The sequence below is a fragment of the Oncorhynchus clarkii genome, chromosome 20, assembly GCF_045791955.1.
Source record: "Oncorhynchus clarkii lewisi isolate Uvic-CL-2024 chromosome 20, UVic_Ocla_1.0, whole genome shotgun sequence".
Classification (NCBI taxonomy): domain Eukaryota; kingdom Metazoa; phylum Chordata; class Actinopteri; order Salmoniformes; family Salmonidae; genus Oncorhynchus; species Oncorhynchus clarkii.
In genome coordinates this window covers 34,851,556-34,967,368 of record NC_092166.1, presented here as the reverse complement: position 1 = coordinate 34,967,368, position 115,813 = coordinate 34,851,556, and the positions used below count along the sequence as shown (strand labels likewise).

At 43.7% G+C, this 115,813-nt stretch overlaps 2 protein-coding genes across 2 annotated transcripts; both read right to left on the bottom strand.

Moving 5' to 3' along the window:
• Positions 1–650: 650 nt before the first annotated feature.
• LOC139377065 (GRAM domain-containing protein 2A-like) lies at positions 651–10,588 on the bottom strand. The gene is made up of 13 exons (XM_071120112.1): positions 10,557–10,588; positions 10,140–10,301; positions 9,964–10,024; positions 9,723–9,795; positions 9,267–9,370; positions 8,183–8,272; positions 8,011–8,076; positions 7,703–7,810; positions 7,338–7,419; positions 7,113–7,193; positions 6,761–6,860; positions 1,464–1,574; positions 651–1,048 (listed from the first exon to the last, which is right to left on the bottom strand). The coding sequence occupies exons 1-13, from the start codon at positions 10,586–10,588 to the stop codon at positions 1,027–1,029; spliced, it is 1,092 nt and encodes a 363-aa protein (XP_070976213.1). The 3' UTR covers positions 651–1,026.
• A 7,416-nt stretch (positions 10,589–18,004) lies between these two features.
• LOC139376292 (receptor-type tyrosine-protein phosphatase S-like) lies at positions 18,005–96,472 on the bottom strand. The gene is made up of 35 exons (XM_071118663.1): positions 96,320–96,472; positions 92,811–92,956; positions 92,342–92,483; positions 69,891–70,079; positions 58,638–58,748; positions 54,587–54,601; positions 52,897–53,166; positions 52,280–52,659; positions 51,463–51,664; positions 50,939–51,075; positions 50,327–50,471; positions 47,295–47,615; positions 43,387–43,580; positions 43,024–43,050; positions 42,602–42,719; positions 41,777–42,418; positions 40,389–40,483; positions 39,950–40,203; positions 39,751–39,838; positions 39,377–39,592; positions 38,947–39,104; positions 38,540–38,554; positions 38,148–38,260; positions 34,118–34,215; positions 33,698–33,833; positions 32,732–32,907; positions 31,905–32,024; positions 28,045–28,199; positions 27,531–27,816; positions 27,137–27,315; positions 26,786–26,912; positions 26,565–26,690; positions 25,639–25,793; positions 21,443–21,578; positions 18,005–20,846 (listed from the first exon to the last, which is right to left on the bottom strand). The coding sequence occupies exons 1-35, from the start codon at positions 96,456–96,458 to the stop codon at positions 20,778–20,780; spliced, it is 5,880 nt and encodes a 1,959-aa protein (XP_070974764.1). The 5' UTR covers positions 96,459–96,472; the 3' UTR covers positions 18,005–20,777.
• Between the last annotated feature and the right edge of the window lie 19,341 nt (positions 96,473–115,813).

The window sequence follows — 115,813 nt, the reverse complement described above, 5'->3', positions numbered from 1 at the left end:
GCAATGTTTGAGTTTCCAACTTTAATTATAGAATAAGTAATTACATCATAGCTGCCAACAGACACATTGTTGCCTCCAGACAACAGACACCATGTAGGAGGCTATAGCTTCATGAAATGTTTAGGCTTAGTATGAGAGAATGACGACCAAATTGGACTAACAATAATAATTTATCCATTAGCCAAAGCAAAGCTCTAGGCAACATGCCCTGGCACCTCAGAAAGGCTAGAATCGATTCAATAGACATGTTGAAATTTCAGCACCATGGACAGCAATCAGTAGTCTATACTTTGTGATTGGCTGTCTCGCTGACACATTCTATTTTAGTTAATAGGGTGACATTCAAGAACGGTATTAAGAAGAAAACATATATTTTGAATGTTTAGAAGTAGCCTTTTTTCAAATACATGATTTTATAGATTGGAAGTATACTTCATTAATAATTGTGTACAGTAGGTTTAATTTGGTTTTGAGGAGAATGTGCTGAGGAGAATGTGCTGGCCTGTTTGTGACACTGACAGTTAGACAAGTTCTCTAAAATGAATTTGCAAGGAAATTTGAGATTAAAGTAATTGCTGACTTTAATTACTTTCAGAAATAACACAATTTACAGAAAGACAATAAAACAGGCATAACCAGTTGAGCTGAGACAAACAAATAGAGCAGGAAGACAATTTATTTTAGGAGTGGACTGCGACGGCCTGAAATCAAATTCTACTAAATATAGGCTACCAAGAAATAGATAAAAAGGTATGTTGCTTTGTATGAAGTCAACATTTTCCACATTTCTGAGAAACACCACTACGGGGCGCTAGAGTCGTAGATTCTAAGTGATCTGTCTCCTCAACAGATCGGGAGGATCCACAAATAAATACTGAATATTTTAACAATGGTCCATCGCACGAGTCACAAGACGACGTGAAATTGAGACCCTTTATACAGTAAGTGGATCTACGTAGTTTGTTGTCCTGTGGCTTTGGACAAACAGTCTTGCTTTTTATTCTTCCTGCTGTGTGTCTCTGCAGACTACGTTTCCTTGTACCTGTATCTGTGAATGAGGAAGGAGCAGTGAGAGGACACATATTAGTAAAGTGAAGATTCAAATTCCCACAAGGGGTGTTCCTGTAGTTAGGTTTATGGATAATAATAGTGGAGTGACTTCTGGAAAAACAAGTGACATTCCTCCGGGGCCGTTTATCTTCTAACCTCCTGCGATTGCTGCTGCTGATGTACTGTAGCTGCTGATGTCTGAGAACACTCTGTCTACACAACCGGTTTGAGCTAGCTTGCCTTATCCTCATGCCTGCATGCTTCACCATAAATAGTTTAATGGTTTTTCATTTGAGAAGTGACTTCCTTTTTTCATGTAGAAGTTTGGAGTTCTTTTAAGGTGCTTGATGGTATCACAACGGGGAACAGTAATCTGTGGAAAACTACCCCGCGGTGCGTGCGTGTTTGCTCACTCTCTGTGGTGTATGGAGAACTCAGGCAGGGCCCCTAGGGAACTCAGCTGCTCCTCCAGTGCTAAGATCCGCAGGCCGATGTACCCTGATGACAGCAGTAGAAGCACCACCCTATATACACACACACACAAAACACACACACACACACACACACACACACACACACACACACACACACACACACACACACACACACACACACACACACACACACGCAATCTTATGTACTGTACACATACGGCAAAATAACTAAGGAAGTGTTCCCTCCCTAATCTTTATTGTTTATACTGTTGAATACTGTTTTATCGCACATGAAAGGTAATCTCTCTACAGTGTGATACAAAATCTAACACAGTCTATATAAATCTATCATCATTAGGTGTAATTCAATATGAATTGATTCATCCCCTGAGGGGCAAATAGAAAGTATTGTCAGAGCACAAACACGCAATTACATGTATCCTCCACAGTTCACAGGCAACTAATGAAAGAGAAACCAAAGGAGACAGTTGCAAGGAAAACCTATCTACTATAAGGACTTGGAGGTTGGATAAAATAAAAAGAAGAAGACATTGTGAGAGGAACCAGATTCTAAAGGGAGAGACCATTATTTTGTTCACAGTACATACAGTATGATATAAGTTCACAGTTTATATTGTATGAATGAAGTTCACAGTACATACAGTATGAAAGAAGTTCACAGTACATGCAGTATGATAGAAGTTCACAGTACATGCAGTATAAAAAAAGTTCACAGTTTATATTGTATGAATGAAGTTCACAGTACATACAGTATGAAAGAAGTTCACAGTACATGCAGTATGATAGAAGTTCACAGTTTATATTGTATGAAAGAAGTTCACAGTACATGCAGTATGAAAGAAGTTCACAGTTACATGCAGTATGAAAGAAGTTCACAGTACATGCAGTATGAAAGAAGTTCACAGTACATGCAGTATGAAAGAAGTTCACAGTACATGCAGTATGAAAGAAGTTCACAGTACATGCAGTATGAAAGAAGTTCACAGTACATGCAGTATGAAAGAAGCTCACAGTACATGCAGTATGAAAGAAGTTCACAGTACATGCAGTATGAAAGAAGCTCACAGTACATGCAGTATGAAAGAAGCTCACAGTACATGCAGTATGAAAGAAGCTCACAGTACATGCAGTATGAAAGAAGTTCACAGTACATGCAGTATGAAAGAAGTTCACAGTACATGCAGTATGAAATAAGTTCACAGTACATGCAGTATGAAAGAAGTTCACAGTACATGCAGTATGAAAGAAGCTCACAGTACATGCAGTATGAAATAAGTTCACAGTACATGCAGTATGAAAGAAGCTCACAGTACATGCAGTATGAAAGAAGCTCACACTACATGCAGTATGAAAGAAGTTCACAGTACATGCAGTATGAAAGAAGCTCACAGTACATGCAGTATGAAAGAAGCTGACAGTACATGCAGTATGAAATAAGTTCACAGTACATGCAGTATGAAAGAAGTTCACAGTACATGCAGTATGAAAGAAGCTCACAGTACATGCAGTATGAAATAAGTTCACAGTACATGCAGTATGAAAGAAGTTCACAGTACATGCAGTATGAAAGAAGCTCACAGTACATGCAGTATGAAATAAGTTCACAGTACATGCAGTATGAAAGAAGTTCACAGTACATGCAGTATGAAAGAAGTTCACAGTACATGCAGTGTGACCATCTGGAGAACATATTGCGCTTCAAAAACAAGATCCATCTACAATGCCTTCCTATTCATACCTCTTGACTTATTCCACATTTTGTTGTGTTACAGCCTGAATTCAAAATTGATTAAATATCTGTTTTTCTCACCCATCAACACACAATACCCCATAATGACAAAGTGAAAACATGTTTTTAGAAATGTTAGCAAATTTATTGAAAATATAATACAGAAATATCTAATTTACATAAGTATTCACACCCCTGAGTCAATATTTGTAGAACCACATTTGGCAGCAATTACAGCTGAGAGTCTTTCTGTGTAAGTCTCTAAGAGCTTTCCACACCTGGATTGTGCAACATTTGCCCAGTATTCTTTTAAGCTCTGTCAAATTGGTTGTTGATCATTGCTAGACAACCATTTTCAGGCCTTGCCATAGATTTTCAGGTAGATTTAATTCAAAACAGTAACTCAGCCACTCAGGAACATTCACTGTCTTCTTGGTAAGCAACTCCAGTTTAGATTTGTCCTTGTCTTTTACATGTTTTATTTAATCTATATTTAATTGAGCAAGTTAGTTAAGAACAAATTCGTATTTATAATGAAGGCTTACCCTAACCCAGATGACGCTGGGCCAATCATGATCGGTTGTGATACAGCCCAGGATCAAACCAGGGTCTGTAGTGACGCCTCTAGAACTGAGATGCAGTGCCTTAGACCGCTGTGCCACTCGAGAGCTCAAAAAGGAATTCATCTCCCAGTGTCTGTTGGAAAGCAGTCTGAACCAGATTTTCCTTTAGGATTTTGCCTTAGCTCCATTCTGTTTCTGAAAATATGGAGTGGTACTCAGTAATGTGTTGTATTGGATTTGCCCCAAACATAACACTTTGTATTCAGGACTAAAAGTGAATTGCTTTGCCACATTTTTTGCAGTATTACTTTAGTTCCTTGTTGCAAACAGGATGCACGTTTTGTAATATTTTTTACACTCAGTTTTCCATTTAGGTTAGTATTGTGGAGTAACTACAATGTTGTTGATCATCCTCATTTTTCTCCTATCACAGCCATTCAACTCTGTAACTGCTTCAAAGTTACCATTGGCCTCCTGGTGAAATTCCTGAATGGTTTCCTTCCTCTCCGGCAAGTTAGGAAGGCATAAGCTACAGACAACGAACACAATTGCATTTTATCGATAGCAATTTGAATGTGCAAAAATACTGTGACCAAATCCTGAGGCCCATTGTGAGGTGCATGTTTTTTTAAGGTGTCTGTGACCAACAGATGCATATCTATATTCCCACTCACGTGGAATCCATAGATTAGGGGACACCTGTATCTTTGACTGGGTTTATTGATACACCATCCAAAGTGTAATTAAACTGAACAAAAATATAAATGTAACATGCAACAATTTTATTAATTTGACTGAGTTACAGTTCATGTGAGGAAATCAGTCAATTGAAATAAATGCATTAGGCACCACACCATAACCCCACCGCCACCATGGGGCTCTCTGTTGACAACCGCTCGCCACATGACGCCATATACGTGCTCTGCAGTTGTGAGGCTGGTTGGACGTACTGCCAAATTCTCTAAAACGACGTTGGAGGCGGCTTATGGTAGAGAAATTGACATTAAATTCTCTGGAAACAGCTCTGGTGGACATTCCTGCAGTCAGCATGCCAATTGCATGCTCCCTCAACTTGAGACATCGGTGGTGTTGTGTTGTGTGACAAAAATGCACATTTTAGAGTGGCCTTTTATTGTCCCCAGCACAAGGTGCACCTGTGTAATGATCACATGCTGTTTAAATCAGCTTCTTGATATGCCACACTTGTCAGTTGGATGGATTATCTTCGTGAAGGAGAAATGCTCACTAACATGAATGTAAATTAAATTGTGCACAACATTTTAGAGAAATAAGCTTTTTGTGCATATGGAAAATGTATTTCAGCTCATGAAACATGGGACCAACACTTTACATGTTGTGTTTATATTTTTGTTCAGTGTAATAACTTCACCATGCTCAAAGGGATATTCAATGTCTGCTTTTTTACCCACTTACCAATAGGTGCCCTTATTTGCGTTGCATTGGAAAAGCTCCCTGGTCTTTGTGGTTGAATCTGTGTTTGAAATTCACTGCTCGACCTAAGGAACCTTACAGATAATTGTATGTGTGGGGTACAGAGATGAGGTAAATCATGTTCATAAATCATGTTATTGCACACAGAGTGAGTCCATGCAACATATTATGTGACTTGGTGAGCACATTTTTACTCCTGAACTTATTTAGGCTTGTCATAACAAAGGGGTTGAATACTTATTGACTCAAGACATTTCAGCTTAAATGTTTTTATTAATTAGTAAAACATTTGAAAAACATAATTCCACTTTGACATGATGGGGTATTGCAATTGAATCCATTGTAAATTCAGGCTGAAACACAACAACATGTGGAAAGAGTCAAGGGGTGTGAATACATTCTGAATGTACTGTATCTAACCATCTCTCCAGGAATTAACCTCATATAAACATCAGATGGCTCCAAACCAAACCAGAAAGACAACATACCTAAGCAGACAGACACCTGCATTTCCATGAAAAGGTGATTATATAGCCAAAGGGACCAGGAAATCACGATGGATAGATAAGAGACATTTGAAAGTCATGTGTAGACGCACGTCTGAAAATGGACAAGATCAGAACAAAGCACTCATGAGAGCGCTAGATAAATTTAATAAAATAAAATAAAACTGTATTTGTCACGTGCCGAATATAACACCTTAACGTGAAAAGCTTACTTACAAGCCCTTAGCCAACAATGCAGTTTTAAGAAAATTAAGAACTAACAAAATATTTACTAATTAAACTAAAGTAAAACAAAATAATGACACAATAACAATAACAAGGCTATACAGTGCATTCAGAAAGTATTCAGACCCCTTCCCTTTTTCCACATTTTGTTACGTCAGACTTATTCTAAAATGGATTAAATTAAACAATTTCTTCTCAATCGACACACAATACCCCATAATGACAAAGCAAAAACAGGTTTTTAGAAAGTTTTGCAAATTTGAAAAAAAAACAAAAACAGAAACACCTTATTTACATAAGTATTCAGACCCTTTGCTATGAAACTCGAAATTGAGCTGAGGTGCATCCTGTTTCCATTGATTATCCTTGAGATGTTTCTACAACTTGATTGGAGTCCACCTGTGGTAAATTCAATTGACTGGACATGATTTCGAAAGGCACACTCCTGTCTATACAAGGTCCCACAGTTGACAATGCATGTCAGAGCAAAAACCATGAGGTCGAAGGAATTGTCCGTAGAGCTCAGAGACAGGATTGTGTCGTTGCACAAATCTGGGAAAGGGCACCAAAACATTTCTGTAGAATTGAAAGTCCCCAAAAACACGTTGGCATCCATTATTCTTCAACAGAAGAAGTTTAGAACCACCAAGACTCACTGGTGGCAGTGTGTGGATAAGATAAGAGGTGAGGGAAGGGCTTCAGCATCTAGGTCTAGACATTGAGAGGCTAGAGAGGTAGAGAGGCGGCGGAGAGAAAGACAGAGAGGTAGATGGTACTCACAGAAACAGATAGATGGAGAGGAGGACGTTGAGGTTGCTCATCTCTCTGATGAGGAGGAGAGATTTAATCCTTTCAGTGACTCTCCAAAAACACGAGTTAGCTGATCCAGAGAAGAGAAAATGGATTCAATGGATTGCTTGCTGTTTGGGGTTTTTCGGCTGGGTTTCTGTACAGCACTTTGTGACACTTTTGTGACATCGGCTGATGTAAGAAGGGCTTTATAAACACATTTGATTGATTTGACTGATTATTCAAACAACATTTAAGTGTGTGTGTGTGTGGTATATGTGCACGTGTGTGTGGTTGTGGTTGTCAGTGTGTCTGCGTGTGCTTCAGTGTGTGTTTAAACTACCTGAGTCTTCCTCCTCTGTGAATGTGAACTGATCGTCCTGGTCTTTGCTGATGCTGCTTCTAGGAGTGGAGCTGTACCTCCCTGAGGAAGGTGAACATGCATTTATTAATCATTGTACTATTACAGCATAACATAATATTCTCTCTTATGTCCTCTGTTAATCCTATTTTCCCTCCTTTCTTTCTCCTGTCTCTTGCGGAAACATCCTAATACAGTCTTTCTAACCTTTGCTGGGCAGGTCAGAGTAGACAGTCTCTTTAGGAAGGCTCTGCTCCATACTGTCCTCCAGGCTAGAGTGGCTGGATATCTGTGGGCAGGGAAGGGTTCAAATGAAAAGGAAAGTATGCTTGTGTGTCTGATCATATGACAAGCCCATGATTTATCTTAGGTGGTGTCTTAATTCATTCCACACAAAATCATATTGAAAGTGAGTTCTGGAAAGTGAAAGTGGATTCTTTGACGTCACTAAGTGCACAGCGCAGATCAACCATGAGGAACCAGAGGTAGGTGTGTCAACAAAGGACAGACATTTGTCATCACCAGTCAAAGTAGAAATGGGCAGTACATGGTGGGACATGATGGGGTCTTACCGTGTCTATGTCCTGATTCACGTCGTCAACACCGTTCTCTCCTGGCGAGACGTGGGGGCTGCTGCTACCATTCTCCCCCTGCTCCCCCTGCTGCTGTGTGAACACAGTATGACACACAATGCAGTGTGTTAAAGAGTATTCATCTTTGGTGAAAACAGAGAACAAAGAAAGGAGAGGATAATTGCAGATTATAGATAAGGAGATAGAAATGGGGTAAATAAGACAGGAGAGAGAAAGACGGGAGATAGTTATATAGCAAGAGGAAGAGAGAGAGAGATAGGTCAGTGATCATGTGGGTATACCTGTGCTTGTGTACACACAGTCTGCAGGATTTTGTAACACACTTGCCGGTTCCGCAAAGACACCAACAAATACTGAAAACATAGACAAAACAGAATAAGGGACTACACAACAGCCCACATGCAAAGACGCACGCACTCAAACAAAGACTATCAGGGCCACTGTGGGTTTGTTTCCGACCTTGTCTCCATCCGTAGTGTGGATGGAGAGCATAGACAAGGCTGAGTTCTGCTTTTTCACTTCCTTAATGCTGGACACGTGAACCACCACCTACAACAAGAAACAGGTACAACATCAACTTCACACATAACACAGAAAGAAACAGGTACCACAACAACTTCACCAATAACACAGAAAGAAACAGGTACAACATCAACTTCACACATAACACAGACCACAACTGTACATCTACTTCTACTTACAGTGCCCTCCTAATTATTGGAACAGTGATGCATTTTCTCTTCTGCTGGCTCTGTATTCCAAAAGTCTGGATTTGAGATCAAACAATGACTATGACGGTAAAGTGCAGACTGTCACTTTTCATTTTAGGGTATTCTCATCCATATTTGTTAGAAGCATTTGCTGTTTGTTTTAGTTGTGTTTCAGATAATTCTGTGGCCAATAGAAATTAATGGTAAATACTGTATTGTGTCATTTTGGAGTCACTTTTATTGTAAATAATAATATAATATGTTTCTAAACACTTCAAAATAACTGCATTGATTACCAATAATCCTGAATTAAATTGTGAAAAAAAGTTACAGATGCCAAAATAACATACCCCTAACATACATCTAACCTCTCACCATTAAAATAAGGGAAGTTAGCATTTTTTTGGAAGGGGGTATGATATTTGTGGGTCTGTAACTTTCTCATTCATCAACAAATTTGTAGAGTCACAAGCTTGATGCTGTCATTGTGTACTATGCATTACGGGACCAAATACTTCACTTTTTACTACTTTAAAACACATATAAGTGAATTTGTCCTGATACTGTTCCCTTAAAATGGAGGGACTATGTATGTACCAAAAGTGCTGTAATTTCTAAACGGTTAACCCGATATGGATGAAAATTCCCTCAAATTAAAGCTGAAAGTCTGCACTTTAACCTCATAGTCATTGTTTGGAGTATAGAATATAGAGTATAGAGTATAGAGCCAAAATAAGAAAAAATGATTCACTGCCCCAATAATTATGGAGGGCACTGTAATGTTGGCGAACTTGGCGTTATCCACTCTACTCTACTATATTTGAGCATCTTACCTTGGTGTCTTTGAGGAGTACGGAGGAGTAGAAACACACATAGTTGACAGACACAAATAGCTTCCCATGATACAACACTTCCTTCTGCAGGGCACAGGTGAACGCTGAAAACACAAGCAGAGAACAGTGCCAAATGAGAGAGACTGAATGAAACGTCCCTTTTCCCAGAATACAGTGTGATGTTCTGTATGCCGTCCTAAGCAGCTGAGGGCACATGTTAAAATATTGTGCAAAGTGAGTGAATAAGTATTTTAATGTAATTAGTTGTTAGCAAGGAGCACAATGCACAGGTTGTGGAATTAATTATATTGAATGTCTCAATGCATTCATTATTATGTCGACTCCATAAGCAAACATGCAAGCCATAAATCCACACGCAGCCCAGACAAACACTCAATGGACAACGACAAAATCATAAATAAGTTACACACTCCCCATGTACTTATATCAACTCACCATGAGTTAGTTTCTCCTCTGCAGGAATGTCTTCGAAGAGTTTGTGAAAGGCTTTGTTGTATTTCACAAAGCTCTACAAGAGAGAGAGGAAATGATGGAATGAATCAATCAACCAATTCATGAATGTATCAATCATTCAATCAGGACATATTTCTGAGCCAGATCCAAGAATCCAAACATGTAGTGGAGAAGGTGCAATAGTACCTGCAGGGTGTTGTGCTCTACATTTAAATGTGCTTACATTTTTGATGACAATGACGCCATCAGGCCGATGGAAGCTCTCCTCCTCTATGGTCTGTGACCTGTGGATAGGGAGATCACAATTACACACGCACATATGGACTTCGAGGGCTTCGCTTCCTCCCAGTCCACGCCCTGTTCTAGTCATTGTACTTGCTTTCATAAGTAACCTCTGACCTGAGTGAGTTGCTTCGGTTCAGGCTGCATCCCAGCCCCTGTGTTTCTAGCTGTGCCTCCTCTAGACTGTGGCTTTTCCTCCTCTCTCCACTCTTCTTAGGCCTACTGCGGCTGCCTCTCCTCTGGTCCAGCAGATTACCTCCATCACCATCCTCCAGGGACCTGGAGGAACAGGACACTAAACGGTCACCTGGGTCTGTAAACACTTCCTGTTTAGAGGTCATACTTAGCTATTTGCATATTTACCTTCAGTATAGGTCTTACTTTGTAATTAACATAAAGTTGTGGTTTGAATTTAAATTCACCTACCCATGGGCATAGTTTTGTCTTCTGGTGAAAGCTGCTCTAACAATGAATTAATACAGAAGCAATTAGGGTTAAGTGCCTTGCTCAAGGGCACATTGGCAGATTGTTCACCTAGTTGACTCGGGCATTCGAACCAGCAACATTGTGATTACCGGCCCAATGCTCTTAACCAATAGGCTACCTGCCACCCGTTGTTTACATTCACATCATCTACTTGATACCATCAGACAACCATAAAGAAGAGTACAACGGTTGGCAGAGCAGTTCTAGCTCGTAGTTGATAAGATGGTCAACAACACCTTAACAGTTAAATTAGTTGTCTAAAACATATCCAGGTCAAAGGAAGATTTGCTATTATTTGCATTTTAAATGGTCAAAACATGTCACATGCAAAGTGTGTGTTATACGATGTTTAAGTTCCCCCACCTGAGGCTGGGAGAAAGCAAACAATGGAAATTGAATATACATGTATCTTTGTTAATCCTGTTCCATCACTTAATTAATTATTGTGCCACTCCTTACAGACAATTTAGGCCCAATAGCAACAAAAGCTACTACACTTACAGCTCAAAAAGTCAAACTTCAATGTGAATGTGCAAATAAAATGCACTAAATCATCACAGAATGAAAGAGTCCCCAAAACAATCTTTACGAAAAAAAGCCTTGAGTATATATATACATATATCCACTACAGAAAGAAAGAATTTGATTAATTATTGATTGAGAATATATGCTTACGCTATATATATACAAAATAAAGATTATTTTAAAACTACAACAAACAAAGCAATCAGCTATAATGCAAAACAACCTGTTTGTATCTCATAAATGACAAAAGAAATAGAAAGTTGTTTATTTTCACCTAATCTTATAAAATTACAAATAAATAAAGACAAGGGCCCTGAAGGGTATGGCTGCCACGCATTTTGGTGGAATGTAAACAAAACAGCCCGGTCTCATAGAACAGATGTAACATAGTAAACGAAAATCCAGGACATTGAAATTTGTATGATATGTTACATTTGGTATGGTTATATAAGAAGGTTCCTTAATTTTACTGCAGTGGGCTAAATCAGGGTCACACAGAGTGTTTCTTGGTAGTTTTAAACAAATCTACTTTTAAACAAAAGTACACATCTCACACACATGGTTATGGACTTTAAAAAAATAAGTCACCTGTACCATGTCAGTTATAGATCTTAAAGGTATTATATTATGAGTTTGCATCCCAATATTACACTTTATATACATCACAGAAAACCGTTTGACATAAAAACTTCAGATTTTCAGCAGATTTTTGAAATAATATTTATTACAAATATGAATAACATTCCACCCAGGAGGGCACTAGGTCATTTGACTGCAGGAAAGGGATTTATTAAGTCAAAAATGAAAGGAGGATGGTTGGTCGGAGTGGATGGGTTGGCATATAACACAAACGTCTAGCAACCCAAAGGTTGCTTGTTTGAATCTCATCACAAACAACTTGAGCATTTTAGCTAATAAGCAACTTTGCAACTACTTACTACTTTTTAGCTACTTTTCAACTACTTAGCATGTTAGCTAACCATTCCCCTAACCCTAACCCTTTAAGATAACACCTGACCCTAACCCTAGCCTTAACTCCTAGTCTAGCTAACATTAGCCACCTAGCTAACGTTAGTGTGAGCCACCTAGCTAATGTTAGCCACAACAAATTGGAATTCTTAACATATCATACATGTTGCAAATTCGTAACATATTAAACAAATTGAAAATCATAACAAACGTATCATACAAATTGGATGATGGACATCTAATCTGTGGTATGTACTACTTGTAAATGTATACGTAATATCCTATTATAAAATCCAATAAGATTAAAATTAAACATATACTAATTTGAGCCTGTCAATAACTGTACAGAAACAATGCATAATAATAAATCACTTATTTAAAAAAGTTTGATTGGTTGATACTCACACTGAGCTATGTTACTGAAGTGGTTAAATGTCTCCCACACTCCTCCACGCACACTCACACTCCCACTGACTCCACTCCACCCTTCTGTACTTCACTGACTGTGTCGGTGTAAACCGACTCTCTCACACACACTTAGCCACCAATGTGCTGCAGTATACGCCCAGCCTGTCTCTCTAGTTTCCTACCTGGCTTTAGCCCACAGAGAGCAGCAGCTGATAGATGGCTAGAGGCAGAGACAGCCTTCTCCTGTTACCAGCCTATCCTCTTCAAGCTTATTGTTGGCTTCATCTATCAATTTCTGGGGGCGGGAATACCATTCAAGCTTAACAAATCAACTTTGGAGGCCCGAGCATGCTGCCGGTGCCACTTGCACACACCTCTGCTGCTTGTGGAAACTGCTGCTACAGGTGTTGTAACAATCCTACTCCCACCCACAGGTTAGTGCTGGGGAAATCAAACACATAATGCATGAATCAAAATGCAAACACATGTACACACATGTCACGTACACTACACACACTCTCACACACTCTGACACACAGCTGTTTGACCCAGTGGATGTGTAAACTTGGTTTGAGCTTTTTCTAGTTGTCCGTTTGAGTTTTACTCAGTTTGTTCAGAACCCAACGTTACAATGCAGATTCTTAAAAATTGGCTGGTGCAGTATAGCATTCCTGTTTGATGTTTGAAAGAGGTGGATACATGATTTTTCCTGAAAACCACTTTATCATCATGACAAAGACATTTTTGAGTTTGAGGAAATTCAGCTAAATTTGTATCTGTCTGGCCATGATAATAAATAATGCTCTATTGCAGTGGTTCTTAAACTTGTTCAGCCTGGGACCCAAATTAGAAATTCTGTGTTTTCCTGGGACCCAAGCTTAGGAAAATATGCAACTCTCCATAAATATCGGTACATTTCATTGCCCTTATGCCTAAAACAAATGCAACATAGACAAAAACAAAAAACAATTAAATTAAATATCCATATAAATATCTATTCATGTTTATTTCCCCCCATTAAAAACACTCTTGCATATCTGTCTAGGTTGGAACTTTTGCTGTTAAAATAGAATACATCATTTTCATTCTGAACTGGAATAAACGGATTGATCACATCACACAGATGTAGACCAGAAAACACACACAGTCCTAATGAGAGCATGTCTATTCTGGGCTCCGTTTTTGACAGTACCACACTGAGGTTATGCTCAGCCTTAAAACTGTTTCTGTACTTGTTTTTTTTAAAGTATGTCAGGGTTGAGAACCCTTCCTCGCGTAGGTATGTGGTGCCAAACTGGATGAGAACATCTACTGCTTTCTCAGTCAGACCGCTTCCTGCTGTAGATGAACAACCCAGACCTGTGTGAGTGTGTTTGCCTCAAAAAGCATCTTGCTTCAATCAGTTTATTCCAGTTCAGAATAAAAATTGTATTTTAGCAGCAACAGTTCAAACCTAGACTAGTTTTCAACAATAATTTCTACAGTAAGATGTACAGTGAGCCTGTTCATCTTCATCTGTACTGCTACTGGGGTTGCACTGTCAGTATGTAGTTTGCTTTGGCGAATGTTAACTATTAGCTGTGTACAAGGCCAGGGGATTGTTTGAAAGAGAAACTCACATCTACTACTATGAGAGTTAGTTAATACTACCTTATTTCTGCTGATCATCACCTGTTATAAAATGACAACAATGCCTTGCTAGCTGACGTACTCTTCAACTGTCGAAACACTGTTTCCGGAAGCATTCTGCAGCGGTTCTGAAAGAACTCCCTGGGTTTACCATCATTTGTTCGTTATGAGAGACTCATTACTAAGCACATCCCCTCACAAAACACATTGTGGGCGCTCCTTGTTATAAGTTGGTATGAAAGAGAGAGAAACTCATCGCTCTATATGCATTTCATGATAATTGAGCTCAGTCAGAACTTGTTACTAGCATGAGTCCATTTCATGACAGCGGTGAGTGAAGGCTAGTGGTCATGACAAGTCAGTGGCAGACAGAGCATCATCTGCTGCTGAACGACAGCGCTGCATCATGTGTGTCGCAGAGTGATCTTCAAGAAAACTGCAGAAAAAAGATCCGGTAAACCGCGAAGCACGAGGATATCCCCCTTCACTCGCGCAGCTGCCAAACTGAGCAGAGACCGCAGATGCACTTGACCAAGTCAATTCCAGTAATTAATTAAATAATTATACATTTACTCGGACACGTCGCGACCCACCATTAACGGTCCGCGACCCACTTTGCGACAATGTATGGATATAGCCTATATGTTTGTTTATATATATTCCTATACAATGTATGGATATGTCCTATATCTTCTTATATATTCCTATATATTATAGGCTATATATTTCAACTCAATGCAGACATCCTACATCACTCACCAATTCCTTTACAGGACATTTATGTTCCTCTAATATAGACTGGGAAAAAACATCGGGGCTCAATTCAATCCATATCGCGGAAGATCAGCGTTACAGCTTGATTAACATTTTTAGGCTTTTGCTTATGCCAAGGTCGGATCAGATCAAGAGTTAACCGTTGATAGCATTGCGTAGCAGAGGTGGAACTGCATTGGAGCTGTCAAATCGTTGAGTAGCTCTTGCAATCATTGTCACAAAATCACACCTGCCCCAGTCAAGTTAGACGGGAGAAAGTGTAGTCTCTTTAAGCAATAAGGCCTGAGGGGGTGTGGTATATGGCCTATATACCACAGCTAAGAGCTGTTCTTACATACAACGCAACGTGGAGTGCTAGGACACAGCCCTTAGCCGTGGTATATTGGTCATATATGTTTTGTCATACCCATGGTACATGGCCTGACATACCACAGCTTTCAGCCAATCAGCATTCAGGGCTCGAACCACAATGGGTATGACAAAACATGTATTTTACCTCTTCTAATTCCGTTGATAACCAGTCTATAATCACAATAAGGCTATTCGGGGGTTTGTGGTACAGTATATGGCTAATATACCACGGCTAATGGCTGTAATGGCATTGCGTTGTGCATAAGAACAGCACTAAGCCTTGGTATATTGGCCATATACCACACTTCATTAGGCCTTATTGTTTAATTATAAACTGGTTACCAACGTAATTAGAAGAGTAAAAATAACTGTTTTGTCACCCATTGTATACGGTCTGATATACCACGGCTTTCAGCCAATCAGCAGTTTGGCTCAAACCACCCAGTTTATAAATCTAAATAATGAGGATTTTTCTATCAGCATAATCAAGGTGTAGATTACATATCACTTTCCAGTGTTCGAATTTGTAAACACGGCTGCTTGGGATTTCTCCGAAATGGGACTCGGTGCAGTCAAGGGCAATGTCCACTTTAGGTAGGCTATAAGCTACTACAGGCCACTACAGTTCCACCTCTGGCACTGTCAAAACAACTGCTGTGCTGGTGTCGGCTGGCGCAGATCTGACTCTAACCCAAGAAGGCAATGTTCCTGCGTTAGTGGAGACTAGATTCATGGTAAACACTGCATATGTCAGCTCAATTGGACAATTGGACTTGAGGTGTTTTGATATGGACTGTATGAAATGCATTAACAATCCCTTTACCCAGTGCTTGACTTGGGCAGGAGCTCAGCTGAGTACCAAATACCTCAAATGTTCTACTGCTTGAGCTCCTGTTCCTCTTATTTAATATTAGCGCAAAAGTATTTAGCTTCTGCACCTAAATACATATAAACAATACGTACTGGCACCCAAAATTAGTACCGGAACCTATTTCACTCCAACTCACGGACTGCCTTTACCCCAAGGTACATAGGACTCTATTTAATATCATTGAAGCATTACGGAGACCTACTAGGTGCCTTGGGGTGAAGGGATTGTTAATGCATTTCATACAGTCCATATCAAAACGACCCTGTTAGCCAGGCTGATGAATAAAGCTACAGCATGAGATATTCATACGTTTATAAGCTTGTAATTAACATATAGTCAATACCTCTCCATTCTGTATTAGCAAGGAATTCTACCACCCTCCGACAAACCAACCCGATACTTCTACAGACATTAGGTCAACCTGAGAGCATCCCCTACTAACAGGGACAGACAGATTGGGTAGCTGTATAAGTTTATATGGCCAAGTGTACTATCGCTGTGGCTGTATTATTTTGGCATCAGAGCGCCGAGGTGTAGTGTTACGCCCTCCCTCAGCGGCCTCGTTGTGCGGGCCCGTCTGGGGTTGTGAGATATTGTGTTGGGACAGAGGGTTAGGGTTACTGGGCCGGTCACAGCAGAGATCTCCACAAGGAAATGTGACACCGCTGAATGATAGAGTTGCATCCAATAGAACATTAGTTTAATGACAACGTGCTTCACTGTAAATGCTTGACCCCAATTGGTTTGCGCCATGGAAGCAATTTCGCTCATATTTCACTCACATTGAAACAGATCTTCTACTGTATATAATATCATGCAAGTTTGAGGGGAAAGATAGTCAAGCTGGAGGTATAAGGCGTACATTCGGAGCTGAGCAAAAAGTTCCATAGACTGTATCATCTAGGTGCATCAGAATGAGAGGTGATAGGATCTGCAGCACCTCACTTTGTGTGTGTGTGTGTGTGTGTGCGCGCCCTGGTATTACGTACGTTTCCTGTAACTCATACCCAACCATGCTCAGGGCACACCATTCTTTGTGTACTATCACTGTATCACACTACACAATAGGGGAGAAGCTTGTGACGATCTCTGTAGTGCATAAGGGTATTGCAACTGCGTTTTAGAATTTAGATGACACATAGACATTTTTCATCCATTTACAACATTCTAAAGAAAACCATTTGGCTGATCCAAATACAAAATACAAGGAAATGTTTCACAACCTGAATGTTGAGGGATCGCAGGTAGGAACACTTTCTGGTATACTGATAGATTAGATGGACTTTGACTGGTTAAAGGGGCGCCATGTTGGGGCTCACCTTTACCAGTTGGGGCGGCATGTAGCCTACATGTTGGGGCTCACCTTTACCAGTTGGGGCGGCATGTAGCCTACATGTTGGGGCTCACCTTTACCAGTTGGGACGGCATGTAGCCTACATGTTGGGGCTCACCTTTACCAGTTGGGGCGGCATGTAGCCTACATGTTGGGGCTCACCTTTATCAGTTGGGGCGGCATGTAGCCTACATGTTGGGGCTCACCTTTACCAGTTGGGGCGGCATGTAGCCTACATATTGGGGCGTAGTGGTAGCCTAGTGGTTAGAGTGTTGGGCCAGTAACCGAAAGGTTGCTGGATTGAATCCCTGAGCTGACAAGGTAAAAATCTGTTGTTCTGCCCCTGAACAAGGCAGTTAACCCACTGTTCCCCGGTAGGCCGTCATTGTAAATAAGAATTTGTTCTTAACTGACTTGCCTAGTAAAATAAATTGAAATGTTCTTTCTAGATAGGTAGTTGGACACCACCTAGTGGAGAAAGATACACTTCACACCTTTCTTCTTGAAATGTATCTCATCACAAAGGCTTCCTCCCTTGCTTCTGCTGTGTTATCTTCCTATACTTTTACAGTGTATAATTTGCAGCCAGTTGTCAGACAATCACAAACAATGACAGAGGAACCAAATGACTCATTATGCTGTATCTCCAATCATCCTGCTTTTAATACAAAGTCAACATACAATACTATCTACAACCAGGGTTTTAAAGAAAATAACAGTTACTAGGTAACAGGATATATGTGATGCCATAGAAACTGTCCCTTACTTGATATCACATGTTTAGTCTGTGGGTCTTTCATTTCAGGTATATTTATATTTTAATCATTAAAATGTTAAGTCACACCAGATAAACTTTTGGACCCAACTTAAATTTCATATTCGGATAACTGAATTGTTAAATACGTTCCCCACCATTTGTCCCAAAATGCTATCATATACTCCTTCGATCTATAGTAGCACACTATAATTGAACAGTGTAGCATAGACTTTCAACAACTACTGTACTTTCCTCGACCGTTTAAACTCTATCTATGCCGCCGTATTGGCGATCGGATCGTACCACTTTAGCTATGATAATGGGGGTGGGGGGAGTCACTGAACTGAAACTAGGTCTGGCTCTAAGTATCTATCTATGAGGACATCAGTATCAAATTGCACTCTACACAGAGTGCTGTACATATTGTACTAAAGCAAATAAAAAAGACAATTAAAAAAACATTGACGATATCATACAGTAAAATTGGCTTGCCAAGTAAACAACATCTCATTGGTTATATTCGGTTATTTTCCCAAATAAAACTATGAATAAACAAATCAACCAATAGTAAAAAATCAAGTCTTAATAACAGTAACAAAATAGAATGATAATAAATATTTAAAAAATCATATCAAATAAATATTTGACAAAGTCAACAATAACAATAAGGCTCTTTTTTAAAATAATAAATAATTATGCGTGTTGTACTGTATGTACGCCTTATGCTCAGGCCTATGTACTGGACTATAAAGAACTCTATACGTCAGACGGTATGTACAGTTCAAGTTCATGTACGATAAACCATACTGTGCTCTACAATCACGACGTATCTGTGGAAGCAGATTATAGTACATCAAATCAATAAGAGAAGAGGACAACATCTCAAGGGATGGTGGGGAATGTTGGAGTGGACTTGAGGTGAAAGCATCGGGTTGTGTCATTCGTTTTTTTTGTTGTCTGCACAGTAAGACTACGAGCAGAGAGAAACCGGAGCGAAGATGTAAAGAGCCACTGTGAGCCGAGGGAGAGACTGAGAGGAAGAGAGTGGGTTGAGTTTGAGTTCAAACCTCTTTCTTCTACTCTCAACCCGTTGGGATTTACATTGTTTAACAAGCAAAACTAATTTCATCCAAAGCAACTCGCGGTTAACACACATATTCAGTACCATATACGTAGCCCCAAGCAGGAATTTAACCCACAACCTTAATGCTGTCATAACCCGGCTCCAACCCACTGAGCCATCAGGACCATTCCAATGTATAGTGACAATTCAAATAGGTGTTCAAATAGGTTCAATAGGTATAAGCTTCAAATAGGTGTAAGCTACATCATGACACTCAATGCTTAGCTCAGGTACATGGGATACAGCCTAAGCTGCAGAGAACCAACCAGGTGAAACATAAGGCAAAGACACTGAACCACAATGAATAGGATCCTTACAATTGTTTCTGCAGAAGCTGGAAATTGACCCCAAAAAAAGACCATTATTTTAAATTCTGTTCATTCATCGAAATGGCCCTCCAAAAAAAATATAGACAACATTCAATTCATACATGGAACCTCCTGAAATGACTAGCTGGGATTGACATGGAATTGCCTAATCGGTGTTTAACCTTTACTGTCATTAGGTTATGAAATATGATGTCAGCAATAGCAAGTAAGCATGGATGACTAAACATTGACTTGTAATAATATTGATCCCCACTTGGAGTAGGGTGAAGTTGCCCCCAGACACTGATCAAGGTCAATTTAGCTTTTTCAACCAAATGGTTTAGGTTACAATTTAAGGATGGTAAACTGATTCTAGATCTGTGAGTTTACTGCTCATGTATTGTAAGCTGGATGTACAGATAGTAGGGCACCATTCCTCCTCATCAGAGGTCAAAGTACATTTTCCATCTGCCCAGGAACAGCGTGGTTTCTCTTGGCACTGTGGGTAGGAGAGTCTGGCGTCCAATCACGGACATGCAGCTCAAACCGTCCCTCTAGTCCTACTTTGATGTCTAGGACTAGGTTTAGTCCTCTGTCTAAAACTGTGCTCAGGTTAAGCCAGGACTAGCTCTGGCAGCAACAGACACCAGAATGCAGAACGACAGACACATGAAAACGTTCACCTTTGCACTTTCACACCTCATACACTTAACCCATAGATAGAAAGATAATAACACAAAGACCCATTTAGGGTGCAGCAAATATCCAGGCTTTTTGTGTCCTTGTATTTTTTACACACACATATCACAACTCCTGTTTCTGAAGCAGTTTTTGTTTTTCACTGGTTTCATTTTTGAAATAGCTGACCACAACACACACAGGTATTATAAGTCCTCCACATTTTGAACACTGAGGTAAGAAGAATAAGCAGGATTACACATGTAGTAGTCTGTCTCCGACTCCCAACACACCCTTTCCAGGTCTTTCCTGAGAGCGCAGGTTTTCTTTGACATTCATCTAGTTGTTGTTGTTGTTGTTGTTTTGTTTGTTGCTGATGTTCTTGTAATAATTACTACTTGTTAGTAGTGTCGTCCCTCAGGTGGGATTTAAGGTTCATTGTTTTGTCGTTTTCCAGCCTGCTTCTCTCGTTGGTTGTTCCTTGTTTCTCTGTGGACCTCTATCTGAGCAGAAGGAAGGAGGGATGACAGTTCCTCTCCTCTCTTAGGTTGCATAGTGGTCAAAACTCCCCAGGTACTCCAGGGCAGCCTGGTAGGAGAACTGGTACTCATCCTGAACAAAAATAAAGAATAGACAGATTTCTGTCTAGTGCAGTATATTGATAACTGACATGGACATGTAGCTAGTGTAGCTAGTGCAGCTAGTGAGGTGGTCTGCTATCTCTATGAATGAATGAAAAAAAAACATCTAGCAATATCTGTCCATTTCTCAACAAACCATTTTATAATTGGAGAGGTCATCGGTGTGTCTGGGAAGTCTACCTCCGTCTGCACAGTGGCAGGGTGTTGTGTCTGTGAAGCCTACCTCCGTCTGCACCATGGCAGGGCGTTGTGTCTGTGAAACCTACCTCCTTCTGCCCCATGGCAGGGTGTTGTGTCTGTGAAGCCTACCTCTGTCTGCACCATGGCAGGGCATGGTGTCTGTGAAGCCTACCTCCGTCTACCCCATGGCAGGGCGTTGTGTCTGTGAAGCCTACCTCCGTCTGCACCATAGCAGGGCGTTGTGTCTGTGAAGCCTACCTCCGTCTGCCCCATAGCAGGGCGTTGTGTCTTTGAAGCCTACCTCCGTCTGCACCATAGCAGGGCGTTGTGTCTGTGAAGCCTACCTCCGTCTGCCCCATGGCAGGGCGTTGTGTCTTTGAAGCCTACCTCCGTCTGCACCATAGCAGGGCGTTGTGTCCTCAGCATCTTCACTGTCTGGAAGATGTCCACAGCTCCCTCGTAACGCATCCTCTCCAGAACAATGCTCAGAGTGATGAAGACTCCAGTTCGCCCTACACCCGCACTGCACACACACACACACACACACACACACACACACACACACACACACACACACACACACACACACACACACACACACACACACGGGTCAAACAAATACCAGCTCTGAACTTACCAATATGTCAGCCAGACTACAATTTTGTATTTTATTTCCCCTTTATTTAACCAGGTAGGCCAGTTGAGAACAAGTTCTCATTTACAACTGCGACCTGGCCAAGATAAAGCAAAGCAGTGCGACAAAAACAACAATACAGAGTTACACATAAACAAACATACAGTCAATAACACAATAGAAAAAGCTATGTACAGTGTGTGCAAATGTAGAAGATTAGGGAGGTAAGGCAATAAATAGGCCATAGACAAAACGGATGGCACTGTGACAGACTACATCCAGTTTGCTGAGTAGGGTGTTGGAGGCTATTTTGTAAATGACATCGTGGAAGTCAAGGTTCGATAGGATAGTCAGTTTTACGAGGGTATCTTTGGCAGCATGAGTGAAGGACGCTTTGTTGCGAAATAGGAAGCCAATTCTAGATTACATTTTGGATTGGAGATGCTTCATATGAGTCTGGAAGGAGAGTTTACAGTCTAACCAGACACCTAGGTATTTGTAGTTGTCCACATATTCTAAGTCAGAGCCGTCCAGAGGCAGCAATCAGTTGAAGAGCATGCATTTAGTTTTACTAGTATTTAAAAGCAGTTGGAGGCCACAGAAGGAGTGTTGTATGGCCTTGATGCTCGTTTGGAGGCTTGTTAACACAGTGTCCAAAGAAGGGCCAGATGTATGCAGAATGGTGTCGTCTGCGGAGAGGTGGATCAGAGAATCACAAGCAGCAAGAGCGACATCATTGATATATACAGAGAAAAGAGTCGGCCTGAGAATTGAACCCTGTGGCACCCCCATAGAGAATGTCAGAGGTCCGGACAACAGGCCCTCCGATTTGACACACTGAACTCTATCTGACAAGTAGTTTGTGATCCAGGCGAGGCAGTCATTTGAGAAACCAAGGCTATTGAGTCTGCCGATAAGAATGTGGTGATTGATAGAGTCGAAAAAGTTGGCCGGGTCGATGAAGACGGTTGCACAGTACTGTTTTTTATCGATGGCGGTTATGATATCGTTTAGGACCTTGAGCGTGGATGAGGTGCACCCATGACCAGCTCGGAAACCAGATTGCATAGTGGAGAAGGTTCGGTGTGATTCGAAATGGTCTGTGATCTGTTTGTTAACTTGGCTTTCAAACATTTTAGAAAGGCAGGGCAGGATGGATATACAGTTGAAGTCGGAAGTTTACACACACTTTAGGTTGTAGTCATTCAAACTTGTTTTTCAACCACTTCACAAATGTCTTGTTAACAAACTATAGTTTAGGCAAGTCGGTTAGGACATGTACTTTGTGAATGACACAAGTCGTTTTTCCAACAATTGTTTACAGACAGATTATTTCACTTATAATTCACTGTATCATAATTCCAGTGAATTAGAAGTTTACATACACTGAGTTGACTGTGCCTTTAAACAGCTTGGAAAATTCCAGAAAATGATGTCATGGCTTTAGAAGCTTCTGTTAGGATAATTGACATCATTTGAGTCAATTGGAGGTGTACCTGTGGATGCATTTCAAGGCCTACCTTCAAACTCTGTGCCTCTCTTCTTGACATCATGGGAAAATCAAAAGAAGTCAGCCAAGACCTCATAAAAACAATTGTAGACCTCCACAAGTCTGGTTCATCCTAGGGAGCAATTTCCAAACGCCTGAAGGTACCACCTTCATCTGTACAAACAATGGTACGCAAGTGTAAACACCATGGGATCATGCAACCGTCATACCACTCAGGAAGGAGACACGTTCTGTCTCCCAGAGATGAACGTACTTTGGTGCGAAAAGGGCAAATCAATCCCAGAACAACAGCAAAGAACCTTGTGAAGATGCTGGAAGAAACAGGTACAAACGTATCTATATCCACAGTAAAACGAGTCCTATATCGACATAACCTGAAAGGCCGCCCAGCAAGGAAGAAGCTACTGCTCCAAAACCGCCATAAAAAAAGCCAGACTACGGATTGCAACTGCACATGGGGACTAAGATCATACTTTCTGGAGTTATGTCCTCTGGTCTGATGAAACAAAAATATAACTGTTAACCATAATGACCATCGTTATGATTGGATTGAAGTTCAAGCTTGGTTGCAAATGGGTCTTCCAAATGGACAGTGACCCCAAGCATACTTCCAAAGTTGTGGCAAAATGGCTTAAGGACAACAAAGTCAAGGAATTGGAGTGGCCATCACAAAGCCCTGACCGCAATCCTGTAGAAAACGCCTGGCTACCCCTAGGCGTGTTAAGCATATCCCAGTTTAGGTCACCTAACAGTACGAACTCTGAAGATAGATGGGGGGCGATCAATTCACATATGGTGTCCAGGGCACAGCTGGGGGCTGGGGGGGGGGGGTCTATAATAAGCGGTAACGATGAGAGACTTGTTTCTGGAAAGGTGGATTTTTAAAAGTAGAAGCTGAAATTGATTGGGCACAGACCTGGATAGTATGACAGAGCTCTGCAGGCTATCTCTGCAGTAGATTGCAACTCCGTCGCCTTCGGCAGTTCTATCTTGTCGGAAAATGTAGTTGGGGATGGAAATTTCAGAATTTTTGGTGGCCTTCCTAAGCCAGGATTCAGACACGGCAAGGACATCAGGGTTGGTGGAGTGTGCTAAAGCAGTGAATAAAACAAACTTGGGGAGGAGGCTTCTGATGTTAACATGCATGAAACCAATGCTTTTACGGTTACAGAAGTCAACAAATGAGAGCACCTAGGGAATAGGAGTGGTGCTGGGGGCTGCAGAGCCTGGGTTAACCTCTCCTTCACCAGAAGAACAGAGTAGGAGTAGGATAAGGGTACGGCTAAAGGCTATAAGAACTGGTCGTCTAGTGCGTTCGGAACAGAGAGTAAAAGGAGCAGATTTTTGAGCGTGGTAGAATAGATTCAAGGAACAATGTACAGACAGGAGTATGGTATGATGTGAGTACAGTGGAGGTCAACCTAGGCATTGAGTGACGATAAGAGGTTTTGTCTCTACAGGCACCAGTTAAGGAATGGGGGCTCTACAGTGAAATAAGACAATAATAACTAACCAAAACAGCAGAAGACAAGGCATATTAACATTAGAGAGAGGCATGTGCAGCCGGGTGATCATAGGGTCCAATGAGCAGCAACAGGTGCATCAGGGAGCCGTTCAGTAGTCGCTACTACGCTAGGCGAGCTGGAGAAATGGCAATTCAGACAGCTAGAGGGCCAGAGATAGCAGATGTCGCAATGGAAGAGCCTATTGAAACCACCTCGGACGATTACGTCGGCATACCAGTCGTGATGGATCGGCAGGGCTATGTGTCGGCAATAAAGGGTCCTGGCCAATTGGCAAAAGAGGTATTGTAGCCCAATTAGCTGGTAGACCTCTTCGGTTAGCTGGAAGATGGGCCTAGCTCAAGGCTAGCTCAAGACTAACTGGTGCTTGCTTTGGGACAGAGGCGTTAGCCAGCAGTAGCCACTCAAATGCAGCTAGCTAGTTGCGATGATCCGGTGTAATGGACCAGGGCTTGTGGCAAGAATCTGGTGATGAGGTAGAGAAAAAGTTGTCCGATATGCTCTGGGTTGATATCGCGCTGGGCAGACTGGCAGGTATTGACCGAGCTGAAGCTGGCTGGTTTCCAAGTTAACGGTGAAGACCGCTAGCAGTGGCTAACTGACTACTAGCTACTAGCTAGTTAGCTGGCTAACTTCTGATGGGGGTTCCGATTCTAAAGTATAAAATAGCAGATGTATACAACATTGGGTGAGGTGGGTTGCAGGAAAGTATATTCAGTTTGTAGATGGAAAGTGAGATTAAAATAAATACAAAATATACGACGAGGTAAACGACTATGCACAAGACGGGACAAGAGAAATACACATCCGACTGCTACGCCATCTTGGAAAATCTTTATACAGCAGTAATGGGGAATAACAGATGTGTGAAGTCTATAAGGGCAATGCATGGTTAATCAAAACCTATAGCTATTACCTGCAATGGACACTGATTGGGCCGTCCTGACCAAACTGCTCCTTGGTTTTGTGCACCTGGCCAATGAAGTCGATGAAGCCCTCTCCAGATTTCGGAACTCCCTGCTCTGGCCAATCAGTGAACTGAAACTGACGAACTGTCCGCGATTGGCCATCCTGATGGGAGAGTGGAAGGAAGAAGAAGTGACATACACCCTTCCTTCCTCCTTATTGTTACCAGTAAACACTGCTCTCTGTACGTGATTGGAAAAGTGAATGCAATATTTCCCTCCTACTGCTTTTACCAATCAAACTATTCTACTATCTATTCAGACAGAGTTCTGTTTTCTAGTAAGGTTGCAGGTCTGGTTCTGGTTTTTGACCACCTACCCTCCTCATCTTCTCTCTGTCTGATCTATGTGTGTATAAATCCTGTCTGCCTGGCTCTGGAGCCTGTCTGTCTGTAGCCAATTACATATTTTCTCTGCTCAGACAACCTGACTCCACAGAGATCAATACAACATCTGTTAATGGGCTGTCAGGACAGGCTTATCAACACAAACACACACACACACACACACACACACACACACACACACACACACACACACACACACACACACACACACACACACACACACAATCAGGGCGTTAGGAGAAGACAGGGTTGACTAGAGTAATCTACGGTGGGTCGATTGAACATGCTAGCTGCCAGGACCCTCACAAACTCCCCTGATAGATGGACAATAAGGGGGAGAGGTGACTGATTACAATATAAAATACCCTACAAAGGGGATAAGTAATTTGCAGTTACATTTACAACACACACACAAGCATAAATAGTCACGCGTCATTGACCTTGACTTGTCTGAGGAGGATAGAGAGTATTGTGGAAATGTTGCACACACAAAAACCCTCTCACACACTCAGACTCACACACACACTCACCCTTGCGTCAGTGACTTTGAACTCTCTGAGGATGTACTGGGGCATGTTGTATTCAGCCATGGGATCCACTACAAAGTACTGGTACCTGGCTGAACGCTCCGCAGGCCAGTACTGATGGCACTTCTCCTGTAGAGACACACAAAGGAAAAGAGATGGCACGTGTGTGCGTGTATGTGTGTGAGTAGGTTGGTGCTTGCGTGCATGTGTGTGCGTAACCTTACCCGTCCCATCTCTCTCAGTTTAGTGAGCATGACAACGATGGTAGAGTTGTGTTCCCACAGCATTCTCCAGAAGTCTTCTGTGGTCTCAGCCAGTGGACCCTGGGTGGCGATGTAACCTCTCTGCTGCCTATAACCACATGGACACAATCCTTAATTAATAGACCATAAAGATAAAACTAGCAAGTTTAACATAGCTTATCAGACCTGGTCCAAATCAAGATGGTGGACAGTTTGAGGCACAGATTAAACTTCCTAGGGTTTTATATCTATGCAAAAGCAATTTAGTAATGGAACAGTGTCTTGAATTGGGATGTCTATTCTACTATTTATATTTCTATGGTTGAGACGTACCTGTATCCATCGATGTAGCTGGCGTTGATGTAGTCTGAGCCCTCCAGGCCTCTGATTGGCTGCAGACAGACACGGGTGGTCTCGTAGGGCATGATGTTGACCAGGCGGTTCTTGAACTTGTTACACGGCAGGTTGGCACTGACAAACCGAGACGTGTGGGCTTTTGTGTTGGCCAGACGCTGAAGGAGAGAGAGGAAAGTAGAGAGGGAGAGATACAGAGAGGATTGCTTTTTGAAGCATTGTACTACACCAAAACCAATTTTAATTCCAAATTACCAAGTATTTCTGATTGTGAACCTATTTCTGACTGGCATCTCTCTGTATTTGAACTATATTTCTCTATTCTATCCACTATATTTCTATGCTACAGTATCCACTGTGTTGATATGTTCACCTTGAATTCCAGCTCCATGCCGGTGACGTGCTCTCCATTCTCCACCTGGCCCAGCTTCTGCATGTAGGAGAACAGGCTCCTGGCCGCCACCTCCGTGTTCCCACAAGCCACTGCTTCCAGCAGCGCCTCGTGGATGAAGCCGTACTGGTCCTCCGTCTGCACCATGTAGTTCCGCTGGGACCTCATCAGGGTCACGTGACCGTAGACGTCGGCCGTGCGCTCGTGTCTGATTCTCTCCAGCATGGCGTCGATCACGATGAAGCAGCCGGTGCGGCCCACCCCCGCACTGAGAGAGAGAAACAGGGGGGGGGGGGGGGGGGGTCTGAGCTATCAGTGGTCATTCGTCAGGACAGCCTGTCATATATGGCTGACTGGATCCAGGGTGCGCGTGTGTGTGTGTGTGTGTGTGTGCGCGCGCGCGCGTGAGTGTGTGTGTGAGTGTGTGTGTCTGTGCGTGTCGCAGGTGTGTGGTATATGTGTGTGTGGGTATATGTGTGCTTGTGTGTCCTCCTACCTGCAGTGTGCGATGACAGGACCTGCGTCAGGGGGGTTGCAGGCTTTAACCCTGCGTAGGAAGGCAAGGAACGGGGTGGGGTACTCTGGTACTCCGTGGTCCGGCCAGGCAGTGAACTGGAACTGACGCACCTCCCTCCGTTCACTACTACCACTCTGAGAGAAGGGAGAGGAGAGCATTATTAGTGCCATCACCATTACTACTGTATGAGACACAGCAGAAGGGAGAGAGGGGTACTTTCAGAAACCAAACAAAATAATCTGTGTTCTCCCCATGTACTTGATAATTATTATGCTTCCAAACATTACATAATATATGAATTGACATACAGTGTATTTGGAAAGTATTCTGACTCCTTCCCCTTTTCTACATTTTGTGAAGTTACAGCGTTACTCTAAATGGATTAAAAACATGTTTTCACTCATCAATCTACACACAATACCTCATAATGACAAAGAGAAAACACGTTTTCAGATTTTTTGGCACATTAATTACAAATAAAAAACAAAAATACCTTATTTACATACAGTTGAAGTCGGAAGATTACATACACCTTAGCCAAATACATTGATATTTAATCCAAGTAAAAATTCCCTGTTTTAGGTCAGTTAGGATCATCACTTTATTTTAAGAATGTCAGAATAATAGTAGAGAGAATTATTTATTTCAGCTTTTATATCTTTCATCACATTCCCAGTGGGTCAGAAGTTTACATACTCAATTAGTATTTGGTAGCATTGCCTTTGAATTTTTTAACTTGGGTCAAATGTTTTGGGTAGCCTTCCACAAGTGAGTCAGGTTTGTAGGCCTCCTTGCTCGCACACAATTTTTCTGTTCTGTCCTACATATGTTCTATAGGATTGAGGCCAGGGCTGTGTGATGGCCACTCCAATACCTTAACTTTGTTTTCCTTAAGCCATTTTGCCACAACTTTGGAAGTATGCTTGTCCAGTATCATTGTCCATTTGGAAGACCCATTTGCAACCAAGCTTTAACTTGCTGACTGATGTCTTGAGATGTTGCTTCAATATATCCACATAATTTTCCTTTCCTCATGATGCCATATATTTTGTGAAGTGCACCAGTGCAGCAAAGCACCCCCACAACATGATGTTGCTACCCCTGTGCTTCACGGTTGGGATGGTGTTCTTCGGCTTGCAGGCTTGCCCCTTTTTCCTCCAAGCATAACGATGGTCATTATGGCTAAACAGTTCTATTTTTGTTTCATCAGACCAGAGGACATTACTCCAAAAAGTACGATCTTTGTCCCCATGTGCAGTTGCAAACCGTAGTCTGCTTTTTTATGGCGGTTTTGGAGCAGTGTCTTCTTCCTTACTGAGCGGCCATTCAGGTTATGTTGATATAGGACTCGTTTTACTGTGGATATAGATACATTTGTACCTGTTTCCTCCAGCATCTTCACAAGCTCCTTTGCTGTTGTTCTGGGATTGATTTGCACTTTTCGTACCAAAGTACGTTCGTCTCTAGGAGACAGAACTGAGCGGTATGATGGCTGCGTGGTCCCATGGTGTTTATACTTGCGTACTATTGTTTGTACAGATGAACGTGGTACCTTCAGGAGTTTTGGGATGAACCAGACTTGTGGGGGTCTACAATTTTTGTTCTGAGGTCTTGTCTGATTTCTTTTGATTTTCCCATGATGTCAAGCAAAGAGGCACTGAGTTTGAAGGTAGGCCTTGAAATACATCCACAGGTACACCTTCAATTGACTCAAATGATGTAAATTAGCCTATCAGAAGCTTCTAAAGCCATGACATCGTTTTCTAGAATTTTCCAAACTGTTTAAAGGCACAGTCAACTTAGTGTATGTAAACTTCTGACCCACTGGAATTGTGATACTGTCAATTATAAGTGAAATAATCTGTATGTATTTTTGTACTGTATTTTTGGAAAAATGACTTGTGTCATGCGCAAAGTAGATGTCCTAACCGACTTGCCAAAACTATAGTTTGTTAACAAGACATTTGTGGAGTGGTTGAAAAACGGGTTTTAATAACTACAACCTAAATGTATCTAAACTTCCGACTTCAACTGTAAGTCTTCAGACTCTTTGCTATGAGACTCGAAATTGAGCTCAAGTGCATCCTGTTTCCATTGATCATCCTTGAGATGTTTCTACAACTTGATTGGAGTCCACCTGTGGTAAATTCAATTGATTGGACATGGTTTTGTAAGGCACGCACCTGTCTATATAAGGTCCCATTGTTGAAGGAGCCTGAAGAACAGAGTGGCCTCCACATTATTCTTAAATGGAAGAAGTTTGGAACCACCAAGACTCTTCCTATAGCTGGCCGCCCGGCCAAACTGAGCAATCGGAGGAGAAGGGCCTTGGACAGGGAGGTGACCAAGAACCCAATGGTCACTCTGACAGAGCTCCAGAGTTCCTCTGTGGAGATAGGAGAACCTTCCAGAAGGACTCTGCAACACTTCACCAATCAGGCCTTTAATGTAGAGTGGCCAGACAGATGCCACTCCCCAGTAAAAAGCACATGACAGCCTGCTTGGAGTTTGCCAAAAGGCGCCTAGACGACTCTTAGACCACGACGAACAAGATTGTCTGGTCTGATGAAACCAAGATTAAACTCTTTGGCCTGAATGCCAAGTATCACATCTGGAATAAACCTGGCATCATGCCTACAGTGAAGCATGGTGGTGGCAGCATCATGCTGTGGGGATGTTTTTCAGGGGCAGGAACTGGGAGACTAGTCAGGATCGAGGGAAAGATAAATGGAGCAAAGTACAGAGAAATCCTTGATGAAAACCTGCTCCAGAGCACTTCAGGACCTCAGACTGGGGCGAAGGTTCAACTTCCAACAGGACAATGACCCTAAGCACACAGCCAAGACAACACAGGAGTGGCTTCGAGACAAGTCTCTGAATGTCCTTGAGTGGCCCAGCCAGAGCCCGGACTTGAACTCAATCAAACATCTCTGGAGAGACCTGGAAATAGTTGTGCAGCGCTGCTCCCCATCCAACCTGATAGAGATTGAGAGGATCTGCAGAGAAAAATGGCGGAAACTCCCCAAATACAGGTGTGCCAAGCTTGTAGTGTCATACCCAAAAATACTTGAGGCTGTAATCGCTGCCAGGTGCTTCAACAAATTACAGAGTAAAGGGTCTGAATACGTATGTAATGTGATATATCAGTTTTTAGCTTTGTCATTATGGGGTATTTGTTTAAATTCATTAAATTCAAAATGTTTAAATTCATTTTAGAATAAGACACTAACATAAAATTTAAAAAAGTAAAGGGGTCTGAATACTTTCCCAAATGCACTGTATGTACTCTATATTCATGACTGATATATTAATAATGTACCTCAAAGCACTTAAAAGTCAGCTGGCCTAGTTTCTGTGTGTTTTGAGACACTGCTTGGTAGGGCTCTAGTTCCTAGATTAGTACAATATTCAGGAAGTAGTGTGATTCTAACAGTGATAATCTCTCTGTAACAGTGCATCATGACAGGTTCAGGCTGAAATGCTGACTGGATAGAACCAATGCTCCATTAACTACAGTGTAATCACCTTCCCCTTTGCTCCCTGCTGTTTTCTCACAGGGTGACAGTCGAGATTTGAATTCAAATCCCTTCAAATTGTTTCTGGTTCATTAGCTGGCTGAGAGTGTAGAAGTGTCATGGGGCATGACAGTAAATTAATCAAGAGCAAATGGCGATGGATTTACCAAGATGAACAGAAGAATAGAAAGGGGAGTGGGAGAAGATAAACGAGAACAGGGGAGGTGAGGTGGAGTTTGTGTGTGTGTGTATGTGTGTGTGTGTGTGTGTGTGTGTGCTTGAGTGCCTGTGCGCGTACGTGCATGCATGTGTGTGTGTACTGACCTTGTGCAGGGAGAAGGTGCGCACGCAGAAGGTGGCCAGTTCCATAGTGTCCAGTAGGGTGACCTGGGTCATCCCATAGGTCTCTGAACCACGGGTCGGCCAGTACTGGTCACACTTTACCTACAGAAGGAAAAAAAAAACTTTCATCAGCATCATTGTTATCAAAATCATCCTTGTCAGTAATCTCATCATCAGCAGCAGAAGCTCATCATCGTCTTCAATGTCGACGTTACCATCATCGTCATTGCCATTTTCATAGAAAAACATATTCTGATAATCAAAAGAGACTAATCCATTAGCCTAATTGTCTTGACCTACTTAATTATCTAAATATGGCTCTGATGCTAAAATGACTGTCAGTTTCTTTCAATGGATGGCAGCAGATTACAGCTGATGACAGTACCCTATCATCCTCAGCGGATGACTCATGACTGTGACCTAAAAAGTGCCCTATAGTGGATGATAGCCTTCCAGTAACCTTCAGTGATTTACAGTATTGGATGATACTGAGTAGATGACAGTGCCCTACAGTGGACGACAGAGCCCTTCTGACCTACAGCAGGGAATGACAACACCCTTCAATAGTGGATGACACGAGTGGATGACTGCACATTACAATGCATGACAGAGCCCTAGTCCCATTCAAAGTGGCTGAGTGTTGCCCTACAGTACACTCTTTGAAAAGAAGGTGCTACCTGGTACCAAAAAGAGTTCTCCTATGGGGACAAACAAAGAACCCTTATTCTCTAAGCGATTGGATGAGTGTTGCCCTACAGTAGATAATAACGATGAGTGGATGAGTGTTGCCCTGTCCCTCCCCCTCTCACCCGTGACTTCTCTTCCAGGCGAGTCATCATGACCACGGAGGCTGCTCTCTGTTCCCACACCATCCTCCAGAAGTCCCCGAACGTCTCCGCCAGCGGGCCCTGTGTGGCAATGTAGGCATTCTGCTTCCTGTAGCCGTCAATGTAGTTAGCATTGATGTAGTCACTACCCAGGATACCTGAATATGGAGAGGGGGAATGAGGAAGAGAGGAGAGTTGTTGAGATTTCTATTCACTTCAATTTCTATTCCTTTTAGTCAAGGACTATGCTTTTTCTGGGTCTGTCCATGTACCTGTGTCTGTTCGTATCTGGGAACAGATGTTGATTTATCAATCAGATGTCGATTTATCAATCAGATTTTTATCTATCAAACAATATCAGACATGTTATTCATAATTTACAATGATTTCATGTCTTACGAGTGAGGCCATCATCTCTAAAGCTGTACACTGTACCCAGAGGCGTCATGCCCATAAGGGGCACAGGGGCACGTGCCCCCTCAGATGAGTCCTGTATAATTTTTGGGTTACAATTTTTTGTTTCTGTTTCTCTGTAATACTACTAGCCACCTAGCAAATTTATGAAGTTGGCTTTAGCCCAATCATCTAAGCTCATAACTAGCTACCAAGAAGTAATTTCAGACTATCAATCAAGTTAGAGTAGCTAGCTTATCTAAATATCTTGCTGGCATGCCTGCTGGCAAGGTTGGCAGAATTTAGAAAAGCAAAATGTACTAAATAAGACATTCCTTTCAATCCTTTACCCAGATTTGAGCAAAGATCCAGAGAAGCATATTTAGTTTAAAAAAATAACCACCAGTTTGGAGTATCCAGACAGCTCAAGAGGTATGCTTAGATAGGCAGAAAAATAAACATATTTTTATATGGAATGAAACATAATGAAAAAGCCATCCTCCCCAGCCATCCTCACATACTTTGTGCCCACTCAGATTTTTGGGGTGCATGTACCTGGACTTGAACCCTCTATTGGAGCGAGGACAACGCGAGTGTGATCGTAGGCGATGACGTTAGCATAGCGGTTCTTGGGCTTGTTCACCTCCAGGTTGGAGTGCTCCCAGGTAAACTGCTGACCAGGGTCAATGGACTGGAGAGACCAGGAAACAGAGATGAAGAGTTACAGGATTTCCACATCGGTTGCATTTTTTTCTCCTAATTTATAGTTGATGGCACCTAAAATCTAATTGAGAGCACCCATTAAGTAGAATTTATGAAAATGCTATGATGAAGATCAAGGAGTATAGGATAGGATACCATCTTAGTTTGCAAGAGGCAATTGGTACACTTTGAGGAATAACCCTATCCCTAGGTACTGTATAGTATTGTATGTAAGAGTGATGTTCATCCGTTCCTCCATGCTGCATCTCTCACCTCGTACTCCTGAGACAGACGCAGGTTGTCGTTGGCCTTGAGCAGCTCTGTGTGTTCAGCCAGCTCTGTGATGGGGATGGGAGGGTGGCTCATCATACCTACAGGACAGGGACAAGGGTTAAATGTAGGAGGTCAGACGTCAAGGGCCATTATGAGGGCTCTCTGTGTGACTTAGCGGGTTTCGAACCCAGTTTGTCAGTGCGACTCAAGACTGAGTTAAGCTCAATCCTGCATAGGCATTAGCCTTGGAAGCTTACACAAGACTGAGGGGCAGACTCAGTGATTTGGAGGCCCCAAGCAGAGGCCAGTCTAAAGCCCCCACCCCCCTTTTATAGTAAATACAGTGGGGAGAACAAGTATTTGATACACTACCAATTTTGCAGGTTTTCCTACTTACAAAGCATGTAGAGGTCTGTGATTTTTATCATAGGTACACTTCAACTGTGAGGGACGGAATCTAAAACAAACATCCATAAAATCACATTGTATGATTTTTAAGTAATTAATTAGCATTTTATTGCATGACATAAGTATTTGATCACCTACCAACTAGTAAGAATTCCGGCTCTCACAGACCTGTTAGTTTTTCTTTAAGAAGCCCTCCTGTTCTCCACTCATTACCTGTATTAACTGCAACTGTTTGAACTCGTTACCTGTATAAAAGACACCTGTCCACACACTCAATCAAACAGACTCCAACCTCTCCACAATGGCCAAGACCAGAGAGCTGTGTAAGTACATCAGGGTTAAATTGTAGACCTGCACAAGGCTGGGATGGGCTACAGGACAATAGGCAAGCAGCTTGGTGAGAAGGCAACAACTGTTGGCGCAATTATTAGAAAATGGAAGAAGTTCAAGATGACGGTCAATCACCCTCGGTCTGGGGCTCCACGCAAGATCTCACCTTGTGGGGCGTCAATGATCATGAGGAAGGTGAGGGATCAGCCCAGAAGTACACGGCAGGACCTGGTCAATGACCTGAAGAGAGCTGGGACCACAGTCTCAAAGAAAACCATTAGTAACACACTACGCCGTCATGGATTAAAATCCTGCAGCGCACGCAAGGTCCCCCTGCTCAAGCCAACGCATGTCCAGGCCCGTCTGAAGTTTGCCAATGACCATCTGGATGATCCAGGGGAGGAATGGGAGAAGGTCATGTGGTCTGGTGAGACAAAAATATAGCTTTTTGGTCTAAACTCCACTCGCCGTGTTTGGAGGAAGAAGAAGGATGAGTACAACCCCAAGAACACCATCCCAACCATGAAGCATGGAGGTGGAAACATCATTCTTTGGGGATGCTTTTCTGCAAAGGGGACAGGACGACTGCACCGTATTGAGGGGAGGATGGATGGGGCCATGTATTGCGAGATCTTGGCCAACAACCTCCTTCCCTCAGTAAGAGCATTGAAGATGGGTCGTGGCTGGGTCTTCCAGCATGACAACGACCCGAAACACACAGCCAGGGCAACTAAGGAGTGGCTTCGTAAGAAGCATCTCAAGGTCCTGGAGTGGCCTAGCCATTCTCCAGACCTGAACCCAATAGAAAATATTTGGAGGGAGCTGAAAGTCTGTATTGCCCAGGGACAGCCCCTAAACCTGAAGGATCTGGAGAAGGTCTGTATGGAGGAGTGGGCAAAAATCCCTGCTGCAGTGTGTGCAAACCTGGTCAAGAACTACAGGAAACGTATGATCTCTGTAATTGCAAACAAGGTTTCTGTACCAAATATTAAGTTATGCAATAAAATGCAAATGAATTACTTAAAAATCATACAATGTGACAGTTGAAGTGTACCTATGATAAAATTGACAGACCTCTACATGCTTTGTAACTAGGAAACACTGCCGATTTTGCAGGTTATCAAATACTTGTTCTCCCCACTGTACATGTAATTTAACTGTAAAAATATATGCCCTTTTAATGTGCCATGAACACAACCAGTCATGACATTTTCATCTGATTATTAAAAACGATCACTTCAAAAAGTAGGTTACCTTCGCACATTCATCCAAACAGTGCTCTGTGCACCCGCCAACTGCCTTAAATTAGCAAGTGACTGAACCTCTCTCACCGGAGAAAGCATCCGAGCTAGCGAAACAGCACCACTCTGTCTTACCATATGTACCACATTTATCTGATGCTGTCTGGCCAAAAAGAGTATGTCATGCCATAATACATGGCAGTATTTTAACCAGCAGCAGCACCTGTCTTTTTACTAAAGAAATGCTATTGCATCTCGCTAGATGTATGTAGGAAGTATGTTTTGAAGTTTCTGTCTTATATCAGAGATAAAAAAGCAAAAAAACAAAAAAAAATGACCGTGGAATTACCCGTATACCTTTTACATGGAAATGCCCTATTCACTTCACATAAATGTTTTGGCCCAGTACCATGTTACCTTCAGATGACGGTTGTAGAGCAAAACCAAGAACGCCATCGTGTTCGTGAGAGTCTCATCTTTCCATAGAAGGTTCATATTAGTGTGTAGCCCAAAACCGTACCGATTTTTCTGTGAGAAGATCAATTTCTGGGATGTCTCCTGGTCTGACAAACACCGCTAAATCTGGGCCACCTTCCACCGCAGACGCTGATATCTCCGTCTTAACCAGAAAGACTTTGATGGGGATGTTTAAATGTTTTATTATGAAGCCTCTTGGTTATGTGAGGCCCGAGGCAGTTGCCTCTTCTGCATAATGGTAAGTCTACCAGTGACAAGACTGCATAGAGTACACCTACACACACCACTCTGTCATTGCACAAGATTAATTACAGGTTCTTTGTTAGATGGCAAAATACAATTACAGAGTAAAAAAAAAAAAATGCATATTACACGAATAGCACAATGGAGAATCAATAATAATCCACTTAAAAGATACAAAGTCTGCGATTCGGTTGGTTTGGAAATGTTTTCCTTTGATATGGAAATTACTTTTCTGAGCGATTAGGAGCGCAAGCGATGATTCAGAGAAGAAAAAAAAAAGGAAAAAAAAGACAGAGTGTTAATTAGGCCGAACGGCACCCTGAGTATCTCCACGCACACAGTGGGTGGTAATGGTGTGGAGGTCGAGTGTTAGCCCCCATACAATGTAAAACACTGTCAGATGTAGGGGAGAGTGCTATACAATATCATTCAATATCATCATGCACCATGAGCAGTGTTGCAAAATATAGGCCTAATTGTAAGAAAACAATCTGTTAAAGCAAATATCAAACGGATGAATTACATTGAACAACACCTGTGTGGCATGAATAATGTTAATATTGCCACAAATAACCTAATTATACAATATACTGTATATTTTACACAATAACATCCTCCTCATTCTCATCTAAGTTCCTTCTGTGAGGGGGAAGCAGTATCTCGTAGTACAGAGGGTAACAGGAAGTGGCGGAGGCGTAGCCTGGGGGATTTAACACCAGAGCAGCTGGAGGTGGGACTCACAGAGGGTGTGGAGGCGGAGTGGGTCTGCCTTGTCTGGCCACGCTAGGAAAAGCGGAAGATCTACACCACGCATTCTAGACAGAAATATAATTCTATTAGCTAAAAATAACTTTAACTCTCACCTTTCATCTTTTCAAGAACAAATAGGTCATGTAAGTGTTTTTCAGTTCTGACAGTGGTGACACCTCTGTCCTCTCTGGCATGGCTATCTAGCGCCTGCCAGGTGGGACTGTGGGCGATCGGGCAGACACTGAGACGGTTACAGTGTTTGGGCAGAGTGCCGTGCCGCCCGTTGCACAGGTATGACTCACGGACGATGACTCATCTTAACTGTACTAACCTGGAGGACAGCCATTTTGATCTCAGAAGGAAATGAAACCCTGGTGGAAGCTTCAGAGGGTTATAAAACCTGACCCTGTGTGGTGTGTTTTCTGTGGTAACTTTCTACACTTGAAATTCACTTTGTTCTTTATTGCAGTTCCTCCCACCATATAAATTCAGCAACTTTTCTTTCTTTTATCAAGAACAAATGTGCTATCGAAAAATGTGTGTGTGTGTGTGCATGTGTGCATGCGTTTGTCTGTGCATACCAGGGGTCTGGAAGTTGATGCGTCTCATCTCGACGGGGTCTGTGGGGTGGTGGGCCATCATCTCAGCGTTACCCAGAAGGCTCTTGGTGCCTGGCTCAGAGTCCTTCCTCTTACTGCTCAGGGACCAGGGAGACGGAACACAACAGGACAATCACCAGACAAGAGACACACCAGAGAGAGTAGAGGCGTTAGAGGTCATGACTGACCTAACAGTATTCACCACAATATATTGGTTCAATGAACACAAGTTTTAAATACTTTAGACTGTATTATTTCTATAAATTGCTGCACTGCCAATTAGGCATTTGAATTGACACTGTATCATTTGTCCTTAGAGATCTAAATATGTCACCAACACAATATACCAACTAATTAGTATGGCCGACACTCACCTGTCTGGCTTGCTGCTTCCGAAACAGGAGCGAGCGAGGGAGTGAATAATGAAAAGAGGAATGTGATACATTTGTATTCAAAAGCTTGATGGCTGGGTTACTAAGGATGACACATCTCTTTGGCTGGGTCAGTCTAGCTGCCCTTACAATCTTGTCCCTTGTTTCTATGCCTGTTAATATGCCAGTATACTGTGTAAGTTGAAACAGACACATTTCAATGGCTGCCATGTGATAGAACCATACCGTATGTGTTAGCGAGGTATAGCGCGTTAGAATGTTAGAGACGAATAGCATATTATCATGTTTGCTGGTTATAGCAAAGCAAGCAAGCTGATTTGAGTGTGTTATACTTGTTAGATATACAACCCCTGTGTAAGTTCAGTGCTCCCTCCCCGGGTCTCACTCACTTCTTGTAGAGCAGGATGGCGATGACGATGCAGATGATGAAGACCACGGCCAGGACGGGTCCCACCACCCAGATCAGACCGTCCCCCGCGTCCAGGGGCTGGGGGTCTGAGTCGGGGGCTATCACTGGGTCTGTGTAGGGGCTGGCCCCATACATCTTCTACAATACACAAACAGAGCACATTGAGGAATACATATCGCACGAGGGGATATGAACATTATTGCCTTTTCATTCTCCATTCGTCGAGTGATGTACTGTATATTTCATTGCTTTAACAGTGTTGTTCATGGCCATGCCAAAGTAGCTTGTCTTTTGAGAATGAGGGAGAAGACGTGACTATGTGAGAGAGATACACACTGTCCTACAATACCTATATGCAATCACACATAAACAAAACAAACCAAAAAAATCCTCATTGGATTTCCCCGTACCCCTGTGGTGCCGTTGAGTTCTGCCAGGATGAAGAACACGTACTCCTGTCCCGGTTCTAGAGCGCGGTTCTCAAAGCCTCCGTAGTCCAGCTGGTCCCCCAAAGTGAAGAAGGCTGGCAGGGTATCAGGGGTGAAGCGGGCAGTGATGTAGGCTCGACGCAGGTCAACCTGTTTTTGCTGTCTAGAGTCCCTCTGTCTTTGACTGATGTCCAACAACTGGGAAGGAGAGGAAGAGAAAGAGAGACGGATGTTATTGATACGTTTTTTACATTTTTTTATGTAAACATTAAGAAACCAAATCTAAAAGAGCAAAGGTTCTCAGAGAGAGGACCAGCCATGTCATGTGTTCCCAAATGGGTTGCCATAGCTCTCGCCTCCTCCAGGTCCATCTCGTCTGGGCTCTTGAGATGCCTGATGACCCCCCTTGCCCTCCTCAGTGGAACTACCACCACATAAATGTTCCTAGAGGGAGACACAACCAACACACAGGACATCAGAAAATATCGCAAATTCTAAACACCATTAAAATCAGTTAGATATAGATAGAAATCCATCCTCTAGGTAGGCCTTTACTTGACAGGGCTGCGGTTCTCCAGTGAAGGCAGAATGATGGTGATGGTGGTCTCCGTGTCCCGGGTGTGGTCTATCTCCGGACGACGGATGCCGATTAGTGGAGACGTCTTGGCTAGGATGCGGTGCCTCAGCCGGCCCATGTTGCCCTCGGGGGAGGTGATCTTGAAGTCATAGTCAGTATCGGGCTGCAGGTTGGGGATCACTGCTTTCCTCAGCCTGGCATCCACCTCCATCTTCTGATGATTATACTCCACCTGGGAGGAATGGGATAGGGGTATTTTACGGCTAAGATCATACTGTACATACGTTACATACACACGCAGCGACATACACACACATGCACGCACAATTGTGTTTACGCACACATACACACAGACACACACACACAAACAGATGTTTATGCATGCATGCACACGCGCGCACACACGCGCACACTCACAGTAAAGTGGTATGGGTAGGGGCTGTCGGGGAACTCCCAGGTCAGCAGAACACTCGTCTTGGTCGCCAGGTTCACTGAGAAGTTCCTCGGGACATCTGATTGGAAGATGGAGAACAGACAAATGATCAGTTGAGGTGTAGTCTACCCTATTCACATGTCTCAACGGTCCACAACCCTTTGTGGAGAGGCTACCAACCCATTCTAGTAGGTTCTATAACAAAGGATCCCAATTCCTAAAATAAGATGAAGAAGGACACGACAGTGATGTCATACATCTCAACATTCTTTAGGAAGTACGTATATGGGCACTGGGTACCAAATAAGAGTGAATAGAATTGAAGAATAGAAGAGATAAGAACCGTTGACTCCTGTGTGCACTGTACTTCCTCTTTACTACGACATCCTCTGCCTAATCCTACTTAATCTCATTCTAGCCTAACTCGCTCTGGTAGATTTCCCGGAACAGAACACACAGAATATGTAACTTCGAAATAACTATCTTCTCAAAGGGTTATGGGGTCGCTGTGAAGGGAATGAGGGGAGGTTAGACGTACATCATTCTCCTGTAAGATACATATAGGCACAGTCAAGGCAGGGTCAATCTAGACTGCCCTGTGCCAATCAACCTCTCCACTCCTCCGTTTCCACCCTGTAGACCTGTGAGTGGGTGTCTGTGTGAGTGATGGGGTAGAAGCATGTCTTTAGACTGATCTGAATTCAAGTTAGTGGGAACGATAGATGAAGGTTTGGAGGAGGAGGAGGTGAAGAGGTGGATTGATTGATCAGAATGAGGAGTGGAGGGAGAGAAACAGAACTGAAGAATGTGTGTGTTTAGTGGTTTAGTGCCTGCTGGGAGTGTTAGGGTTAAAAAACACACCAACGACATGTCAACAAAGGTTGGAATAGGTTCAGTCAATCCAAAAAGAGGTGAGGGATTGACTGATGTAAAAGCTTACCTTTAGATACCAACCATGTGTCTAAACTAAAGCCTCGTTCAGCCAATGAGCCAAGACTCAACACTTACCTCACAGTTCACAACCTACCCGGCTTTTCTACTGACTTTTACCTGTGGGTGTGTGAGAGTGTTCTCCATACATTCATTCCTGTGGCATTCAGTCCATTTTCCTTGGAGGTGAGGGGTAGGTGAGGGAGGAGGTGGTGGGTGTGGGTGGTTGGAGGAGACTGGGATTTTCCAGTGGACTTTGCAGTTTTCAACCACTCTGTGGATGAAAGTCACTCCTTAGAACTGGCCCAGAGTCAGCTTTGCATTTTGGACTATGATATTCAAGGTTCAGATAAAGGCAGACAAATATGACTCTAGACCAGTGCTTAGAGTGAATAAGGGGGTTTCTCCTGAGCCCTGTGCACAGGCCCCAGGCCAGCCCTACCTGTCTCGAAAGTCATTGTGCGATACAGCAGCGGGGGACTGAAGGGGCCGGGACCTACGCTGGTGTGAGCACACATCTGCACCTCGTACCCAGTGCTGTGGTTCAGGCCCAGGATGGTGTAGCTGGACTCACTGGCTGGGAGCGTGATCTGGCGAGGAGGACCGAGAGGGTCAATGCCCATAGGGTCAAGACCCCCCTCTTCCCGGTAAGCTACGGTGTATTCAGTGATCACGCCGTTTCGCTCGCTTGGCACAGGGGGTAGCCAGGAGAACTGGAGTGAACAGCAGGTGGCATTAATGGATTCCAAGATTTGGGGGTACCCCCTGGGTGGGTACTCGGGCATCTCGAGTTCCTCCCACGACTCATCTCCATACCCCGACCGGCTTTTGGCAGAAAGAGTAACGACATAGGTCAAACCTGGAATTACGTCTGTGAGAGTGTACATTCGCTCCCTGGACGAAAACTCCACTATAGTGTCCAGAGTTGCATTCTTCAGCCCAAACTGTAGCCGGTAACCCTGGATCTGAATTTCAGACCCTTTGGCACCTGGACCTGAGTCTGACCCCCTTGAAGGGGGCCCCCATCTCACCACCACGGAGGACTCAGATCCCGGGCGCACTGACAGGGAGGGGGCACCAGGCACTGCAGACAAGAGCAGGAAGGAGAGGCACAAACATGTCAGTTATGCATTGTACGTTTAATACATGAATATACTGTATAATATGTGTAATATGCTATTGTAGTCTGGGTGTATTGTTTGTGTATTATGGGTGTTTGCATTTTTAAGTGATCTCATCCTTTTTTGAGTGTGTGTGTGATGCTCACCAATCCCCAGTGTCTGCACCACCCTGGCTTTACTGTGTGTTCCGTCCCCTTTAGTGGTGTAAGCAGCCACAGACACAGAGTAAGAGGTCTCTGGCTTAAGACCCCCCACAATCATCTCCTACAGGGTAACACACACACACACACACACACACTTATTTTTCAGCTAAACCTCTATAAAACCTCTCTCTCTCTTCTTCCCTCCCGTCTCCATTCCTGCCTACCCCTTCCTTTCTTCTTGTCCTATCTCCACTAAAACATCAATGAGCATGAACTTACTCTGCCCTATTACTTTCACATAGAGACATGTTACAAACTGGCTGTCTCTCAGATAGAAGGCATCTCCTAATGAGGGTTTCATAACTTCCTTATGCAACGTACCACATAAGGTTCAGTTTAATACTGACAGAATGAGCCATACTCACGTATTCAGTAAAGTCATCCTCCACAAACTGATCCCACGGGAAGACGCGGAGGGGAGAGAAAGAGAGGGAAGAGAGAGAGAGAGAGGAGTGAATGAGTCAAGAGAGGAGATTAGATATAGGAGGAGGAAATAAGAGCGTAGGGGGAAGTCATTTTAACTACAAAGTCTCAAAGTGAGATAAATGTAAGGCGAACGATTTGCTTCACTTTAGCGCTACAAACCTGACGTGATCTGCAGAGGTGTGACAGCTGGCAAAGGTGTACGTTATCCTTTTAAGTGTGCACTTCACTGTTGCGAAGATACTCCAATTAAATATTTTAAAGAAAATTGGAAGTAAGAATAGTAAGATTAGTGATGACATCACCTGGCTGTCGTCCAATAGCAGGTCTTTGATCCGGGGAAGGGTGCGTGATGAGCCGCTCTCCACGTGAGCATAGTGCACCTGGTAACCACGGATCTGGCCTTGGCGTTGCCTTGCCAACACAGATCGCCAGGTGACCCTGAGGGCCGTGGAGTTGAAGGGCTGGACCTCCACCTGCCGAGGGGCCGCACCCGGGACTGAGGAACACACACAAATCCAATTGTATTTGTCACATGCGCCAAATACAACAGGTGTAGACCTTACAGTGAAATGCTTACTTAAAAGCCCTTAACCAACAATGCTTTAAAAAGTTCTAAGAAAAACAAGTGTTAGGTAGAAAAAAACACATAAGTAAAAAATATAAAGTAAAAGTGACTTGAAGGCCAGAATCCCAGAGTCTCCTCTTCACTGTTGACGTTGAGACTGGTGTTTTGCGGGTACTATTTAATGAAGCTGCCAGTTGAGGACTTGTGAGTCTGTTTCTCAAACTAGACACTCTAATGTACTTGTCCTCTTGCTCATTTGTGCACCGGGGCCTCCCACTCCTCTTTCTATTCTGGTTAGGGCCAGTTTGGGCTTTTCTGTTTTAGGGTGTAGTACACAGCGTTGTACGAGTTCTTCAGTTTCTTGGCAATTTCTCGCATGGAATAGCCTACATTTCTCAGAACAAGAATAGACTGACGAGTTTCAGAAGAAAGGTATTTGTTTCTAGCCATTTTGATCCTGTAATCGAACCCACAAATGCTGATGCTCCAGATACTCAACTAGTCTAAAGAAGGCCAGTTTTATTGCTTCTTTAATCAGGACAGTTTTTAGCTGTGCTAACATAATTGCAAAATGGTTCTCTAATGATCAATTAGCCTTTTAAAATGATAAACTTGGATTAGCTAACACAATGTGCCATTGGAACACAGGAGTGATGGTTGCTGATAATTGGGCTTTGTACGCCTATGTAGATATTCCATAAAAAAATCTGCCATTTCCAGCTACAATAGTCATTTACAACATTAACAATGTCTACACTGTATTTCTGATCAATATTATGTTATTTTAATGGACCAACAAAATTTGCTTTTCTTTCAAAAACAAGGACATTTCTAAGTGAACCCAAACTCTTGAACGGTAGTGTACGGTAGTGACTATGCATACATAATAAACAGAAAGCAGCAGCAGGGTAAAAGAGGGGTCTGGGTAACCCTTTAATTAGCTGTTCAGGAGTCTTATGGCTTGGGGGTAGAAGCTGTTAAGAAGCCTTTTGGACCCAGACTTGGTACCACTTGCCATGTGGTAGCAGAGAGACCAGTCTATGACTTGGGTGACTGGAGTCTTTGACAATTTTCAGGGCCTTCCTCTGACACCGCCTGGTATATAGGTTCTGGATGTCAGGAAGCTTGGCCCAGTGATGTACTGCGCCGTACGTACTACCCTCTGTAGCGCCTTGTGGTCGGATGCCGAGCGGTGGTGCAAACAGTTAGGGGACTGCAGCTGCAGCTGTCAAACATTTTGAGGATCTTTTCAGTCTCCTGAGTTGGAATAGGCGTTGTCATGCCCTCTTTATGACTGTCTTGGTGTGACCATGATAGTTTGTTGGTGATGTGGACGGCAAGGAACTTGAAGCTCTCGACCTGCTCTACTACAGTACTGTCGATGAGAATGGGGGCGTGTTCGGCCCTCTTTTCCCTGTAGTCCACAATCACATATTTTTTCTTGATCACATTGAGGGAGAGGTGGTTGTCGCGGCACCACACTGTTAGTGTGATCTCCTCCCTATAGGCTGTCTCTTCATTGTCGGTGATCAGGCCTACCACCGTTGTGTTGTCGGCGGACTTAATGATGGTGTTGGAGTCGTGCTTGGCCACGCAATCATGGGTGAACAGGGAGTACAGGAGAGGACTAAGCACGTACCCCTGAGGGGCCCCCGTGTTGAGGATCAGCGTGGCAAATGTGTTGTTACTTACCCTTACCACCTGGGGGCGGCCCATCAGGAAGTCCAGGATCCAGTTGCAGAGGGAGGTGTTTAGTCCCAGGGTCCTTAACTTGGTGATGAGCTTTGAGGGCACTATGGTGTTGAACGCTGAGCTGTAGTCAATGAATAGTATTCTCACATAGGTGTTCCTTTTGTCCAGGTGGGAAAGGGCAGTATTGAGTGCAATAGAGATTGCATCATCTATGGATCTCTTGGGGCGGTATGCAAATTAGAGTGAGTCCAGGGTTTCTGGTATAATGGTGTGGATGTGAGCCATGACCAGTCTTTCAAAGCACTTCATGATTACAGACGTGAGTGCTATGGGGCGGTAGTCATTTAGGCAGGTTGCCTTAGTGTTCGTGGGCACAGGGACTATGGTGGTCTGTTGAAACATTTTGGTATTACAGACTCAGTCAGGGACAGGTTGAAAATATCAGTGACGACACTTGCCAGTTGGTCAGCGCATGCTCGGAGTACACATCCTGGTAACCATCTGGCCCTGCGGCCTTTTGAATGTTGACCTGTTTAAAGGTCTTACTCACATTGGCTATGGAGAGCGTGATTACACAGTCATCCGGAACAGCTGATGGTCTCATGCAAGTTTCAGTGTTACTTGCCTTGAAGCGAGAATAGAAGTCATTTCGCTTATCTGGTATGCTTGTGTCACTGGGCAGCTCACAGCTGTGCTACCCCTTGTAGCCTGTAATAGTTTGCAAGCCCTGCCACATCCGACGAGCGTGAGAGCCTGTGTAGTACGATTCAATCTCAGTAGTGTATTGACGATTTGCCTGTTTGATGGTTTGTCTGAGGGCATAGCGGGATTTCTTATAAGGTTCCAGGTTAGAGTTCCACTCCTTGAAAGCGGCAGCTCTACCCTGTAGCTCAGTGCAAATGTTGCCTGTAATCCTTGGTATGTACGGTCACTGTGGGGACGACGTCATCGACGCACTCATTGATGAAGCCAGTGACTGATGTGGTGTACTCCTCAATGCCATCGGAAGAATCCTGGAACATATTCCAGTCTGTGCTAGCAAAACAGTACTGTAGCTTAGCATCTGCTTCATCTGACCACTTTCTTATTGACCAAGTTACTGGTGCTTCCTGGTGTTTTTGCTTGTACGCAGGAATCAGGAGGATTATGCCTGTATACAGCTCATTGAGTGCGGTCTTAGTGCCAGCATCGGTTTCTGGTGGTAAATAGACAGCTACGAAGAATATACATGAAAACTCTCACGGTAAATACAGCTTATCATGAGATACTCTACCTCAGGCGAGCAAAACCTCGAGACTTCCTTAGATTTCGTGCACCAGCTGTTGTTTTCAAATACACATAGACCGCCACCCCTTGTCTTATCAGAGGCCGCTGTTCTATCCTGCCAAAAAGCTTAAAACCCGCCAGCTGTATGTTATTCATGTCGTCGTTCAGCCACGACTCTGTGAAACATAAGATATTACAGTTTTTAATGTCCTGTTGGTAGGATATACGTAATCGTAGTTTGTCTATTTTATTTTCTGTTGATTGTACGTTGGCTAATAGGACCGATGGTGAAGGGAGATTATCCGTCGGTTCTTTACAAGGCACCCAGACCTTTGTCCTCGATACCTCTGTCTCTTTCTCCAGCAAATGAAAGGGATGAGGGCCTTGTCAGGTGTCTGAAGGAAATCCTTCCCGTCCGACTTGTTAAAGAAAAAGTATTCCTCCAGTATGGGGTGAGTAATCGCTGTCCTGATATCTAGAAGATCTTTTAGGTCATAAGACGCAGTGGCAGAAACATTATGTACAAAATAAGTTACAAATAACACGAAAAAACACACACAAAAGCACAATTGGTTAGGTGATCGTAAAACGGCTGCCATCTCCTCCGGCGCCATCATCTACACACAACATATAATTACTCTATCAATACATTGATCAGTTGATCAATGTACACACACACACACTCACCGTCGTCGTCCGTGCGGCAGAGCAGTGCCGGGCTCTCCGGTCCGGACCCCTCGGTAGTGAAAGCTGCCAGGATAACACGGTACCAGGTCCACTTTTCTAGCCCCTCCAACACCACTTGCCCCTGCTCTGGGGGGATGGGAGGCCCCTTCACCTCCGGACCCTGACCTTCGACCCTGGCCCCAGACACCATTTGCTGGTAGCGCAGCTCATAGCCAGTCAGCACGCCATTTTGGGTCTCAGTGGGTGGTGGTTTCCAACTTACCCTCAGGGAGGTGGACCTGGGGCTGTCACAGGACACGCCTAGGGGCGCAGCCGATGGCTCTGATTGGACGAGGGGCAGGAAGAGGAAATTTGCAGGGGCAGGGGAGTAAAGAAACGCAGCGAAGAAAGAGAAAGCAAAGAGACAGTGACAGAGAGAGGTTGACAACACCAAGCAAAACAAGAATATAAGAAAATGGTGGAAAAAGGAATAGAAACTAAACCAAGGAAAACTCAACTATAAGTGAAAATAATACAAAACTAAATGAAAAGAGAAGGCCTCTAAAGACAAACAAACATGACTCAGCTAAACAGAGAAAACAAAGGCTCCAACACGGAAGACAAAGCCATTATGGCGGAAGAAAGAAATTAATAATGTTAGCTAGGTAATAAGATAAAGGAGAAGGCAGGGGGTATCCATGCAGAGTGGACAACTTAATTACCGCCCAGGAGGATATGCAACTGATACCGGATGAAAGGCTTTCACTTGTCTGCTCTGACCAATGGCAGCACAATTATTTATGACTAGCTTAGTGGGGCTGGATAAGGACAGAGCTATACTGCAGGTCAAGGGTTCTTATACCTTTTCAGCCTGGGACCCAACTTAGAAATTCATTGTTTTCCTGGGATCCAAGCTCATTAAAACATGCCCCCTAGGCTGGGACTAGTAGGAATGTTGATTGAATGATCTGCTTTCGAATTATTAAACGATAGGGAGGATCCATTTCTAGAGAAGAAGTCAATTTATATTCTCAGCATCTTAATATAGACCACATGGAAAATGCATTTTGACATGTCTCTCCTCAGGTTTTAGATTATAAAGACTTCAACTCACTCAAACCCCCCTAGTTACAAAGCACTAGTTACTTTGTTGCTTTGACCAAGTCATTTCTGAAGATGAATTTAGGTCAACCCTGTTACGTGAACTGAACTGTTGTTTTAATATGGTGAAACCATTCCTTTTTAATTGCACGTCAACACTGTTACCCATAGATAGATATGAAATGTGTTAAAAATTATATATATTGTGAATCTTGCATTCAATTTCCCTCCCTGTGACACACAACAAAGCTTCCATTCCCCCCTGTCACAAGAGGAGTTATTGCTTACTGCTTTATTGCTTGAAAAAGTCAAATCTGTTAAGGTCAACCCTGTTACGGTCAACCCTGTTACTTTAATTGCCAGTATATATATATATATATATATATTTTTTTACATTTTCTTAATTTAACCTCTCGAGATGGGAAAACATGTTTTTTCTACATCTGCGTTGCTTGCTGTTGGGGGTTTTAGGCTGGGTTTCTGTACAGCACATTGTGATATCGGGCTGATGTAAAAAAGGGCTTTATAAATAACATTTGATTGACTGATTGATGAACTTCAACATGCTCTTTATGACAGACTATAAACATTTGGTAAAAATAAATATATATTTTTACCAAATTACACTACCTAAAAGTCAGTCTATTGGTGGAACGACACAGATACTGTATAGAGTTCAGCAGTTAATCCTCTGTCTTGCTACCAAAAGTTCCTTGACCTCCTCAGTGGAATGTAATAATTGTATTGGAACTTTGCCAAACTCTTTATATCTTTTAGTGCTTCTTTAACTGCCCTATCTCATGTCTTAAAATTAGGTTCGGGGATTTGAAATGTCATAGAAGAAGGTGGAGAGCAGGGTTTGAAACTGGAACCAAAAACAAATACTTTCATGAAAGTTGACCTCGTGCAACGTCAGAGGAACTAGGAGATAGAACAAGAGTGAAGGCACATGACAGAAGAGCAGTAAAGATAAAAGACATAAACAGGCACTGTTTGAGACTCACCCGCCTCTCCGACTAATAGCAGACAGGACCTTCTTACCATGCAACCAGAGACACCACACATCACACTGAACCGAAACATTGACCAAATAAAGGTGCAGAGGGAAAAGTGTGCATTTGACTGGAGTAGTTTTGGATTTTGACGGATATGTGAGTCTGACACTTGAGCTGCAGTCTTAGTACCAGTAGCCTGGGGGAACATTCACGACGTGCACCAAAGCCAAGTGGCACGCTAACTGTGCCAAGCTGAGTGTGAAATGCATTCTGCTCCATGAAATAAAAGGCATTCAGTCACTCCCCAGCCTGCTGTCTCCTCAACAGCCACCCACGGGTCTAACCTCCGTTTGTAGGTAAGGCATGTAGAAAGATTCGGTTGGTGAATGTACGTTCTATGTAAGTCATAAGGTGTACATTTTTCCCAGGTAACAAATACATAATTAAATATTAAAAAGGAATATTTTACCTTTAAGGCAGGATACAGAACTATTACTGCCTCCAACACTTACCTCTAATAAAGGCAAAACATATACGATATCCTCACGACTATTGACATTTGACCTGTAACAGTGAGCTGACCTGAACTGGAGAAAAAAGTCCACTTTTGACCAACTTTGAAGGAAAGGAAACCGTAGGAAGGAGTGAAGAAAGTGAAAGAGGAGGGAAAAACAGAAAGCGGCGTCCGCTTGGGACTTTTCACTGTGTGAGACAAATGAAAGTTAAAACCAAAATGCTGGTGCGCTGGACGTCAGGCTCACTCGAAATACAGAGGAGATGGATAAGGGGGATGGACAAGTGCACAGGATAAAGGAATGGATGAGAGGACAAGAAAGTGTGTGGACGACTCCCAGGGTCCAGTGACTCTGGCGCTGTGTGGGATTACAAGCAGCAGGAGTGCAGAACACTTTAACGTTACATAGTGTGTGTTTGCAGGTGTGACAAAGGAAAACATACTGGCTTGTGATGTCCTCTGGACCAGCTCGTTGGTGAAGGCTCCGATGCCTTTGTTGGAAATGGCTGCCAGGGAGAAGGAGTACTCTGTATTAGCCCTCAGACCCTCCACTGTGTACGACGCCCTGGGCCCGAATGTCAACTTCTCCTGTTGGAGAGAGAGATGGGGAAGAGAGAACATGAATAAAATAAAGAGAGAAGGGGTAGAGAAAGAAAGAAAGAAAGAAAGAAAGGGATGGATTATCTGTGTGTATTATATCAATGTAATAATCGTAGTTCTTTCCTGCAGTCTTTGGAATGTTATTAATATATTTCATAATTTCATAATTAACAAATTTCATAATAAACAAAGATGAATCTGGTGTTTCTATGTCAAACAATGTTGTTATATTTCAGTTTTCTGTGATGTATATCAAGTGTAATATTGGGATGCAAACTCCAAACTGATTACATTTCTATATCTGACATAGTAGTCTTCTTTCTTTGAAGCCAATAACCATGTGTGTGAGGTGTACTTGATCAAGACTACCAAGAATCAGCTCTGTGTGACCCTGATGTAGTCCACTGCAGTAAAAGGTTAATGAAATGTACTTCGTATGGAAGAAGAAGTCTTACCAGGCTGCCAAACTTGACAGGTTTGTAGAGCAGTTCGTAGTTGACGATGCCCTCCTTGATGTAGGACGGTTCCCAGGTGAGCTGTATACTGGTGTCGGTCACCTTCCCCACTTTGAACTTCCCTGGCTGCCCTGGAACTACAGGGGACAGGACAGGAGAGAGGACAAGAGTTAGAATTCACCTCTCCAGCATTCAGCCAATTAGTAGCTTCTAGACTGTTCAATTAATCCTTTATTTAAACAGACCAGTCTTACTAAGATGGAAGACTCTACGCAATATTTATGTGACTAACCTTAAAAATTACTGAAGCACTTTGACATGAACCAGGTCAGAAAATAGTGTACGCACGCACTTACGCCCGCACTTACGCACACCCGCACTTACGCACACCCGCACTTACACACACACGCACTTATGCACGCACACGCACACACACACACACACACACACACACACACACACACACACACACACACACACACACGCACACACACACACACACACACACACACACACACACACACCTCCGGGCAGAACTTTGACATGGACGGAGTCAGAGAAGGGTCCGTCTCCCACAGAGGTGAAGGCCAGTACTCTGACTGTGTATGTCTCAGAGGGTACCAGGCTCTGGATGGTGGTGATGGTGCTGTCCTGGACATTATGGATCTGCCACAGACTCATGGGCTGAGATGGGTCCATGGTGTAGTACACCCGGTAACCTTTCACCTGGATGGAGAGAGTGAGGGAGGGTGGGAGAGAGACAAAGAAGAGAGAGAGAGAGAGAGAGAGAGAGAGAGAGAGAGAGAGAGAGAAAGAGAGAGAGAAAGAAAGAAAGTGTTAGTTAACCTCTCATGTCTGGTCCATGTTTGTCTGTTTGTGTTTGGAAGCTATTATATATTGTGACATCAATCCACATTCCATTTTATTGGACCTATGTTGCTAGCTGAGCTAGATAAACATTGCATTAGCTTCAAGGTTGACATGACCGTTATAATTTAATAACTAGATGACCTTTCAACTGACCTCTACCTAAAGCCTAACCATTATAGTGTGTGATTTAAACTGTAATATGTATGTCACATCATTTGTATTATCTGTTTATGATGCATTGCCCTCATCTTGTTATTGTGATTATTGTTGTTTATGTTGATTCCATTATTCAGCTTGTTATTTTTAGACTGCCCAGGGAATAGATGTTTATCTAGCTAACTATTGCATATTGCACCTCAGTGTTCTGAGACGTTCATTATTGTTTGAGAAGTGGATTACTGTGAATTATCCCTGCTACTTATTCTCTTAATAAAACAACAGATTCATTCACTCATTTCAATTGTATTTTACCTGTCCGTTGGGCTCCTCCGGTTCTTCCCAGCGGACCATGACAGTGTTCTGGGAGATGATCCTGGCCTGGACGTTCCTGGGGGGGCTAGCCGGGGCCTGTTCCCCTGTCCTGGCCTCTACCCGAGTGGACGAGGGGCCCTGGCCGATGCTGTTGAAGGCCGACACCCTAACTTCGTACTCCGTGTTGGGGTAGAGCCCACCGATGCTGTACCTGGTGGTGGTGATACCGTCCACCGCCTCATACTTGCTGTCCGGGGTCTTGGCCCGGTACTGGATGATGTAATAGGACACTGGGTCGGGGTTACCGGAGTCCCAGGTGATGGTAACGCTGGTGGCGGTCGTCTCTGTGACGATGGGGGTACCGGGAGGCTTGGGAAGAGCTGTGACGGTAGAAGCAGATATTTTTTAAACTGTCTTTAATAATGTCTTAAGGCAGATAGGGGGAGACTAGTGTCCCTTACTCTTGGCGGACACCTGCGAGATCATAGGTGGCCCTAACTATGTAATATAAATGTTTAATGTGGCTGTTAGGGGAGATATGTTTTAATGGGAGAGAAGAAAGCCAGCGAGCGGGACACAGTGGAAGCACAGTTAGAAAACTAAAGGATGTCCCTTACTCTTAACTGACACCTGTGCGGTGGCCTCTATAATCCCCAGACTGCTCATGGCCACGCAGGTGTAGTTGGCCGACTCTCTCACTCCGTTGAGCTCCAAAACATTGCGTCCCACCGGCATCTCGTCTTCCGGGGTCAGGTCCTCAATACCCAGCATCCATTTGACATAGGGCATGGGCGAGCCCACTGCCACACAGGTGATGTTGACGCTGCCGCCAGGCATGATCTCATGGTTGGCGGGCAGGATGGAGAAACGAGGGGGCACGCGACGCACTGGGAGAGGAGGAGAGGGGAAAGACAGGGGGAGGATGGGGAGAGGGGAATGAGGAGGGGGAGAGGGAGGGACAGGAGAGGGCGAGAGAGAGAGGGGGTAAGAAAGATTCAGAAAGAGAGAGAACGAAAGAGAGAGAGAGAGAAAGAGAGAGAGAGAGTGAGAGAGAGAGAGAGAGAGAGAGAGAGAGAGAGAGAGAGAGAGAGAGAGAGAGAGAGGGGTAACAAAAAGGGTAGAATGATCTTCACTGCTTTTACAGAAGTTCTATAAAGGAATATTTCACGTTTAATCAAAACCACATTGGTAGTTTTGAAAAGGCTAAGGATTGCAATTGAAATACACAGATCCCATGTTGAGAGACTGCTGACTATCTCAAGTTACATTTCACCCTGCACATGAAATCTATTGTACGATTCTCATGTCTTAGCCACTGTGCAACAACCCATTGTATATTTCACAAGACATCATTTGCTATTCTGGACACATCACTGTAGATGCCAAACTAGAAAACGCCCTCTTCCCCAATCCCTGTTACAAAACAAGATCTACAATACAAATATTGGAGCTCTGGGCTGCACAAAATACCATTGCCATTTTCTCTGAAGAGATAAGATGAGCAAAATCAAACTGATGTGAAGATCTAAACTACAGCTGAACTCCCCCTGCAGTGAAGCTCAAGGCTACTGAATGAAAAAGAGAAACTTCGCCAGAAACTTGAGTGAGAAACTTCAAAGAGACTTCTGTGCCTCCAGGGTAAGTTCTCCACTGCAGATGAGGGCCCTTTAGATATGTGGCGCTGGCCAAGCCAATCAATAAAACTTGCTATCAGCCAGACAACATGCACAGAGTGCTCCTGTTAACTGTAATTGTGCTGAATCTGAATCTACTAGCTATCTGTCAGGTCTATCTTATATAAGATGCATAAAAAGATAGAGCTCATGGGTCACAAGCATTCCTGGACGACTTTAAAGAGTTAACTATGCTCATGAAGAACCCGTGGGAGAAGAGAGGGGGAAGAGAGAGAGAGAGAGAGAGAGAGAGAGAGAGAGAGAGAGAGAGAGAGAGAGAGAGAGAGAGAGAGAGAGAGAGAGAGAGAGAGAGAGAGAGAGAGAGAGAGAGAGAGAAAGTATTGTCTGGTTCCTCTTCCAGACAATGACATTCAATGTGGCAAATCACAGCCTCATTGTACAACCAGAATACCAGATGAACACAGCAATGTTGGAAATAAATAAGCAATGTAAAGAAAGAGTGCATGATGGATATATAAATAGGTGTCGTTGCAATTACAAGGTACGCTTTGAACACGTTAAATAAGGAAACATCAAGGCATCCATCATGACAGAGAGAGAAAGAGAGAGAGAGAGAAATAGAAAGAGAGATAGTATATGTGCATGCTTTTATTAACAAAAAAAGAGTATGCACATTTGTCTGTTGATCCTACACACCAGTGTACAGATGGAAATGTCAGAATGCAGAAGAGAGAGAAAGAAGGGCGGGAGATTAGAAGACAAGGATGGGGACAGAGAGGGTAAGAGGGGAAGGAGAGGATAGGAAAGGGGGAAAAGGACAGAGGGGGAAGAGGAGAAGAAAGGAGGATGGGGGGGGGGGGGTGGGGGAAGAGAAAACACATGGTGCTCTTGAAACTGCTGTTTGGTTCTTCAAAATCAGGCTTTTATTGGTGGATGTCATAGGAACAGAAAACTAGGTACCCCAAGGCTGCAACACAGAGGGCTGACGTACAAAATAGACAGATAGACAATCAGACAGACAGACCAACGACTCTAGATGGGCAGGAGTGGATGCAAGGTGAGGGCAGACAGACAGACAGACAGTATAAATATTGGCTAGCATCAAGACTCAACACGGTATCTGAATCAGCTGTTTGAATCATGTGTTTGACTCACAATACAGGAATCTCCACTCACTCACTGGGAGTAAAACAGGGGGAAACAGCCTTTATAGAATCACTGGCCTCAGTCTTCGCCCAAATGATTCTCAGCCGATCCATTTAATGTAAAATAGCCATTTTTAGATCCATCACTAAACTTCACTTAGTGTTGAAATATCTTCTCTAGGTTCCATGAATTTCACAGTATTTCTAGTCTTCCACAGATAGAACGCAAACAAACTATTCACCAAAACCAAATACGAATGAACATTTTGGCATCTTCAAATGATTCAACAGTTCAGTGGACATGACCCCATTTCTCCATAACAGTGCCATACATTTGGAGTGATCCTAGAATACCAACAGATACCCAGAATTGGACACCAAAGTTCAAGACAAAAAAAGAGACATTTGAAAAAAGATATATATAAAAAAGAGACATTTGTCTAAAAAAAAAAGAGACAAAAACAATTTCAACTGTTATAACCGATATCAAATCAAAAAGGCAGGCAGATTTCTCTCCAGAGCATGCAAGAACGAGACAGAGACAACCAGGGACAGAGTGACCAGCATGCAGCAGATAAGAGCAACTATCCATGCCATTCAGCCTGACCTTTTATAGGACAAAGACAAAACTCTTAAAGTATGTGTAATGTTGCCTATTTATGTGTAGTGTACTTATCTAACTACTGCATTTTGCCTAGACGTTCTCTTAACGTTTGGAGACTGGTTTACAATGTGTCCAATTCAATCTGAAGAAGAGCACATTGATATAGACAGTAGGCTACATCCAGCACTGCAGGTATTAATACAAGAAGGCAGTACAATATTCAAGCGCATGCTGAACAGAGAGCATCTGAGATTAGGACAGCCACAAATGATTAACCTAGTCCATTATGTCACCGTGGATAGGGGGCTTCAGTAACGTGCATCATAAACACCTACAGACGTCTATGTGGATGTAGCATCACTAAAACAATGTAGTATTTAATATGATGGAATATTCAGATAAAGGATGTATCTCTGGTCAGAATGTTGATGGAGAAGCATATCTCCTAGAAGCTCCCGGTTTTGTTAATAACGAAGTCTACTATATGGTCCGAGGCGTTCGCTGTAATGCAATGATGTATTCTATATATTTCTTTATATTTCCCCTCCAGCATCAATAACAGGCTTTTCTACAGGGAACAGTTGATCAGGTTGTGAGACCATAGCAGGCGGTGACTGGGAGCTGGGATACTGTTTCATTTCAGTAGCACAGCACACTAAAGCCCAGTTGGCATTTTCACAAGTTAATCCTGCCTCATCTAATATAGAAGTGGAGAGGCGTTTCATTAATGTGTGCATTGTATGAATATATATATATATATATATATATATATATATATATATATATATATATATATATATACATATATATATATATATACATATATATATATCAATATAGAGGTGGGTTTCATTTCCACTGCTGATCAATGGAGGTCATCGTATCGTTTCATTGGCACAGCAATGCGCTGTGTAGCAGCTAAATAACCATATAATTACATAGGATCTCTTTGTGAATAACACTATACTGGGCATGGACAAGATGCACTGAAAAAAACGTTCACGTTTTGTGCAATGAAATACTATTGTTCATTTTGTTTACCTGCATATAAACACAGATAGTGTACATAAAGATGTACTGTGCGTTGGCCTCTGGTTGTGTTGTGTCAACCTGTGTCACCGGCAGTGACTTAGTCTTTGCTGACCAAACAAGTGTGCAAAAAATGACAAGTTACATCTGTGGCTCTTTAAACGCCACTTAAATAAAGCATGATTTGACTGCTTTATTTTCCCTAGGGGGATATGAAGACCACTCAACCAATCAGAAAACAAGCTACACTGAGTAGGCAAACAAACAGTAGCAGACCAAGAGGACACCACAGAGACAGAGACACACACTGGCAATGTGACACACAGCATGCCGCAAGTGCAGAAGCACGGCAGTGACATAACACAGGCCCACACAGATAGAACAGTACAGCACGACCAATACAAGACAAGGGACAAGACAATACTGAGATCAATCGATTCAACACACACACAAGCACGCGCGCACGCACGCGCACACTACAAACAAACGGAGCCGAGGACATACAGAGTTACACAGTCAGGATACAAGGCATGCAAGCGCTGCCACCGCTCTCCCTCCATGCGTAGATAGCCTCCGTTTAATTTCCAATTCCTGGGTCTCCATGGCAACAAGAAACTTTCCATGCAGAGAATGTCGGACACGGAGTGAAAGCAATAACAAAGGTCTGCAAACAAGGCCTCACAATGCAATCAATGCAAACGACTGTGTAGGCAGGTAGCCTCATTAGAGCTCAGTGAAACGTCTTCAGTCAAAGAAATGTGTTCATCAAATCAAAACCAATTTAACATGAGGGTTATTCATACCTCTGTCCTAGACTGTTTCAGACCGTTTTCTCTCTCCTTACTTTGGGAATTCTCCTAACTTTAGGAGTAAATTTGTTATAAAAAGGAAGTAACGAAAGAAAATAAAGGACGCACCAACCTTCTCGTAGCTCTGGGGGATGTAAGGGGGTTGATGTAGAACACAATGACGTGAGGGGGAGAGAGAGAACGGGGAAACACAGAGAGAGTAAAAATGGCCAGCTCAAAGCCACACACACACACACACACACACACACACACACACACACACACACACACACACACACACACACACACACACACACACATGTAAACACACACGCACACACACACACACACACACACACACACACACACACACACACACACACACACACATGTAAACACACACGCACATACACACTGGTTCTCACAGAACCACAGAACCCACTTAAAATGAAGAATCAGGAACTTCGAATTCAAGGGCCAAAGAGCTTAGAACAGCGAGTCTAGAACCCATGAAACTGAATCCAGAGATCCCGGTCTCCCTTACCCCAGTCGAGGAACCTAGAATAGGGGTCTTAAACTTCTGGAGGGCCACAGTGTCTGCATTCTTTCTTTTTCATATCTGATTTAGACTTGAGAAACCAATTGTATTCCCTAGCAAATCAGTCCATTAAAGTGGAAGATAGAAGCATAAACCCTGTGGCCCTCAATTTACAATAAAATAAAGAGGGATAGGACAATAGCGATGTCATACTGTAGCAAAGGCCCTCGAACTGCACAGTGCAATAATACTTCCTGAAGAATCTGGGCATGTATGACGTCATTGGCCCATCCCTCTTCGTCTACGTCCATTCAGTGGCAGTTATTATAAAATAGAGCACCTTGACGCAACACTGGTAAAAACCCAGTTTAGTCTTGAAGATTACCAATCTTAGGTCACCAACTGGTGTTTCACTTGGTGGTTAGGTTTGGTTGTGTTTGGTTAGTAGATGCCAACAGGAAGAAAATAAAAAACAAAACAACATGTAAACAAACTAGCACTTAACACCTTGCTACATGTATAGTATAATAGTGACGGCTGTTACATGTGTGTTGGTTATAGTGGTGTGTGTGTTATAACGCATGTGTGTGAGAGGTCTTACACCCGGGGTCAGTTCCTACCTCGCACATACAGGTTGGCTGGGGAAGAGTAGCGTACGCCCTGAGAGTTAGTGGCCACACACTCATACTTCCCCTGGTCGGTCTCTTCACTGTTCTCTATCTGCAGGGCACCTGAAAGACAAAGAGAGAGAGATAGATAGATCGATTGAGAGAGAGACACAGAGAGAGAGAGATGGGGGAGAGAGAAAGACAAAGAGGAAGAGTGGAGAGAGAGAGAGAGAGAGAGAGAGAGAGAGAGAGAGAGCGCGAGAGAGAGAGAGAGAGAGAGAAAGAGAAAGAGGAAAAAGAGACATTACAATGGGTTAATTATTGATAAGTTCATAAATGAAATGTATTTTTACTCATCAACCCTCATGCATCACCTAAAACTGATTAAAACTACCATTTAAAATGAGGGATTTTCCATTACTGGTTCATTTCTGCCATGAAAAATCCATGTTCCCCACAGCAAGCTAAATGAGAGTAGTTAACGATGCACTATAGGAGTCCCTGGAGCATATCTGAAGTCAAACAGAGGACTCAACATGGCAACACTTTAAATCCCCATTCAGCCTTCTCCCCCCCTCTGTTTCTCTGCACAATTCACTGAGGTGTATAGCAGCATTGTACATTATTATCCCAGGCTCCTAAACCATGTTATTAAGGCACATTATTATTATTATTCCATTCATTTTCTCCTGGAGCATGTTCTGCTGTAAACCCTTCACAATGCTTACAAGGCCCTTATCACAAACTGTGTGTGTTTGAAATGGGGCTAGGGGCGGAACCAGTGTGCACAAGCAAATACATTTGCATGCACACGCCAACCACCCACCGGACACACACACCTTATCAGAAGAAGTGTGTTAGACATGGAGACAGAGGAGGGGTCACAAAAGCAGGGGATTACTTAAATCTACTGCACAGTGGGGGAAAATGAAACAAGACAACGACAAAACAACTCTCTCAGAAACAAGCACGCACGCGCACGCACGCACACGCACACGCACACACACACACACACACACACACACACACACACACACACACACACTCAGCTGCTTTCAGACTCACAAAGGCATAGCAGTGTGACGGAAAAGCGTACTACAGACAATAACAGTGTGGATATGGTAGGGTGGGTATTTCTGTTTAAGACCTGTAACTGTGTATCCGTGTAGAGAGGGGAAGAAAACAAGGAACTAGGTGAGTCACTGAGACACATTTGCAGATATGCTGTTCAACAACATGGCTCAGAGGACGGAATACTTCAACTATATATTTTTCTTCTGGGCAGCGCAGGGGCGGTTCCAGGCATAAGTGACATTAGCGGTCACTTAGGGGCACCCGGTGGTTGTTATTCTTGATGATATTTTTGGCCTTCCTTTGACATTAGGTGCTGTAGGTGTCCTTGAGGGCAGGTAGTTTGCCCCTGGTAATGCTTTGTGCAGACCGCACCACCCTCTGGAGAGTCTTGCGGTTGTGGGCGGTGCAGTTGCCTTACCAGGCGGAGACGCATCCCGACAGTATTCTCTCAATTGTGCATCTGTAAAGGTTTGTGAGGGTTTTAGGCAACAAGTGAAATTTCTTCAGCATCCTGAGGTTGAAGAGGCGATCATCTCCACGATCATCTCCTTTGTTTTGTTGACGTTGAGTGAGAGGTTATTTTCCTGACACCACACTCCCAGAGCCTTCACCTCCTCCCTGTAGGCTGTCTCGTCGTTGTTGGTTATCAAACCTACTACTGTTGTGTCGTCTGCAAACTTGATAATTGAGTTGGAGGCATGCATGGCCACGCAGTCATGGGTGAACAGGGAGTACAGGAGGGGGCTGAGCACGCACCCTTGTGGGGCCCCAGTGTTGAAGATCAGCGAAGTGGAGATGTTGTTTCCCACCTTCACCACCTGGGGGCGGCCCGTCAGGAAGTCCAGGACCCAATTGCACAGGGCAGGGTTCAGACCCAGGGCCTCGATCTTAATGATGAGCTTGGAGAGTACTATGGAGTTGAATGCTGAGCTATAGTCAATGAACAGCATTCTTATATAGGTATTCCTCTTGTCCAGATGGGATAGGGCAGTGTGCAGTGTGATGGCAATTGCATCGTCTGTGGACCTATTGGGGCGGTAAGCAAATTGAAGTGGGACTAGTTTGACAGGTGAGGTGGAGGTGATACCATCCTTGACTAGTCTCTTAAATCACTTCATGATAACAGAAGTGAGTGCTACGGGGCGATAGTCATTTAGTTCAGTTACCTTTGCATTCTTGGGTACAGGAACAATGGTGGTCATCTTTAAGCATGTGGGGACAGCAGACTGGGATAGGGAAAGACCAGCCAGCTGGTCTGCTCATGCTCTGAGGACACGGCTAGGGATGCCATCTGCGCCGGCAGCCTTGCGAGGGTTAACATGTGTCGGTGGCACTGTGTTATCATCAAAGCAGGCAAAGAATGTGTTTAGCTTGTCTGGAAGCAAGACGTCTGTGTCCCCGACGTGGCTGGTTTTCCTTTTGTAGCCCATGATTGTCTGTAGACCCTGCCACATATGTCTCGTGTCTGAGCCGTTGAATTGCGACTCCACTTTGTCTCTATACTGATGTCTTGCCTGTTTGACTGCCTTGCGGAGGGAATGACTACTCTGTTTGTATTCTGCCATATTCTCAGTCAGCTTGCCATGGTTAAATGTGATGGTTCGCACTTTCAGTTTTGCACAAATGCTGCCATCTATCCACGGTTTCTGGTTAGGATAGGTTTTAATAGTCACAGTGGGTACAACATCTCCTATACACTTCTTGATGAAATTAGTAACCGTCTCAGTATACACGTCAATATTATTCTTGGAAGCTACCCAGAACATATCCCAACATATCAACAATCTTGAAGCGTGGACTCCGATTTGTCAGACCAGTATTGAGTAGTTCTTAGCACAGGTACTTCCTGTTTGAGTTTCTGCCTATAGGAAGGGAGGGGCAAAATGTAGTCGTGGTCAGATTTGCCGAAAGAAGGGTGGGGGAGGTCCTTGTATGCATCCCGGAAGTTGGAATAACGGTTGATGGTTGAGTGTTTTTCCAGCGCAAGTACTACAGTCAATATGCTGATAGAATTTAGGTAGCCTTTTCCTCTTTTCCTCTCCTCCTTTTTGCTTTGTTAAAATCCCCAGCTACAATAAATGCATCCTCAGGATATATGGTTTCCAGTTTGCATAAAGTCCAGTGATGTTCCTTGAGGGCCGTCGTGGCATCGGCTTGAGGGGGGATATACGAGGCTGTGACAATAACCGAAGAGAATTATCTTGGGAGATAATACGGTCGGCATTTGATTGTGAGGAATTCTAGGTCGGGTGAACAAAAGGACTTGAGTTCCTGTATCTAATTACAATTAAACCATGAGTCGTTAATCATAAAAACATACACCCCCGCCCTTCTTCTGTCGGCGCAATGAACTGAGAATACACATGGCTGGACCGACTCTGACAGTATATCCCGAGAGAGCCATGTTGTGAAACAGAGTATGTTACAATCCCTGATGTCTCTCTGGAAATAAATCCTTGCCCCGATCTCGTCAACTTTGTTATCCAGGGACTGAACATTAGTGAGTAATATACTCGGAAGCAGTGGGTGGTGTGCGCACCTTTTAAGTCGGACTAGAAGATCGCTTCGAGTCCCTCTTTTTTGCAGGTCCAAGTTTTGGGTCTGCCTCTGGAATCAGTTCAATTGCCATAGGTGGTGCGAACAAAGGATCTGCTTCGGGAATGTCGTATTCTTGGTCATAGTGCTGGTGAGTTACCACCGCTCTGATATCCAATAGTTCTTCCCGGCTGTATGTAATAACACATAACATTTTCTGGGCTAACAATGTAATAAGAAATAACAAAAAACTGCAAAGTTTCCTAAGAAGCGAGGCAGCCCTCTCTGTCTGCGCCAATTTTTAGGATATGTAAGTTATAGCAGTTGTAGCATGAGGTAACATGTGGAAAGTGGGCATTCATCACTGGTATTCATGTGAGAAGGTCGAGGTGAACCCTGGTCTTCTGCTTGTCAAGTTAGGTAGAGTTAACATGGACTCAAGTCAACATTTTTTAAAGTTAAATTTAAATAAACTTATTTCAATTCAGAATAGGGCCTAGGGAGAATATTTTTCTGTGAAATCCCACCTTTATTTGTTTCTGTCCTTTATTTAGCCAGATTAGAAACAGGAGGAGACAGATGAAAGTGTGACTTAAACCCCCGACTGCTGGGGTAGTAAGATGACACATTTCTTTAGAATTTTACCCACTGAAGCACACAAGCCAATCATATCAGAAGACAAATGTTTAAAGTCAAAATGTGAACTACAAACATTGTGTGGCCAAACTGTTCAGAATTCAGGTGGAGAGAGGGCATTGGTGGCAGGTGTGTCCTCTAGGAAACTCTATGGTCAAGTAAAAGAAAAGCAGGCATGTTTCAGGTCTTCACGAACCCAGATAGGTGAGAGCACAGCAAACGTTCAGATGAAACTCTACAAAACGATCCAAGAAAGTATATGTCAAAGAAAACGTGCGTCCAAAATCTTATCACATTTGTAGCATTTCAGATGCTACATTCTAATAGTCCAAGTCAAACAGCCCTTTTGATTCATTGATATGTTTTCTTGATGCTACATGCATAGTCACTGCCAATTTAGCCTGCTCTAGTTTTGGCCTTCCACACCACATTTAAAAAAATGTTTTTTAACACAATAGACTTGCAGTGAAGCCACTCAACAACTACATCACATTAGTCATCTAACAGACACACATGGAGAGCAACACACAGAAGCAACCAGGGTCCACACCACATGTTATTGCATCCCACTTTTGACATGCATATTTATATCTTGTTGCTATATTTGCATAACTTAATCACATAAGTACTTTGCATATTGCAATTGATATGTTTAATAATTGTATATTTATATTGTAACAATATTATAGAATGTGATAACTTAATTATGCATATCATTATTCCTTGTTATTATTTATATTTCTTTGTCTCCCTGCAGAAAAACAAACATACATACTAAGTTACCCACTGGCTGGCCAATCCTAACAAGAATTATGCCAACTGTGAGTCATATCATCGGATTTACACCTTAATTTAACTAGGCAAGTCAGTTAAGAACAAATTCTTATTTACAATGACGGCCTTGGAACAGCAGGTTAACTGCCTTGTTCAGGGGCAGAATGACAGATTTTTACATTGTCAGCTCAGGTATTCCGACTTCTCAACCTTTCGGTTACTGGCCCAACACTCTAACCACTAGGCTACCTGCCACCCCGTATTGGGATTCAATCCATCTGAACAACATTCCATGCCATGTATCATCGTCTGAATACAAAGACTCAGGTCAGAGACATTAGCATAATGGATAATGGATCGCATTGAGCCCTGGGCTAAACTTTGTATAAGTGCTACTGCTAACATTAGCAGTCATTGCCATTATTTTATCCCATAAATTAGAAATATAATGCCATATTTCCATTGATTTTGAAAAATATGAATATGATTAATACCTCACAGATCTTTGAATTGTCTTACTTTATCAATATAAAAGTGAGAAAGAACTACTCATGTGTTGTCGTCATTTGATAATTTGCAAAGAAAATGTGAACATTTGAAGCTTCAAAATCATGTCTTGAAAAAGTAATCTTGTACTCAAGAATTATTATCCTGAACAAACGTATTCATTTATATTTTCACAAAACAATCTTTTCTCGTGTCCTCTGTTTAAGCATAATACTACTCATAACTAAAAAAGGAATTATGAGGAGTTTATAAACACACCATATAATAGCAGGGAATCTAAAAAAAGAGAAGGGATCTAATTCTGCACTAAACAGGTTTCGAAAAACCATCATAGTGTTGAAGAGCTTTAGAGAAACAGGAAAGGACACCAAAAGAGAAGGTAACAGTGTTTTCAACCTTTTCCGGGTTAACGCTCCCAGGCTCAGGCAAGGTGTCGCACAACTTCATTATGTGGCGTTCCAACACACCATGTCAGGTTTCAGAACACCCCGGGATGAATGTTTCAATAAACCTTCAATCTGTCCCAATACCCTCATAACTATGTGTTTCAATGCTGCAGCAAAGGTAAGGTTTCATCTCCTTTAAGATGGTGGCAGCTCAGTTGCCACTAGTTTTAGTGTTACAAAGCACTTCATTTTAACAGCGTAGAGACAGACGGACATACAGTAAGACAGCGCAGGAGAGGTGCGATCGATCCAGACACTGTGTGTATGTGGGAGAGAGATAGAGACAAAGAGAAAGAGAGAGAGGGAGAGAGAAAGATGGAGCGAGAGAGATAGATTGAGACAAAGAGAAAGAGAGAGAGGGAGAGAGAGAGAGAGAGAGACATGAGAGAGGGAGAGAGAGAGAGAGAGAGAGAGAGAGAGATAGAGAGAGATAGATAGCGAGAGAGAGACTCCTCCACAGGAGTAGTGTATCTACACCTGGACAACAACTAATCTAGAGAGGCTGAAGTTACAGTAACACTCTGGAAACTATGGGGAGTTTTCTTGTTAGGGAATGTATGTGTGTACGTTCCTGCGTACATTCCTGTTTGTGTTTATTGAGCCCGCTCTCTCGCTGCAGCTGACCTCTTTGCTTCTCTCCTGCAGACACATGAAAGGCAAACGAGGCAGAACTCCCTTTCCCTCTCTCATTCGCTCCCTCGCTCTCCCGTCCCCATGGAACAAAGCAGAGCTCGGCGCAAAACAGGCATAACTTATCTGTGCAACAACCAAGCAGGAGAGCAGGGGAAAGAGAAAAAATAAGGAGAAAGGGAGGAAGATAGAAAGTACTCAACAGCACTCTCTTTGAAACAACAGATCCTGAAACGCAGACACACACGCACACTCATAGGCTCACACAGATGGAATCCAACTGATGGATTCTGTCAAAATGTAACATGCTTCATGTTAAACTGTAGTTTGTTTGTGTCCTGTTTAGTGAATGATTACTGTGAGTATTAATGGAGTTCAGGCCATGAAACTGTGTGTGCTAATTTAGAAAGGTTGACCTAATCAGATAAGAGGAAATTGCCTAGGATCAGAGAGTAGGGTCAGGCCCAGAACCTGTATAGCTGGGCAGGTGACGCCTACACGGGAAGAGTATAAAATGTGTTGTGAACTTTCTAAATGTATGCACTCTGCTGACTGTATCCTTGGTATTAAGCACTTGAAACTTCTCTTGAGCTTTTAGGTCTCAATTCCTTTTTGCAAAGAGGTTTCTATAGCATTTTTATTTTTAACAAAACATGTTCACACACACACACACACACACACACACACACACGTACACACGTACACACACACACACACACACACACACACACACACACACACACACACACACACACACACACACACACACACACACACACACACACACACACACACAGAGAGATTGAAAGAAGCGCACAGAGACAGATAACAACATAAATGGGAGTGGTTAACAATGGTTAGCTATATAGGTAACTAGGGTGGACAAGCCCTGCACATGATTATTTGACTACTCCATGTGTTCACAAAGCTAAGCTTGCGTGGTTACAAAGATTTAGCTACTCCTAATCTAAAGTGTGCTTTCAGTGTCCCTCTACCATGCCCAAAATTAGGAGGAGAGATGTCTGTCCATCATCACTAATCCGAGAAAAACTTAAAAGGTTCACCCCAAAAACCAAAGTTTGTTTGGTAATTTCACATGTCAAAAGTGGTGTAAATGTCAAACTGAGTCCATATTGCACACCATATGTTGTGTGGATCTCACGTCGTACATTAGGGGAAATTCTGTAGGCCTCAAACCCAAATTAATGAGGAGGATTGGCCTGCAGACTTCTCCAAATGCGTATGGCAGGACCTACACAACAGATGGTTGTCGAAAATGTACACCACTTTTGAGTTATGAAGACTCTTGACAAACTTTGACTCTTGGACCATATGCCTCACTACACCTCCTCAGGAGATGATGAATGGATGGATGTGTGTGTGTGTGTGTGTGTGTGTGTGTGTGTGTGTGTGTGTGTGTGTGTGTGTGTGTGTGTGTGTGTGTGTGTGTGTGTGTGTGTGTGTGTGTGTGTGTGTAGACACTGGAGGGAAGAGAGGGATCAGGGAAAGAGAGTGGGGCCGTAGAGATGCAGAGAAGGATCTTCAGTGTCTTCAAGGGACTGTAATGCAGAGGTTCTCAAAGTTGTTTACTCTTTAACCCATTAAATCAACAAAACCATGTTTCTACTCACAGCCGTCTCTAGTCAGTTTCTGTGACCCCAAAAAGACTGGCTGTGACACACCAGTGGGTCCTGATCCACCATTTGGGAAAGACTGCTGTAACGGTGTAGTGACCGTAAGTTGTCTAAGAGACATACAATGAAAAGGTATGTGCATGGCTATGGTTACAGTAATACTTACTGAAGGCTGTTGACGATTATGGAGAAAAACAAAAAGGACGCAAGAAGCAGGTGAGGGATGTGTTATTACCATATTCTCCATGTGGAATGACCATGTTCTCCATGTGGAATTACCTTGCTTACACTCTGGTTACATGCCCATAATGCTGTACTACACTACCCATAGTTCTGTGTGTATGATTAAATACTGTTCTGTGTCTACCAATCTGGCACCTGTAATTTCTCTTACATCATGTTCTTTATGGCAAAAATACTTGGATTAGTGTTTAATAGCTTTTTTTGTATAAGTCAAATAAGTGTATGTGTACATATCTTTCTCTGCAGACACTAGGGTTATTCACACTATAGTATCCCTTTGCAGAGTAAAATATGACACAAAACAAACAAACACAAAAAGGCAGAATGGAAAGATTGGGAAGTATGACAAGCTGAAAGACCACAGTCAAACCAGCTTGACATAAAAAGGGCAGGACAGGGGAACTGAACGTAGAAAACTAAAGAATCCCTTTTTGTCCTGTCGTCCTCCCTCCTCCTTTCTCTCATGTGCATCCCGAAAGTATCCAGATCCCTTCACCTTTTCCACATTTTGTTGTTAAAGCCTTATTCTAAAATGGATTAAATTACTTTTTTCCCTCATAAATCTACACACAATACCCCATAACAACAAAGCAAATACATGTTTTTTAGAAACAAATAACAGAAATACCTTATTTACATAAGTTTTCAGACCCTTTGCTATGAGACTCGGAGTTGAGCCCAGGTGCATCCCGTTTCCATTGATCATCCTTGAGATGTTTCTACAACTTGATTGGTGTCCACCTGTGGTAAATTAAATTGATTGGACATGACTTGGAAAGGCACACAGTCTCACAGTTGAAAGTCAGAGCAAAAACAAGGTCATGAGGTCGAAGGAATTGCAATTAGAGCGCGGAGATAGGATTTTGTCAAGGCACAGATCTGGGGAAGGGTACCAAAAATATGTCAGCATTGAAGGTCCCCAAGAACACAGTGGCCTCCATCATTCTTTTTTTTTTTTTTTAATTTTACCCCTTTTTCTCCCCAATTTCGTAGTATCCAATTGTTGTAGTAGCTACTATCTTGTCTCATCGCTACAACTCCCGTACGGGCTCGGGAGAGACGAAGGTTGAAAGTCATGCGTCCTCCGATACACAACCAACCAAGCCGCTGCTTATTTAACACAGCGCACATCCAACCCGGAAGCCAGCCGCACCAATGCGCCGGAGGAAACACCGTGCACCTGGCCACCTTGGCTAGCGTACACTGCGCCCAGCCCGCCACAGGAGTCGCTGGTGCGTGTTGAGACAAGGACACCCATACCGACCAAGCCCTCCCTAACCCGGGCGACGCTAGGCCAATTGTGCGTCGCCGCACGGACCTCCCGGTCGCGGCCGGTTACGACAGAGCCTGGGCTCGAACCCAGGACTCTGATGGCACAGCTGGCGCTGCAGTACAGCGCCCTTAACCACTGCACCACCCGGGAGGCTGGCCTCCATCATTCTTAAATGGAAGAAGTTTGGAACCAGCAAGTCTCATCCTAGAGATGCCGCCCAGCAAAACTGAGCAATCGGGGGAAAGGGCCTTGGTCAGGGACCAGATGGTCACTCTGACAGAGCTCCAGAGTTCCTCTGTGGAAATGGGAGAACCTTCCAGAAGGACAACTATCTCTGTGGCACTACACCAATCAGGCCTTTATGGTAGAGTGGCCAGACGGAAGCCACTCCTCAGTTAAAGACACATGACAGCCCACTTGGAGTTTGCCAAAAGTCACCTAAAGGACTCTCAGACCATGAAAAACAAGATTGTCTGGTCTGATGAAACTAAGATTGAACTCTTTGGCCTGAATGCTAAGCGTCACGTCTGGAGGAAACCTGGTACCATCCCTACGATAAAGCACGGTGGTGGCAGCATCATGCTGTGGGGATGTTTTTCAGTGCCAGAGAGACTAAGTCAGGATCGACGGAAAGATGAACTGAGCTAAGTACAGAGAGATCCTTGATGAAAACCTGCCCCAGAGTGCTCAGGACCTCAGACTGAGGCGAAGGTTCACCTTCCAACAGGACATCGACCCTAAGCACACATCCAAGACAACACAGGAGTGGCTTCGAGACAAGTCTCTGAATGTGCTTGAGTGGCCCAGCCAGAGCCCGGACTTGAACCCGATCGAACACCTCTGGAGAGACCTGAAAATAGTTGTGCAGCGACGCTCCCCATCCAACTTGACAGAGCTTGAGATGATCTGCAGAGTGGAATGGGAGAATGGGAGAATGGGAGAATCTCCCCAAATACAGGTGTGCCAATCTTGTAGCATCATACCCACGAAGACTCAAGGCTGTAATCACTGCCAAAGGTGCTTCAACAAAGTACTGAGTAATGGGTCTGAATACTTATGTAAATGTGATATTTCAGTTTTTTACTTTTAATACATTTGCAATAATTAAAAAAAAAACTGTTTTTGCTTTGTCATTATGAGGTATTGTGTGTAGATTGATGAGGTAAAACTCGATTTAATGCATTTTAGAATAAGGCTGTAACGTTACAAAATATGGAAAAAGTTAAGGGGTCTGCATACATTCCGAATGCACTGTTTTCCAGACATGCCTAGACAATACGTCTGGTCTCTCCAGAAACATTTATAAAATGACATTGAACATGAAGAGGGCTTCAAGGAGTGTGCTATGAACATCAGTTCTAGATTGCTCTGTAGTAGACAAACCTCCCCAAGGACATACTGAGGAATCCCATGATTCATATCACTACTGTATTCCTCACCCATTTCTTTCTCTCTCTCTCTCTCTCTCTGACTGGCCTCTCTCTCTCCCTTCCCTCTCTCCCCTCCATCTCACCTGAGCGTAGTTGTTTGATGCGTCCCAGGCTGGACCTGGGTTCTACAGGTAGGAAATCTTTGAACCAGGAGATCTCTGGGTCAGGGATGCCGCTGGCAGCACACAGCATGGTGGCCGTCCTGGTCCTCTCCACCACCTTCAGCTGCGGTCCCATGTCGATGCTGGGGAAACCAAACGGCAACAGATCCTCTGGAGGGTTAGGAATTGGGGAAGGGTGGGATGGAAAGAGGGGAAAGGAGAGGGAGAAGAGATATTGTTAAGTCACTTTGATGACAAGTCATTTTAATTTGTCTCGTAAGTTAGTTCCACAGAGAATGTGAATTAGAACCATGGAAGGTTGGATGTTTGGTACCAACATGGACGATAGATTGCAGAACCCCAGTATATCATGCCTTGGTTTGATCAATGTGGTTAACACAAACGTACAACACATAAGCAGTGCTGAGTGTTATGACACCATTCTCTCCATCTAAAATCATTTGGAGTCTCCTCAAAAACACCACATCACACCACACCCACAGATGGTGGTTAGACTCCCAAGCACACTTCAAACTACAATCCCTCTTGATGAATTGTTGGCCAACAGTGTTGGCAAACAAACAAATGATCCAGTAGGCCTTCAGTCACTAAGCCTGAAATGTCGCTGGTTCGAATCCCCGAGCCAACTTGGTGAAAAATATTTTGAGGTGCCCTTGAGCAAGGCACTTAAACCTAATTGCTCCTGTAAGTCATTCTGGATAAGAGCCTCTGCTAAAATGTAAAATGCCTGGAGCCTGGCCAGCTCATTGCTCCTACATGGCCTGTTGACACACATACATGTATTCCTGTGTTGTTCAGTTGGTAAGGCCAAGGCCATCGGAATTCAATTCCCGCAGGGAACATATACACAACCTACGGCAACATATACACAACCTAGGGTAAAATGTACAAGCTCACTGTACTCTTAGTCGTTTTGGGAAAAGCCTCTACTAAGTGGCATATATTATGATGATATATCATATCCACAGTACAGACAGTGGGCTACCCCCTCCTCCGCTCCTTCCCCAGAGGCCTGGGCAGGTAGGAGGTAGTAGTGTCAGCTCTAATAGCTATGCACAGAAAACACTGGTATCCTCCGTGTTTCTCTGTGCCGTGAGGTGTATAGTAATTATAGCTCTAATAACTATGCACAGGGTTCCTTCTCAGATACAGCAACGTCAATTAGGCAGTCAGATAGCAGGGAGAGGCAGGGCACAGGGGGTAATAACGACTTGTTAGCAGGCTAATTATTAGTGTACAAATGATTAGGAGGAAAGACGTCTGTGACTGTGTCCGACTGCGTTGGGGCTTTGTGTTATTGCCAATGTGTATGTTCATGCTAATTCTATCAAGGTATGGGGAGAAATACACAATGGGACACATAGAGAAAATCACACACAGGTGCCTACACACAGATGCATGAGACAGGGCGCACGTACACACACACACACACACACACACACACACACACACACGTACACACACACACACACACACACACACACACACACACACACACACACACACACACACACACACACACACACACACACACACACACACACAGACACACACACACACACACACACACACACACTTCCTCTGGTGAATTGGCTTCAGCTCTCTTTGACTGCAGTCCAGATGGCCAGCCACATAATCATCCTTCCATCAGCCCTCCCTCGTTCCTTTCTTCCCCCCTCTTCCTTTCTCTCCCCTTCTCCTCCACCTGACACCCTTCTCCTGCACACACACACACACACACACACACACACACACACACACACACACACACACACACACACACACACACACACACACACACACACACACACACACACACCATGCTAGGTATCCCTTTTCTCTCCCTTCTGAGATAGATCATCTGTCACCATGACAACCAATGGAGTGTCAAGCAGATCCCACTGAATATTAGTTTATAACTAATGCAGAGTTTCTAACTAATGCTTTCTAACAAACGCAACTATGGGCAAAACAGTCTGATTTAAAACCAGAAATATGATCTAGCTGTTATTTCTTATCTCAACGGTTCCCCCTGCCAGCCATCCAGTAGTGTGTCACTGTAACATCTGTCTTCACCTGACTGTATCGCTATCTCCTCAGAGATAGGCTGCAGAGAGCCTGTCAGATAGGCCGCACTCAGGAGAAAAGAACAGGAGGAGACAGAAATAGGATGAAGAGAAGAGATGAGAATGGACAAGAGGAGGACTGAGGAGATGGGCAGGTGTGGAAGTAAGAGAGGGGGAGAGGAGGAAAAGGACTGGGAAGAGAGGAGACAGGGGGAATGGAGGGACGGGGAGGGGAATAGAAGATGAGAAAAATAAACGAGACGAGACTCAAGTATACTCAGTAAAACTAATTTCCACGTTAGATGCCCTGTCACCACCATTGCCTGGGTTCTGACCACATCCTGGCTAGCTGTCCAGAGGACACCCGTTTGAGGGGGGATGCAAAACGAGCCGCAACACCCCCAGCCCTATCTGATCAATACTAATAACCTGGCTGAATGGAAGCTAGCGATACCTCATCGATAGGAGGGAGAAAATTAAAGAAAGGAGAGAGAGAGGGATCGATAGACAGGTCGGGAGGCAAGGCCCTCCGAGGAGGAGAAGAGAGAGAGAGGCAGAAAGTGTGGGAGGGGGAGGGGTTGAGAGAAAGAGAGGGAGAGAGAAGCTCACATGGGGCGAGAGAGAGAAAGGAAGAGAGAAAAAGTGTAACATTTAAATGTTATACTACATTTTTAACAGCTAATAATATAATATTTAAAATGTCCTTATTCTCTTCAAACATTTAGTTTGCCTAATGTTTACTCTTAATGTCCGATTGTTTTTGTCTTTTGTAATTTTTTCTTTCGTTTTTACCACTTGCTTTGGCCATTTAAACATGTTTCGCATGCCAATAAAGCCCCTTTGAATTGAATTGAGAATGAGATAGGCATACAGGGGGCTTTCCATCACCTCAGGGTCTATTCTGCTGGCTGCTTGCTGCTGCATGGTGTAACTGATTGTTTATGAGACCAGGCCACTGCAGTAGAGCACAGAGACAGAGAGAGAGCTTTTATGTATTCCTCTCTGCTCGCTGTCATTAGATGTACAGCATATGAGCTCTCCACATTATACATGGGTGTCACGCCTACTCCCGCTCCTCCCCTCCGGCGCCCGACTTCCCCGGAATACTAACCACCGGTCCTGGATCCATCATTACGCACACCTGGCATCAATCATTACGCGCACCTGCACGTCGTCATGAGGCACACCTGGACTCCATTACCTCACTCATTACCTCCCCTATATCTGGCACTCCCTTAGGTTCCTTCCCCAGTCAGTATTGTTTATGTGTTTCATGTCTATACGCTACTCGTGTTTGTTATATTGTTTCATGTTCCGTTTATTATGAAAGTCACCACCTGCACTTGTTTTCCGACTCCAAGCGTATACGTTACAATGTGGGAGAGTTTATGCACAGTACAGTGTGTGCCTAAATATACAGTGCCTTCAGAAAGTATTCACACCCCTCGACTTTTTCCACATTTTGTTGTGTTACACAGTTTTTAAAGATGAATGAACAATGAAATACTAATATACCTTGATTAGATAAGTCTTCACCCCCCTGTTAAAAACAACTTTGGCAACACCTTTGGGTAGGTCTCAAAAGAGCTTTGCACATCCCTATTGTGTATACTTTTCAAGTTACAGTATTGCCTTTATAACTTTTCTAATGACATCACAAAATAACATTATTATTCTTTAGATCGCCTCTGACCATTTCCCACATTCTATGTTAGAAATATTGTTCCAGTATTGACTTTAGAACATGTAGAGCTTCGGCGGGAAAAGTCTTGTGTAGACAAAAGCACAAAAGCACAGTTTCTTCAAGTGAGGTTGCAAAAACCATCAAGCGCTATGATGAAACTGGCTCTCATGAGGACCGCCACAGGAAAGGAAGACCCAGAGTTACCTCTGCTGCAGAGGATAAGTTCATTAGAGTTAAATGCACCTCAGATTGCAGCCCAAATAAATGCTTCACAGAGTTCAAGTAACAGACACATCTCAACAACAACTGTTCACAGGAGACAGGCCTTCATGGTCGAATTGCTGCAAAGAAACCACAAATAAAGGACTCCAATAAGAAGAAGAGACTTGCTTGGTCCAAGAAACACGAGCAATGGACATTAGACTGTTGAAATCTGTCTTTGAGCCCAAATTTGAGATTTTTGGTTCTTTGTGAGACGCAGAGTAGGTGAACGGATGATCTCTGCATGTTTGGTTCCCACCATGAAGCATGGATGGGGAGGTGTGACGGTGTGGGGGTGCTTTGCTGGTGACACTGTCAGGGATTTATTTAAAATTAAAGGCACACATAACCAGCATGACTAACACAACATTCTGCATCGCTACGCCATCCCATCTGGTTTGCGCTTAGTGGGACTATAATTTGTTTTTCAACAGGACAATGACCCAACACACCTCCAGGCTGTGTAAGGGCTATTTAAAAAAGAAGGAGAGTGATAGTGTGCTACAACTGATGACCTGGCCTCCACAATCAACTGACCTCAACCCAATTGAAATGGTTTGGGATGAGTTGGACCGCAGAGTGAAGGAAAATCAGCCAACAAGTGCTCAGCATATGTGGGAACTACTTCAAAACTGTTGGAATAGCATTCCACATGAAACTGGTTGAGAGAATGCCAAGAGTGTGCAAAACTGTCATCAAAGCAAAGAGTGGCTACTTTGAAGAATTATAAAATATATTTTTATTTGTTTAACACTTGTTTGCTTACTACATGTGTTTAATTCGGGAGATGGTAACTCTTTAAACAACCGCTCTCGTGGTGCCCCAAATCCTAATGAGTTAATTGTTACATGATTAATTAAATGGGTAACAAATAACATAGTTTGTTGATTAGATAAATAACAGTCATCAGATTAATGAAAGTAATGTCATGACAATGGAAAGAAATTCTACATTTTTACTTTTAACAAGGCACACTTGCTAATTGAAATGAAGCTGGTTGAGAGAATGCCTAGAGTGTGCAAAGCTGCATCAAGGCAAAGGGTGGCTTCTTTGAAGAATCTCAAATATAAAATATATTTTGATTTGTTTAACACTTTTTTGTTTACTACATGATTCCATATGTGTTATTTCATATTTTTGATGTCTTCACTATTATTCTACAATGAAGAAAATAGTAAAAACAAAAAAACCTTGAATTAGTAGGTGTGTCCAAACTTTTGACTGATACTGTATGTTGAGCACTGCTTATAGAACATGTAGAGCTGCTATCTCAGTCTTCCTCTGATAGCTCTGGCTATATTCAATTCATTTTCCCATTTTGCTTTAATATAAAGAGTTGAGTCTTTTCTAAAGGTTATCATGCCATGACAGAGTGAAGATATTGTCTTGGACATTGCCTGTTTATATGCATTTCAGATCACATTCCTTCATTTTTTAAATCATAGATACCTGGTTTAAATTATGGATCAAACTCAAACCATTTCTATATTCTGATTTCCTCTTCCAGTTTGTGTTGTTTCACCATCAGAGACCAGAGGTCTAGTGTAAATTATGATATATATATAAGGTTCAGTATTCCTGTTAATGTCCAAAATGTTTCTTTATCCCCAGCTACAGACTGGATTAGGCGACCTTGAATGACAGGCTTAATATCTTTCCGAATAGCACTGTATTGTGAGTCACACCAACACAGCTAAGTAGTACCCCCCCCCCCCCCCCCTTGTCTTTAGGGAGCTGTGGAGTCAAATATCTAATCCTTGGTTTCCTGCCATCCCAAATGAACCATGATATTAACTTGTCTCACAGATTGAATTGTTTCAGGGGAACCTGTCGTAGCAGAATCAGAATTAGTTAGGCAACATTGATAAATAAGATGTTTTATCTACTTTCATAAATATGCCTATATGGGAAAAAGTTACTTGGGCCCCAGAGAGAGGAGAGGTCAGGCTTGTCTTCATATGTGAATGTATCTTTTAAACCATGTGAAGGGATGATTGAGGGGGAACCAATTATCTCTTGGCTCCACAATGTCTCTGTGCTAGTCACTCCCTACTTTTCCCATTTGGGGAAGAGTATGGCAGTGTCTGGAACCATTGTATGTCCCTTCTGATGTTGCCCTTATCTTGACCTAGAGACTCACTCTCCTCTCCGTGAGCTTGTCCAGGAGGGATGGTATTTGAGATGGGAATATCTAGACTTGACAATTGATATATGCCATTGGATGAGGTAATGTTTTGGTACTATGTTGTACCAAGAACGAGATAAGAACTTCGTTTAGGAGACCAAACTGAACGATAATTTATAGCTAATGCTGTCTGGCTATGGGATACTCCTCTCTCAAGTAAAAGTCTTCCTTTGTGCAGTTTTCCTAAGACCTGTGGTTCGTCATTGTGAGTTGGGAGGGGTGGATCTTTGCTATTAAAGATCTCAGTTGCCATTATGTTGACACTCTCAGAATTAATTTATAGACACTGAATTGATCTGAGAGTCAAAGGGCTATGGTGAAGCTCATATTATTAAAAGATGAAGTTTAAAGTATAACTCTGACTTGTGTGTGGTTTGTAACTCTCCTTATTTAGTAATACAGGAAATTTCCACGACAGACCTCAACTGGTAAAGACTGGAATCTGGGGAGACTATTCATTTGAACTTTCTCTATTCTAGAGCTGAAATCTAAAGGGAGAAGGGACCATGTCTATTTATCTTTATGAATATTTCAGATAATTGGTTTATATTTTGTTATATATAGCTTTAAATTATCCTTTGTTAGGTTTACCCCTAGATATGTAACCTTTTCTGAATTTCAGTTGAAACCAAATGTATATTTTATTTCCTCTAATAGGGTGTAATTAAAGCATAGAATTTGTGTGTTGTGTACATTAAGTTTGTATCCTGAAAAATACCCATATGTTAGTTTTTGGAGGCAAGTGTTAGGGTCAGTCATGTGAACTAGCACATCATCAGCATATAAGGCCAATACCAATGCCAATACCATGTAATTAATCATTTAGCCTTATTGCTTGAGCAAGGGGCTCAATATACTGTTCCTGAGTGGGACAGTGGTCTAAGTCACTGCATCTCAGTGCATAAGATGTCACTACAGTCCCTGGTACCAATCCAGGCTGTATCACATCTGGCTGTGATTGGGAGTTCCATAGGGTGGTGCACATTTAGCCCAGCATCCTCTGGTTTTGGCTGGGTTAGGCCGGCATTGTAAATAAGAATTTGTTCTTAATTGACTTGCCTAGTTAAATAAAGGTTAAATAAATAAAATAAAAATATATACACAAGGCAAATAACGCAGGTGAGGCGCAACATCCCTGACGCGTAAAATTATTTAATTTATCAGATGGCCATTCACTTGAATTCTACCTGTAGGCTCATGGTAAATGGTTTTAAAACATTGGATTGTGTCTTTTTTTTAAGCCAAATCTCTCTAAAATGTGATATAAATGAGTCCAATTAACACTGTCAATTTCTGTATCTAAACTGACTAATAGTGCTTCTGAATTGTTTTCCTTTATCTGATTGATGACATGTAGAGATCTTCTGGTGTTTTGAGTTTGATGGCCTCTAATAAACCCGGTTTGGTCCAACTCAATTAGATCCAGTATAAAGTCTCCTGATGCTATTCGAGATGTATAGTTTATAGTCATAATTCAGAATTGAGATTTCTCTATAATAATTACTGAAATGTTCTTTGTCCTTACCCTCTGTTGGTATGACAGTAATGATGGCTTCCTTTCATGAGGGAGGGGCTTCACCCTGGGTCCAATTAAATTAGGATAAAAGTAAAGGAATGAATTATTCTCTATTTGGGGAGTTTTCTTCTCTGCAGATCCTTTGAAGCTCTGTCAGGTTGGATGGGGAGCGTGGCTGCACAGCTATTTTCAGAACACTCCAGAGATTTTAGATTGGGTTCAATTCCAGGCTCTGACTGGGCCACTCAAGGTCGTTTCGAGACTTGTCCCATAAAGGCCAGACGGATGCCATAAAGGCCTACCATAAAGGCTTGATTGGTGTAGTGCTGCAGAGATGGTTGTCCTTCTGGAAGGTTCTCCCATCTCCACAGAGGAACTCTGGAGCTCTGTCAGAGTGACCATCGGGTTTTTGGTCACTTCCCTGACTAAGGCCCTTCTCCCCCGATTGCTCAGTTTGGCTCTAGGAAGAGTCTTGCTGGTTCCAAACTTCTTTCATTTAAGAATAATAGAGGCCACTGTTCTTGGGGACCTTCAATGCTGCAGAAATGTTTTGCTGCCTCGACATAATCCTGTCTCGGAGCTCTACGGACAATTCCTTTGACATCATGGCTTGGTTTTTGCTCTGACAGGTGAGTGCCTTTCCGAAACATGTCCAATCAATTTAATTTACTACAGGTGGACTCCAATCAAATTGTAGAAACATCTCAAGGATGATCCGTGGAAACAGGATGCACCTGAGCTAAATTTTGAGTCTCATAATTAAGGGTCTGAATACTTATGTAAACAAGGTATTGCTGGTTTGTATTTGAAATTATTGTGCAAAAATTTCTAAAAACCTGTTTCACTTTGTCATTATGGGGGAAAGTGTGTAGATTGATGATTTATTATATTTATTTAATCTATTTTAGAATAGGCTGTAACGTAACAAAATGTGGAAAGGGGGAAGGGGTTTGAATACTTTCCAAATGCACTGTAACTCCATTCTTGTGTATTTTATTCTTATCCTTTTGTGTTACTATTTTATTTGTATCTTTAAACTGCATTGTTTAGCGCTCCTAAGCAAGAATTTCACAGTATAGTCTACACCAGTTGTATTTGGCGCAAAAAAATAAGTATTCTTGCGTTCTAACTACCCGCAATTCAAAGTGCTCTGAACAAATAAAGGGAATCATTCACAAACATAGGCACATTCGAAAGATCTGATAACCGTATCGGTAATGTGTTTTCGGACCCTCCCTTGGTCGTATTCTCACGGGGCAGAAATCTCAGAGATCAATTGGTAAACTCTGATTTAGATATCCCTGCACAATGTGTATTTGCTCCCCTACTGGATGGAAACTACAAGTGTAATGGCTGTGCTCAATGCAATGGCACTTATAAATGTAGATCCTTCAAACACCCCCAAACAGGGAAACAGATCCCAATTAAAGGTGTTATCATGTGCTCCACTAAGGCAGTTATTTATCTTATAACTTGTCCTTGTGGTTAAAATTGTGTGGGTAATACAAAGTGCGAATGAAAAATACAAATCTTGGAGCATTGTAGCACAATTAGCTGCAAAAACTTGACTTACCCATGTCACGGGGGTGTTCTAGTTCAATATTTCTATATTGGTGTTTTGTATGGTTCCCTTGGTCCGACTCTCATAACAACCGTGACAGAATATCCCACCAAGCAAGGACCAAGCAGTGTGATGGAGGTGAAGGAGTTTTGGACCTGGGAGGAAATTATGTGAGGTTGTGAGACCCTTCCTTGGAAGGAGACACCAATGAAGGTGGAAGGACAGCGACGACGCAGGGGACCACGGCCACAGAAACCCCAAGATCAGGGTCATCAGTCCGGTGCCATCTGTGCCGGCTCCCCGTACTCACGTGAAGAGCCAGAGACCATCAGGGTGGCGATGGAGAAATTGGGAGAGAGAGATGTTATATAGGTGTGTTCTGCACGGCATCCGACCTGAAGACTGCCTGTCAGCAGTCTGGTGAGACCTGTGCCAGCTCTCTGCACCCTTGCTGAAGTGCTTGTCACCAGTCCGGTGCCACCTGTGCCGGCTCCACGCACCAGGCCTCCAGTGCGTCTCCCCAGCCCGGTACTTCCGGTGCCAGCTTCCTTCCGGTGCCAGCTTCCTCTGTGCCGGTGCCCAGTCCAGGCACAGCGTTCAGCCCGGCGCCATGGTCTGATCCGGGGTCCAGGGGGGGGGGGCTACGACCCACACCGGAGCCGCCACTAGTCACCCCCCCTAATTAGGTTATTAAATTATTGCATCTGAGCTCCTAGAGTCTGCCAAGTATTTGGCGCAAATTACATTATTTCGTTTTTTATTTGATTTAGCTATTGTTTGCATTCAAGACCAGGTTGTTTTTATTGATCTCAGTTCGTCACTGTCAGAGTAGCCATTCATTTTGGTCATTTCTGTGGTATTAAAAAATACTTTGTTCATTTTTATACCATCCTATCATGTAAACTACACCGAATTGCATGAAATGCGTTTATCAAAGGCAAAAAATTCCCCATGTGTGGAAATCCTAAAAACACGTCTGCTGAACAGTACAAATGCGATTATAGGTGCATGCAATGTAGATAAAATAAATAAACCTAACCTACTGTACCTACCGCCATGATACTGCCTTGGTCATGTTTTAAACCAATGCATAATTCATCAGACACACACATTCCACAAATCAATGTCAACCCATGTTGGTTCAATGTAATTTCACATGAAAACAACATTGATTCAACCAGTGTGTGCCCAGTGGGCTGCTTCCGCTGGTTATTTTTCACCCAATGCCTGTTAGAATAAAAATGTATAGGACACTAGAACATTTCAGGGATTTTTCTGCCATAGAAACCCTTGGGCAGAGGGCCTCCCGAGTGGCACAGCAGTCTAAGGCACTGCATCCCAGTGCTAGATGAGTCCCTACAGACCCTGGTTCGATCATGGGTTGTATCACAACTGGCTGTGATCGGGAGTCCCATAGGGCGGCGCACAGTTGGCCCAGCATCGTCCGGGTAAGGGGAGGGTTTGGCCAGGGGGCTTTACTTGGCACACCTCGTGGCGGGCCTGCAGGCTGACCTCGCTCGTCAGGTGAACGGTGTTTCCTCTGACACATTGGTGCAGCTGGCTTCTGGGTTAAGCGGGCAGGTGTTAAGAAGCACGGTTTGGTAGGTCATATTTTGGAGGATGCGTGACTTGACCTTTGCCTCCTGAGCCCATTGGGGAGTTGTAGCGTTGAGACAGGATCAAAATTGGGGGTAAAAATAAATAAATAAATAAACCCTTGGGTGGCCTGCCTAAGCGTTGTTTCGTGATGCATAAAAAAAATCTAGATATATAATTTGGGGGGTTGAAATACATTTTCTGGATTGAAAAATGCTTTCAGTGTAAACTTAAATGACTACAACCAAATATAAAGTATGTAGAAAAGATAATGGACCTGTCACTTTTTTAATAATCTTTGAGATTTAACAATCACCAAAATAAAATCTAAACAGTCAGGGGAATAGAAAATTCCCAAAACAATACATTCACCCGTATTGATTTTGTTATTAAGTCGGAGAAAAATAACAGCATTAGCCATGGCAAAATGCATAGAATTGCAGGAAATTATCTTTAAAACTGCAAAATGTTCTCTCAGCTACATGGCAGAATTTGTCAAATTCCTGGAAATTAGCTATAGCTCTCAGCTACATGGAAAAATGTGTAGAATTGCAGGAATGTATCTTGGCTCCATGGAGAAATTCAGAGAATTGCAGGAAATTGGCTTAAAAACTTGCTGACCGCACCCATTGCCGTGGCCACCATCATCCAGAAAAAACTTGCATTTTGCAAGGACTTGAAAGTGTCTGTGTGTGTGTATGCGTGCGACAGCAGTATTTCAGTGAGAAATTATGGCCAATGTTTTTCTCCTGGGGTTCTGTTACGAGGCTAGCAGCTATAATCCTAGTGTTTGCACAGCGACGCATACATGGTGCTACAGCCAGGATATGGCACGCACACACACACACACACACACACACACACACACACACACACACACACACACACACACACACACACACACACACACACACACACACACACACACACACACACACACACACACAGACCTATACTGTATTTCCCAGAAACAAACTCAGCACCAGAGTTTAGGACCCCTCTATCACCTTCATCTAAAATAAATATCTTACTTAGTTTCAATGGAAAATGAGCCCGCCTAAGAACAAACCTAGGGTAAACCCTGAATGACTATGATCCTTCCCCAATTAGGTACGATTTAACTGTCATCTGGGGTAATTCTCTACCTCCTAGTGTTGACATAAAAGAGCCTAAAGAGATTTAGGGAAACACTTTAAATGATAATGTCCCTTTTATGGTAATGGGCCTCGACATGATGCTCTGAGTCTTTACTGTCCGACTGTATATCTATCTGTCTACAACCCGCCCCCTCCCCACTCCGACTTAGCCCCTACTGCTACAGATAACACATGCCGACATGCACACATTAATAGCATATTATGTTGCCACATACTGACTCGATTGAAATTGAAATCGGTCTGCACACATAACACGTTAGTCTCGTGGAACCAAACAAGTGGTGTCTGCCGCGTGCAAGATTAATAACATAAGCATCTGAATCTCTATAGTATCAATTGAATGTTTTGGTGCTTGCAGTCCTGAATGCTGCATCAGGGACCTCTGCATCCCAACAAGGAACACTCTGGGGGAATCACTTTTAACATCACTTTTACCAACACGTCTCCTGCACCACAATAGGCTCTAACACTCTGGAGCATTTATTCTCTACCCACAGAAACGCATACAAGACCGTCCCTTGCCCTCCCTTCGGCAAATCTAGTGCAGAAGTGGTCTGACAAAGCGGAAGCTAAGCTATAAGACAGCTTCACTAGTACAGACTGTAATATGTTTAGTGATTCATCCGATAACACTGAAGGGTTTACCACATCAGTCACAGGTTTCAGCAATAAGTGCATTGACGACATCATCCCACACAGTGACCATACGTACGTACCCAAACCAAAAGCCATGGATAACAGGCAGTGTCCGCACCGGCCTAAAGGCTAGAGCTACTTCTTTCAAGAAACAGGACACGGACATGAATGCTTACAAGAAAGGCCACTACGACCTCCAACGTCAATATAGGACTAAGATACAATCCTACTACACCGGCTCCGACGCTCGTCGGATGTGGAAAGGTTTGCAGACTATTACGGATTACAAAAGGAAACCCAGCCGTAAATTGCCCAGTGATGCAAACCTCCCAGATGAGCTGAATGCCTTCTATGCTCGCGTCGAGGCAAACAACACTGAGCCAGGCATGAGAGCCCCTACTGTGTGATTTTGCTCTCCGTGGCCGATGCAAGTAAGACTTTTAAACAGGTTAACACTCACAAGGTCGCTGGGCCAATTGGAATACCAGGTCGCATTCTCAGAGCATGCGCAGACCAGCTGGCAAGTCTCTTCACGGACATTTTCAACATCTCCTTGTCCCAGTCTATAGACAACCACTGTCCCTGTTATAAGAACTCACAGGTAACCTGCCTAAACAACTATTGTCCCATAGCACTCACATCTGTAACCATGAAATGCATTGAAAGGCTGGTCATGGAGGACATCAACACCACCATCCCAGACATCCTGGACACACTCCAATTTGCATACCGTCCCAATAGATCCACAGATGACACAATCTCTATTGCACTCCACACTGCTCTCTCCCACCTGGACAAGAGGAATACCTATGTGAGAATGCTGTTCATTGACTACAGGTCAAGCTAATCACCAAGCTCGGGACACTGGGACTGAACATCTCCCTCTGCAACTTTCTGACAGGACGCCCCCAGGTAGTGAGGGTAGTTAACAACACATGCTGATCCTCAACACCGGGGCCACTCAGGGGTGTGTGCTTAGTCCCCTCCTGTACTCACTGTTCATCCACAACAGCATGACTCCAACACCATGATCAAGTTTGCTGACGGCACAACAATAATAATACAGCCTACAAGGAGTTGGTTGGTGACCTGGCAGTGTGGACAGAGACCACAATGCCAGGACCACAACCTCTCACTCAGCATCAGCAAGACAAAGGAGCTGATCGTGGACTACAGGAAACGGAAGAGCAAGTACACGCCCATCCACATCGGCGGGGCTGTAGTGGAGCGGGTCGAGAGCTTCAAGCTCCTTGGTGTCCACATTACTAAGGACTTAACATGGTCCCTTCACACCAGCACAGTCGTGAAGAAGGCGCCTCTTCCCCCTCAGGAGGTTGAAAAGAATTGGCATGGCCCCTCAGATCCTCAAAAAGTTATACAGCTGCACCTTTGAGAGCATCATGAGCAGCTGCATCACTGTTTGGTGTGGCAACTACACCTCCCTCGATCGCAAGGCGCTACAGGGGCCAAGCTCCATGCCATCCAGGACCTCTATACCAGGCGGTGTCAGAGGAAGGCCCGAAAAAAAAGCCACCCAAGCCATAGACTGTTCATTCTGTTACCGCACACCAAGCGGTACCGAAGAGCCATATCTGGGACCAAAAGGCACCTGAACAGCTTCTACCCCCAAGCCATAAGACTGCCGAACAGTTAATCAAACGGCTACTCAGACTATTGCATTGACATTTTTTTGCACTGAGTCTCTTACACTGACTAAACTCCAATGCACAGAGACACAAACAGACACACACACACACACAGACACACACACTTTCACACTGTCCACATACGCCTCTGCTACTCCGTATATTATCTATCCTAATTGCCTAGTCACTTTTACCTCTGCCTAAAGTACATCTACTGCACATATTACCTCAATTACCTCAACTACCTCATACCTCTGCACATTGACTGGGTACCGGTACTCCTTGTATATAGCCTTGTCGTGGTTATGTATTGTGCTACTATTTTCTATTTTTATTTGCTAATTTGTTCGTAATTTTAACTCTGCATTGTTGAGAAGTAAGCATTTCATGGTCAAGTCTACATCTGTTGTATCCGGCGCATGGGACAAATACAATTGGATTTGATTCTACTTGATCAGACAGTCTATGTCATAGCATATTTGTCATAGTGGTAGAAAATCATTCTCTAACACCCTTCTTCCTAGACCCCTTTTTCTGAAAATGGGGCAGTGGGAGGTGTTGATAATCATGGTTTAACACACACACACACACACACACACACACACACACACACACACACACATTACTGCAGTGATGAGAATCTCTTGCCCACCGGAGGTTTAAAACACGCAGAACTGCAGATACTAAAACCTCCCATAGGCTAGGCTACAAAACCGCAGTGTCCAGAGGGAGCGAGAGAGGGGGGGAAGAGGAATACATATGGAAAGATATGGTATACTGTACTTTGGTAGAGCTAGCTAGATGGAGAGAGAGAGAGTGATGGTGAGAGATGTAGCGAAGGAGAGAGAGGGAGGTGTGTGTCTAAATGAGATATCTCCTCTGCCCGACCCCAGTTACCCCAGTATGCTACATAAGCTTCCCTCCATTAGCAGTCAGGCTGAGGAGTAGCTCACCCCTGTGGCCAACAACAAGGCTTCTGTGGAGTAAATCTCGTAGGGAGACAGAGAGTACTGAGTGGCCAACCATTACAAAAAGATGCTACCCTACATGATCTTATAAAGTCTTATGTGGCTTCATAAGAGAGCTGTAAATGTAACCCATATCCCACCCACCCAGGGACAGATTAAGAAATCATAAACCCTGGGGCTTTATTTATCAAATTATTTAAAAAAATAAGCCTTTTTTAAAATACATTTCATGCAATTCTATATCATTTACATGACAGAAGAATATTTTTTAATACCATACAAATAACCAAAATGAGTGGCTACTCTGATCAATCTGGTATTGAATTCAAACAAACAATAGCCCAGGCCAATAAATCAACACACAGATTGTACAATATTAGGAGGATATACTGTGCCTTTGGAAAGTATTCAGAGTCCTTGACTTTTTCCACATTTTGCTAGGTTGAAAAACAAATGATAGTCCCACTAAGAGCATACCAGATGGGATGGCATATCGCTGCAGAATGCTGTGGTAACCATGCTGATTAAGTGTGTCTTGAATTCTAAATAAATCACTGCCAGTGTCACCAGTAAAGCACCCCCATACCATCACACCTCCTCCTCCATGCTTCACGGTGGGAACCACACATGTGGAGATCATCCAATCACCCACTCTGCGTCTCACAAAGACACTTCTTCTTACTGGTGTCCTTTAGTAGTGGTTTCTTTCACCATCGTTATACGCACCTGCACATCATCAGACGCACCTAGACTCCATCACCTCCTTGATTACCTGCCCTATATAAGTCACTCCCTTTGGTTCCTTCCCCAGGCGTCATTGTTTCTGTTTCAGTTTCCTGTCTGTGCATTGTTCATGTTTCTTGTTTTGTTCATTTGTTTATTAAATTATGCACTCCCTGAACTTGCTTCCCGAACCCCAGCGCACACATTACAGAATGACCCCTCACCAAAGGGAAGCATCAGGGGGTGTTTTTTATTTCCATTTCATCCCTTTGGTTGGCGTCCTGCGTCTGGAGCCGAACGCCTCGGGGAAGGGGATACCATCACGTATGCTCTCTCTGGCGCTCTAGGTCACCATTCTTCCGCGTCTCAGCCGGACTGACAGGTTTCCCGCGCCTCAGCAGAGGTGACCGTTCCGCTCCTGATCCCGAGATTGGGGAGGGGGTACTGTCACGTGTGTTCCCTCTCTGGCCTCTAGGTCACCAGGCTGCTCGTTATGGCGCACACCAGTCACCATCGTTCGTAACGCGCACCTGCAAGTCAGACTCACCTGGACTCCTTCATCTCCTTGATTACCTGCCCTATATATGTCACTCCCTTTGGTTCCTTCCCCAGGCGTCATTGTTTCTGTTTGTTTCCTGTCTGTGCGCTGTTCGTGTTTCATGTTTTGTTCAATTGTTTATTAAATTATGCACTCCCTGAACATGCTTCCCGACCCCCAGCGCACACATTATACGTTACTTGAACTCTGTGAAGCATTTATTTGGGCTGCAATCTGAGGTGCAGTTAACTTTAATGAACTTATCCTCTGCAGCAGAGGTAACTCTGGGTCTTTCTTTCCTGTGGCGATCCTCATGAGAGCCAGTTCCATCATAGCGATTGATGGTTTTTGCGACTGCACTTGAAGAAGTTCTTGAAATATTACGGATTGACCGACCTTCATGTCTTCAAGTAATGATGGACTGTCATTTCTCTTTGCTTATTTGAGCTGTTCTCGCCATAATATGGCCTTGGTCTTACCAAATAGGGCTATCTTCTGTATACCACACCTACCTTGTCACAACACAACTGATGGGCTCAAACGCATTAAGAAGGAAATAAATTCCGCAAATTAGATTTTAACAAGGCACACCTGTTAATTGAAATGCATTCCAACTGAAGCTGACCTCATGAAGCTGGTAGAGAGAATGCCAAGAGTGTGCAAAGCTGTCATCAAGGCAAAGGGTGGCTACTTTGAAGAATCTCAAATATAAAATATATTTTGATTTGTTGAACACTTTTTTGGTTACTACATGATTCCATATGTGTTATTTCATAATGTTGATGTCTTCACTATTATGCTACAATGTAGAAAATAGTCAAAATACAGAAAAACCCTTGAATGAGTAGGTGTGTCCCTATCAAGGCAGGGCCCCTCAGTTACCCACGTGCCCCCCCCCTCTGATGATTATCAGAGCGGCAGCAGCAGACTGTCTACACTCATTGACAGCAGGATCCTGAGTCCTTCTGTGGTAGGCGGTTGAAGCATATATATATATATATATATATATATATATATATATATATATATATATATATATATATATATATATACAAATATGCATTATTATTTCATTATTTAAGTCTATGGTGCAGTCAAGGTCTCCGAGACAGATTGCAAAGTATCATAGAATGTAAGTCTACACCTCTGGTCACATAAGGGGCTTAAGTTCAAATTCAAATTCAGAATATACACAGCTCTATTGAGGAAAAATAGCTTATGATTTAATGGCTCACACAAACACACTCACGCACGCAAGCACGCACGCACACACACGCACACACACACTGAAGGGCTATAGGGTTTATGTAGTAATGTCCCTCAGACACAGAGTGGGAGGGGGGGGGGGGGGTTGGGTGTGTATGTATAGATTTGACAGGCCTGTGAACAGATGGACAGGAGGCTATTCCCCAGGCTACCAGCCTTCTGTTGAATACCACAAGCCTGCCAAATCTACCCCTCCCTCCTTCACTCCTCATTATTTTCTTCTATACCTCCTCTCTTATTTCTCTCCCCTCCGCCTCTCTCCACTCCTTCTCCTGCTGTGTCACTACTCGCCCTCCTCCCCCACCAAGTCCCCGTCCATCTTTCCCTATATCCCCTCTGTCTCTCTCCTCCCTACATCCTCCCGTATATCCCTCCCTCAATCCCTCCATCCCTCTCGTCCTCGTCTTCCCTCCTGCAGAACTGGGTCCCTGTCCAAGCCCAGTTCTAATCCTCTGCTTTCCCATGTAAAAAGGAGTCGTTATCCCATCCATCCCGCTTCTCCATCCCGCTCTCTCTCTCTCTCTCTCCCTCCATCCCCCTCTCCTGTGTTGGGCCTAAGCCCAGTCCACAGCTCCTAGGCTTACAGCCAGGCTTTACAGCCAAACTCAGCTACATTAGATTCACACCATCTCAGTCTGGGAACCGAACAAATTAAGTGATTATGAGAGCGAAGCTGTAGTCTAAATCACATGCTAACTGGTCCTCAACACAGCCAAATCACACTAACTCTCAGGCTAAAAAAGAACAGCTCCTTCTGTCCTGCTATAGAAGGGTGTAAAGCAGGGTGTTTGTCACGTCTTGTGTTGAGAGGGAAGGGAACAAAGGGAGAGACTGTGTGTAAGCAGTTGTGTGAGCAGGTGTGTGAATGTGTGTGCAAGATGTGTGTGCTTAAAATAGACAGTATTACAGTTTTTTTTCAATTGTAACAAGCATTGGTCAATACTAAAGCCACTTTTTCAAAACGCTTCACACAGTCTGCATTACCAATGTGCATCTTGGCCAAACAGTTAATCTCACCTCCAAAACTCACTCAAAACCACCAAAACACTTCATACATGTCTCAAAATAAGCTTGTTCGACCATAACACTGGCAAGAGTTCTCACTCAGAAAGCATACACCGTCACTCATAACACACTGACCTTGAAAACACTAACAACAGGGAGCATTACATGAATTATGAACTTCTCTCTGAAGTTTGAATGATTTTTCACAGACATCAGTATTTCATTGTAGAATAAAAATGCCATCTTTTCACTTTATTGACTGTACTGAAGTATATGTAACAATAATAAATCAGAAATGCAGCAATTTTCTTCAATAGCCTTTATTTATTTCTATATCTTTGCATATTGTAACGGCAGATTTCCGTAACGGCAGATTAAACTAATACGTGAAATAACCAAACCGAAACAGTCCCGTGTGGCACAAACACTGACACAGGAAACAAACACCCACAAACCTACAGTGAAACCCAGGCTACCTAAGTATGATTCTCAATCAGAGACAACTAACGACACCTGCCTCTGATTGAGAACCATACTAGGCCGAACACAGAAATAGAAAAACATAGAAACACAAAACATAGACTGCCCACCCCAACTCACGCCCTGACCATACTAAATAAAGACAAAACAAAGGAAAATAAAGGTCAGAACGTGACAGTACCCCTCCCCCCCAAAAGGTGTGGACTCCGGCCGCAACACCTGAACCTATAGGGGAGGGTCTGGGTGGGCGTCTGTCCGGGGGACGTGGACCTCACTTCACCATAGTTTTGGTGCGCCTCTTAGCCCGCCTCCGTGGCCTCTTTAGAGCGACGACCCTCGCCGCCGATCTTGGACTGGGGACCCACACCACGGGTCCCGAATGGATGATAGACTCCGGCAACGGCGGACAAGTGGGAGACTCGGGCAGCGGCGGAGAGGCGGGAGACTCCGGCAGCACCGGACAGGCAGGAGACTCCGGCAGCTCCGGAGTTAAGGGCGGCTCCGGCCGCTCCTGGCTGGCTGATGGCTCCGGCAGCTCCTGGCTGGCTAACGGCTCCGGCAGCTCCTGGCTGGCTGACGCCTCCGGCAGATCCTGGCTGGCTGACGGCTCCGGCAGCTCCTGGCTGGCTGATGGCTCCGGCAGGTCCCGGCTGACTGACGGCTCCGGCAGGTCCCGGCTGACTGACGGCAGCTCAGGACAGACGGGAGACTCTGGCAGCTCAGGACAGACGGGAGACTCTGGCAGCTCAGGACAGACGGGAGACTCTGGCAGCTCAGGACAGACGGGAGACTCTGGCAGCTCAGGACAGACGGGAGACTCTGGCAGCGCTGGAGAGGAGGAAAGCTCTGGCAGCGCTGGACAGGCGGGAGACCCTATAGGCAGAAGACGGAGAGACAGCCTGGTGCAGGGGGCTGCCACTGGAGGGCTGGTGCGTGGAGGTGGTACTGGATAGACCGGATAGACTGGACCGTGCAGGCGCACTGGAGCTCTTGAGCACAGAGCCTGCCCAACCTTACCTGGTTGAATGCTCCCCGTAGCCCGACCACTGGGCTGTGCTGGCGAACCGGGGACACCATGCGTAAGGCTGGTGCCATGTACGCCGGCCCAAGGAGACGCACTGGAGACCAGATGCGTAGAGCCGGCTTCATGGCACCTGGCTCGATGCCCACTCTAGCCCAGCCGATACGAGGAGCTGGAATGTACCACACCGGGCTATGCACCCACACCGGGGACACCGTGCGCTCCACAGCATAACACGGTGCCTGCCCGGTCCCTCTCACTCTCCGGTAAGCACAGGAAGTTGGCGCAGGTCTCCTACCTGGCTTCGCCACACTCCCTGTGTGCCCCCCCAATACATTTTGGGGGCTGACTCTCGGGCTTCCAACCATGCCGCCGTGCTGCTTCCTCATACCAGCGCATCTCTGCCTTCGCTGCCTCCAGCTCTGCTTTGGGGTGGCGATATTCCGCTGGCTGTGCCCAGGGTCCCTTGCCGTCTAGAATCTCCTCCCGTGATGCTGGCCGCTGCTGCTGTCTGTTACCATGCTGCTTGGTCCTCTGTTGGTGGGTGTTTCTGTAACGGCAGATTTCCTCCTCTTCGTCTGAAGAGGAGTAAGGATCGGACCAAGATGCGGCGTGGTAAAGTGTTCATGACGATTTTAATAAGAAAAGCACTGAACACTATGAAATACAAAAACAATAAACTAATACGTGAAATAACCAAACCGAAACAGTCCCGTGTGGCACAAACACTGACACAGGAAACAAACACCCACAAACCTACAGTGAAACCCAGGCTACCTAAGTATGATTCTCAATCAGAGACAACTAACGACACCTGCCTCTGATTGAGAACCATACTAGGCCTAACACAGAAATAGAAAAACATAGAAACACAAAACATAGACTGCCCACCCCAACTCACGCCCTGACCATACTAAATAAAGACAAAACAAAGGAAAATAAAGGTCAGAACGTGACACATATAGTAATTTACTTGTGAAAAATAAAAAGCTGAAACAAAAAACTAATTCCTGAAATTCCAGGGCGGCAATAATAATTACAAAAAAAAACATCAACAACATGTATAGTATAATCACTCATACTGTACAGTACTGTGAGGGTTCTAGTTCTCCCTCTCCTGCATTTGGCCACAAGTTCTCATCAACATCACATCTTATGTCTTCTCTGGCGATGCATCTTGTAAAGTGTCTTCTGGAATGCCTAATCCAACCCTGCCACTCTTCTCTCCCCAACAACCTGTCTTCCTTGATCCATGTTTCCAAACTAAATTATTCCGAAGCCGTCCTCTTATGTCTGTTTGGTAACGAGACTAAATCCAGGACACTTGTGTAGGCTTTCAGCTGAAATTGCAATCAGCTGTGTTTGGAATGATTATATATTCTGCTGAGATTTTCTATATATTTCAATCTGGTTACTGCAGACATGCACAACATTTGCCATCATTCTGTTTTGAATGTGTGTTTTAACAGTTTTGGAAACTGTTAGCATTTGAAAACATGTGCTGCAAATATATAGTTTTGAAGGTGGCGGAGTACCTAATGACAAAAGGGTTCATGGATTTCGGAGAATGTGGTCATTGAATGCATTTTGTGTGAAAGCAATGAAAAATGATTCACAGTTTGGTCCACATACACTTCTGTTTCACTGACTGTATCCACAAGGCTACTTTGACCAATGCATGTTAGCAATTGTACTGTAATGAAGATGGTCATAAAGAGGAACTTAGTCGCACACGCACACACAGTCCTGTTTAAATAACCTTGTGGGCACACACATTTATAACCATTCAAAATCCTATTTTCCCTAACCCTAACCCTTACCCTAACCCTAATTTTACCCTTAACCCCAAAACCGAACCTTAACCCTAAACCTAAATCCTAATCCTAAAACTAACCGTAACTCCAAAACCTAATTCTAACCCTAATTCTACCTTAACCCTAAACCCCCTAGAAATAGCATTTGACCTTGTAGGGACTAACAACATGTCCACAGTTGGTAAAATGTTTGTTTGTTTCCTATTCTTGTGGACACACACACACACACACACACACACACACACACACACACACACACACACACACACACACACACACTCACACTCACCTCGTATGATGGCTAGCTTGGCGGTGGTGGCCACCTCTCCCTCAGTGTTGCGGGCCACACACTCATAGACATTCTCATCTCGGGGGGCCCTGAGAGGCTGGATCCTCAGCACAGCCCCTGCTCCATCATCAAACTCTATCGTCTAGGGGAGAGGAGGAGATAGGGAACAGTCAGGAAACAGAAAGTGGAGAAACAGAAACCGTTTGGAATGACGGGGAAAACAAGAGGAGACAGAAACAAGGACAAAGAACCAGGAAGAGACAGAAACCAGGACAAAGAACCAGGAAGAGACAGAAACCAGGTGAGTAACCAGGAAGGAGACCAATTGTGAACAAAAGGAAAAGGCCAGTGTTCAGGGGAATAAAAACAAGGAGAGATGAGCAGGTCCAACAAGTAACAAAACAAAACCCCTAAAAATGGCTAATAGACAAATATGATCTTTACAGAGTGGAGAATGGAGTGAGCTCACCTCTATGCGTTGGGAGTTGACCTTCTTGCCTTTCTTGTTCCAGTTGACCATGGGCTTGGGGTCACCTGACGCCTGGCACACAAATGAGGCCACGCCTCCCGACACCCCAATCTGGTCTCCGGGAATCTTGGTAAACTTGGGCGCCGCTGGGATAGACAGACAATTCAAATCAATTAAAACTTTATTGTCCTCATAGGGAAAATCTGTAGCCAGGAGTCCAAGACATAATGCAGTTCAGAAAACAAAACATCCATAAGCAGATAGATAGACAGACACATCCAAATTATTAAACATTAATTTAGAATGATGGTACTAAAATGATTTTGCTTAATATTTTCCCAATGTAAATATACATTAATCATAATTGACATTTTAACAGATGCTCTTATCCAGAGCAACTTAAGTGCATACATTTTTATACTTGGTCCCCTGTGGGAATTGAACCCACAACCCTGGCATTGCAAGCACAATTCTCTACCAACTGATCCACCCAAAGATAGACAGCTCTCTCTCAAGAGATGCTAACTAGCCCAAAGCCGTGGACAGGAAGAGAGATACATGACATCACTGAGTCGTGATGGACATGGTGATTGGCCGCTAAGTACAGTTCACTTCCTGGCTATCATTTAGAGGACATGACCAAGGACTTCCTGTGTGTCATCTATAAAAGATGTGCTTCAGCTTCACAGGAGAAGGTTTTTTCACTACCCTGGGGCACGCTACTCCACTATGCAGCACAGATTGTGAGAACACATGGGTGGGTGCTACACGGGTGTATGAAAAGGTGTGGTGGAAATTCACAGCAGATAATTGGCTTTAATGTATTAATATCACACATACCCCTTTTCAGCCTCTGCAGTAAATTACAATGAAACAAGGAGACCATTTTAAGTACAAGGATTTAGGGATTGCATTAGCACATACATTTGGCTCCTCATTTATGCTCTTTATGTTTCTAAAGTCCAGTTCTAACAGACAAGACAGTTGTATGCAGTTTTAGAACACAGTGTGCTTGATCTGAACGGTCTAGGTTTAGTTTTAGAACACAGTGTGCTTGATCTGAACGGTCTAGGTTTAGTTTTAGAACACAGTGTGCTTGATCTGAACGGTCTAGGTTTAGTTTTAGAACACAGTGTGCTTGATCTGAACGGTCTAGGTTTAGTTTTAGAACACAGTGTGCTTGATCTGAACGGTCTAGGTTTAGTTTTAGAACACAGTGTGCTTGATCTGAACGGTCTAGGTTTAGTTTTAGAACACAGTGTGCTTGATCTGAACGGTCTAGGTTTAGTTTTAGAACACAGTGTGCTTGATCTGAACGGTCTAGGTTTAGTTTTAGAACACAGTGTGCTTGATCTGAACGGTCTAGGTTTAGTTTTAGAACACAGTGAACGGTCTAGGTTTAGTTTTAGAACGTGCCATGTCGGCTGCTAGAGTTTCCGAAATGCAGTAATGCTTATTACTAACAAGCAAATAAAAATCTATTTCAGGCACACAAATTCCATCATCTTGTCAAGCTACTTCATACACTTTTCTCTCCTCTCTCTCGCACACGGTCTTATACTGTCCTTCCCTCCCTATGTCTCTCTGCCCATCTTAGAATGTCAGACTCTTCCTCGGCAAGCCCAGAGTTCTATCCCTCTGCGTCTGTTACCATGGCAGCCAGCTTCACTCCTCCTCCGTGGCGGAATCAGTTCTATCCATCAGGGCCAAGCCGGCCTGACCCTCACCATAACAACCTCCCTTCCTCCCTCTCTTACCGCTCTCCCACCTCTGTCTGTCACTCTATCACTGGGCCAGCTCCTCCTGTGCTGATTCAGTTCTACAATAGAGAGGCAGAGCAGCTGAAGAAGAAAAAAAACACTGCAATAACTCCCCCAAAAATCACTGAGAGACGGAAAAGCTCTCTGGCTTTACTCCCTCCCCTGCTAACTTCACACTTCAGTGAGTACCAGTCACACAGCAGCCAGCCCACCTCTGAGCTGTGAGGTAAAGTGCCTGAGCAGAAACCGAGAGAAACCTCAACAATACTTTTCGGGGGAAAAAACAGAGTATTATTGGAGCCTTTTTACCATACACCGTCACACACTCTGTCAGTTGTGAAGTGTTGCACTTGGGAACAGGCAGCACTTTGGGGAGCTGTGTTAGAGGGTTGATTTCACATTCAACATTGGTTTACATTTCTGCACTGTCACTTTCAAAGACATTATTGTGCTATTCCCGCTGCACACTAGAACCAATTCTAATTACATGGGTGCAACTACCGGCCTCCAGCTGCATTCTGTTCTGGTTAGAGCCTTTGGTTCTGATTCAAACAAGACATACATATTGGTTTTCCTTTCATGAAAAATTCCCCCGAATTTGGTGAGGATAGTCAAGAATGCAGTCCGTCCCTTTAAAGGCTGAGTAGCCTTGACTCCTTGACTCCCTGGCTGCCAGTGGGATATAATGATAGACTTCAGACTTACATATATCTGGCCTATCATAATGAAACACCACATGGCTATGATTATCTAATAGCAGTGCTGGGAAGGTGTAATGTGCAGATGTGCGTCAGTAGGTAGCAAGTGGGTGTCATGATACTATAATCACCCCCACTACGACTGGAGGCTGGAAATTAGATCCGTCCGGACAAGTCTGACCAGATCACTCAGGTTCACTGTAAATCCATACCAATTACAGAAGTGGCCTATAATTAGGGTCCAGAGTTTTTCCTGGTCAGGTCACATGGTCAAGAAAAACGCAAGGTCCTAGCCACCAACCAAAACAAATATTAACACGGGCACTCCATCAGTGTAAGAAATATGGTGGTTCAGACTACTCTTTTTGGGATGCTATTTTCTTTGAGTCACAGAGCAACACTTGGCAGTAATACCTCTAGGTAACACACTGTCCTTAAAATGTTGAACTGTAAGACATATCAAGGCATGCTTTCATAAAGTAGCCGCAATGTGATGACTAACTATAGGCTGACTTCCCCTCACTGCTCATCAGTGTCAAAAAACCATTCATGCTCTTCAGTGCCACATACTTCCGTAGCGTTTTCTGTGCTGCAGTGTTAAAATGAGATGTGTTCTCTGTTCACCTGTCTTACTGTCGATCCATAAGACAAGACATCTGTTGGCATGCTTTGATGAGGGTGACAATCGGATAAGCGCTGACGTGTGTGTGCTGCTTATTGGTGTAATAAAACCACCACGGCCCTGACAGATCTTGTTAAACACCCATCACCGCAGAAACAGACAGGCAGGCAGACACACCTTCACCGGTCCACCTCCAGCACAACACCACGTCACCACTCACTGCAGCTAGCGTTGACCAACACAACTCACTGTTACAGACGCTTGTCAGCATAGAGGGAGAGAGAGGGATAGAGAGATAGGATGCATCGACGGCCATGCAGACAAACGGACAAACCTACACATAAACAAATCAACCAATTGGAGGACATACCATACAGACACATGAACTAACACACCCACACAAACATAAATCTGTAGTGTGTTACTTACCTAAGGCGTCAGAGAGGTTAGGCAGGGAAGTGAGCACCAGCAGCAGTGGCAGCAAAAAAGGGGGGTAGAGGCAGAGGCTGTACCCAGGGCGAGGCACCCTGGACTGGGCTACGGTTCCGCCAGAACTGGAGGGAACCATGGTACCTCCGGCGACTGGGGATGGAGGTGGGGGATGGGGGGGGGGGGAACTTCACTCAACAGGGCTTGGCACTCTGTGGAAATACAAAAAAAACCCATGAAAACAAATGTGTTCAAATTAATACGGGGGAGAGAATATCCTTTTGAAGAACATTAAACCGAGTCGATGATCATACCGGATTTGGTCAGTTGAATAAAAAACACTTTTGACTTTGGATTGACAGGTCGAGCGAGCCTCTGCATGTGTATACAGTAAGCACCCATAAATAAAAGGAAGGTGTTGAGTCCAGTACAGACAGTATCCTCAGTCTATCCACCCACTGTTCTTCAAGCCTTTCTACTGGCACAGTCTTTCCTCACTGGCCACAAACATACACACAAACCGCACATAAAACTCTAATATGGAAACACTCAAGCAAAGATGATATTGGAGCAGAAGGGGTGTTTATGCCATCCCGGCACCGTGCAATATTCAATAAGAGCGTAATATCTATAATGTTAGATGGCGAAGGCCCCCTATAATAGATGTCCTGTGGGTAATCCTAGTCCAACCAGGGGGATCAGGCCTGACTCTTCTTTGCCTGGGGAGGATTTTTTTGATCCCTGACAGGAGAGGAGATATTCAGCCGAGCTCTGCAGAAGCTCCCCTTCCAGGAGTCGATAACTCCTCCAGTCGCATCGATCCCTCCCTCTTTCCTTCTCTACCTCTATTCCTACCTCACCCCCCCCCCCCCCACCCCCGCCCCCAGTGTGGGAACGCAGGTGTGAAACCAAATGAGACAGGCTTCTTTGTTCCATCCTGTTCAGAACGGATGGAAGACACACAGAGACACAGATAAAAGTGCGCACATGCTTATACAGATACATACAGATTAGAGGAACACACATGTTTACAAGGATGTTGACAAGCAAGTGCACACACATCCTACACTTCCCACAGTTATCAACAGTTTCCCACATCCAGTGAAAGTGTTGAACGTGGTTCCCTAATACAGGGACTTTCTACCATTTCCGGTTGAGAGTTCCATATTAAAACGTATATGAAATTCTCTAGCTCTTATCTGACACGCTTAAAGGCATTGGAGTCTGGCTCTTTAACCCGCCGAGCTCTAAATATAACCGGTCTATAAACATATCTGCCCATCTGACATATATTTCATGGAGCGCTACTTCCCTCCTTCCCCCCCTCTCTTATCTAGGCTTGGAGAGAAGTTCCTAACAGATAGGGAATCGAAGAGCTTTCAGGATCTATTTTTCAATTCAATAACCTAATAGCTACAACCTAATCAGAGATCGTCCAAGTGCCATTCCATCCACCACGATGAAGTCTCCTCTTAAAGAAACTCAATTTGTTAGCTAGCATCATCAGCATGATGCAGCGGATGATAAGAAGCATGTGGGTCCTGTTGAACTGGGCTGACTCAGTAGGGTAACATTGTAAAAGGGTTGAAGAAAGTCAATGGGATAAATTTCCTTTTTGGAAATCGCTCTTTCCCACTATGGCGACTTGATCCTGATCTAATTCAATCTTGAGTGGTCTGTCACTCTAATCAAGCCCCTGTTCTGGTCTACCCTTCTCTCATCTCAATCCCTCATCTCACACCTGTCTACTTCTATATCCCCCTTACCTGTCCAACCCATCACCTGTCTCATCCCCCCCACCGTCTCTACCCGTCACCCCATCTTGTTCTCCCCGGCTCCGCCTTCCCTGTCTCTTCCTCCCCATCTCCTTCTATTGTATTTAACTGGACATCTACGTGAACCTTTGATCCCTCATTTCCCCACAAGGCTCTCCTGTCTCACCCCTCCCACCCTGTCTCACCCCCCTCCACCTCCCTGTCTCCCCCGTCTCGCCCTCCCTCTTATATTTAACCTGCTATCAAAACCTTTGATCCTTCTCCTTCCCCCACATTACCTGTTCCCCAGCTGCACCAGCTGCCCGGCTGTGGTCCATAAACACAGTTAAACAAACGGGCTTACTGTGAGTCTGGGAATGGAGAAAACAGTCCCATCTACATACTGTACTGCAGGCCTTGCCAGGAGCGGTCGTAACAGTTGTTAATGCCGTAAAACTAATCTCATCTCTACTACCCCTGCATTGACCCTGTTGGCTGGGAAACAATGTCAGATTTGGCTCTGGGTTCTTATGTTCAGCCTTGGCACACGTCCCTTACTGTACTGTACCTACAGAGAGCATATACTATAGCATACATCACATCTACAGGGTGTTTGGAGCAGGGCCATATACAGTGCCTTCGGAAAGTATTCAGACCCCTTCCCTTTTCACGCATTTTGTAACATTACAGCCTTATTGTAAAATGGATTAAATACATTTTAAAAACTCAGCAATTTACACACAATACTCCATAACGACAAAGCGAAAAAAGGTTTTTAGAACATTTACAAAAGTAATTCAAAATAAAAAACATAAATACCTAAGTATTCAGACCCTTTGCTATGAGACTCGAAATTGAGCTCAGATGCATCCTGTTTCCATTGATCGTCCTTGAGATGTCCACCTGTGTTAAATTCAATTGATTGGACAGTATTTGGAAAGGCACACACCTGTCTATATCAGGTCCCACAGTTGAAAGTGCATGTCAAAAACCAAGCCAAGAGGTCGAAGGAAATGTCTGTAGATCTGGGGAAAGGTACCAAATCATTTCTGCCGCTATGAAGGTCCCCAAGAACACAGTGGCCTCTATAATTCTTAAATGGAAGAAGCTTGGAACCACCAAGACTCTTCCTAGAGCTTGCAGCCCGGCCAAACTGAGCAATCGGGACAGAACGGTCTTGGTCAGGGAGGTGACCAAGCACCAGATGGTCACTGTGACAGAGCTCTAGAGTTCCTCTGTGGAGATGGGACAACCATCACTGCAGCACTCCACCAATCAGGCGTTTATGGTAGAGTGGCCAGATGGAAGCCACTCCTGAGTAAAAAGCACATGACAGCCCGCTTCGAGTTTGCCAAAAGGCACCTAAAGACTCTCAGACCATGAGAAACAAGATTCTCTGGTCTGATGAATTCAAGATTGAACTCTTTGGCGTGAATGCCAAAAGTCCCGTCTGGAGCACCATCCCTACGGTGAAGCATGGTGGTGGCAGAATCATGCTGTGGGGATGGTTTTCAGAGTTAGGGACTGGGAGACTAGTCAGGATCGAGGCAAAGATGAACGGAGCAAAGTACAGAGAGATCCTTGATGAAACCTTGCTCCAGAGCTCTCAGGACCTCAGACTGGGGCAAATTTTCACCTTCCAACAGGACAACGACCCTAAGCACACAGCCAAGACAATGCAGAATTGGCTTGGGGACAAGTCTCTGAATGTCCTTGAGTGGCCCAGCCAGAGCCCGGACATGAATCCGATCGAACATATCTGGAGACACATGAAAAAAGCTGTGCAGCAATGCTCCCCATTCAACCTGACAGAGCTTGAGAGGATCTGCAGGGAAGAATGGGAGAAACTGCCCAAATACAGGTGTGCCAAGCTTGTAGCGTCATACCCAAGAAGACTTGAGGCTACCAAAGGTGCTTCAACAAAGTACTGAGTAAAGGGTCTGAATACTTATGTAAATGTAATATTTAAGTTTTTTTTAACATAAATTAGCAAAATATTCCAAAAACCTGTTTTTGCTTTTTCATTAAGGGGTATTGTGTGTAGATTGATGAGGGAACAAATAGTTAATCAATTTTAGAATAAGGCTGTAACATAATAAAAGGTGAAAAAAGTCAAGGAATTTGACCTCCAACGTCGTTTTGGCAGTGTGTCCAACCGGCCTCACAACCACTGCACCTCCACATCCGGCTTCTTCACCTGCAGGATCGTCTGAGACCAGTCACCAGTCACCCAGAAACTGAGGACTATTTCTGTCTGTAATAAAGCCCTTTGGTGAGGGAAAACTCATTTTGATTGGCTGGGCCTGGACAGTGGGTGGGCCTGGCTCCCAAGTGGGTGGGCCCCTGCCCAGTCATGTGAAATCCATAGATTAGGGCCTAATTAATTAATTAAAATTTACTTATTTCCTTATATGAACTGTAACTCAGTAAAATCGCTTAAATTATTGCATGCTGTGTTCATATTTCTGTTCAGTATATACAGTCTGTCTACTGCAGAGGGACGAGACAAAGCCATGAGAAAACAAGTTTTGATCAGTCACGGGGAAAAAAAACTTTGAAAAGAAATGGCCTCCCAATTTGAAAATAAACAGGAGAACAAGCAATGAAAGAGTTATATTGCATTAATTAATGCATGAATTATATTGCGAAATTGTCAATACGATATGATATATCGTCAAAAATAATATCCCGATATGTAATTGTATCGATTTTTTCCCCCCATCATTAGTGTTTGTGCACATGCGTGTCTGCATGTGTACAGTCGTGGCCAAACGTTTTGAGAATGACACAAATATACATTTTCACAAAGTTTGCTGCCTCAGTGTCTTCAGATATTTTTGTCAGATGTTACTATGGAATACTGGAGTATAATTACAAGCATTTCATAAGTGTCAAAGGCTTTTATTGACAATTACATGAAGTTGATGCAAAGAGTAAATACTTGCAGTGTTGACCCTTCTTTTTCAAGACCTCTGCAATCTGCCCTGGCATGCTGTCAATTAACTTCTGGGCCACATCCTGACTGATGGCAGCCCATTCTTGTATAATCAATGCTTGAAGTTTGTCAGAATTTGTGGGTTTTTATTTGTCCACCTGCCTCTTGAGGATTGACCACAAGTGTTAAATAACCTGTGTTAACGAACCTCCAGACGAGCTTCGATGCCATACAACTCTCCTTCTGTGGCCTCCAACTGCTCTTAAATGCAAGTAAAACTAAATGCATGCTATTCAACCGATCACATTCAACCACCTGCTCACCCGTCCAGCATCACTACTCTGGACGGCTCTGACTTAGAATACGTGGACAACTACAAATACCTGGGTGTCTGGTTAGACTGTAAACTCTCCTTCCAGACTCACATTAAGCATCTCCAATCCAAAATTAAATCTAGAATCGGCTTCCTATATCGCAACAAAGCATCCTTCATTCATGCTGCCAAACATACCCTCGTAAAACTGACCATCTTACCGATCCTCGACTTCGGCGATGTCATCTATAAAATGGCCTCCAACACTCTACTCAACAAATAGGATGCAGTCTATCACAGTGCCATCCGTTTTGTCACCAAAGCCCCATATACTACCCACCACTGCGACCTGTACGCTCTCGTTGGTTGGCCCTCGCTTCATACTCGTCGCCAAATCCACTGGCTACAGGTTATCTACAAGTCTCTGCTAGGTAAAGCCCCGCCTTATCTCAGCTCACTGGTCACCATAGCAGCACCCACTCATAGCACGCGCTCCAGCAGGTATATCTCACTGGTCACCCCCAAAGCCAATTCCTCCTTTGGTCGCCTCTCCTTCCAGTTCTCTGCTGCCAATGACTGGAACGAACTGCAAAAATCACTGAAGCTGGAGACTCATATCTCCCTCACTAGCTTTAAGCACCAGCTGTCAGAGCAGCTCACAGATCACTGCACCTGTACATAGCCCATCTGTAAACAGCCCATCTATCTACCTCATCGCCATACTGTATTTATTTATTTATCTTGCCCCTTTGCAGCCCAGTATCTCTACTTGCACATTAATCTTCTGCACATCTACCATTCCAGTGTTTAATTGCCATATTGCAATTACTTCACCACCATGGCCTATTTATTGCCTTAACTCCCTTATCTTACCTCATTTGCACTCACTGTATATAGACTTTTTGTTTTCTTTTTTCTACTGTATTATTGACTGTATGTTTTGTTTATTCCCTGTGTAACTCTGTGTTGTTGTATGTGTCGAATTGCTATGCTTTATCTTGGCCAGGTCACAGTTGTAAATGAGAACTTGTTCTCAACTAGCCTACCTGGTTAAATAAAGGTGAAATAAATAAATAAAAAAGTTCTCAATGGGATTAAGGTCTCGGGAGTTTCCTGGCCATGGACCCAAAATATCAATGTTTTGTTCCCCGAGCCACTTAGTTATCACTTTTGCCTCATGACAAGGTGCTCCATCATGCTGGAAAGGCATTGTTCGTCACCAAACTGTTCCTGAATGGTTGGGAGAAGTTGCTCCCGGAGGATGTGTTGGCATCATTCTTTATTCATGACTGTGTTCTTAGGCAAAATTGTGAGTGAGCCCACTGCCTTGGTTGAGAATCAACCCCACACATGAATGGTCTCAGGATGCTTTACTGTTGGCATGACAGGACTGATGGTAGCGCTCACCTTGTCTTCTCCGGACAAGTTTTTTTCCGGATGCCCCAAACAATCAGAAAGGGGATTCATCAGAGAAAATGACTTTACCCCAGTCCTCAGCAGTCCAATCCCTGTACCTTTTGCAGAATATCAGTCTGTCCCTGATGTTTTTCCTGGAGAGAAGTGGCTTCTTTGCTGCCCTTCTTGACACCAGGTCATCCTCCAAAAGTCTTCGCCTCACTGTGCGTGCAGATGCACTCACACCTGCCTGCTGCCATTCCTGAGCAAGCTCTGTACTGGTGGTGCCCTGATCCCACAGCTGAAACAACTTTAGGAGACGGTGCTGGACTTTCTTGGGCGCCTTGAAGCCTTCTTCACAGCAATTGAACCGCTCTCCTTGAAGTTCTTGATGATCTGATAAATGGTTGATTTAGGTGCAATCTTACTGGCAGCAATATCCTTGCCTGTGAAGCCCTTTTTGTGCAAAGCAATGATGACGGCACGTGTTTCCTTGCAGGTAACCATGATTGACAGAGGAAGAACAATGATTCCGAGCACCACCCTCCTTTTGAAGCTTCCAATCTGTTATTCGAACTGAATCAGCATGACAGAGTGATCTCCAACCTTGTCCTCGTCAACACTCACACCTGTGTTAACAAGAGAATCACTGACATGATGACAGCTGGTCCTTTTGTGGCAGGGCTGAAATCCAGTGGAAATGTTTTTTGGGGGATTTAGACTTTGCAATTAATTGCAATTCATCTGATCACTCTTCATAACATTCTGGAGTATATGCAAATTGCCATCATGCAAACTGAGGCAGCAGACTTTGCTGCCTCAGTTTGTGTATTATATTTGTGTCATTCTCAAAACTTTTGGCCATGACTGTATGTGTGTGAGTCCTTACCTCTGTGTGTTTTCTACAGCCCTGACTGAGGCTGAGGCATCATGGCCTGCTCTGTGGAATCCTCAGTGTGACCATCCAGCGGACCTGCAACAACACAGGAAGGAGGGAATGAGTCAACATGACCTGCGGGTATGTGTGACTTCACAACGACACACAGTAAAGCATCCTCAGACAGTCAGACAGACAGTCAGACAGACACATTCACGCATGCATGCACGCACACACGAACACATGCACACACAGAGACACCACCCCCCCACACACACACACGCACGCACGCACGCACGCACGCACACACACACACACACACACACACACACACACACACACACACACACACACACACACACACACACACACACACACACACACACACACGCAGACAGACAGACAGACACATGCAGCCTTTGTGCGAGACCCACCCCGGTTAAGGTTAAGTTATCTTCAGTTTGCCAGACATGGAGTATACCTCGTGGGGAATCTAAAGAGCAAATCAAGGGAAATTACTCTATTATGATTCTAAGCATCAACACATTGAACTGAGGAAAACAACCCTTTCCCGTTCCACTGTGGGTGAGATAACATGTTTTGTTTTTATCACCTCCCCCTCCCTCTTACCCAGCATGCTTTTCACCACAGTCGGGCTGAGGCAGCCTCTACGGGCCCTGTCTCCATGACAACAAAGCAGCCAGTGAGATCTGAGATCACAGGCAGGATATGTTTCCTTGGGCAGGTTTACAGCCCATCAGTAGCTGGGAGACAGCTAGCTAAAGCAGTTAATAGCTACAGGATAGTCTCTTTAGACCAATACAGTTGAACAGATTTCTGAGTTTAGTGACAGAATATAATGATACACAAAACCACACACATACAGTGGTACGCATGCACACACACACACACACACACACACACACACACACACACACACACTGTTGGAGGGTGCTTCGCTTTCATTAGAGATTTCATATTGTACTATGTATACAGTACACATATTGTGAAACTATTCATATACACACATGTATAGTTCCATACAATACAAATCATTTTTAGCACAGGAAATGTGTATTTGTGGGCTATAGAATCTCCTGTGGTGGTGGAGCAGGCTGTTGGAGCAGCACGATCTACATGACCCAAGACCCTGTTGGCAAAGAGACAGTCATTCATGCATGCACACACACACACACACACACACACACACACACACACACACACACACACACACACACACACACACACAGGCACGTAAGGATACACATACATACAAACACACATACACACACACTAACACACACATGCCCGCAAGCAGGCAGGCACGCACACACACCCACACCACACACACACGCAAAGCACAACATTCACTTTCTCTCTCCCTAACACACAAACACACAGAGAGAGGAGGAGCCAGGGATGAGAGTGGCGCAGGATGAGGCACGGCTTACGGCAGGCCCGGGTGCTGCTGCATCAGGCTCGGATACGTTTTCTGCAGGAGAGCTGCTGTCTTTATGTTCCTGTGATCCCCACTTCACAAGTCATCCAAGCCCTTTCTGACAAAACGACATAACCGCCAGTCTCCTAGTACCAGCACTGTTCACTTTGCTGCATATCAATGAAGCTACAGACCAGGGTGCCTGAACAAAGCGTCTATATTAAGGTTTTTTTCCCACTGAGTTATATAGCAGTATTTAGAAATCCGAAGTATTAGCTATTCCCACTGGCAATAACATATTCGTTAGACGAACTAATACCAGTTCCTACAGGAAGGAATGTTTGGGAACGAGGAACGTTATCAAGCTCAAACATTCGGAACCAGAAGCCGTCAAGAGATTACCCCATTTACTCATGTTAAGCTACGAGCCAGGATGAGTGATCCTCAAATCATACTTCCGAGAATGAATATGGGGAAAAAAACAAGTTCCCCCACAACCGTAGGGAACGTAAGCTTGGCTTGTGGTGGATGCTGCATTTAGTGATCGTCCCTCCCTGGGGTTTGGTGAGGCGGAATGGGCATTGTAGGGCTTAGAACGACTGTGTGTTATGCTTCCTGAGTGACTTTGTGTGCGTGCATGTGTGTGTGCATGTGTGCGTGCAGGCGTGTATGCTATACGCCTCGTTTTTCTTCAACCAATTTCAGAATTCGATTTCCTGTCAACCACTTAAGTAACCATAACAGGAGCCTTTAGACCTCCCTGCCTGAGGCTGAGCTCAGCAGTGGCTGTAGCGTGTTGTCAAAAACGGTATAAACTGTACTCTCTTGGCTGCATTCTCAAGCTATACTCATAGTACCTGTACAAGCCTCCTCTTATTGCCCCGTGAAAGAGGGACTCAAACCAGGGACCTTATCCATATCAGACCCAAACATCCCACACAAACCCACCAAAGGGTTTAACCTGATTTGCATAGGTGGTGGAGTCAAGTGCTTAGTGCAGCGATGTGGTCACTGGTCATAATACCTCCAAAGGAGTGGTGTACTGTACTGTACTGTACTGTACTGTACTGTACTGTACTGTACTTTACTGTACTGTACTGTACTTTACTGTACTGTACTGTACTGTACTTTACTGTACTGTACTTTACTTTACTTTACTGTACTGTACTGTACTGTACTTTACTGTACTGTACTGTACTGTACTGTACTGTAAGCCTACTCAGCTAAAAGGGGACACAGAAGAACAAGTGACATCTGCTCATTGACCGTGTGTGCCCTCAGAATGAAGCTAACAGATGGACTGGCAGGAAAACTTAGCACCAAATGGTATTAAAGTACATATAGGCCGGATTACAAGAGCGGAAGGGAAACAATTTATTCACACGCAACCAGGCCTTATATGCAGAATAGGCAAAAACCACAATATGGCTGTTCAATTGAAGTGGTGGCCTTATGGTAGACTGTAGCATATAATGCGGATTGGATAAATATGACTTTCCAATCAAACGGATTGGTCCAGAATATGATGGTGACCTTGTGATGTCTGTTACCATGGTAACCTAGGTTTGGTTAATCCCAGATTATCCCCTTTTAACCTGTTAACATCACAGTGAAGAGGGAAGATGATATGCTGTTAGGAGTACAGATTTTAGGATGAATGAGATAAGTTATTGCACTCAAAATGATCCCAGATAGAGGTTAGCTGCTGGTGCCTTTTAGGTCAAGGCTCACAACGGGGTTAGTCAGTCCTTGGTAAAAAAAAATCTACAGTGCCTTGCATTGTATTCATCCCACTTGGCGTTTTTCCTATTTTGTTGCATTACAACCTGTCATTTAAAAGTATTTTTTATTTGGATTCCATGTAATGGACTTACACAAAATAGTCCAAATTGGTGAAGTGAAATGAAAAAATTATTTAAAATAAATAGAAAACGGAGAGAGTGGTGCGTGCATACGTATTCCCTTTGCTACGAAGCCCCTACGAAGCCCCTAAATAAGATCTGGTGCAACCAAATTACCTACAGAAGTCACATCAATTGTTAAATAATGTCAACCTGTGTGCAATCTAAGTGTCACATCATCTGTCACATGATCTCAGTATATATACACCTGTTCTGAAAGGCCCCAGAGTCTGCAACACCACTAAGCAAGGGGCACCATCAAGCAAGTGGTACCATGAAGACCAAGGAGCTCTCCAAACAGGTCAAGGGAAAAAGTTGTGGAGAAGTACAGATCAGGGTTGGGTTATAAAAAAATATCCAAAACTTTGAAGATCCCACGGAGCACCATTAAATCCATTATTAAAAAATGGAAAGAATATGGCACCACAACAAACCTGCCAACAGAGGGCCGCCCACCAAAACACACAGACCAGCCAAAGAGGGCATTAATCAGAGAGGCAACAAAGAGACCAAAGATAACCCTGAAGGAGCTGCAAAGCTCCACAGCGGAGATTGGAGTATCTGTCCATAGGACCACTAAGCTGTACACTCCACAGAGCTGGGCATTATGGAAGAGTAGCCAGAAAAAAGCCATTGCTTAAAGAAGAAAATAAGCAAACACGTTTCGTGTTAACCAAAAGGCATGTGGGAGACTCCCCAAACATTTGGAAGAAGATACTCTGGTCAGATGAGACAAAAATTTAGCTTTTTAGCCATCAAGGAAAACGCTATGTCTGGCGCAAACCCAACACCACTCTTCATCCCCTCTATGTTTTTCATAGACAGGGCCTGGGAAACTGGTCAGAATTGAAGGAATGATGGATTGTGCTAAATACAGGGAAATTCTTGAGGGGAACCTGTTTCAGTCTTCCAGAGATTTGAGAACCCATCCAACTTGAACCATCCAACTTGGGACGGCGGTTCACCTTCCTGCAGGACAATGGCCCTAAGCATACCGCTAAAGCAACACTTGAGTGGTTTAAGGGGAAACATTTAAATGTCTTGGAATGGCCTAGTCAAAGCCCAGACCTCAATCCAATTGAGAATCTGTGGTATGACTTAGATTGCTGTGCACCAGCGGAACCCATCCAACTTGAGGGAGCTGGAGCAGTTTTGCCTTGAAGAATGGGCAAAAATCCCAGTGGCTAGATGTGCCAAGCTTATAGAGACATACCCCAAGATACTTGCAGCTGTAATTGCTGCGAAAGGTGGCTCTACAAAGTATTGGCTTTGAGGGGGTGAATAGTTATGCTTGCTCAAGTTTTCAGTTTTTTAAACTTATTTCTTGTTTGTTACACCCAACAAAATATTTTGCATCTTCAAAGTGGTAGGCACGTTGTATAAATCAAATGATACAAATCCCCCCAAAGTCTATTTTAATTCCAGGTTGTAAGGCGAACAAAATAGGAACAATTTGAAGGGCGTTGAATACTTTCGCAAGCCACTATATATATATATACAGTATAAACACACTGCTGTTGGCTAGGTGGGTGGCCAAAAACTCCCATTAGCTTTAGGTGGGCCACACCGGAAAAAGGTTCGGGAACCCTTGCTGTTTTCAACATGCTTAACAGAAATGGACCTGAAATGTTATCATAATTGTAAAAAGAAGTTTCTAATCATATACAGCTGTGCATGAACAATAATCATTATCACAACATTCACATTCACACATAGGCATATCCATACACACAAACCGAATACACACGCCCACACTAAAACACACTCTCACCGACAGAGAGAGATTATGCTAATTCCTGTGACTAAACATCACTTTCTTGGGGGATAAACAGCTTTAACAGAGAGAAACAGGCAAATCTCCCCTACCGACAACCAGAGACACACTTCAGTCCTGTCATCCTCCACATCCCTGCGATCTCTATCACTAAAACAGGCCCTTGGTCTGTCTAACTCTGTCTGTCTGTTCATTGGCTCATTAAGCAGCCTGATGGCTGAGACCTTGTCAGCTCGTGGGTCAATTACCATATCTGAGCCTGCCAGATACCTCCATACAAGCTGGGTGCAGTAGCTACAGTACCTACTGTATGTTCTGCATATCTAGCTACATGCAACTCATGCAGATTATCATTTATTATGCAGTATTCCTACTGCCAGAAACCTGGGTCCATGCTGGAGGCAGCACAGTACACGGAGCACCATTAAATAGAATACAGTATGTACTACATACTGTATTCTAGATAAGGACTGGCTACATGCAGTTCATGCGGATGCTGATCTGTTTGACAGTACTCCTACTGGTTCAATGAGTAAAAGTAATCAGATAGACTAGTGAAAAATTGTGTATATTAATATCATGTTTATGCAATATTCTGGTATTTTTGTGAAAATAGATGTATTCATCTGTCAATCCACCCCCCTAAGCCCCCCCCCCCCCCCACACACACACACATCCCTCCCTCTCTCTGGTTTCCACCAGTTACCACAGCCACAGAGTGAAAATGGCTATGTCGTAGAAATGAGTGAAAACTCAAATGTAATTTAAGGTTAGGGCAAGGCACAAGGTTAGCAGTGGGATCAAGGTTAGGGTTAAGGTGAGGTTTAAAATCACATTTTAAGAAGATAAATTGTTGAAATAGGCAGGGTTTATGACTTTGTGGCTGTGGTAACGAGTGACGAACTCTCTCTCTCTCTCTCTCTCTCCCTCCATGTTTTTAATAACCAAGATGGCGCCGGGCCCTGTCTCTCTCTGTCTCTGTCCCTCTCTCTATCACTGCCTCCCTCCCACCCGCGCCCTCCATTTTAGTTTTACAGTAGAGGCTCAGTCAGTCCTGTTCTGTTCTGCCTGTCTGTCGTGTCTCTCAGGGGAGTTAATGAGATGTCCAGGCTGAGCTGAGCGGCCGCCATACTCCTTAGAGCTCTCGTCTACATCCCAAATGGCACCCTATTGCCTATGTAGTGCACTACTGTTGGCCAAAGCTCTATGGGCCCTTGTCAAAATGTCAGAAGTAGTGCATTATATAGGGAATAGGGTGCCATTTGTGAAGCAGGCCTCCCCTCATTCCTGAGCAAATGAACGATTAAAAACCCATCAAGCGAGCCACATAGTGAAACCTGAGATGCTTCTGACGGGAGCAACAGCAGCCAATTAGTGAAGTATCTTCTGGAGGAGGGGAGAAGAGATGGAAGAAAGAACAATAGAAGCTCCCTGACAACAGAGACGGCCTTGATCATCTTCACTCACTTCCATGTCATTATTAAGACACATCAAGCTTTTCAGGAAGATGAGGACTATTTATCAGATAGGCACTGCAATAACCAAAAAGTCACTGGTTCGAATCCCCGAGCCTCCAATGTTGAAAAATCTGCCGTAGTTAACCCTCAACATCAACAACTGCCCCCCGGGTGCCGATGACGTCGGTTCAGACAGCCCCCCCCCCCCCGCCTACTTCATTCAGTAGTGCTTTTGGCCTCTGCTGTCCAGATCATGCAGGCTAGATTTAGATTATTCTAATTGTAAAACCACTGTCATCGATATTCTGTGTATTAATTCCTTGGTATAACATTTGTATGTTTACCCAGCTCCGTCCCTCCTGAGTACACACACTGTCATGGCGATATAGACTGTCATGGCGACACCTGGCTAGGCCTGGTCACATGATCCCTGTCCTCTCCTCTGAGATCTAATTATCCCTGGCGCTGCTGGCTACATGGTCTCGCATAAATTAAGAACCACCCTGATGTCATTGTCGCCTGGTCCCAGATCTGTTTGTGCACTTGCCAACTCCATTGCTGTCATTGTCAAGGCAAACATGAGAGCAGGAGCAGACTGGCACCCAGGCTAACATCATTGTAACTGCAGGGGAAAAAAACGAAAAAAAACGTAAATACTCATTAGAGGTGCACTAAAGTGTATGATTATATTTAGATACCATGTGTTTGATGTATTTGACACCATTCCACTCATTTCGCTCCAGCCATTCCCACGAGCCCGTTCTCCCCAATTAAGGTGCCACCAACCTCCTGTGTCATGCACCCATCTTGAGCAATTCTACTAGTAGCGAGCCATTCATTGCATTGGTTCCTGATGGAGATGAGAGATTTGGGACGCCAAAATGAGTTTTGCCTTGAGGGACAGAAAAGATGTGAATCGAATTGAAAGCCAAAGTAATGACGTAGAAAAACAGACATTGCGCTCGATGGTTCTGTCCTGTCTGTCAGTGGGAGGGAGACTGAGAGAGTGTTTGTGTGTGTGTGTGTGTGTGTGTGTGTGTGTGTGTGTGTGTGTGTGTGTGTGTGTGTGTGTGTGTGTGTGTGTGTGTGTGTGTTTGTGTGTGTGTGTGTGTGTGCATGAGTGTGTGTTGTTGCAGCCGTGCAAGTGTGGGTTGCGTGGATGTCCGTGCTCTCTGTTGTTAATGTGTGTGTGTCCTTGCGGCTGTGTGTGTGCAGTGTGTGCGTGCCCGTACGCACTTGTGGGCAAGTGTGTGTGTGTGTCTGTGACAAATGAAAGAGCTGCCAAAGATAACAGACTGACAAATCACCCCCGTCCTCACAACGGCCAGACATCTCAGCCAGCCTGGTGCATACCAACTACCATCAGACTGAATAATGGTTATCATACTGTCTTTTGATGATAGACTAAAATGGTTCACAAAAATGAAGTGCACCGACGTACAGTGAATCACATACATGAAGCAGGCAGGCAGACATCAAGGTATTCAATTACTTTGACCTAAGCGACTTTGAGCGTGGTATGATCGCCGGTGCCAAGCACGCCGGATCCAGTATCTCAGAAACGTCCGCCCTCCTGGGCACGACAGTGTCTAGGGTTTCTCAAGAGCGGTGCGACAAACAAAAATCGAATCCAGTGTCAGTCCCGTGGGCGAAAACAGTTTGTTGATGAGAGAGGTCGAAGGAGAATGGCAAGAATCGTGCAAGCTAACATGGGGGGGGGCGACAAACAGAAAAAATAATGACGCAGTACAACAGTGTTGTGCAGAACGGCATCTCGGGAACTCAAACAACGTTGGTCCTTGTCACGGATGGGCTATTACTGCAGACAACCACAATGGGTTCCACTCCTAACAGCTAAAATCAAGAAGAAGGGGCTCCAGTGGGCACGCGATCACCAACACTGGACAATTAAGGAGTGGAAAAGCGTCGCCTGGTCCGAAGAATCCCGGTTCCTGTTGCATCATACTGATGGCAGAGTCAGGATTTGGCGTAAGCAGCATGAGTCCATGGACCGATCCTGCCTGGTGTCAACGGTACAGGCTGGTGGCGGTGGTGTACCAGCAACTGCATGATGCCATCCCATCAGCATGGTCCAACATCCCCGTGGAACGTTTACCGACTTGTAGAATCCTAGCCCCCGAGAATTCAGGCTGTTCTGGAGGTAAAGGGGGGTCAAACCCAGTAGTAGATGGGTGTACCTAATAAACTTGTTGGTGAGTGTATACATAATTACACAATCATAAGCTTCCTATTCCATCTGTTTCTTATGGCTGCCTGAATAAATAATGAACTTAGGTTATTTAAGAACTCATAATGGTAAAATAGGAAATAGGAACTCAATGTTATTCATTAACTAATTAATAAGTGCTTATAGCATACTATATTTTGATGATTATGTAAAAAAAATATGTTTATTAATATGTAGTTGTAATTAGCCTATTATTGTAGCCTGTATCATTGTAGCCTATATCAATGTGGGAAAAGATTTGTTTCATTTGGTTTTGTATTCAGTTAGCACAGTTTTTTATTCATTCTTAAGATCTCGTTTTAGAAGTGATGTTCTCTACCCTGATGGAATTACCACGTTTTCACCCGTGTTTGAAAATATCAATTCATAATCGCAATATCTGGCCCAAAAAAATGACAATTATATATACTCCCCCACCACTCTTGCAGGACCCAAATCGTCTCCATCCCTCTGACCTGTAGTCGTGAGAGGTGATGTTATGCAAATAGAGTCATAACCTTTGAAATCTACCCAGCCCACACAGATAGGGATATGAAATAATCATGTACAGACAGACCAGTGTAGACAGCAGTAGCCATAATCCATAGCTGATAGTGATACAGTTGAGGTCAAAGCATTAACATGGACAGATTTCATCAAAACAAGTCATTACTGTCTGGATACTGATTAATTTTCTCTTTTCTTCTAGGTCTCGGCAGCCATCCAGGAGACATTAATGAGTTTACTAGCCTTACTCTTGAGCCAAAAAGGGATTCTCAATCAGAAAGAGGATTTTCTTTTCTTTGTACAACGGAAATAGCCTTGTTCTACAGCCCAAAAACCAAAGAAGCTTAATTCTCTTTCCCAACACTTTCCTTGCCCAAAACAACAGGCAAATTCATCCGCATTCTTTAGAACGTTCTCCAATATTCTTTGCCAACCACAGCCTCCATTCCGCGTCTGATGAGACAGCCTGCAAGTTTCTATCACGTCAGCCATCTTGTCACTCAATCTCCCTGCCCTTTATAACTTGTGTCAGTCGGTGACACAGCAGCAACAGCACCTCAGTGCGACCACTTCGCTACTTCCACGTTAGAGCGTTTCACAGTGGCTTGCAAATCAACACATTAACATATACATTGCCTCTTCAACAGAGCTAGAGTAAAGATCTGATAGGAAGAATATTGCAAAATGAAGAGAAAAAAAAATCCTAATGTAACAGTGGATAGGGAAAGAGGAGAGATGAGGAGAGAGGAGGAGAAAGGGGAGGAGAGGGAGAAAGGGGAGGGAGAAGAGAGGGAGGGAGGAGAGATAGTAGAAAGGGGAGGAGAGGGAGAAAGGGGAGGAGAGGGAGAAGAGAGGGAGGGAGGAGAGATAGTAGAAAGGGGAGGAGAGGGAGAAAGGGGAGAGAGGAAGAAGAGAGGGGGAGGGAGGAGAAAAAAAAGGAGAGAGGAGGTGGAAGTGATAGAAAGAAGAGAGAGAGAAATAACAGGAGAGGAGAGAAGACAGGAGAAAAACACGAATGAAAGAACATGAAAGGACAGGGTGGAGAGGAGAAAAAAAAGAGGGAGAAAACATAGAGAGAAAGGTAGATAAAAGAGAGAGAAGTGGGATAGAGAGGTAAAGGAGAGGTATATTGAAGCAGTGTGCATTATTAATCTGTGCTGACACATCACAATCTCTGATTCATCTGGTGAAGGGCATCAATCAAGTCACAACCCATCTCACAGCTTTCACTCATCCACAGTACACTCCAGACCCCCACACTCCTCTACTCATTCTCTCCCCTGTTCTCCTCTCCTGTCTTCTAATCTACCAAGGAGGTCCTGTAGAGCTGTGTAAAAACAAAAACAAAAAGTATTTTATGGTGTGCTTATAAACCCCATTTTTGGATGAAGTACAGAGGTCCTGAGCATATAAACTAGGTCTAAGATTCTGGTCGCTGGATCTGACTGGAAACAAACCTGCAAACTATTTGCTTCATGTACAGGAGAACTGACTACGGTAGTGTATATCACAAGACCACTGCCATGTGGGTTAACCCACATGGCAGTGGTCTTGTGATATACACTACCGTTCAAAAGTTTGGGGTCACTTAGAAATGTCCCTGTTTTTGAAAGAAAAGCCATTTTTGTTGTCCATCAAAATAACATCAAATTAATCATAAATACAGATAAGACATTGTTAATGTTGTAAATGACTATTGTAGTTGGAAATGGCAGATTTGTTATGGAATATCTACATTGGCCGTACAGAGGCCCATTATCAGCAACCATCACTCCTGTGTTCCCTCCCTAGTTAGCTAATCCAAGTTTATAATTTTAAAAGGCTAATTGATCATTAGAAAACCCTTTTGCAATTATGTTAGCACAGCTAAAAACTGTTGTTATGATTAAAGAGGCAATAAAACTGTCCTTTTTTAGACTAGTTGAGTATCCGGAGAATCAGCATTTGTTGGTTTGTTTGCAGGCTCAAAATGGCCAGTAACAAAGACCTTTCTTCTGAAACTCGTCAGTCTATTCTTGTTCTGAGAAATGAAGGCTATTCCATGCGAGAAATTGCCAAGAAACGGAAGATCTCGTACAACGCTGTGCACTACTCCTTTCACAGAACAGCGCAAACTGTCTCTAACCAGAATAGAAATAGGAGTGGGAGGCCCCGGTGCACAACTGAGCAAAAGGACAAGTACATTAGAGTGTCTAGTTTGACAAACAGACACCTCATAAGTCCTCAACTGGCAGCTTTATTATATATTATCCGCAAAACACAAGTCTCAACATCAACAGTGAAGAGGTGACTCTGGGATGTGGCCTTCTAGGCAGAGTTGTGAAGAAAAAGCCATATCTCAGACTGGCCAATAAAAAGAAAGGATTAAGATGGGCAAAAGAACACAAACACTGGACAGAGGAACTCTGCCTAGAAAGGCCAGCATCCCAGAGTCTCCTCTTCACTGTTGACATTGAGACTGGTGTTTTGCGGGTACTATTTAATGAAGCTGCCAGTCCATTAAAAATATGCCGTTTCCAGCTACAATAGTCATTTACAACATTAACAATGTCTACACTGTATTTCTGATCAATTTGATGTTATTTTAATGGACAAAAAAAATTTGCTTTTCTTTCAAAAAACAAGGACATTTCTAAGTGACCCCAAACTTTTGAATGGTAGTGTAATATGCCAAGAGCATGATGGCTACAATATTGAAAGATGCAACAAAAGATTCCTCTGAGTCTGGATGGTACTGTGGATAAACTGTTCAACAGACAAGTAACATCTTATTGTAGTCTTTTGACTCACACACCCTCACGCTGGTGCCCCTGACATGCACAAGTCCTGGGGTTGCAGATAACCAGGAACATGGACCTCTGACTAACCAGCAGCAGCCCACAGGATTTAAAGACACAACATGAGGAGGAAAAATAG

Bases quoted from the DNA above. Each gene is read 5' to 3' on its own strand.
- LOC139377065 (XM_071120112.1), bottom strand. From the start codon at position 10,588: ATGTTGCTGGTTCGAATGCCCGAGTCAACTAG. The intron at 10,025-10,139 runs GTCAGAGGTTAC...CCCTATCCACAG, and splicing joins AACCGAAGCAACTCACTCAG to GTCACAGACCATAGAGGAGG. The intron at 6,861-7,112 runs GTAGTTTAAACA...TCTCTGGATCAG, and splicing joins CACAGAGGAGGAAGACTCAG to CTAACTCGTGTTTTTGGAGA.
- LOC139376292 (XM_071118663.1), bottom strand. From the start codon at position 96,458: ATGGTTCCCTCCAGTTCTGGCGGAACCGTAGCCCAGTCCAGGGTGCCT. The intron at 92,484-92,810 runs GTGAGCTCACTC...CCTCTCCCCTAG, and splicing joins TCAACTCCCAACGCATAGAG to ACGATAGAGTTTGATGATGG. The intron at 26,691-26,785 runs GTAAGGTTACGC...GTGTCTCTACAG, and splicing joins AACTGAGAGAGATGGGACGG to GAGAAGTGCCATCAGTACTG.